Source organism: Anopheles merus, chromosome 2L, assembly GCF_017562075.2.
Source record: "Anopheles merus strain MAF chromosome 2L, AmerM5.1, whole genome shotgun sequence".
NCBI lineage: Eukaryota > Metazoa > Arthropoda > Insecta > Diptera > Culicidae > Anopheles > Anopheles merus.
In genome coordinates, this window is record NC_054083.1 from 29,394,096 (window position 1) to 29,538,274 (window position 144,179).

General features: G+C 45.4%; 2 protein-coding genes and 1 long non-coding RNA gene across 3 annotated transcripts in view; all 3 read left to right on the forward strand.

Annotated features, from left to right (window-relative positions):
- Positions 1–236, forward strand: part of LOC121593261 — a 1,396-nt gene extending 1,160 nt beyond the window's left edge. The window contains exon 2 of the long non-coding RNA XR_006004750.1: positions 1–236. This exon is cut by the window's left edge and continues 692 nt beyond it. This is a non-coding gene — a long non-coding RNA (uncharacterized LOC121593261).
- A 26,114-nt stretch (positions 237–26,350) lies between these two features.
- Positions 26,351–27,194, forward strand: LOC121593407 (peritrophin-1-like). Its single transcript, XM_041915713.1, has 2 exons — positions 26,351–26,445; positions 26,511–27,194. The coding sequence occupies exons 1-2, from the start codon at positions 26,439–26,441 to the stop codon at positions 27,128–27,130; spliced, it is 627 nt and encodes a 208-aa protein (XP_041771647.1). The 5' UTR covers positions 26,351–26,438; the 3' UTR covers positions 27,131–27,194.
- A 4,353-nt stretch (positions 27,195–31,547) lies between these two features.
- On the forward strand, positions 31,548–106,593 carry LOC121591581 (transcription factor btd-like). The gene is made up of 2 exons (XM_041912274.1): positions 31,548–34,528; positions 91,807–106,593. Exons 1-2 carry the CDS (start codon positions 34,030–34,032, stop codon positions 93,690–93,692), a joined length of 2,385 nt encoding a protein of 794 aa, XP_041768208.1. The 5' UTR covers positions 31,548–34,029; the 3' UTR covers positions 93,693–106,593.
- Positions 106,594–144,179: the final 37,586 nt, after the last annotated feature.

Consider the following 144,179-nt stretch of genomic DNA (forward strand, 5'->3'; position numbering starts at 1 on the left):
GTGAGAAGCAGGTTGACAGGAAGGAAGCCGGATTCGAGTGGTTCCTTCATTAGGCGCAAGATGGTGGGAGGTAAACGGAAGACACGAGTGCGTTCTTCCGTTCGTTTTTTGTTTTGTTGCTCAAACCCCGGAATTAGGAGCACGTATAATCGACACTCGACCGGATGGTATTAATTACAAAATTTCAAGTGTAATTTAATAAACTCGCTCACTCGGTTTCTGATCCGGTTCATTGATATTTCGGAGGTGAAGGTCTAAATGGGGTGTGCTTCTGGGAGGATGGGGAATGTGGATCGTAATAAAAATGGCACAGAGTGCTCTCGAATGTGTTTACATGTATTTAATAAATTTAATGAACTCAATGTGGAATTAGTGATCTGAGTCTTCATTAACATATGGAATAATATTCGCTACGCAATATGACAATATCCATTCATTTAGGCAACCGCAAAACTCTATTTTTATGAGCATAACTACGTAAAAATACCATTTCCATTTAAGAAATCTTCTTGGATAATTCATAACTAAAACTATTTGAAAGATTGTGCTCAATGTAAATTTAAAGTTCTTTTCTTTTTAAAGCACAACTCCAATACTTATCCATCAAGTGTAAAAAGATAACTAAAATACCAATCAATAGCCAGCCCGTGCCATCGGTAATCGATACCATGTTTTGTATCCCTTTTTTTGTGAATTCTCGCCAAGAACCAACTCAGAAAGGGCTAGCAATCGAGGATCGATAGTTTTCTTCCTGTCCCGCCATAAAAGCTTCCGTTTCTTGCATGTCTTCCTCCTTCAAACGTTCTATTGATAAACGAAGATAACCACTTCGTCACCCCGGGGACGCCTCGTTTCGGCTCCCTTTTGTTTCCTTCCATACCACTCGACAAATGACAGTTTTGAAAAGGTTTCTTATGATCCGAGATCGGGCCTGCAGCTTTTAAAGCGGAACGCATTTGGATTTAAGTTGGGGCGATACACTCGATATTGTGGTGTAGTTTGTCTTCCCAGTGCAAAAAACTATAACTATATAGTAGTGTGCCGTTAGTTAGTAGACTACCAAATGGGTTGCGGTGAATGTAAAACTCGCAGCATGACAATTACCGGTCGCGTTTACGAACGGGGTTGAGTACACGCGTCAATGACTTCGACAGCATCTATCAATTAACGGACGGAGATGAGACAAAGTTTCTATATTGCTTTCCACAAGCATCCATCATTACCATCGTTGGTGCTTTTAGTGATCGGATCGAATCGATCGATTCATGTCGTTTCCGCGCATGCAATACCTCACTGTTCAATGCAACCGATCAAGAAGCCATGCGAGAATTTCTTCTTTCCTTGAGGAGTACAAAGGAGATTAGCAAAAGGGGGAAAAACTTTAAAATCGAATCAAATTTCATCGCACAAGGTATTCGAGCTAAAGCATATTCGGAGTTGCCCTCCTTACTTTTAGAAGTGTTAGAACTCGGTATACTGAACAGGTCGAACGAAAGGAAAAAAAACTCTTAACATATTTCCACTGATCGATGCGAGTGCGTTTGGAGCGTGAGGGCTCTCCGTGAGGTGACTTCGCGAGCTAAGCGGAAATGTATAGTTAAGGGACAAAAAATGACGAGTAAATCCGGCAACAGACTACCGCCAACTTTGAATATAATTAATGACTAAACTCCATTACGCAGCTAAATCATAGTCAAAGATGGGTTACTGCAAACTAAGACGACGGTGAAGGCGACGACGATGATGATGATGACGGCGCCAAACTGGGGAACTTCTTTGCTCCTTGCCTGTGTGTGTGTGTGTGTGTGTGTGTGTGTGTGTGTGTGTGTGTGTGTGTGTGCGGGCACTTAAGCCCTTACAGCTTGCTTGACTTTGTGGCTAGAAGGAAGCAAAGATGTTTTTCTTGTCGCAGGTCTCTTTGGAGCGTATAGGAGGTTATGAATAGAAATTGGGGGAAAGCGTTTGTGGCTTAGGTGCAGTATTGTTTTCGATTACACCGTTAGCGTTTAGAATGTTATGAAAATTTTAACAAAAGTAAGGAGTCAAGTAATTTAGGTTGATTAATTTTTATCACAATTAAACGTCGCTTTGGAGTTAAATGTCAAAATTACTTTAATCAGTATTGAATCGATAAAGATATTCGACGCATAGTATAACCTTTAGAGTTTATTTTCTTCCAAGCGAATGTGTGCGTGTGAATGTGAAAATATCGCCCATTTTTTCTCCAAAAATATCACAATCTTCATATAGTCTTGCCAACGGTGTAACAATAAAATTTCTTCTCCCTACAGTACAAAACTCCTTTCATCTAGTCCCATGCTTCTCTTCCACTTGCAACCTGTCGACTAGAAACCGTTCCGGAAGAAGAACGACGAATGTGGTGGATTTATTTACAAAAAGCCACACCGCAACACAATAGAAGCTTTTACAACGTGTCGGGATATTCGATGAGAGAGCGTGCGCGACTATGCGTAATCTTCAAATCATCATTCCACCAATTCCGACGAAGACAATGACGCGTGGGTAGGTTGACTGCATGTGGGCCGGCGTTGAGAAGATGGGACTCTAGGTTAAAACGGCATGCAAAGTTTCTCCTTGGAAGGATTCGACAAAGAAAGTTGCAAGTTGTGACGCATTGGTGACCTTCCGGGTGAGGTCGACTATTTTGTCGATAGTCGCTAATCACGCGAACGGTTTTAAGGGATCTAGTTTCGAAGAAATGGGATACGGTAATGATGGAAAGCAAGAGTTTTGCATTAGAATGTGTGTTTCAGTGGATTTTCAAACACTAATGGAACATTGGAATGGGAATGTTGTTGGGAATAGTAATTGACATATTGGAGAGATTTAAACATGGAAAGTGTTTTAGATGGCAGACCTCTGGATGGATTCTAGCAGAGGTTTAGTTTGGTTGTGTATGTTAAGTAACATTGAGGGTTTACTATAAAAAACACATAAGTAAAACAGTAAAATGAATAAATTTAATGGGACATAAGGTCCAATAAAAGTAAAAATATAGTTCTTTGAAGTATGGAATGTGTTCAACCTTTAAAATGATTTTCAATATAAAATCAAGGTGATTAACTTCTTGCAAAATACCCAGAATTCGTCAATACACCTTTCAACGCAAGATTTATTACTCTATTCATTAACGCCGAGCACACCGTACCGTTCCTTTCTTCGCTGGGGTACCGAGCACAACCGACAAGGGTTTACTTCCCGCTTCATCAATAATCTGTCCCGCGGTGAAGAAGCACCTGTGCGATGGCGCTACCACCGCTATCACATTAAAGTAAAACAAATTGACAAACTTAAAAGCCTAGAAGCTCTGTCACCTTCCCGCAGTGTGCTCTGTCTTATCTAGTGTACCGTCACCACAGTCAGTGAAGAATTTTATTTCCCATTTCTGCACCGAAAGTAAGGTGAATGCGAGGGATAATTAAAATTAATTATCAACGGTGCGGGCAGAGCGCGTTCAGCAAGGAGACTTCCTGATTCCTGTGGTGTGTGCTCGTGCTCCCGACCAACTTGAGCTCATATCGCCCATATCATCACCCTCCCACAGACGGCACACAAGACGCCAGGCTAGGGCCAACGTTGACCATGGTGCACGTGTGGTGTTTTGTTTTGTTGTTTTGAAGTTAAGTACTGACACACGTGTCGACTGTTGGCCCCTCCGTCCGATGCCATTCTGCCGGGGGTTCCCCGTACGCGTACTAATTATCCTTCCGACCCCGTGAGCTTGCCGCCGTTCCAGCTAGCGCTGGCAGTCTTCGCAAGGGAAGTGTTTTCTTTAGCACTTTTCCCTCGCCCTATGAGCTGCTGGAATTATTTTTTGTTGTTGTTGTTTGGCATCATTAGGTCGGGCGTCTGATTGTAATGGAGATCATTTTTCATGCGTGCCATATAAATCTCATCGACTAGCGTCAACCGGAATGACTGCGGCGCACGCTCGTGTGAGCGGTTTAAGGTTCATTTGTTGATCTGTTTCGGAGTGTGCTTATCTCGGTGGTGGTTTTAGCTGAAACGAATGCACGCAGGAAGAGATATGGACAGGGTTGACAAGAATAGGACGCATTGGTGTGGTTAACAGGAGTGTAGGACAATTGATGCTTGAATATTTCAGCATAATTAGAGGGAAGCAGAAAGGTTGTGTTTTAGCTTCAATTTGTAATTATTTATAAGAATAAACTTGATAAAACTGTATGATTGTTGTGTAAATTATGATGATTGAGTTTAAGGTTTTCTGATACGGTCTTATCGTGCCGACCTACATTCATTTATGACGAATATCTTGAGAACGATGCTATCAAAGTGATTGACTTACTTCAAAACCTGTTTTAAATTTTATTTTCTTCAGTAGAGCCTTTGTATAGACCAGAGGTCTCCAAACTACGGCCCGCGGGCCGCATGCGGCCCTGGAGAGCCTATTATGAGGCCCGTGGCAACTTTGTGAAGGTTAAAATAAATAGTTAATTATTGTGACTATTTTTAAAGAAAATGTAATTTCTGCTTTTTAGATACGTACATCAAGGATGAATAATAGAGTTTTGTATATTATGCTAGTATTTTCTTATAAAGACGAAATTGAAACGTTCGCATTAGATACAGGCAACGGAAAAATGGCCCTCAACACGATTATATGTGAAGCAATGCGGCCCGCTTACTGAAAAGTTTGGAGACCCCTGGTATAGACTTATTATGACTTATGCTTTTAGTGCAAAATAGTTCTAACCACCATTTAGCTTTATTTTAAAATACCCCTTATCTTCATGTTTACAACCTACCTTAACCTTAGGGGTTTTATCCACCATAAACCAACCAGTTCCCGTGGTGTAAGCGTAAAACAAATCCGATAAACCGGAACGACTTCAAACGCAACAGACATAAGACCTCTTTTTTGCAGTTTTGTGCAAACCAAAGTCCCCCTACCAAACCATTTCCGTACCGGAAGTGAAAAATGGCAAAAATGGCCCCTTTTCATCGTACTTTTCGTCACTTCTATAATTTCTCAGGCAACACGATTGAAAGCAAAAATCTTTTTGCACACAGCATAGTGTGTTTGTGTGGTTATGAGAGTGTGTGTGTGTGTGGTTTTAAAACCATTCGCTCCCACGCCCCTGCCATTCGCCTGGCATCGATGACGCAAGCATAATCGCCGCGGAACGAAATATGCCCATTAAAAACACACACTCACACGGCGCAAGGACGATGGGCGTACGCAAACGTGCTCAGCAGAATGTTCCTCCCCAAAAAATGTGTTTGATTGTTGTTTCTATGTCGTTCTTCTTGTGCGTGTGAGTGTTGGTGTGTCACAGTGCGAATGAATGGAATGGATTTTTCATACACTCGGTGCGTTGGTGAGTGCGAATTCTCGCTCTCCAGATGCCAGATTGCTGCGCGCGTACACGTCCTTGCGCCCTGTAAGGGATGGAACTAATGAGCCCGTTTCGACGACCGTAGATGGTCCATGGATGTGGTGCTCCGGTGAGCTAATTTGATTCCCACACTCGGCAGCACGCACTGTCACTTGCAATGACAATTTCAGTTCACTAATCAGTTAACATTAATCAGAGCGAACGGGGGCAGGCGTTATAGCGTATAGCGGGAAGCATTGAAAATTGGACTCACCCTCTCGGGCGGGGTGCGAATACCGGCGTTTGTCGGAGTTAGGAATAAGCCTTACCGCACACAAACTCACCCATACAGATGATAGCAGGCATGCACACCAGGGTTGGTGGTTGATGAGCTGGACAGATTTGACAGGATTTATCCCCCTTATATTGTTTGCGTGTGGGATGTGGAGTTTTTTTTGCTGTAACGCATCCTGTTGCAGGAATATCCTTTGCAATGACGCACCGTGTAAAAGAAGTATGGAGGAACGACATTTGGTACGTTTGGAACTCGCGATCCTTTTTTTAGTTCACTGGTTCGTTTATGAGACATTTGGGATTCATCTGAGGTCAATTTGAACAAAGGAAGCTTGTTCACGATGATACATACTCTGAATGTACAGACACAATTGTAATTAAAATAAACATAAATTGAACATTGCAAAAAAAAAGTTGGGACATTGTTTTTACTGAAAACAGAATAATATGAACATTGTAACCGTTTTAAACCAAAAAGAAGTCGTGTTTCGTACGCGCAGGGGCTTTAGCAATTCTTAAAAATAACTCAAATGAACCTTTTAAACTACAAATGGCTTTAAAGGACAGGCCTAAATATTTAACCGTGGTGATACTGATATTAAATTCGAAAAAGTAGCACAACATACTAAAAGCTGAACACTTCGAGCTTAAGGAATTACGAGCTTCTCTGTATGTTCGATCAATTATGAACAGAAGAGGGGCTGCAAACCTGGTAGAAGCCGTATAGTCTCATTTGTTGGAGGATATGTCTGTTACTGTTACCATATGTTAAAGTTCTAAGTACTACAAGAAAGGAAATAAAAGCTGGGAATCTTTTAAACAATCGTTTAAACAATAGTTCTAAGAACATTTTTTAGATGCATGTATAAGACATCGTCCAAGCAACTAGTACACCTGATTTAGACCCCTATTCTGAAAGAGCAAAGTATTGGCCCTTCTATTAATTAAAGTTCTTCTTCTTCTTCATCAACTTCGTCATCATCATCATCATCTTCTTCTCCTTCTTCTTTTTCTTTGGTGACACTCTTATGGTTTAGCGTGTCCAGCTGATATGGCCAGATTGGAAACTGTTTCACATTATTCTGTAATGATGTTTGATATTTTGTTGCAAATTGATCATAAAACAGCCAAAATCCTCATAATATTGCTTTAAAATCGCTTCCCCAAACATTGCTGCCAATGTGTACAATTTAGATTCCTGCTGCATTTGCTAAATGAAACCGGCACACACAAAAGAGAGAGAGAGAGAGAGAGAGAGGAAAAAAACACATTCCAACGACACATGCAGCACACAACGCTGAGCGCAAAATCCGTAGGAGTGAAAAAAAACTCGAATCGAGACATCATGCAACAAATGCATCCCGCACAATGTAATCAATGTAATAGGATACGCCGGCCGCTTCTCTCTTTCTTTCCCTCTCTCTCTTTCCTTTTCACCCTCAGTACGGTTTACCGTTGCGGGAACTGATTGCCGGAAATCCGTCGTTCCTCCGTTATATGCTCCGTTCCGATGGAAGCATATTTCTCCGTTGTAGCTCATCGCTACATTCGCTGCATATTTCTGCACGATGAACTAGTGCCGCCCTGTTCTCGTCCGGTACTCTCCTTGTCTGTGCTGTCTTCCAAACGTCGGGCAGACGATCGATGCCGGGCTTCCCAATCCGATATCCGGTAATAGCTCCCGCTCCACGGCACACGATCTTTTCCTGGGCGAAACAGCTGTAGAACGAGCTGTTGCCATTCCGGATTCTCGGCCGACCGACACACACAGCAAGGTGGTGCATTCACGGGCACAAAAAATAGCAATGATAGAAAGTTGCTTGCTAGTGGGGGAGGGGGAAGTGGATAAAGGGTCGTACACATTGGCTTGGCAGAAGGAATTGAACTTCTCCACTTGGCTTCCCCGGGTCCGTCTGTGTTTCCCCGTGCGATCTGGGGAGGACCGAACGGAACAAAAATGCAACCATGCACTGCGCACACACCGCACATTGCGAATAATGATATTATCGATATATTGGTTTCAATTTCTTACCGTCCGCACGGTGTGCTTTTTTGCTCTTTATCGGCTTGATTTTCGCAGCACACAGGCACACTCATGCACTCGCACACACACACATTCGAAGGCTCTTCTTTTCTTGGAGGAAGCATTTTACTTGTCTTCTAGCACCTTTTTGCACCCGCTTTCCTGCCGACGTAATCCAAGGGCGAATGGCGTGCGTTGCTACTTTCCTCTAGGATTGCTGATTGATTGGCATTCATAATAGAGTATTGTAATTGGATTTGTGTGTGTGTGTGTGTGTGTGTGTGTGTGTGTATGCGTGTGTGTCTATGCTCTTCTCTCGTTCGTCTCGCCCAATCACCGGTCTGTGGTCGGAAGCATTTTCGATGCAGATGTTGCAAAGCACTGCGAAGAAATGCATCCCCGACGATTTGACGACGGTGGCGTACGGTGGATGGGATGCAAAATCTTTAAAACTAACCATCATCAGCAGCAGGTGGTGGGCATGGGCTGAGCGGCGGCCCGCTCAGTCCCGAACGTGATCAAGGAGCATCTACTTGGGCTTGTGTGTTTTGTTTGTGGTGAAGGAATGCTTTGCCGGTTACCTTGGCCCACATTGTCGTAACAGATGGTTGAGATTAGACGATTGTTTGCGTATTGGTGTTCTGTTTGGTTTTAGGCACAGTTGAATTTTGGATGTGTAAGAATTAATAAGAAAAAGATTTCACGAGGAGAGTTATTCTTGATGAAGCATAACAAAAGAGGAATAGTTTAAAGTAAATAACTTACGAATTATAATCATCTTTTTACATTGCAAATAATACTGGTCCACTTTCTGCAATTAATTTCACTTCAAAATGATGAATAATAGGTGTTCTCCGAAAATCGAATGTTTTCTGCTCGATTTTGTCGTATTATTGTGCCTGTTTTTCAATGCATCACAAAAAAGGCAGCACTTTTTTCCATTTATCCGGAACTGTATCACCCTGTTATTGCAACAGGAGTGCAATTGAACTGCAGCACGCCAGGCGTACGTACACATCCGATGGCGGAACATCCTTAGACCGGCGGTACGGCGGTACATTGTTATCCTTATAGCCATCCACCATCCAGCATGGACAGATAAACGAGATTAATGATGTCGGGTCGAGCAGAAGTTTTGCATTAAAATAATTTATAGTGGTCGGACGGTTGGCCAGGCTCCCGGGCTGGCCCTCTGCCGGCGGCGCTCCTCCTCGGATGTTGTTTGCACGCAGTTTGATTTTTTGCAGTAGTTTGGTGGGATGGGATGAAACCCCCCCTCCCAGGAGAAGTCAGCACTCTATAGATCGTGCAAGTGCGAATAAATCCATCGGGAAACGGGAATAGCTGCAAATGGTTAAAATACACAAAAAAACAAGAATAACGGGCAGCGCCAAGGTAAGGATTGGGAAATGAAAATTAACGAGCATGATCCGGCGACGGAAGCCCACCGAGAGTGTATCTATGCTCTCGGGGGTAAATAACTCATTGACTTTTGGTGCTGACCGGATGGGTGTTGGATTTATGAGGACCATTTGGAGAGCAAAAAGGTGGAAACCGGTTGAACCGCTGGGCGTGTTTTTAAAGCAGCCGTGGGGATGGGAGAAAAACAATTTTTGCGGATCACTTTATCCAGTGTGCTTCGCTGACTAATTGGAAGTAAGATTCCAAGTGGGTTTGGGTGTAGATGGATAGAGTTTTTTGTTTAGAAAATTTCATTAGTTTGTTTGTAGAAAAAAGTGGGTAATTCATGGACCATATGGATCGTTCATTAACCCCTACAAGAGTAAGACATTATTCGGAGCACAATCATGTAAAGTAGGGACGCATCGCCGACATTCATCAATGCCACGCTCACCTCAATCAACCAGTTGCATATCCACAGCGGGACACACCTCGATGGGGGCAACGCGTCATAGGATCGGTAAAACAAAACGCCCGTTTTTGTGTTGTTCCTGGTTCGTCGTCGTTTTCCCCCTTCTCGAACGTGCACTATTGTAAGGATACGTCATCTGCGACCGATGATGGTGATGATGATGAAGAACTGCGTCAATCGATAGTAAAATTCGAGCTCTCTTTTCTTCTCGTCCCGTGAGGAGGAGACAGAGAATCGAAACAGAAGGGAAAGCAAGAATGCATATGCGACTCTCCCAGAAGCTTCGGGGTGCAATGTGCAATGCTGCGTGTGTGTGTGTGTGTGCGAGCGCGCGGCTGGATCAAGTTGCACCCGTTGCATTTCGTTCCACGCCCTTGCTACTTTCTCCTCGTTCCGTTCGGTTTGCCGTGTGTGCGTGTGTAGTTTTGTTTGGGTTTCCATGAAAAAAAAAATCCTCCCGACGTGGCATATGGGCTTTGAGGAGACGGAACCTAACGGAAGTTTTTAGGGTGTTGCAGCTAGGGAGAGGAAAAGCAATGCGGCAAAGCTATTAGCATGTGCCGTTTGTTACTGCACACCTTGTTTTCACGATCGGTTGTGCATCATGTTGCATCGTTAGTGGGGAGAACGCATAAATTTGGTTCGATCCATAGGATGGGTAATTCTTTTTTTAATATCATTGTTGTAAAAGGAAGTTTATAAACAAATAAACCAATAAGTTTTTACAGAAACTTTTTAGGCCTCTTTTTAAGCTACCTTGCGGTTCAATACTAACTAAACTGAACCACTGTTAAACTGTGATAAGGTAAAGAAAAATATCGTTTACTGTGATTTTGCACGCATACAGTCCTCGGGAAAAGGGTTCACCCCGGGCATCGTTAACATATTTCAACTGCAATCGACAGTGTTGCATCAACAGCAGCACTAATGTACATATACAGTCACACACATACAGAGACGCAAAGAAATAATAGCCTAACACGTGGCGAAGGATCACCGCACTTGGAAACACGGTAGCCCAAAACACCAATCATCCTGTGTCTCGTGGGGTTCAAAAACTCGTGGCGATGATGAATGCGCACGGCTGGGAGTTCGCTGGTACGAGCGAAACACGAAAAGGGGAAAAACGTGTAACAACTCCCTGGCAAGGGTGTACGTATGCATGCGAGAGATTCGCACTCAAACATATAACGTATGTAGGCATCTTTGGTCCGGGTCGGTTGGACCTTCCGGTTGTGGATAAGTTTTACCCCTTTTTTGTTTGGTGTATCGGGAGGACGTAATAATTCCTGCATGCAGTTCAGGGGAACCCGTGACACTAGAGGGGCGAGAAGTGTGTGTGCCGTCGTCTCGTGCCGCCTGCCTCGTTCGCAAGGTGATAAATAATTTTTAATAATGGGAGGGAAATTTGTCAGTAAGATGCTTTGCACCATTTATTTGCACCAGCTGGTAAGGTAAGGGAAATGGGGTTCTGCTTTGGGAATGGGGCATGATCGGGGATGAAGTGTGGTTGGGTTTGTAATAAGGATTCAGCCAAGATTGGCTATTGAATAAACATTGGCAGTAATGGGGAGAATGACAACAAAACCAGGCATTGCTATGGGGAGATTAATGTGTTGAATTTTGGTATATATATTGGCTTATGCAATATTAGATCAGAAGACTTCAAGGGTACAGAATCCTCAAAATAGAAGAATCTCCTTAAAAGGGTTGATCTTGTTGCTGGAATACATTTCACAAGAGTTTATAGATAGCATTCCATAACCTGAGTTGTACACTGCTAGCAATTGATTGACAAGGATGTCGAAGAATAATAGTACAGAGCATCCGAAAGCTTTCGGTATGTTTTAGCATTTTCTAAGCGAACCAGTACCTTTCCCTATATGTGGATAAAATTTGGAGTTACTTCCGTAACGCCACAAAAGCTCAACAGTCAAGCTGAACACTACCAACTCCTTCCATCTGCTTATCTTTACTTTATCTACCGATGCATGGCGATGCTAGCTCTACGGAAATGGTTCTCCCTGTCCCGGAAGGACCAACCTAACACCAACCAGTGAAGCTGGTGAACCTTCAAAACTCGACTCACCTAAATCATCGAGCACTTTCACCAATCTGGCCTCGGAGGAGCAATTGAAAACGGAATTGAAAATGGTTTGCCCAAAAACAAAGCAAGTGCGACGTGTACGACTTGCCAGCACGAATGAGCCGTCTTTCGTCTGTCACTCGCAACGTTTCGGATGGGGCGTCCTCTCCCATGTGTGTTTTGGCGGGCCGGTGCGTGTCTACGCTTCGTGTGTGCGTGTTTCGGCAGATCTGTTTTGGGTTGCCAAGGGGTGGTTGGGTTGAATCTCCTTCCTTCGATCCTTCCTTTAACGGGCTAACTGACGGACGGATGGACTGGCTGATGGGTTGGTAAATCAAAAAGGCGAAAAAAGTGCTCCCACAGGAATTACGCACAACGGTAGATTTGGTTCTGGTCGCCGGTGTGTCGAGAGTGTCGTTGTGTCGACCACTGCCTGTCGCATCCATCGGCACCGTCCGAATGCCGATCCGGTGTTCTCGGTGTTTAAGCTTCACTGTGAGCATTTTGAAGAAGCAATACCTCTCACCCCTGTAGATCCACTCCACTTAGAAAAGGCACTGTTGATCGAGTGTCTTGCAATGGTTTTGTGGAGTAAGCTGGAGGTGGCCCTGTCGGCACGGCACTGTCCCTTATCGCTTTTATTTACTGCCAATATGTTGACTGACGTATCGATTTCGGCAGCGAAGTGAATCATCCACGATGGTAGGGAAGGAAGAAGGGGAAGAAGAAAAAAAACCCCTCCGAAGCAGACATTTCTTTGCGGGGGGGGAGTTGCGCCACTGTGGTCGCCGAATGTCTAGACCTCCCTTCGAGCGTATTCTGAAGCAAAAAGGGATTTAGAGCGTGAAGCAGCAGAACGGTTGGTGAGTGACTTTCGACTTTTGCGATTGTGTTTGGTTCGATTGATGCTTCTTGCAGGCTATAAATATATTCAGAAGAGCTAGAGTTTGAACGGTCGAATAGATTTTGTGGCAAAATATTGTGCAAAATTCTTGGTTTAAAATATTTTTTTTACTAAAACAGTTAATATTTTATGTTCATTACTTGGGCTTGGGCTTCCAAGCAAGAAGTAATGCTTGGGTAACTCTAAAAAAGTATAAAAACCCTTTTGTGTAGGTGCAACTGCACTGTATAGACGCATTCATTCTATCAAGACAGAGGAACTATGCCAAAACAAAACATTTGAGCTTGAAGTTCTCATATGAAATACAATATTAAATTATTCTTCACTTCCGTACAGCAAAATATCTCGTTCCTGTTGCTTGTATTCAAGTATTTTCTAGCTTTGCTCGCTCCATGTTCGCCCTACACCAACAGGCCGTTTGTCTTCCCACGAGGATGACGATCGTAGGGCTTTAATTGCGTTTGATCCCTTCAAACATGACCCGATCACCATGCACCATCCATATGTACCGGCGAACTTGATACCATCCCTCCCGTGAACTGTCGAAAGGGAGAAAAATCCAACCATTTGAACCATTCCTGGGTCCTGGGGACACTGTTAGACCGTCCGGCAGACAGACGATGGAAGCACCTACCGTGCAACGTCTTCCCAAGGGATCAATTGGAAAAAAGTACAATTTTAATCTAGTTGCAACAAAGTCCTGCAAACCGACGACCGGTTTCCCTCCATTGCGAGCATCGTACCTACCCGTTGCTCGTTTCAAGACACAGGTTGTTTGAATTGTGCTTCGCTGAAGATGCGTTTTGTTTTTAAATTTATCGACCCTTCTGGGTTGTAAAACTACACAAAGTGGTTTGAAATGCCCTTTTGCCTTGATTTGCTGGAGTTTAAAGCGATAGCGATTTTTAGTCGTACATGCAATTGAAGTGTATGCGATATAAAGGTCGATTTTGTTGTTAGGCAACTTTTGATGCGAGATTTCAAACGCGTGTTTTTCATAAGAGCACACTTTACATGCTCCCATAACCATGTTCTGTGTTGTGGAAAATAAAAACACTGATTTGCTGCACAATAAAATAGTTTCACAATCCTCAGAGGGCGCTCTCCCCCCTTTGCGGTACTAATTAAGGTACTTTAAAATGAATGGTTACATTTATTTCACGTTTAACCTTCCCTTGATAAGGGCATAGTTTTAGATAGGATGTGGAATAGTGAATAAAAAAAAGCCCCACCACACATCAACCTTCCATGATAGGACAATATGATGGACGACGGCGCAGGACGACGATGGCGGACAATAAAAACTAATTTATTCACCACGGCGCATCGGAGGTTCATCAGATGCCCACTCGTCGCGGGTCGACAAGCATGATTTTAGGTAATTTCTGGTGTTATGCATCCTGATTGTTCTTTGCGGGAGGGAAAACACAAAAAACCACGTGTCCTTAAAATGCAAAACGAAAAAAAAAACAATTGAAAGTAGTTGAGACGGAAAAGGAAGAAAAAAAAATACATTAGCCCAGTTGGTAGACGGTTTGCCCGCATTTCGTATGCATACAGTCGGTGTCTTGATGTCCCAGCCTGCTAGATGGTGTACGTTTTTTATTGCATTTAAATTTCCCACTCACCAACGCGACCAAAACACAGCGGGCCGTAATTTTTAATTCAACAACAAACGTTGATTACGCTAAATGAACTCGCGTAAAAGTAGTACGTGTGGGCTGTGGCGCAAACGGAGCGCCGATGTACGTGTGCGTGTGTGCGCCTGGATTTGTGTGAGGGTGCAGTAGTGTTGGATTGCTTCCTGGTGGGTGGTGTTTTTTTTTGTTTTACTTCTGCTTGTATTTTTTTTCTGATTGTTCCTGCTGCTCTGTTGCTCTGCATTGCTTTTCCCTTGAGGAAGTGGTTCCGTTTTGCTCCAAAATAATGAAACTGATAATTCTAATACTCATTACTAGTGCGGCAAGGGCCACAGCGATAAGGATAAATGGGAGTGGGTTTGTGTGAATGTGTGTGTGTGTGTGAGGGTAACAAATGTGCCTGCTCACGCGTCCTTAGCTGGGGACGGTGTAGTTCGTTGGCACGGGTCGGACCGCGGTACGTGCTTCCTGGGCCGCGCAGGTATGGGCCCACTCGACACGAAGGGAGTCCCCTCCGAAGGCAACGCAACCCGCGAATGTCGCGGCCCTAATTACGGTGTATAAAACACATGGCGCGGGAATACAATTAACTTTTACCCGGCCCCTTAACGCGCGCGCGGCAACGTGAGTATTGCCGGGTGAATTACTGCACCAGTTCAGCCCCGATCGTTGTTTCGGGCCGGGGCCGGGGCTCCGGCGCCGAATACTGGGTGCGGTGGAAAACTTGTACCACCCGGAAGAGGGGAAACTGCGGAAGTGTTTGCGTGTGTGCGTGTGTGTGTGTGTGAGAGTAAGGCAATTGTTTTTTCCTGTTGTACCTAGTGATAGAATATTTTGTTTAATTTCCTTTCATTCCCTCGTTGTTTTGTCGTGTTTTGGTTGTTTCCTTGTTTCGGGGAAACATTGTTTTATTGCCATCTCGTTCGCACCTTGTCCATCTTGCTGTGTTAAGGGCCTTGCAGGTGAGTGAGGTGAAGAAGGTGACACGCGCTGGTCCCATTTGATCGGTCAAGGTGAACGACACGGCGGCACTGGGCCGCTCTGGAGGGCCTATCTTTGGACGCGTGGCATTATGGATTGGACTTTAAGAGGTTGGCGGTAGGAAAATCCGGAAGTAACCCGATCCGGTCCGGCGCGGGCTGCAATCGGCTGCGTATTAATATTTAATGAGCAGCGATTGCCGGTCTTTTTTTTTGCATAATGAATAAATAAACAAATGCTTTGTTTGTCGATGCGGGTTTCGGGGAGTTTTCGGAGAAGTCTGAAGTGTGCAAGGCATTGGAACAAACTATTTTATTTTAAATCATATTTGAGTAATATGTTTATGTCTGTAGTAAAGCTGCTAGAAGTGGTAAGTTAATCCGATTTTTAGTTAAGTATTTAATAGTTTTTATTAATAATACCAATTACTTTCATAGGTTTCTGCTTCATAATCCTCACAAAAAAAACGATACATTCTTATTTAACCATACAATGTAGCACTCTTCAAGTCTGCGTCTAGCATAGAAATTGAATTAGGAGGATAACTTACAAAGCGCAATAAAATGAAGTATTCTGTAACGTTGCTCCTTGTTCAGTTGGTTCATTGAACATAATTTTGTGTAGAAAATGGTCGGAAAAGTCATCACTGTTGCAGGGTTGTAACAAGTTTATTTAGAGTCCATCAACAAGCGAGGGTATAAAGCGTTCGTATCGTTCGACAGCAGTAACGCCACACCTGTTTGTTGCTAGGTGGGTACTGAGTTTTCCCAAATAGTTTTGTGGAAACACATATCCCTAGAATGAATGAATGATATATGTTGAAAAAGAGTTGTTATATCTGTGTGTGGTATCTTCACATTTAAAAATGGCTTTGGGAATTGAAGGTAAATTGTAAACACATTCTACAAGGATTGGTAGCTGCAGTTAAAACAACATCTGGAAAAACTGTTACGTACAAATGATCCAGATACTTGTTACATATGTTGAACCCACGGGCAGCATAATGCTACCCTTTTCTGACAAAGTCAATACTGCAGACCGGACACAAACATTCTCAGGCTCTGTTTAACCACCAATCAGCCGATAATAACTATTATCAACCTGTAATGAGGTTAGCGTGAGGTCAGATTGTGGTTGACGTTTAAGGTACTATGCTAAACATAGCATTTTTTCCCACCGAAAGCATTCCACTGCACGGTAACGATCGTCACCGGGTAGCACGATCGTGCATCAGACATCCTTCTTTACGCTACCCAACAGATCGAAAACAAGTACAGCTGGAGGTTTTGTTCAACTTCATTTCCACTTATTTGCCTTTCGTGCTGTCATCGTTCCGGGTTCGCTTTGTTTCCCAATACACGGGGTGCATTATTGGAACTTCAGCCTGCCGTTTCTTGCTGGGCGCAGGGTGCAATGTGATGCCGTTGGGACATCTGGCAAATCATATGGCGATTATGCCTGTCAGCTAATGCACAATGCACTACGCAATACGACCTCAATAGAGCGAGCGATCAATGGTCGTAGTCGGCAGGACGCACACACAAAAAATGCATCAGTCACATTGCTCGATAAAGCGGTTGCATAGTTTTTGACCGTGAAATTAGCCGTATCATTTATGTTCACGCATCGATGCCGGAAAAAAAAACAAAGACCTGGCTGTAGGAGGGAGCAAAACACACTGAACACACACGCAGAGAATACAAAACCTATTTGTGGTCGAAAATTGATAGTTGGCCGACATTCGATAATTGCGGTTGTTATTGCCGTGAAGGGATGGGAACGGTATGGGTGTTTTTGATGTTTGGTGCGTTATGTCCTTTTGTGTCAGAGCATGGCGCAGATCTTGTTGGGGATGTATAGTTAATGGAATTGGCTTTTGGGAACATTATGAGTGATTTTTTCCTCTCCTTATTATAACCAATGCCTCATGTGTAGTACCAATGCATCATAAATAGAAATAATTAATTGTTAGATCCACATGTTTCTTTTCTCCTACTTGATTTGCAAACCAATCTCATCGAGCTGAAAGTAAAACATTAATTTTGGGTAAGTAATTTTCAGAGTTCAAAGACCTCTCGTTTCTCGTTCCGGCATCTCGTTCCATGTACGGCAACCCCCTCCGGCTAGATCCCAGCTGTAGGTTCGGCCGTCTGACGAAGCCGCAACAAACCGATCCGGCACAAGGGATGCGCATAAACAAAGCAGACCGACGCCCGAAGGGACGGGAAACATGCGAGAGCCAAAACAGTTGAGCGTGAGGAAGAATGACGCGAAACGAATCGGAACGGAGCGTCTGCTGCACACACACACACACACACACACACACACACACACACACACACACACAAACACACGGAGGTGCCACGGAGGCAAGGACATTACGGTGCATTTGAGCCGCTACCGAGCGAGCAATAGGCACAGCCAGATGCAACAGTCGCCAGGGCAGTCGAAAAAGGGCAACTGACACGCGCTACGATTCGCTTCCTGTTACGTGTTGTTTTGCCGCGTGGAACGCATTGCGCTATTGTGCAACACAGCATGGAATCACATCTTTTGGTCGCGATCGGTCAACAGCAGTGGAATGGGTGAGTCGGGCACAGGGCCCGATGAAAGCTGAGCCCACGCGTTCGCTGCCTTCGGTGGGGTTTGAGTCGATCGCGATAATTTTTACGCGCTAGCACAGCTTGCCTCTTGCCGGCTGTCAAGGACAACAGCGGGTCGGGTTGTACGCCGCTCTAGCTGTAATTTTGGGAAGATGTAGATTTAACCGAGCGGAGACATATATCGGATTACGTATAACTGTAACCCGCACCCGTTGTAGGCTCGGCTTCGTGAGGAGTGTTATTGAGTTACGGTTGTGATCTTGAGATTGTGAAGAGGTTGTGAAGCACTCGCAAAGGCAGATGGAAGTGTGTCGGCTGACATCGGATGAAGGAGCGTACATGAGGCGTGAGTTTGCGAGTGGCTTGGATTTGTTATGAAAAGATTTAATGCATTTAGAATGGAACAACATGTTTGGTACATAGAATTAAGGATGGCTCATGCAGTTATCTTGGTTCGTACCTTATTCTGTACATGTTATAATGTTTAAAATAAGCTTATATTGTTAAATGCATGTATGCAGGGTTCCTTATTTTCATTTTTTAAAACAATGGCATTTTTCGCAATTCACCATCCTTGTTCACTTAATTAAATACACTTAGAATAGACCATCTGTCAAACAGCTGTCAAAAGCAACAACAGCATTCAAAAAGCTTATCTAAGGAACCCTAATATGCATCCACGTAAGCACCTGCATTCCTACAAAACAAGCCCGGCTCAAGGTAACTTGATCTTCGGCACCCTTTTAATGTTTAGAAAATGTCAATCCCATTGACCCGCCAGTAGTTCACAAACACAAAGAAATGCATGATTTATCTAAAACACGCATCTATTTCCAGCGCAGCAATTTGGCACGCTTCTCAACCCGTGCCAAACAACGGATTTCTCGCCAGAGTCGTCGCAAAAGGATCGCATTAAGTGCTACGTGTTTTTTGTGCTAGATTTTCGGGAGATGTTACAACACACAGCCCAGTTCGGCAAAAAGAATAACATGTTTTTCCCGTTTGCTGTCGACCCTTTTGTGTCCCTCCAATGTTTGAATGCAGTCAGTCAGCTGCGTTCGCCTCGTACACGTTATTAATGAAAATCTATTAGGATGTGTAATTATGTAAATATGCTGCGACTGAAGTAACGCAACACTGGCGACCCCTTTTCGAGTTTCTCCTTTCTCCCCGGTCGGTCGGTCGGTCGGTCACGTTTCGTGATTTTAATGTCCTGTTTGTCGAACCGCTCATCCAAACAGGGATAACGGAACCGGAACACTACAAACGGCCAGCAAGGACGGTGAACTACACATATCCTTATTTACCGTTCGGTGGTAGATGGTTGCCAAGCCCATTTCTTTTGCCGAACTGTGCCATATGGAAATATTGATCTTCGTCATTCGATCTTCGACCGCACCTCGGAATTCAGCTGGCCAAAGAAGACACCCTTCTGCTCTATCCTAGCTGCTTTAGTCATTACTAAGATGAGTTCGTGTTATGACTATGACCCGATACAACCCAATCCGGGTCGGGAGGAGTTGCGCTTGCTTGGAATGAATAATGTGATCAATTAAGTTATTACACTGATTGGAATCCGGTTCCTGCCTGGTTCCATCTTGACGCGACTGTTATCTGGAAGGTTAAGCTCTTCCCGTACTACGAAGGGGTGTTACACAGGATGATAGAGGTGTATGCGTGTCTGTGTGTGTGTGTGTGTGTGTGTGTGTGTGTGGGGTTAAGAGAAGTGTGATTTATTTAAGTGGCGCAGTGTTTGGGCCACACCGTGTCAGGCCGTAATTGATTGTGATGTATCAATCACGGCGGGCCTTGGAGTGGAGGGATGGGCAATAATAGTGTGTTGGATTGCAGGATGCATTTTTAATACATTCGCTCATTAGCATTGAAAGGGCAGTGTTTGGTGTGTCTCTGTGTTTGCTTACTTAGAAGAATTAGACAGTGGTGCAATTGTAATGAATTGGGGTGGTTTTTCAAGGATTCCAAAGAGCTAACAAGATATGTGACTAATTTGGGTAGCGTTCATACTGCTTAATTATTGAACCGCCTTGGAAAAGACAAAGAAAGGGGTGTATAAGAAACATTTTTAATTATTGAAATTGGTTCCAACATGTTTTAAACCTTAATTCATCAAATTCAACCTGGTAATTTCTACAAAATTCTTTGTCCAAAAATAAGCAAACCGCTTTTTCGTAATGGTCTTGCTTCTGGTCTTCCTGGCAGGATGTACGATGTCAAAGATCGTTAAACTATTTCGACCAAACCGGTTGCTTCGAAGCCAACAAAGCACCATTACACTGGTTTCGGTAGTTGTACCTCTTTTTATTACCAGGTCGTCCATAACCCGCTGTTTCGATTAGGGTGTGAGTGCGAACAAAAGTGGCTAGATCAGTCTGCCGAAGCACTGCTGAAGCTGCAGTAAAAGATTGAGACGTCTGCAGGCAAATGTAGCGAGATGCAGCTTTACATAAATGCTTCGGTCCGAGCGCTGGAGCTCGTCTGGCGGCTGATCGAGCTGGACGGAGTGCTCTCCCGGTTTGGGGTAAGTTTTTAGTGGTCGAAATGTAATTCAACACATGGCTGAATTTTTATGAGCTTGAGCAATCCTGGAAGTGATCAAGGCGGAGGAATAAAAAAGGGACCAAAACCACAGACAGAAGCTGGAAAATGGATTGGTCACTTTATACACTTTAAGTTCTCTTTTTTGTTTTTTTTTGGTATCGTACTGGAACTGGACTGAACTGTGCACCCCAGCTGAGGGGTTTTCGGTTATTCGTGCGTGCGTGTCTGCGTGTAAATGAAGTTCTCCGTTACCGCAGCCCCTCTACCCATGGTGCTGTTGGAAACGATAACGCGCGCTCGGTGATAAACAAGCGCTCGGACAGCGATAGTGACCGTCAGGGGTTTCCTTTGCAAAGGGAGATCATGTTGTGTTTTTTTTTTCTGTGTGTTTTGCTTGTCTCGTTTTACGGGAAGGTGCACGCATCAATGCGCTGCACTTTTTAGTGGCACGCTGAACGCCGAGGGTTTAGCATGAAACCGCTTGGGAGAGGTCCGACAATCCAGGGGTGGTGAATTGCAAAAAGGACGAGAAACACCGTAGAAAGAAAACAACGCATGTAAAGTGGCCCGCTCGCTGGACAGTGCCGGGAATTACATGTACCTTTTTATGACAAGTTAATGTACGCGGCAGGGGGGGGGGGAGGTGAAGGGAAGGCCGACTGGTGGCGGTGAGATTTACGGACCTTCGGGATATGGTGTGCGGGATTGTGTGCCCGACCCGTTGGGCGTGAGATCAATCGAAATGGGTGGCTTGGTTGCCTCGTTCGGTAGACAGCGAGAGAGGGGCGAAAACGGATGGTTTTAATAGGATTTCAGAAAATGTGACTTAAATAGACAATATTTCACCGCCGATAATTCACCTCGTGCGTTCGGGGTGTTGGCTTTTTCGAGCGTGCATTTACTCACACGGGAAGAAGATGTTGGACGATTGGTCATTAAATTATGATGGTAATTTTATTCTGATTGGGTGCATTTGTTGGTACGGTTGGGCAGTTTTGGTGGAAACAGTTTATACAGGAGGAGTTTGTTTAGTTAAATGTGGTTTATATGGGCATTTTTTACGCTATTCTTTGGCCAACTTTTCGGGTTAGATGAAGAGAATGCAAATATTTTGTTATACCAATGCTGCTTCAAGGTGATGCATATGATTCATATCATGTGTTTCAATATTCAATTTCGTTTGAATTCTTGTCTCTAAGGCTTCAAGTTTTTAATTTAAATGCTCCAGTTGAATAGCTTTATTTTGCATGTACTACGTTTTTACTGAATCTTTTTATTTTTGAATTCGTTGAATCAAGTCGTATAATTAATAATTTAATCACATCTACTTTGAATATTACGATTAGTATAAAGCTATTGAATGATGCTATGAAGTACCTTAAAATGGCACCTTATTCTAGCATGACAAAATGCCGTGAGACTGTATTAAAATTAAGTCATGCTTTGAGAATAAGTTCATTGTAAATTTCAATCTTACAGCCTTTAGATAAAAACAAGAACATTTGAAGCAGAACTAAAAGTCACAAATATCTTTCTATTTCTTTATTTTACAAGGACTATTTGCATTCAGTTTATATATGTAAGTATATTTTTATTAGCAGTGTAATGAGTTAGGAAGATAGCTACGGTCGCCATGTAATGAGTTCGGAAGATTGTTACGGTTGCCATGTAATGTGATGATCGTACAAACGGCACAACTGATCATCGAGTACCGTCGCGGTAGGCCAGAGTTTCGCTGACACGTATCGAGGTAGAATAACACTTTGTTCGAAGCAGACTGTTCGACACTTTATCGTTCAGGCGATCTTAGAAACTCGGAAGGGGTTTCCCTTACTGGAAACGTTGGAGTTTAGTAGCCTTACCTTGGGAAAAGGGACATAACTAAACTCTTGAAATAGGTTGGAAGGCGAAGTTTTTGGGCAGCGTAACGTCCTATCTTGACAGTCCGAACGAATCTGACTTCCACGGTCGGAATTGGTTTTATCTATACTCAATGGGTTTCGTACATTTGGTTTTTTAATATGTTTTTGTCCCAATTAAAGGTTATTGATATGAGGTGCAATTTATACATTGTATTGGAGTGAGATGTCTGTCATTATGTGCATATACTGCGCATTCATTGTTTTTACGAAGGTTCTGGAAAGTATAAACTGTTCTAGCCAAATAACGGGTGCGTTCGTTGATCTTTGCCTACACTGCGCTTTCAGCAATACGTTGATATGCGTTCTCTGTTTGTCAACTTTGCTGCAGTAACGCTTGAATTGCTTATGTTGCGCGTTTTGGTTGTTTTCGATAAATGTGTCTCAATGTTTTTTTTACTATCTACAGTATGGTCTGGGTATGTTGCTATGATGTGGATTGATTTTCTGATATAATATAATGAATGTGTTCCAATAGTGTGATTTGGCTTTCCGAAGTGTGTTGCTATGTGTCTATAGCTGATAGTGAGTATTAAAATAAGTTCTGTATTGTAGATATGCTACAGCAGTATAAATCCTTATGCTAAAAGTAGTAGTATAAGTGCTTATCCTTATATAAATCATTATAAAAATATTTAATTGATTATGTGTAGAAGCTGCACTTTATCTTCCTATCAGCACATTAAGCTTCTCTCGAGCCAAAGTAGTAAAAGGAGACATGTTATACAGTTAAGCCCAAAACCCCCAAACCCTGGCTCACACGCTTCCTAACAAGTGGTCAGCGTTAGTGGTACGGTCTGAGTGTGATAAATTAAAAACCTGCCAAACGCAAATCAAACGCCCGCACTGTCACACACGGTTCGCCGGAAAACCGAAAAGTAGTGAAGCATCCAACTTTGCCGCATCCAACAGCCCGGGCACCGGAAACGGAAGTACTTTGCGCTGTCACCTTCGACTGTCGTCCTTGCAAAACTTCTAATGCTTCTTCCTTCCGTACCCTTTCCCGGCCCCGGTCTCGGGTGCTCCGTTTCGTGCCCGTATCCATGGTGATAATATATGACATTTCTTCTCGCCGTGCTGCGCGACAACGTGCTCAAATGTGTTAAATATTGTTACATCAGCTTACACCCATTGTGTTGCGGTGGCTGGAAGTGGCGCAGTGGATGGGGCTGTCGGGTGTAGCTTCCTTATGCTGCTCCGCTTTTCCAACCACCCTCCCACTGGGCGAAAGTAAACGGATCCTGGCGCAACAAGGAAAGCACTAAGCACAGGCCACCGTAATATCGGTGATTAATGATTCTGCACACAATTCGGCACTGTTGTGGCGGAGGAAAGTGTACCGCTGCTTTCTACCGACTGCTTTCTGCCGCGCGCGGTTGTTACTTGCAGCATTGTGTAGTCGTCGAGTGGTGCCAGCCCGCGGTGCCATCAACCTTCACGTTCCTGCACTCATGTGGCACCCACACGTGTCCGCACTTATGAGAGGTTTTTTCTTTCTCTCGTGTGTGTGCGCCATTTTAGAGGCATCCAGTGAGCCAGTTAGGATGCTGTACCGACCGGGCTGGGACGATGCAGTGGATTGTGTTTATTAAAAATTATACATGATTAATAGTGTCGTCCCCGTGTTTGCAGGGAGGAAGTTCTTCGTACGCAGACGAGACGGATCCATCCATCCATCCATCCGCTCCATTCCGTCCATCCATTCGTTCTGCAGCTTTGCTTCTAAAAAGGGAGCTGGTTATACTCCTCAACTAACTGCTGTCTTCCCCCTGGGGGAGGTGTGTCCCACTGTGAAGTGTACGAGATGGAAAAGAGAGCCTTTTTTTGCTACCCATCTTCTTAATATTACTGTGGTAAATTGTACGCCACTGATTACACTGCTCGCTACATTGCGATGGGAACTCTTTCTCGGGTAGGGACATTATAATCGCGGCAAGTAATAAAACTCACGTATGCTTTTGATGCTTTTCCTCCAGCGCGGTTAGCGTATCCGCTCGCTTTCCCCGCACACGGTGATACGGGATGATTTTGAGCAAGCATTTCCGAATGTGTCATACAATGCTTTTGGACGCAATGTGCAGGAAACCGGCGGCTTCAACGAATTCGGACGCAGGCGTTTGCCAATGGTGGAAGTAATGGATCTCGATCGGACTTGTAAGAGCTCGGGCGAGAGAGTGGGAGTGTGATTTTTTCTTACTTATTCGAGCTCATGCTTGTGGTTTCGGCAGCGGGGGGGCGAAAGACATGTCTAGCAGTGAGGTTATTTGGCCGGATTTGATTGATGTCCCATCGGTGATGGTAGTGGTGGGTAGGGGTTGGTAGGTGAAATGATGTCTCGTGAAGAACCCTTTTTGGCACTGGGAGACTAGCAGCAGAGGGTGAAGAAAACAAGATGAATGTAGGAAATGGAAGAGGTTTTTTGCTGGGCGAATCATCTATAAAACGTCAGCCAGCACAAGTAATGTTAACAATCATGCGAGATGATGCCAATCAGGGGGAGTAAGGGAGGGTAAAGATGACAAATAAATCTCTTGTATGATTTCATGTTGGCACGATAATTTGTGAAACATGCTTAGAAGGTTTCAGTTTTGTGGTAGAATACATGCAAGAGCTATATAAACGAGGAATTACAAATACATTCTACATGATTTATATAAGTATTCCTTATTAAGCATAGAAATTGTAAGAAAAGCACTAAAGAAAAACACAAATAAAAAAATACAAAAATACAAAAATAAAAATATCAATAATCTTCTCTTTGAAACCCGTTTAAAAACTGTTTATATTCTGAGCAATGAAAGGGAGCTTTAACTCTCTCTCTCTCTCTCTCTCTCTCTCTCTCTCTCTTGGCAACTATTTATTGTACCATTTCAAGCGCAAGATGAACCATTCTCCAAAAAGAACATGTGGCTGCTAATGAAAGGAATCGCTGACACCTATTGCTAGTTCAATCCCTCCGCCCTCGGAAACACTCAATACGCACAGCACTCAAAAGGGCAAGGGCATTCTGGGACGTGTGGTGTGCGTCAGTGGCCCCCGTGCACAAATTTATGTAAATGTAACCAATTGCGTTTGAATGCGTAATTTAATCTGGCGTACGGTGTATGTATATATATATATATATATTCTAGCAAAACACAGAAAAAAGCGAACCCCCCGTGTGAGGTTAAAGGTGAGCGGGAGGACAGCCAGGTTCAAATCCGGGATCCGGGACACACAGTGGCTACAACGAGGAGAGCGAGAGAGAGGGAGAGAGAGAGAATGTTCGGGATTGGGCCCGTCAAAGTGGTTGAAATTTGAAAACTGGTGGTTCCCGCAAGGTTGAAAGGGTGATTCAGCGCTGAATGATAACAGCGCGACCAAGGGTCTGGCGGTCGGTCGGGCGGGGTTACAGGTGGAAACAAATAGTGGTTTAAACTGCACCGTGATGCATGAATATTTTTGCATACGTAGCACACACACACACGCACACGTCCGCTTCCGATTGACACTGCGGGCTGGCACGGTTGTGTCGGTAATCTTCCTGTTGATATTTGAAGTAGCTATTATTGTTTAATTTTGGAGTGAGCCGATGTGTACGTGGTTGATAGTGGGAGGGTAAATGTATTCATTTTATTTTTGGAACCGTTTTGAGGGTTGTGTTAGGGAGAAGCTAAATTGATTGGAAGGGGTGTTGTTAGAAGGAACTATATTTAATTACAGTAAATAATAGTGATTATTAAGAGATTTTGTAAGAAAAATAAAAAATAAAAAATAAAGTTCTACTATCCTCAAGCAAACTTATCGCCTTTTACTTATCGTACATTCTTTACAGTAAGCAAATAGACGTACAATCAATGACCTTCGAACTATGTAGTGCGGCACTGCACTATGTAGATAGTGAAATTGGTTGCACTAATAATAGCACACACCTCGATGTCGCTATCCCTCGTGGCCCATGGCGTCAATACATTTGCTAGAAGTAAAACAAGAAACACGCCAGTGCAAACATTACTGAGTAAATGGCGCGTGGTGACTTACATCGATTCACTCTCCGGCCACTTGACTGCATCACACTTGATGTACGACGACCGGCATGGCTATAAAAGATGATATCGTGCTGATTGTATGTGGTCGCTTGTTGGAGAAAAGTTTTTTATCAGTCTCACTATTGCAAGTTATCGGTGTACCACACAGCTCATACATTCGACGCCGCAAAGATGATAGGTTAGTTTTCAAAGATGAGCATACATTATTTCAAGTAAATCTTACAAGCGTTTCGTCTGTTTTAGGTTTAGCCGTTTGTTTGCTGGTAAATTTTGTGTCCGGTTTTACGGCAGATGTTTCGCCCTGCGTTGGAGATGACCCTTACGCACCCCATCCAACCGATTGCACCCGCTACCTTGTCTGCAGCGGGACAAAGGCGTTCGAACTGCGCTGTCCACCGGGCTCGGAATGGGATGCTGATGAGTCCACCTGTGTTCCATACACGTCCGAGCCGAAGTGTGCTGTGTTGCAGTCACTAGCACTGGATGCACCACCGATAGTTAGCAAGTGTCCACCGCAGCTTTCCCGCTGTCCGGTGCATGCCAATCCGGCGAAGGAAGTGATCTTTATGCCGCACAGTGATTGTAAAAAGTTTTATGCTTGCGTTTCGGCGGTTCCGGTTGAGTTTAGCTGCCCGAGCAGGTTGTACTGGAACCATGAGTCATGCCAGTGCGATTACGCACATTCGGCTGGTACGGATTGCTTTTTTGCTGGAGGTCCACAGCCAACGGTACGAGCCGCATACAGACGGATGCGTCGGTCGGATGAGGAAGCGACGACAACGGCACCGGAAATGTCCGGAGCAACTATTCGTGGCGTTTCCTCCGTGCTGGTTTTGATAGTGACAGTGGTGTTAAATTTATGAAGAATATTGTAATGGCGTGAGTAAATAAATAGCTTCAGTAAAGATGTGTCGAAAATATGTTATAAATTAGAACTAATTATTGAAGTCCAATGATTCAAAACAGATGGTATATTGTTTCGCGGTCCCGTTGTATAGTCGTCAACACGCTCGACTCAATAACAACGGGTCGAGACAAACACAAACAATTAAACGGTCCGGTGCATTCTACGGGGTTGTGGGCGAGTGAGCGTTGTCTTGTAGTTGGGATTACCGGTGACATTTACCACCTTGCACCAACAGTCAGACGACATCTTTATTGGAGAATCAATTTAATCTGGTTGTTAAAATATCTGGTACGGAATAACCCGTAGCAAGGACTGACTATTCGGCTGCTTGGTACTGAATAAAGTCTTGAAGGACGATTACGCCAAAGAGAAGAAGAAGAAGGTATATTGTTGCACATAATTGCGTTTCAAAATGAGTACTAAATAACAAGGTATCTGTAAGTCTACAAGTCAAACAATATGAGCAAGTTGTTTGATGTTAGAAATAATTACAATTCAGCAACAAACTGTTTCCTTCTGTGCCATGTTTGTTTTGATACATTGTTAACTAAAAACATATGCAGGTTCGTTGAATGGCAGTTTTTATTTACATTTCAATATAGAAAAAAAGACCACAACATTGAAAAGCATAAAAAATAACAATTATACACACACGCACGTGTGGCAAACAGTTGGTGTGAAAACAAAACAAACAAATTGTACCCACCAACGATGGTTTGTTGGTAAATAAAGCTGTATCGGGCGGCAACCGTTGCAGTACTGTGGTGGAGAGAAGAAAACAAGGCATACATAGTAACGTAAAGTAAGCGTTTGTGTTTTATTGCACGCAAAAAAGGTTGGGTGTGTGTTTGTGGGTGAAAATTATGCAATAGACTTAATTGCAGCTTAAAACTTACGTTGCTACACGGTGATGTAATAGCTCAAAATGTAGCACTAGGAAAGAATAAAGTCTGTTGAATCGTAACATAATAGTAAAGTTCCATCTAGACAGTAGTTGCCCTGGCACACGTGACGTTCGCGGGTTCTCGTTTTGGCAGCAGTAACGACGAACGATGCATATTTGCGTCCAACGACACGTTCTGCACGAGATTGTTTAGCGATGCAGCGGCTAACACCTGCGGTGATAAGAAGTCTTTGGATCCGTGTGTCTCGTACTGGTTAGCTATGGAGCTCGTAAGAATAAAGTAGCCTATATAAAGCCGGAGGTCTTGCAGAATGCCATCTAGCATTTCGTCATAGAGGGTTGCAAGTGACGCACAACATTTGGTTGCTGTTCGAGAGATCGTTAGCGTCCTGGGAAACCCAATAATTACTCACTACTATAATTTTGCAGTAAGTGTATTGAAACGGTGATTGACTGATTTTATCAGTAAATAAACATTAATTTCTCTTTTATAGAAATGAAATATTCGTTAGCAGCTGTGCTTATTATAGCAGCGATATGTTCGTCTGCGCTAGCCTCTCCGAGGCGAGCTCGTATGGCACAGTCGGAGTCGGACTCTACTACCACTGCTGCTGATGCTTCTACTGCTGCTGATGCTCAAGATGTAACGATGGCTGATCAGGAAACTGTATCACCATCAACGGAAGCACCCGTTCAAGCGGAAGCGGAACAAGCAGTAGAGTATAAAGAAACGGAGTCACTAGCAGCAGCAGCAGCAGCAGAAGGAGCGGCTGCAGCAGAAGAAGAAAAGACAGAAGCACAAGAAACGAACCCAGTCGAACCTATCCCCGAGGATGAGCCCAGAGCTGTTGAAACCGTTGTCCCCAACGTTGAAAAAGAAGATGCCCAAAGCAACGCCAAACCAGCTGAAACAGTGCAAGAAACGCAACACCTCGAAACGGATCATGTGGAAAAGAAAAATGAAAGTGTTTCCGAAAGCCAACTGAACGATGAGCAGAATGCAGAATCGTTTTTGAATTTGCTCTCCGGTGGGCTGCAGCACGTGAAGCGAGCTATCAGTGAGCTGCAGCTAAAGGTGGAAAATTTCTTTACCTCACCAAGTGCCGTTGAGAAGCTGGGCGAAGAAGACAGGCAATAGAGTGTGGTGTTTTCATTTGTACTACAGTGTGTTGTATGTTTGGTTTTTGTTTTTGTTTAAAGCTACACCTGAACAAGCTGTTCAACACATTTCACTTTACAAGTGAGACTGTATAATAGTCATTAGATGTAAGGCGAATAATTGTAAGTGGTCCATTAGCCAGTTTTTATATGGTGTGAACGTTTTAAAATTACATTCGATGAATAAAGCGTAATACAAGCATTTAAACATAGATTTTGAAATAATTTAATTATGGTTTGGGCAGTTTGGCCTCTAACGGGTTGATGATTGTTTATTCATGTGTTTTTTTAAACTTATCAGTACTACATTTGAAGGGCTCAACCTATTTGAAACATTGAATAAGGACTGATACCTTTAATTGGAACGTATAGGGTTTGTAGTGCTTATTTAAGATATCGATTAATTAACGGATAACAATGATGGTTAATAATTTTGAACATCAACCAGGTCTACTTGTCGTTGACATATTATCATATTCACAAATAATTACATGTAATAAAAAAAACACTACCATCCCAAAAAAATTTACATGATTTCCAGAAATAAGCATTTACATAGAACATAGAAATAGAAACATATGTACAACATAGAAATACATGTATACTATTATACATGGTTCATAGAAATACATGATTTTTTAGTTAGTTTCATGCTTTTATTAGTCAATTTGACCCCCTTACCCAGCTACGTAAAACATTTTCTAGATTACTTTGAACTCCAAGGTATGCTCAAAATAAAATGCTCAAAAACCCTTTCAAGTTTATGAACTTATTTTGGACCTCTTATTGATCCATTACCGAAAGTGCACACTATCTGGGTGTATATATCTGGGGGAAATATATCTGGGTGTCTTGGAACTGATAGGAAATATACACCAGACATGGAAAACGATCGCAAACCAATACCGGTCCTGGATGCAAATGCAAATTCCAAATCGATCCTGGAACCAATCACCAGCCCTTAACGGCCCTGAAACCGATTACGCACTTATACCGTCAACCCAGTCATGGAACTGTTACAGAATTCATTCTGATCTTGGAAATGATATTGTATATGGAATTGTTCTAGAATTTGTACCGTGGTTCGAAAGAATCGTAAACTTGTTCTGGTCTGGTCCTCTAACCGATTTCGTTGGTTGACGAACCATTCTCGTCAAAATATGTTCAGTATAGAAATCAACATAGAAACTAAGAACTTCATTTGAGAAATATTGTTTGAATACGATGGGAAAGAAATATGGACAAAAAGTATGAATTCGAAACATTAAGCACGTGCCAAAACTTTAAACGCGTTGATAACGTTAGATGTTGTGCAACATGGTGGCAAATTACACCAAAGCGTTCGCGTGAGAAGCATGTGAGCTAGTGAGAAAACCATGCGCTCACTTCTTCGCCAACTAGCAAACCGAGTGAGAAGAACCAGTGTAACTAGAAAGATTGCAGCATAAATTTCATTCATAAGCCCGGTGTCGAGTGAAAGCAACGGAAAGATACGAAACATGTTGGTTGAAACAGAAGCACGATAGAACAGAATTCAATGCTCGGTTCTTGTATGGAAACAAAACATTGAAAAGGGATGGAAAAGGATGCACGCAGCCTAGAAATAAGATATCAACAAAGCAGGCTCGCGTACGCTGGCACACGTCAGCCGGAAGCAAGGCGGCCCGACCAGAGCGCGCGAGAATGAGACAGTCGAGGCACGGACGCTGCTGTCGCAACAGGGAAAGGAAATGAAAGAAACCACTGAAGCATAATGCATAAACTACACCGGGCAACAGGGACATATAGGGTGGCCAGTTCGTACTTCGGCATACGCATATGTTTGTGTGTGTGTGTGTTTGTGTGGCTTCGTGAAGGGGAAAATCGAACCGAACCAACGTGCCCCGAACCAACAACGCACACGCACAGAGCGTTGCCGACAGGATTTTGTAAGGATTCTGTTGCCAGAGTGTCATTTGTTGCATGGTTTCGGTTTCACTTTGTTGTTAGAGTGTGTGTGTGTTGTTGGTAAGCCAACGTGTTGCTGACGCGAACTTGTGCAACTTGCATACAACTCTCCGCTGGCTGTTGCCGTACGGGTGACTGCAGCTTGTTTGCGAGCACGAACCCTACTTCCCCCGTTGTTGCGTGTGTTCGGGCACACACACACATCGAACCCTGTAAAATCCAAAACCCGACCGAAGGCAACCCGAACCAACCGCGGCAGGATATTGCCCGCCTGGGTCGGGCACCGTTCGGGCTTCGGGCCTGCCGAATGTTCGGTTTCATAAATGCAACCGGACGGCGCCGGCCAGGATTCAAACGCCCTCGACGGTTCGTACAGTGCGGTTGTCGTGCCGATACTTTTTTCTGTCTCTCGTATCGTCTCTCTATTGTATCAACCTGTTTTCCTGTCTTTTTGTGTACACTTCCATCCCATACCTAACCTACCTGGACTTCGGTGTCGGCCCGCCATTTCCTTTTCCCCCGGGGTCTACTACCTAGTGCGCGGCTCTTTCCACACTCACCGACAAAACAAACTGAAAACCCAAAGCGTCACCATCATCTGTCACGTGCTAGTAGTGTCTGCTGTACGGCGCGTGAGTGTTTGTGTGTGTGTGTGAGTATAAGTGTTTACTTTCGCTCGGTTAGTGTTTCTCTGTCGTCTGTCAACGCTTTCATCTATTCGATTGTTGCAAACCAAAGCGTGTAAAAGTGTGCAAAAAGAGCAGATAAATAAAGCCTATCGGTGGAAGTTTAGTGAAAATCGGTGCTGATCGATATACTAAGCCCGTACTGCCGCGTACAGTGCACCGTGAATCTGTGAATTCAATGCTGAAAGAAGAAGTGGCAGGGCAAGTTCTAGTAGTGGCCAACCAAACGATCGGCTTGAGGCAATGAGCGCTAGCAACTGTGCGGGACGCTGTCGCGTGTTTGGTGTCGTTTCGGTTTAACCACCTTTAGTTCGTCGGTGTTTCGGATGAGTTTTTGAGTGCAGTTTTGGTGTGTATTGTGTGCCTGGTCTTGTCCCACAGTGATTGGGATTCAATGTTTCGTCGCATCCACCGTGCAATGGTGCGGGGTGCTGCGGCTGCTGTAACGAGCAGCTAGAAAGGGCATAAACGGCCCCCCGCTCAAAACGCCACCATGAACTAGGATAACGCCCTTCGGTTCGTCCTTACACTATCGGTCGTTCTACTGTCTCTCTTTCCCTCCAACTCTGTCTCGGGGACTGTCTCGGATCTCTGCCTGTACCGTGCAGTTGACGAGGCTGATGAACTGTGTCGTACCGCTTCTGCTCCTCTGAGCCTGTACTGCTGTAACACACCTCCGCTCAGAACGACCGAAACGACGAACTCTCTACCGTAAAGCTGTCTGTGCTTATCTCTACAAGTCTGTTGCCGTTTCGCTGGCAAACCGTTTCGTCTATCCTGAACTGGTACTCTGAAGTTGTAAGCTGCAGCAACCTGTCCGAGCAGCGACTACCGCTGTTCCCTCTAGATGCAGCAACAACAACAACGAAAAAACAACATCGGATTAAGACGCAGCATTGCAGAAGAAAGTAAAGTCCAATATTATTTCCACTGCTCGCCAAACGAGCGGCAAACCGAAAAGCAATAGGAAGTGAAGCAATAAAGCTGTCAAAGCAATAGCAACCGCAGCAGGAGCCAGGTTGCCACGGCAAGTAGGCTGTGCGATCGATTTTCGATGCAAACGAACGAATCGGGCTCCGGTCGGCCGGTGTCCGGTAGGTGCTGCCCGGGCAGTGGCATCCTCCATCACCACCACCACCAAGTGCTGCGGCTTGGATGAAGCGGTATGGCGCCGGCCCCAGTGCCACCAGCTTCGATGTGTCGGGTTATGTGTTAGTGTAAGTCTGTTTCCGGCCTGTTTCGGTTGATTTTGTCGGGCATCTTCCGCTTGATGGACTAACCTCGTTCGAATCTCGCCACTCTCTGTGCCGTTGTGTACCGTTTTACGCGTCCGTCTTCTAACGCAAACATTCGCAGCTCCGTGTTGGTGTGACGTGTGTAGCGAAAACGAAAGAAAAAAACTGTCCCACCATCCCCCAAAAAAAGGACTGCACAATTCTTCATACTCATCCGCAGTGCACGTGCTCGGTCTTAAACTGGTTCCGGTGCTGAATAATACTGCGCTCCCTTCGTTGCGCCACTCCCGGTCGTGCAAAGTGCTTTCGTATCTGTGTCACGTTCTGGCGTAAAATTTATTCCATTCTTCTGCTGCTGGCCGTGTGCCTTCAGAGGCGTCAGCGTAGCACCGGAATTCCCCCACGGGAGAATCCACCTCCCGGAGCAGTCCCAGCACGTCCTGAGCCAGGGCGGATATAAAACTGTGCGGTAGCCTTTCACGTATCCGGTTCGTGCGGGTGCCACTCCGGGCGCTTCACCTTAACAAGGATCGAAACGCGGGGAAGAATCAACAGTTGCTGAACATACCAAGTGGTGATATATCGTGCTGAAAGTCGATCCTGCTCCAAGCTCTGTGAGTGGCGGCGAGTATTTACCTCGAATGCAACCAGTAGTATTGATTGCGATAAGGAAGAATCGAAACAATCGCTAGCTCGCCATGGCACGGATGGTTCAACCGTGAGGAGTGCACCGAGCGATGCACTTGCTGCATTTGCAGGCCAGTATTTAGAAGTACCTGAACGACAAAATCCTCATCAGTCCCGAGTTCTCAACAGGATACCATTATTTCGGGGTAGCGCGAGCACGAGTTTGGAGCTCGCGGTTAGTTTTCGTCCACATTCTTCATTGACACCCGCAAACAAAGAAAGACACCCCACTCTCAAAATGCCCCGCTGTTTGATGGCGAAAAAATGGAAAGCCTACCCGTGGCCGGACCGGGCAGAGGAGCAACCGACCGGCGAGCAGGAGCAGCTGGACACGGTCCCAACCGCGGGCAGCTCTCACACGACGACAACATCTTCACCCGCGACGGTGGACCGAAGCAGTAGTGGCAGCAGTAGTAGTAGTGCAAGTGGTGCCGGTAGCAGCAGTAGTAGCAATAACAGTAGTGATGCCAGCAGCACATCCAGCTCTCCTTCCACGATGGCGCCTGAGTGCGGTCAGCCGCCGGCAGCGAGTGAAATCGTCGAGGAGGACGAAGAGATCGACGTGGTGGGCGATTCGCCGGCGGCAGCGACGGCCACGGCAGCCAGCAGCAAGTCCACCGGCAGCACCGTGGCCACCTGTTGGGGTCCCTCCTCACCGACGGCCGGTGCAACGGCACCGAGCCCGCCGCCCCACTCGCCGGAAGCGGCAACGCGCGAGTCGACCATCCTGTACAACGGTAAGTTCGTTGTTGTGCCTTTCTTCTCGTTACCGTTATCGTGCGTGCGTGCGTGTGAATACGCTCTCGTGACAGGCGAGTCAACTCACTCGCGCAGCTCACCGTTTAATTGGGATTAGCTAATGGGCAGCGACGACAACAAGGACTGGACGTGTTGTTAGGTGTCGTTGTTCGGTTGGCACGAACTGCAAGGTGCACGTGCCGTGAATGGTAACTGGAGACCGTGTATCCTTTGCTGGCAGGAAAAAGCTCTCCCCACAGCAGCGCCCACTTCTTCTCGCACTTCTGGGAGGTTGGGCATTAGGGGCCGGCACGCAGGCGGTTCTAACATAATTCTAACTCTCTGTAATCTGCTGTTGATGGTTAAAGTGATACGCATTACAATGCTAATGCGGCGTTTTGTTTCGTGCGCCACGGTCGGATTGCGTGAGCGTGGAACAAACGTGGTTGTCTGGGAGGGAAGCCAGAGGCATGGCAGTACAAGCAAACGTTAAGTGTGCACTGCGATAGTGTTTCCGGTTGGGGATTAAGGGGGATTACAAATGTTTGATTAGAGGAATGGCTAAAGAGGTTTTTTGTTCTTTCGTTTTGTTCGTTGAATGTTCGTGCGTGACACGAAAAAAGGGAAGAATTAGAGCGTTTTGTGCACAGGACGCGATATGTCAGAATTAATTTTAAAGGTGAAATGCTTCAATTTTTCTTAATCCTCCCAGCAACAACAATGGGAAGGTCCAAGGGTCTTGTCCAGTGGCAATTATTTCTTTATTCACGGCTCCGGATATCGATTTCCAATCGTGCTCAATGAACCAAAGCATCAATTTTAACACTCCCCGTTTTATGTGGTGCCTCATCCGGTTTCGGTTACACCCAAGAGTCTAATAAAAAAGCAACAACAACACACAAAAACCTCCATTGACTGACCTCGGGAATGCGATCGATGCCGGGGGAAAGATGCCATTTCCGAACCGTAAACATAATCAAAATCAAAGCCATGTGCCATTTCGCCCCGTGAACGGTCCTTGGGGGGGGGGGGGGGAGGGGTTGTCCTCAATTTTTGTTGCATCATCCCACGGGAGCTGACCGAAGGAGCTGACCCGAAATGGGGCTGGGTTTGATATTTTCTAGTCCAACTTCCTTCCAAACGCTCAGGCGGAAAGCTGAAAAAGAGAACACAGCGAAAATGGCCCGAAAGGGCAGTCGTGAAATCATCCTGGTGGCTCATTTTCATTAACACGCACTTCTGTCCCCTGCTGCGAGCTGGTACAAAACCGGGGCAGGCACCAAAACAAGCCAGGCAGGCGTGAAAGTGGCAGAGACCGCGGAGGGGGACAGAAAAGCTAACATTTATTTTGCTTCCCCAACGCCTCCTCACCAAAAAAGCGGCGAAACGCACATCTTCTGGATGTGCCGAAAGACCCGTCGGCGTTCGCCCGGCTAGGTGGCAATAAAAACGGGAAATAAAGCAGCGGCGGCAGAATTTAAAAGCATCCGCGCGTCTCCGTGCTGCAGCTTTACGCCCGTCGGGATTAGGGGCCTGGCACGGGTTTGCTTTCGGTGCTGCATGCTTAAAGGGCAGTCCGAGCGCGTTTGTTTTTTTTTTGTTATTGTTGTTGCTTCCCCCTTGATTCCCAAGCATCCACTGGCCGCTGGGGTTTGGATGGCGCGAGAGAGAGAGAAAGTCGCCACTGACGACGTGATGTTGTTGCTTTGAAGGTGGAACAACTGGTAGAAGATATTCCCCAAACAAACCTGGCCCTGGGACCTTCCATCGCCTCCATTGAAACCGGACATGGAACGGAGAAAAGAGTGGCGGAGTTTTCTTTTTATGGAAAATTGGAAATTCGCAATCGGCAGTGGTGCGCTGCCCCCACTGCGATGGACCGAGTCAAATGAAGTTGAAAGGTTCAGTTCATTCGGCTTTCGGTGTTGCAAAAGTTTGCGTTCTCGGTTCGGTGGCGGTGGCGGGAAATGGAAGGCAACACTGCGGCATTCCAAGGGTCGTTCCAAGAGGCAGGAAGCTAAAAAGGCATTGGAAGGGGAGCCTGGGAGCGTTGACTGCTTTTATTGTTATTCCGGCCGTTGCTGCTAATGGGCACCGAATAGTATTAAGTAGGAACGAGCGCTCCGGCTCTGTTGTTCCGTCTTCCGTCTACATTGGGCGAGAATGTGAATTGAATGTGATGCTACTGCTACTGCTGCTGCTGCTTCTACTTCATTCCAGGAGTGTATTCTCCTACACCGCTCGTCAGCAGACCTTTCGCCAACTTTCTGGTGGGGGAGGTCATTCAAACTGACCGGTGGACGGGCGGCGGGCGTCGGCCGGCCGAACGAAAACGGTATCAAATATCCAATTATGTTTGCGTCATCTTGTTATACATTCTGGCGACTTTATGTCTATTAAGGGACCCATATAACAGGTCTCCCCAATGGTTTGGGCGATTCGAGAGTGCACCCGCCCCATGCTCACCTTCGGCCACGGGTCCCGTTTCCTCTATTTCCCTTTCCGCACAGTGGCCGGTCTGCCTTTCGCTCGCTGTCGTAGTGGACGGGAGATGTTGGCTGTTTGTGGAAACTACTCAAACTACCATCACATTAGCTGTTGCGATTTTTAGAACCATAGAAACCATAGACATCGGTCGGAAGGTTTCGTGATTTTGTGAAAAGTAGTGTGCGACTGTATCGCACCTCGCAAGATGTTTTCCCGTTTTCGAGAAGGTTTTGGTTTTTTGTTGGTTTGTTGTTTGGAAAGATTTCCACTTTCTTTTCGAAAGCGTACACATGGGACTTCTGGGGGTAGAAGTTGACGTTTCTCGTTGGCTTTCAGAACGGAATTACGGACAGCCGAAAAGCAAACGCACATTTAAACTGGAGGGAAAACATTTTTGCGTGCTCTCGCTGGGCTAACGGGCGAAACTACATTGGCAGCAAATTATGGTGCGACGTGCATCCGCAGTCATACGTGACAGTTGGACATGGCGGTGCGGCGCACGATTTTGTGCCGATATCTGCTCCGGTAATCAGTACGGGATGGACCTTATATTCGTTAATGTTTGTAGGGACGAAAGAGCGCTGAACAGAGGGCAGTAAATTGGTGTTTCAAAATTGGGCACCAAAAAGGTTTTAATGGAGTTTTATGGCAAATCGATGTGCGTTTCGGCGTGCTCCAGCAGCTAATGGACACGCAAAATCCACTACGGAAAGGCGGATTGCATACCGTTAGGCGCTTTCGCTTGTACGGCAATGACAATGCAGCTTTTCGGCTCATAAATTACACACTCACTCGCTCGGAGCTGTGAGCGGAGCGAGGTGTGGAAAAATATTGAATGAAAACAATTATCTGACAGCGGGCAAAAGCGTAATCGATAGCGAGTGAAAGTTGTCCCGCAATCGGGGTGTAAAAAATAACACAAAAAAGAAGGCTCCGGTACGTTAAAACAGCAAACACTTTTCCCGTTTGCACCGATTATGTTGCCCCTGTCACAGCAAGCAGTCGCTAGAAGGAAGGGCAAAGTATCATGGGTGCAGCAGGATGGATTAAAAAATCAATAAAAACAGAATTTTTCCACCACCCTCACCCTCTACCACGGGTGCGTCGAATGCGGCGACGGCATTCCCAATCGCAGCGAGCAAAAATCAATTTCATATTCGCCCATCCGATCGCGCTGCCTTGTTCCACTTATCAATGCATAAAATATGCAAATCGAACCGAAATCCAAATAAATTTACACCCAACCAGCTCGCCCACCCCATGTCTTCGCCACCGAGCGTTCGCCAGAAATGGAAGGGGACGCGTCTGTTTTCCAGATTCATTTCACGCTGATGCGATTTATCGCACTCGCTCGCTCGCTTCGGTGTGTTCCATTCGCATCGGACCGCTATTTTCCAATGATTTTCCACCGATTGACGTTCGGCAGTCATTTGCAGTGCAGTGTTTGGTGCCATTTAGCTTCCTCTTTTTTGCGTCTTTTGCCTCTCATGCCATCATGCCGTGCATTGTGGGTGGGCATAATGCAGCGATTTTACGATTGGCGCTCACTCGACGACGACGCGTGACGATGGGCGAAGTGCTGCAGTTGTCTCGGAGTGTGGAAAATCACTCGAACGGAAAGTCGGAAAATCTGCATTCTTATGGCGATGCTTGGTCTCTCCCACACACACACACAATCACACTCTCTCTCTCTCTCTCTCTCACTCTCGCCTTTGTGAAGGCCACTTCTCGTTCAATGGAATGGTGAAGTGTAAAGTGTCGGAGACGGAGATGACGGATTAACGGACGTGGATGAATTTATGGTTTCTGGTTCTGTTGTTTTCCGTGAGCGCGCGCGTTTGCCTTTCAATCGAGCTTTTCCTTTTGGCCTCGAGCTCGGCCATGGTGGCGATGCCGGCGGAAAAGGATCAATTTTCCCACTCTTCACCGTTCAGCATGGGAGTTCAGTGGTATTGTAAAAAAGTAGGACGCTTTGTAGGACGTCTTCCCGCGGGCAAGCATTATGGACACGGCTGCCACAGTTGATTTAATGACCGTAATGTGTGCGTCTGGATAATGACAATCATTTCCCACACAAAAGGAGAACAAAAAGGAAATAAAAACAGGAAAGGAGCAGTAAAAAAAGCAACCCATGATTGCATGAAAAAGCTTTAAAAAATAACATCCCGTTTTGTTTTTTATACTGTTACGCTTAAGGTACTTATCTGATTCTTGCCGCTGTCTGTGGTGTATGGAAAACAGCAAAAATACCGTGCTTATGCCAATCGATCGGTTTCGAATAAATCGATTCCATGCGGCTTACATTCTTCACACGAACGAACTGGCCCCTATCGGTGCTGTGCGGTGGGAGAAATTATGTACAAACGGTTCGGCCATGGCGTGTGTCTGCTGCATCGGCTACGGTTTTTATTTAATCGCGGAAATTGACAAACGATAACCTCTGCTTCAGCTGCTGTTGCTGGGGTTGGGTTCGGTCCCTGCGGACGCTGCACAGGTTGCCAGTTTCCCTCGTTGCATAATCGATTCGTTATCGAACGGCCGATGGCACGGTTTTTATTTTAAGCCATGGTGCGCCGTGCCAAGAATGTTTTAAGATGATGCAATTGATCGGGCCGGTTCAGGGACGCAACAGTTTTGTGGGAAGCATGTCGCACTAAAATATTGACCCGTGTCGCTAAGTGCTGGAAAATGCTAATTGGTCAATTTGTGCTGTGTGTTTAGACAAAGTTTTCAAATGGTGAGTGGAGTAGCTCAAAACTGAAGTGTTGTTTGAGCGATTGTGAGTATTGTGTATTTATTCTATAAATGTGAATAAATATTGTAAAACAAACAAACTTCTCTAATCGTATGTTACGATAGAAGAATTGATGTCTTTTAGCGAAATAATGTAAAGTCCATTGCATACATTTAGGCGCCATCTATTGAATTTATTTTGTTGTAGTAGTTGACAATATTTGTACACATTATCTGTCTTTTCAAATGGAAAATTGATTGAAATGGCTTTGGATTGAAATGTCATGGCGAAAATTTATTATTGTTTGTATTGGGTAACTTTTTGAATTTAGCTCGGTTCACTGGAGAAAAACGCCTAAAGGTATGCAGCACACTTGCTTATTGCTTGTGTTTAACATAACTTCGCATAGTAAAGTCCCGTTAGCAATAGTTGGGCCAGAGATAAAGTTTAAAACAAAATGCAAAATGTTGTCTTTCTTCCAACATATCCAGCAAATCAATTCAAACATCGTTTTTGCAATCAATAACACTTACCAGTGGCCTCGCACGACCGGAAGCGTACAGATTCTACAAGCAAACGATTGCTTTCGCAGCTCACTCATGAATGCGCGGGGTCATGATCGGTAATTATTGCCATCCAATAGGCAATAAATTATTAATCGAACATTGCAGCGCAGAACGCTCCCGAGCCGGTGTGCTTGGCACTCATTAGCCGTGCGGTGGCAAATGAAACGAAAGACGAAAGCAGCGACTAAAAGTGCGACCGAAATGCCACACATTCAATCAGCCTACAACAACCGCTGGGCGACGGTATAAGACCACCCTGTTGCCCCTGTGGGTTGTTTATAATTACTAGTAGCGTTCGGTGTGCGTCCGTTGTCGCGGGCACGGAAACCGATAACGCTGCGGACGATTTGCGTGCCAAATTGTATCCATTTTGAAAGCGCATCCTGAGTGAAAATAGACACCACTACAGTGGACAGTGATAAGGTGCACTGTGCAAACGAGGAAGGAAGGCAAAAAAGCCCGCCAAACTGGACCGGCGTGGCATGTTTGATTATTTATACGAGCGCCCTGCCCGCGCTGTACATGTCCATGCAGAATTCATTCTTCGCTCGTTATTAAATCGATTTACGTTCGCGCTCGGCGCGCGCGATGAGTCCCGAATCGATGACGGCGCTGCCCAGGTGTGCACGGTCCGGTATCGAATGTTCAATTTGGCCAGTACATGTTGCTTCCGTCTGTTTTTTTTGTTGCACGTTCTCGTCCCCTCGGCTTGAAGGTGAAAGTAAACCCCATCGAAAGAGCGGGATAGTGTCCCCGTGTGTCTGGTTCGATTGCGGAGGACTTTGCATTTTTTATCAACAATCCAACAAACCTCCTCCCTGCTCGGTGGGTTTACGGTGTCGAACATCGAAAGGTTACCATCCCTCGCTGGAGGAGGTATGTTTTTTTTGTTGCTTTCTGGAATGGAAATTTGCATCCTTTTTACCCGTCCAATGTCCTCTCGGGCAACTCGGATCGGAGCGGCATTTTCATTGATTTCATCGCCTGGAAGTGGATTGCAGATGAAGGATGGTGGATGGTACGGTCGGGATGTTTACCTGCCCAACCGGAGCTGTCTGTGTCCGTTCGTCACAGCCACAGTGCTGGGTGGGCAGGTTGGGTTGGTCCGGGTTCACCCGAACTGTGGCGTTGCGAAATTTGTCTGCTTTAGTTAATTTTAATTTAATTTTCACGTACAAGCATCGGAGATGGCCCTCGATTGGGGGGTGGGATCGTCCGTGTGGAATATGCTCTCTTTCTCCCTTTCTCGCATTGTCGCTTTTCCTCTTACACAAGCGAAGGTTGCTGGATGGTTGCCGAACCAATAAAGCGATCCTTCATGCGTGGAAAAAAAGGACATGGCGTAGGGTGATGGAACCCCTAGACATACAAAACGCTGATGTTGTTGTTGTACTGACCGGGAGGATATGCTTTTTTCTTTCTCTCCATACATATTGCCAACCCACCCATCCCTCGTCCTGGCTATTTGTCTCTCGTTAGCACAGGTCCACGCTCGCGTTAGGATTGCTGGCTGCATTCATGTATTATTACGATGATTATTGCTGTCGTAGCTGGTCCACGGACACAAAAACGGACCTCGCACATCCCTCCCCTTCTGGACACACTTTTGTCCCCGGGGTTGCAGTGTTTCGCGTTTTTGGCTTCATGATTTATTTCTTCGTGCGCTTCGGCTCGTACAAATCCCTCGCCACGGCATCGGAAAAGAATCAGCATCCGTGTGTGTGTGTGTGTGTGTGTCGTTGTCGCTGATCCGAGTATTCGCGGACCAAAGGAAATGGGATGGAGTGGAGAGAGAAAAAAGAAAACGTCTCCATGTTGGACCGGGCGGCTCATTTCCATTTACTTTTTTTTACGTTTCGGGCCTTTCCCGGGGTACTGGAGAAGCACTGCCGGCACGAGAGTGGCATCGTTAACAAAATCAGATCCGGATCCGCCAGTACGAATCCGCCGGCACGACCGGAACAAACCGTTCGGACAAGATAATTTATGCTATAAATAATTCCACAATCGGTAAATCTCTCCTGGCGTGCGTCCGTTTGCCCGTTGTGGGCGAGTTGGGTTTAGTGTGTGTGTGTGTGCGTGTTGTGTTGTTGGGTTTTGATGTAGCTGTACTGAGAGGATTGCCGTGCAAAAGGTAGCTGGTAGAATGTTGTCCCTTCGTTGGGGTTTGAATGACAAAACTGAATAAAAAGAGAAGGAGTTTTGTTGTATTTCGGTGTGTGTTTGTGTCAGAACATTCCACAACCATTGTTGTTGTTGTTGGCAGGGACAAAGTGGAGTAAAAATTGACCGTAAAAAGCCATGCGTGCGGCCATGCAAGGGGAATGTTGCTAGAAATTTAATCCTCCAGCCCCGTGAAGCCTCCATTACAGTGGAGGTTGAAATGCTTTTACTTATTCTACACAATGTTTTCGTATAAGAAAAACGTAATATAAATGAATGTATTTTCATCTCCAATCCAACCGCTCGGGGCGGGCAATCTAATTTTGATTTAAAGTCAAGAGGACCGTATTATTTCATTGACAGTTTTACAATGGAGCTAATTTAATGAGGCATTCCGGGATTCGGTCCAGGACCCGGGTACGCTTTTTGTTGCTGCTTGCTTTTTCCCCTTATATCCGGAATGATAAATATCACCGAGACCCGAGACGGAAGGGAAAACAATCATGACCATCATCTATTTCACTCACGTTCCCTGTTGCGCCCGGAAGGCCAGCACCCGGAAATGTCAACCCGTTTCAGTGAAGGTACTGCTGGAAAGTGGGCGAAGGGCAGAAGGATGTATGGAACAACTCGAGCGGAACACCTTAAAAAACTGAACCGATGAAAAAAACAAAAAAGAAATCGTTCAATCCGGCCTCTACTAGTGTTTCGTGGAGTTTCAACTTCAGCAGCTCCTGTCATTAGAGTTTTGGTCAAGCCAGTAGAAGGCAAGCAGAAACCTTCCTGTCCGTATACCCGCTTCTGTGCGCCCTGTTTGCCGCAGCGCAACAGTGAAAGTGCTGTGCAGGAAGGAAGTCTCCGGACCAAAACTAAGAATTGTCGCTTTTTCACCGTCCGCCTTTCCCGTTTACAGCTCCCGGGAAAGAGAATTGGGGGGAGCCACTGTTGCCTGCATTGTCCTGTTGTCTTTTTTTTTTTTTTTTTGGTGACGAAAATAATCGATCCAAACGCAACAGAGGGCTCCCTAAAGCGGGTCAGTCGGCCTGGGGGAAAAGGAAGGAGTAAAAAAGGGTTTTCCCCAAAGATAAAGAACGTGCGATAAAAAGCAGTTGGCCATAACCATAACCATAAATCCCGTCACTTGCGTCACTTTGCCCTGGGCGGGGTTGGAAGGGGAGGGGGAGGGGAGCTGCGACAAGGGCCCGAAAGCCCCGGTGGACAAACCAGAATGGTGGTCCTGGTACGCTTGTGCGCTGTGTTTCTCAATCCCAAAGCGGTGAAGCTCTTTAAGATCGGTGGCAGGAGCACTGATATAACCGTAATTCCTCTATCTCTTGTGCTGTGAGTGTGTTGTTTGCCCAAAATCTATACCCAAATGGCAAAGGTGAGGACAAAGCAGACCGAAGGTATGGCCACACAAACACATGAGCCCAACAAGTGAAAAGTCGCGTAATTTTGTTGCCTTTTGGTGCTCAACAAAAGGGATTTTATACGTCAATTTGATGCAACCACCGAATGTAAAGTGAAAATGCGTGAAATGTTGGCACAGCGTTGACACTGCTTTCGTAGCCCGGGGTGTGCAAAGTCCGTGTGTTCGGATCGTGTGCAGGGATTCTAATCTTTTTTTTTTTACTTCACTTTACTTTACTTTACCCCTCAAACATGTAACTATCATGCGAGCGGGGGCGACCGGACTGGTGGGCTTGCCGAAGTTTTACCGCGCCACCTTTTGTCGCCTTTGTGTCATGGGCGGGCACGGAGGGTCCCTGGTGCAATCACACCAGGAACCGGGGTTGACACTCTTCCCGACACTTACGGCCGCATCCAGGCCCCACATCGAATAATTTAAGCTTCTTATGAGGATTAATACCTCCCTCCCGGTACGGCGAGGGGACGGCACAAATCGTCATGTAGGTGGCCGATAGCCCGCCTCTACCAGCCATTTGTTCGTCCGACATTCCGATTCTGGGAGATCCCAGCCGGGACGGGACAAGCGCAGCGCAAAGTTTGGACGCCACAAACTTTCGGCCCAGGGCCCAGGGCAAAACACCCGGGGCAAGAAAACACATTTCACACTAAGCTGCTGCCGGGGGTGGGGCTTGGGCCTGCCCACACGACCAAACTCAACCATGGTGGGCGGTTGGATTTGGTGATATCGGACCGGCCGACCCATTCGGCCGGGTACCGTAATTTTAGTTTTGCGAATCATTAAAAATTCATAAAATTTTATCGCAACTGCTGCATGCATGCAAAGGCAGGCAAAGACGAATTTATTGCTGTTGCGGTGGTGAGTTTTTGTGTGCCTTTTTACGACGCACTTGTGTCGACAGCAATGGCTTACTTGGTTGGGGTTTGGTTTGGTGTTTTTTTTTTGATATCGGGGTATGATGCTGATGCGATTGCATACTTTTAGGCTCATATGGTTGAAAGCGGGACTGGAGCGGTACTAACGATTACAGCACAGTTTTAAGTTGATGCTCACATAATACCCCAGCAATGGGGTTGGGAAGGGTCAAAGAAGGACAAATGAAACTGTTTCCTTAAGAATCAATTCACCCTTTACGGTGGACAAATTAATTAAAATAATTAAAAATTATTGTCTGCAGGAATGCAGCCGGAAACCGTTTCTGTTTCAAATGATTTTAAAACTACTAGAATTCAGTAGAAAATTAACAAAAGAATGAATTGATTCCAGTAGCTGCATTCGATTCCCCTTACTGCTAATTAGTTACCTCGTCCCGCTCGGCAAAAGTTTGCCTCAAAACGCTAGGCCTCCATTTGCACAACAAAAACAAACGGCGCCCTCATCGAAATCATTCGATTTACACGATTTGCTACGTGCCTGCATGTTTTACGTTGATTAAAGATTCCGTTTTAATTATCGTACGGACCAAAAACTCCCCTTTCCCTTTGGCAGCGTGAGCCATAGCTTCAGAAGGATTAAACCGGCTGAGGAAGCCTGCAACTTGGGAGTTTGGGATGCAATTTGGAGAGCTGAAAAAAAAAACAACAAAAAAACCTCCAACGCAAATCCGGAAGATAAAAGAACGCTAGCCGTGTGCGTGACTGCACTTCAAATCGACAACTGTCCCGTGATTTGATGCCGAAGATTCGGAAATTCCGCCTTCCTGCTCTTTGCATCGACACGGTTTGCTGCCGCACGTTCGCACGTTATTTGATTGTTATTTGTGTGCCGGCTTCCGTAGGCCTTTTTCTTGCCACCACGAGCTGAGCCAACCTCAGCTGAGGGGTGTCCCATTCCTTGGCTTCCTTTTAACACCCTCTTGTGCTTGATGACAATTCCAATCTCATTAGCGAAAGCGATACTCTATGTTTCCCCAAGCAATCGGAAGAGCCCCGAAAGTCCCGAAGACGAAGAGAGTTCATTGCCTGTCCCTACCACCGTGTGAGGTGTGATACAGAAATTGGGAATAGTTTTTTTTCCTCTCAGTTGACAGTTGCTGTTGCTGCTACTGGCTATCGTTAAACTCAAATTTCAATCACCCTAAAACGCACCCCGAACACCCCAACAGCAGTCGTGCCCGAAGAATCAAAGGCACGGAAAAGAGCAGCTTCGTTTGTACCTTTTCTTTTTTTTTAGCTTCAATGTGCAAGGCATGCCGGTTCTAATCAACAGTTCCAACCGGGTTCGGATTGCGCATTTCCTCCACAGATTTCCCGCCTTTGCCAACGGTGCTATACACCTGGAGAAGAGTTGAAAGATCTCTTTGATCTATTATTCGTGTTAATAATTTAAATTCGCATCGGTAGGGAGCGCTCACCCACACGCAGTCCGTTGCTCATGCATACACACACGAGAACGAGGCACTGGGATTTACCGGGTAGGACTCGATGTCGTGGGCTTTACTGGCCCGAGGTGGTGTATCAAGCAGGATGATGATTCTCCTCTGTACGTGTGTGTGTGAGAGAGAGAAAGAGAGCGTGAAAGGATTGAAAAACAATCTGCTAATAGATTGGAAATTGAATGAGCTTCGCCCCGGTGTCATCTATATCTTTCTTCCGTGAAATGAAAACCGGCCTAACAAGAGCACACGGGTGTACACGAGTGCCTGGGAAAAAGAAAGCAAAAAAAACGCAAACGTACACACACACTCGAGAGCTTTACAGTAATGGAACAGTTCTTTTTGCCGTAACGAACGTGCCGTGGGATTCAGGACGGCAGGTGGCATTAAAACGAGTCGCGACTGCCTGCGCTGGTCACGGAAGCAAAGACACGTCCCCGAAGCGCTTTCCAGTGTACCGCTCGGAGGACGGGAAGGGAGTCTAAAATTGATTACATTCAGCGATACTGCCTGGCAGTCGGATACTTTTGATCTGTATCGTGGTACCGCGATTCGCACCGACCACGGTGTTTGAGAAGCGAGCAGGTTGAATGAAAAATTTAATATGCCCACGCAAAACAGCGGCTACAGCTGGAGGGTGCGGGCACCATATACCGAGAAGCGATTGAAATTAAATTTGGCACTAATTAACAGCGCGTGGCAACAGGTTCATGAGGGGGTGGAGTCGGGGTAGACATGAGGGATGGGGGGAAGGGGGGATCATGTCCTCCCTCCGTGAAGTGTTGGTGTAAAATTTAATTAAGAGCAAAGGTTGAGGGAATGCCGCGAGACTGGAGACTGGCGATGCGTGGATGGTGTTTTCGGAGCATCGAGGGAAATATTTACGTGTATCGGGATTTTTCTGCAGGCTCAATCCCTGCAACCTGCCCACGCCGTTTGCCAGTGGCTATGATTTGTAAATGGTTCGACGAATTATTGAGCAAAAATTATCGCTCACAAAGCGTGTCGTGTGTAAAACGGGGTAAATGGTAAACGCTCGAGCGAACTCGTGCTTGCTGTCAGCCTAAATGTAGGCAATGTGTATTACTATAAGCAAAGCCTGCTTAAGAGGGTACCGTTCGGCTTGCAAAACGATTTGTTTAGAATTTAAACAGAAGCAACAAAAATTCAAAATGTTATTCTTTTGCTTACTTTTTTTGTTTGCTTGTCTCATAAACCCTTCAACGCTTGAACGGCGTGTCTTTAAGTCCTCACACTATGGTAAAGATATTTTTCGTCCTAATACACACACAGACAAGCCAAACACAGCGGCAGTGTGGGAAAGAATTTTTAATCAAATAACTTTTCCACTCCTCGCTTGCCAATCAACGGTGCAGGCCACTGAAGCAGCGCCCTAGGGTTTGGCACCGGTAGATCACCCAGGCCCGGCCTGAAATCCAAACAGGCCCCGGGTAAAGGGAGCAACCCTGAGGCTTTATCTAACCGGGAGGTAGATTCGCTCGGACGATAGGCTTTGACAGTGAAAATTACGAGCCGGAAAATATTCGTTGATTGAGAATAGTTGACGAGGTGCCTTGGTCGCTTGACATTGGTCGTCCGTTCGCCGGCGGGGCGGAGAGTTTTTCGGCGAAAGGATTTCTGCAGCCAAAAATAGCTGGCTGGCTGGTTGGTTGAGACTGTGTGGGATAAAAAGAGCGCGTAGCGCAGTAGTTTATCTTTTCACCCGTGAGGGAAACGAAAAGCAACCTCCAGCAAAGACCAGAGGGTTAAGGTTGTTGATTTGACTTTCTTGAGAGGGTCACCGGCACGGGCGGCTTTTGCCCGGGTGGCTTCCTACACATGCCGGCAAGAAACCCTTTTTTGCTGCCGTTATTAAGATACGCTGGCGTCGTATTGATGTTTTTAATTGGATGAGTGGAAAGTCATTTGTTAATTTGAGGCGTGCACGGAGCGCCCCATAGCCTTGTCCCAATGACCTCCGCCCTTTTTCCGGAGCGTCATACCCGAGCCTTGCACGGGCGCTCCGCATTCGTTCCGGTGTCTTCCCGTTTTTGGGTAAGAACAGCAAATGTTGGTTAATGCAGGGCTTAGCAGGGAAGTGCGGGAATATTTTGTAACGCGTAACGACACGCAACTGTCTCCGTTTTAGTTGAGGTGTTTTGGCAAAAGGTGCTGGGGGAAGCGATACATATGTGTGTGTGTGTGTGTGTGTGTGTGTGTGTGTGTGTGTGTGTGTGTGTGTGTGTGTGTATGCATGATTGCGTCTTGGAATCGTGTCTAATCGGGATTGCAAAGTTGAAAGCCTTTAGGCTGTCGGTAAGGGGCCAAAGACTGGAGGTTGAGCTGTTGTTGGGTTTGAAACTGTTCTCGCTTGCTCCTTCCAGGAATGGTTTCATCAACTGGGTAAAACTTTGAACCTTCCGCTCGGTTGCGGTAGCTCTCGTTAGAAAATTAGAAAGGAAAGCAATTTTCCTCTAATGATCTGTGTCGAACGCGCGGCGTTGATGTGGGACAGGCAAGCGACGAACATTACATTTTTGAAGTTTATTAAAAATCGTCAAGCAGTGCTAGTATGCTTAAATAGGTATTTGCTTTAGTTTGTTCGTTCGTTAATAGTTTTTAATACAGGAAAATAGGAAAAGTAGATCCTATCTTTGCTCAGGAGGAAGTCATCTGGTTTTTAATTGAAACTAAACGAAGCATTTGTGAATCAATCTGTCATCCTTTATTTTCCATTTTCATTTCCTCGCCAGCGGCTGTCACGGTGCACAATGCCATCATTTAGTCTTTGTTTTGCGCAATTGGTTCATAAGAGAGTGTATGGCCAACACACACTCACACACACACACACACATTCACACATACAGAAATAGGACACGGAATGGACAGTGTTTCGCTCCAGCTCCAGGGATGCTCATGGAAAAGTTGGCCACAGGAAAGCATCACAACGATACAATGATGAATAAAAATTTCATTTCCACTACCAAAACCAGCACGGGGCCCACTACAACAAAAAGACACAGTGAGACAGAAGACGAACCCTTGTACGAAGGCGTGAAACAATGGTGCGGCCTCAAACGTCACGACGCGCGGGCACCCGAGCGCGTTCAACCGTTCTCGGACAGTTTTCATCTCGGTCCGGTGGAGTGTGTCTCGCGCGCTCGCGCCTGCTGACCTTTCCCGTCCAGCGTCCGGAACGTCTCTTCCCTCACCACCATCAAAAACAATGGTGCAAACTGAACCATTTCCAGTCCAACACATTAATCAAAATGTATGCTCAATAAGACCACAACAAAGCTGAACCATTTTGGGGTTTTGTGTATGTGTGACTGTTCATGTCCTTTATGTTTTTCATCCCTGCTTTTTTTGGGTGGGTTCCCATCTCCCACTGCTTGCGCCACTGTCGCCTTGGACTCGGATGTCGGAAATAGCGAAACCTGTGGCTCGGACGGAACCCGAGTGGAAGGGCTTTTTGTTTTCTGTTATTGTTGAAAATAAAGTAAAAATAACCTGTACCCAGCTTTTGGGGCGCTTCCGCAAGGGAAGGGCAAGCCTGCCGGAACAGACATTGGATCCGTTTGGCTGTTCGCGAATGTACGTGTGTGTGTGTACAAACCGCGGAACCGTTTGGAGGTGAGAATCGAACAATGCAGCCATCGCCGGGGCCAGTTTGGGCAACCGAACGAGATAAGCGAGAGCGAAAGGGTGGGCGCAAAAAGGATTCATCCCTTCGGTGCGGTGGAAAAAGTTTGCTCATTCCTCGCAGTGGTCAAAAGCACTGAGCCGTAACCTCGACGCTCGGTGAGGCGGCAGGTGAGGAAAGATGCAAAAGTCTCCCGCTCGAATGAGTCCGAAACCGTGGCAGAAATGGCAGAGAGAGAGAGAGAGAAAAAAAACGGGGCCAGCTAGGAAAACTTCCAACAAGTTAACTGCCGTTGCCACCGTTTGCTACAACCCGTAGCTCTAGTTCGTGAAGCGAAGGCGCTGTGAGGACGAGCAAAGGGGCAAACCGGAATGATGACGTTCAACTGGAAACGTTTGTTACGGTGAAAAACAAAGCGAAAACAAGCGGACCAGGTATTATACCTTTTCTCCTTTAATTTTTGGTACAACGAAAAGGCACCAGAAAAAGGAGGGAGGTCCCACGACCCACGAACCACAGGTTTTGCGGTGGTGCTGGTGGTAATGGTGGAAAGCGCTGCTCACAGGTTTTTTCCGGAAGTATCTCTTCCGGCAGCTGGTCGTGTCCGGGACCGAGACCTGTCGGGAGGTACCGACCGGAAACGCTTTCAAACGGCGTCTCGTTGGATTTCGTTTGGCCTTTTTTTTTGCTTTTGCCGCACAAGGCCGGCCCGATTGTCCGAGCATACTTTCGGGCGGTTTTGTGGTGCTCGTTTCGCAGCATCGCTGTAAAGTTCGCGTGCGTGCTGAAGCGGTGAAATTGTGAGCGTGCGGGCGGCACCTTGACCAAACATGGAACAGCAAAACATGAAAAATCCTGCTCTCCCCGGCAACGGTGTGACGGAGCGGAAAAATTATGATCACACATGAAGGCACACCGCACCACCGGCCAACAAGGTACACATGCCTGAAGCGTGTGTGTGCGAGTGAGAATGGATGTTTATTTGGTGGTTGGCAGAAACATCTTCTTTTCCCCCTTTTTTTTTGGAACGAATGTATGTTTGTTTTTCCCTGTCGTCCATTACAATCGATTCCGGTATCGGTTACCAACGGGCAGTCCAACCGGTTGATAGGTGGCGAAGGCTTATCCTCGAACAGCGTGGCGATTTGAGCGACATCAAAGCATCGCACATGGCCGCGAGGCGTCAGGTACTTCACGCACCAGGCAATCAATTAATTTCTGTCGCACTTGAGCTCATTCATCCCGTGCAAAAGGGCAAAAAGGCCATACAAACTTGCTAGAACCATGATGGATTGGGACCCGCGGCTGGTACATTGCATGTTATCCGCCTCTTTAATTTGGTTAGCTTTATGTTTGCTTTCAACGCAGAAGCAAAGTGTGAACCACAATCAGTTTGTAGTGCATGTAGATGGGAGCTGATAAAACGAAAGGCACACATACACACAATCTTAATTCTCCTTCTTCGCGTCACTTCAAAAACAAACATTCACTTCTAATAGAGCAATAGCCAGACCGGTCCCCGTATCACACACTTCGAGCGTTCGCAAAGGAAAGTGCAGGGTTTTTATGTGAATTTTTAAGAAGGCCTAATCCCTCCCAACTACACCCTTTCCCAGTTGGTGTGGCGTCATATTTTAGGGCTCCTTTTGGCTCCGCTTGATAGGGCCCGGCCCTCGCTTCCGGTAGCACTACGGGTACATTGACGCCAAGCACGCCAACTGGCGTCGCTGTCCCCCTCCTTGCACCGACCCCTGCATTATCCCTCGAAACGTGAACCGGATGTCCGGTTTTGGTTTGGGGCCACTTGACTTGTGATTTTTCGGAAAGGACAGAATGAAAACTTTAGCGCGGCGAAATGGTGCCTGTGGGCTTTGCCTACATTTAGGCGCGTTTTCGCTCGAACGCTGTCGCTAACTACGGGAGCGTCGGTGGTGGCCGGAATCGGGTGGATATAAATTTGAGCACCCAAATAACATACTTTACACGTTGGAAATCATTAAAAACACACACACATACTCACATACACATTTACATACGTAAAGCGGCAAAGCAGAGCGAGGCACGTGGGCATGGCGAAAGTGTCCAAACAGGCGGAACATTTCCATTTTATCCCTTCGCCAGGCAAGTCGGTTGCTTGCAAGGGTTATTAGAAATGCTTCTTCTGAGTAACTCTGTGTGTGTGTGTGAAGTGGGGTGGGATTGTACAATCGTTCTGTTATTGCGACATTTCTCTGACAAGGTGTTTTTGCTTTTCCGAAAAAATGAAATAAAAAAAGCGCTGCTGTCTTTCGTACCCAAAGCAACGACTTGCTTACAGCAGTCCAAACAGGTGTGCAGGTGTCGCACACCGGAAATGGCACCCGACCAAAATGCTGAAGCAGCGGTGCGCATGGGGCGTGGTGAGTGGTACAGGCCGACGTTTCGCTAGCGATGGCAATTCATTTCCCTCTCCCTCACCGTGTGGATGTTTTTCGTGTTGGGCCGTAAAGCTCTTGTGAGCGTTCCGCCACGATCATATTTTATTCTAATGTGGGACACATCGAGTAAAGGATGCGCACACCCCCGTTCCCCCGCCCCCCTCCGCGTGTGCCATGGCTAGAACAATCCTTATGGATCCGCATGTTATTCCACTTACTGCAACAGCTATTCCGCAACGGGCGCGCGAGCGAAATGCCAACCACACGCGAGACGCAGAAAACGACAACGACGACGACGACGACGAAAACCCTGAGTATAGTATGCCATTTCAGCCATGCCGGTAGTACAAAATATGTCCCACGATAAAAATGTGCACGTTTTGTGCCGTTGTGCTTTAATATTCTTATTTACGGGCTTGTTTTTCGGCGCGGGCGAACGGGGTGAGCCCTCTCTTTCGTCTAGCGCGTTAGCAACGAGCCGCACACACGGGGTTTGCGGCTCGTCGCCGACGGGCACGGTACTGGGCAAAACAAAACGGGCAGGTGAATTTGTAACTGTGCGGCAGCAAACGGTAAAGGTTTAACGTGCAAGGTGAATTATTGGGAAAAGCTTTAAGGTGTTTCGCACGCTTTAACTTTGGGTGCGCTGAGTGTGCTTACACGCACGAATCGAACGCAAAGACGCACTGGATTAAAGCGGACGGCAATGTCAACGAGTAGCAACGAGTCGAACGGTGGATTTCATGCTTCTTTTTTTTCTTTCTTTTCCTTCCGTTCCAGGTGAGTGAAAGATTACGCTTTAGAGCACCGAGCGTAAGATGGATAATGGTATTTGGTAGCGGCGGCAAGAACAACAGACCATTCCTTGATGGGGCCCACAAGAGGACTCGGTTGGTCGATCCGCGTGCGTGAGTAATGTATTGAGGAAACCGGGAAGGATATACCTTTCCACCGTTATGTTGGGAGAGGGAGTGCAACAGGGAACAGGGTATAAAATTTGAAAGTATAATGCCCGCCAGACCTTCTACGCTTCATCTTCTACGCAGGGACGCGAATTTCCAATTTCCAACGCCTTTCGTCTTGTGCTTTGCTTCGGTATGGTACCGGTGAAAAACCCATTTTTCATCTCCCACTCTCCCTCTCTCTCTCTCTTTCTGTCGCTTGATGCTTGTTCTTATCAAGCAAACAGGAGCCAGGGTGCTTACGGGTCTTGCAGGTTCTGTCACATCCCATGAGAACCTTTTTGGGGGACCGTGGAAAGATTCATCTTAGAAGAGAAAGAGATTCGGGAACATGGGGTCGAAACAAAATGATTCCTTATTAAGTGCTTGTTGACTATGACAGTTTATGAGTGTGTAGCGTGCCCTTTCTCAAGCCTCTAGGAAAGGATCGCACCGTTCTTTATGTGTTCTCGTTTTATCTCTTTGCTTAAGCTACGCACAAAAAAAGGACATCGTTAAGGACATTGCTGTCTTTCCGGTTTCCGGGTAGGCAGGCCGGAGGATCGGCTTAAGCCGCTTGTTGCGTCTCCATAGATCCGTGCTGCGGCTCCGGTGAGAATTCGGTACAGGTGGCCGTTACGGTTGTGGCCCGGCGGGACACGTTTAATGATGGTTTTCTGTTTTCCATCAGCGTTTTCGGTGCACTAAAAACAGGGGTCATCGAGTACGCGGTGTCAGTGTTTGCTGTTAAATTGAAACATTTCTCCCACGAGTGACCATCATCATCGGTACACTTACGATGAATGATATTGACAAGAGTGAGAGAAAATAAAGGTAAAAAACAGCATAAAATAAAGCAAAGCGGAAGCAAAAAGGAAAGCCACCACTCACAACAGTGTCTGTACTCGCTGGATCGTAATGTGTGCACTCATTGCACACATTAAACGCGCCCTGGTTGTTTGTATTGTGGTGAAGGTGTGCTACAAGCCTCCAAGGCTACACCCATCCCACCTACCGAAAAAAATAGACCCACAAAAAAATCTGCGAGTGTGAGGGAATGTGTTAAAATAAAGGATTTATATGATCCTCGTAAAAACCGCCCATCCACGGAGTGCCAGTTAGCGGCGCAATTTTTCGGGACCTTTATTTCGCGTACTGGATGAGGCAAACATCAACGACGGGGAAGAGGGAGACAGGGAGAGAGAAAGAGGTGAAACGCGAATTGCTCAGGGAAGCATTAAAATGAAGAGCAACATTGTGGATTTGTTTTGACTGCTACTTAACTGAATTTCCTCTGCCTCGTGGTTTCCCTCGCCAAAAGGTAACCCGTATCGCTGTCACGCGCGTATGTGTGTGTGAGAGAGCTGGGGCATATCACCACCAACCTTCCCCGGAAGGTGTTATCTTTAATCCCTCATACATCTTTTTTACAATCTCCCAGAGTATGTTTTCACTTGTGTGTGTGTGTTTCAGTAGGTGGTGAAAATAAAAATCCCACCCACCCCAGCCCTGGTTGTGGGCACAATAAAGAAGAGTGTTAAATGAGACAGGAATGGTCTCCATTCCATCCATTCGACCGCTCCCGTCGGTAGATCGTAAAAGAAAGCAAGCTCGGAAGTGTTGCATGTGCTAGGTGCGAATCAAAGAAGGAAGGAAAACGAGGAAGTACCCGGAAACCTTTTGGCAAACAAAACCAAGGATTCTTAAGATTATGATGGCAATGATGAGGGTTGTGATGTGAGGGATGGTTTCAGCGCCCGTTTAAGCTGTTTTCCTAACCCCAGCTACCGGCAGTACTAAGGTCTTATAATCCGGAGATACAAATTGTAACACTAGGTGGGATGCATTCATTTCCGGTAGAAATGGTTATATTGCTCCAAAGTTTCTCGCTTTTTTTCTGAGAGCGTTTCCCGGAGGGGCGGGAGCGATAAGGATATGATGAGCATTTTTATGAAGCGTCAAACAATTTGTTTAACATTCCGATGCAGGTGAAATGGGTTTGATTGTGGCTGCGGTGAGTGTGGGTTTTGTGATCTTAAAATTTGAAGAACTTCTTCACATTCGACGAAGTGCGAATGCATAATGAGTCTTGGCCTAAAGTGCGTTTTAATGCGTATGGGTACGTGAGGAGGATAAAGTGCTGGAAGGTAATGTTTCATTTTGAGGTTATTTTATGGTTCATATACCGAACAGCTAGGGTGCGTAGAGGAGGAATTGCAGAAAAATATGATAAATGAACATATGGATGCACTGAGTCATTGAGAGGCATCGTAATTCTTTCTTGCGAGATTAAACTAGAGATACAGTGATGGATTAGCCTTTTTATTGTATTTGAAATGTTTAGTATTTACCACAGTTTACCATAATGTACCATAAAATCCATGTATTGAAATAAGTAGATATAAAATTCGGTTGCCAGCGCCTAAATGTATGCATAAAATGTGTTGATTAATATTTTTATTGCATATCGACAGGCGCTTCTTAATATAGACAGATGACATGCAATTATGCCACGTATTTTTAATTACAAAAAATAATTCCTGTCACTCTATAGTTTCAGTTGCAAAAGCAAAGGAAAAGAATGAACAAACATAATGAATTTGTGCATTTTTTCTATTCCAATCATAGGCAACAGATGCAAATGACACTTGAAAGTTTTTATGTTCCATGAGTGCAAACGATTCGTCGTGACTCGTCAAGAAATTTTTAATCATACATTTGCTTCTTATTTTAATTTTCTACAGACAAAAAAGCTAGAAATCCTCCAACCATTTTTTTTCTTCCTAATAATCATCCTCTTGAGAAATGGATTTATTTCATGCACTAAAAAACAGCATTGATGTCAAGAAAAAAAAAAATAAAAGCCGTCCAATCATTAGAAAGATACGATATTAAAAAAGGAACAAAACAAAAACACTTGATGTAACGAATCATCCATCATTTGACTGCATTTTAATTACCACCCAGTAACGCGATAGCCTGTCCACCCTTCCAGCTGTCAGAATCTAACCAGCTGACACTCATCCTTGTCTGAGAGGGTTCAGCCAAGGGACGTTCTTGTTTTTTACTCTCTTTACTCTCGTTTCGCGTTATGATAGCTGTATTATTAATACCCCGCCAAAGTGTTATTGTTTTGTTGCATGGGCCGTGGAACGGCGGTTCGTTGTTAAATTTTCCCGCGCGCTTCAAGCACATCCTCTCTCTCTTCCCTACTTCTAAAGGGGACCGAGGGACACGATGGCATTGACTTTTGGCTCGTGGGATAATCACTAATTTGCAGCTTATTGCGCGTGGCACACCGAATGGCCCGAAGGGCTACGATGACTTGCTGGTTTGGTGTTACCCTTCGAAGAGAGAAAGAGCGAAAAAAACTGTCAGCATGTTGTACGAAACAAATCAAATAGACGAACGAGGCATGAAGAAAATGGATAGAAGAAAAAAACAACGAACCCAACCATTTCGCAATGTCGTGGATGTTGCGAGGGGAATGGTAGCACACAGAGGACACAAATGGAATTACAGGGAAGAGATGCAAAAAAATCACTCTGTCACACACACACACAAAATACCACGCAAGCGAATTTTGTGGTGAAGGCATTTGCGTGTGTTTGTACGCTACACCTCTCATCCTCGAGTGCGCAAACCATTATGAACCTTAAATTCAATAAAACCAACTTCCAACCTAGAATGGGAGCGCAGCGCTGCGGGTAAGAAGAAAGCTGTGAAGGGGCGGGTACAGGCGGGGATATATTAGGAATTCAAGCGAGCCACGGGACTCGAGGGAACCTTTGCTTTCCCTACCTCCCCGGAGGAAAGTGAGAGTGTGAAAAGAAAAACACACTTATCCCACCACCGAGCTCTCCGAAAGCGACGAACAGAAAGGAGAAAAAACAAATTTAACAGTAACGCATTCATACCATTTCCCCGTAAAGACATCGGGCTGTTTTTTTTTCACTCCCTACTCCCATTCCCGTTACAACTTACAATGAAAAGCCACACGGCACGACGTCCATCCATCAACTCAATCATTAGGATCTATTCATTACACGCGATTCGCTGCTTTATTTGATTTTTGCTCGTTGCGGGTTTGGCGCTCGTCGGCGGAGTCGTCGTTTGGCGGATGAGTGTTTCCTTCTTTTTTTTCTTTCATTCACTTGCTTACTCAGCGTCCTTGCTTAGAGTGTGCACAATCGTTCGTTGGTTTTAAGGTTTAATACTGCCAGAGATGTGTGCGGTACAAGGAGCGCAAAAGCAAGGGAGACGGGAGTTTGTTTTTGTCTCCAAATATGGTTTTGTTTACAATAGCTTAAAGCAAAAAGCACAAACGATTTGCTGTGGGACGGAGGACGTATTGAAATGAAATGTACACGCTTATCGTGTGGGATTTGTTGTTAGTTGTTGTTTTTCACTTGCGAACGTTGCCCACGGTGCGGTGCTTTTGTCCTGTTGATATTTTTCTTCCGAGACTGGCGCTCGGTTGAATTATTAATTTATGCATCGTTGAAATGAGTCTTTTGCTGCTTTCCACACGTGATGACTTTCTTACCATTTCAGTGGCTGACCACTTCTGCCTGTCCGCTGGAGGATGATAATCAAAAATTCCTACAAACAGCCATTTTTGGGTGCGCTTTCGAGCCAATGAATTGAGCAACTTTTTTTTTTGTCGGCAGGATTAAGTCTACCGCCGAAGCAAACGAAGGAACGAACGAACAAAATAAACACAAACAAGTGAGCAACAACGACAACGAAGAAAAAAAAGTGTAGTTCAAAATTAGCCGAAAATCATTTGTTGGCTTTCATCGGTCCCAGATCGTCCTGCTCACGCTGGTGGGAGGGTTAAAATTTGTTTGACTTCCTGCAAAACCATGCCGGCCACCGGTGGCTGGCAGCGAGCGAAGAAGAAAAAGTCGAGCGGATTAAGTGGCCATACGCTTCGGGAGGCGAGGAGTAAGATGATGATGATGATGATGGTGGTAGTGGTCCGTGGAGAAATGGACGCCGGGCTAAAAAGCGACCATTGAAAATGGTAAATGTTGTTCTTTCCTTGCCATCACCAGCTTCGCCCCTTTTAGAGCTCAAAAAAGACGAAGAAATTCGGAGTGTGTGTGTGTGTGTGTGTGTTTTGTGCTCTTTCTCCAGGCTTTGTTTACTTCGTTTTTTTGCCCTGAAGGGTGAGGTGCCTTGATTCATTCGCACCTTTCGGAAATTCTGTGTTTTGCTCGCAGCCAGGCGCGTATTCTTACATCCGGCTGCGATATGAATAATTATTACTTTGGCTGAAGAATGGAAATTAAGGATTTGAAGCGGATGGTGGGGATTGCGACTGCTGGTTGGACCGTAAGCGTTGTGGGTTGCTTTCTGCCTCCTGCTGGCTCTCAGGAGACTCACTTCTGGCCCGAGTATCTATCATCGTTGGCTTGGGGGAGTATACAAATAGCACAAACTTCCTTCCATGCCTCGACAAAGACCAACGGGAGGGATGAAAAAGACGCTAAAACACACAAACAAGTCACACAAATTTGGTGACCAATGGCTCTTTAAATGTGTATGTGTGTGTACAAGGTTTATGTTTGCTGGTTGAACGAACCAAGGCTAGAAAGGCAGTAAGGTATTCTAACTTTCACTTTCTAGTAGTTGAGCGATTCGTTTTTTCACCTTTTCATTTTTGACTAATTTCTTGCCTTCGCTTTCTGAGGAAGAGAGTGCCCGTGGAGAGGGTTTGAATATTTTAACACTACCAAACGACCGAGCAGCTAGTTTGATTTTTCACTGAGCAACAGAGGGAAATGTTTGCTTTTTGTGGAAGGTGGGGAAAGAAACACAAAAACTAAAATTAGAGTGTTCAAAATTTTGTTTACACCTTGGGTATGAAAACGGAAACGGATCGGTTTCGTGTCTGGCGAGAGTTAGTGCCAGGCGGCTGAAGCTGTTTGATTATGAAATTTTGTTAAAGTGAGGACTGCTTTTATCGTAACGTGTGACTGTCACGATAGTGTCGAGATTTCTCAATGACTTATATCTGACTTATTGGGTTTTAAAGCAGCGCTGAAAGCAATTTTCAGGAAAGTCACTTTTTTAATGTTACAGTAAACCAACAAAATCGTGCGATTTCTATCACAAAACTGTTGCATCCGATAGCCCTGTTACAATAAGTTAGCCTACATTCTAGTTTACACGCCTAAAGGTATGCAATTTGTAGCATGAAAAGATTTAATTAGTTTCCATACTTTTATGTTGCATACTTTTAGACGCTCAGTATTGATGTTGTTAAATATACGAAATAATCATGCTGGATAATCATTTAAGTTATTAGAGGTTTTAAGGATCTTTGAGAATATTTATCAAACAAAAAAGCTCTGTTAAACTCCGCTGAACACAGTGCTATCTAATACATTAAAAGTTGTTACACCATATTAACTCGGAATCATTGTTTCCCGCACCTTTTGCCACAAAGATCGACAAAAAAACAGAAAACAAAAATCTAAAACCCTATCAACCCCCGTACTTTCCCGTCCAAATCCAGTTTAATGGTGGCAGGCAAAAATGACGCACCCGAAACAAGCGCACCACAGCAACAAAACGGTGAAACAATTCGCACCGGAATAATTCCCAATTATTTCGTAATTCCAGCGCCTTGCCAAATCGCTCGCCCGCCACCCGTGCCACCTCACCATGGTGCGATGGTTGTGCGTTTAATTTTCAATCAACACCGAGGGCTTTCGATTCCCAGCCCCTTCCGAAACCCTCACCCGGAGCGGCAGTAATGTCAGCAGGAGTTCACAGCTCATATTAAACACCGCACACCGCATACACATGCACACACACACGCACTCATGGCTGGTAGACATCTTCGCAACGCAAATTAAAGCCCAACGGCGGCTGTTGCTCGCGGATGCCAAATCCAAATTTGCCAGAAAAATCAACCAGTCGAAAAAATGAGTTCCTCACCCCACCGCGTGCGCGGAACCGTTTTCAATGAAACAAAGCGATACGGTAGAACGGGGGGAAAGCGCGGGTAAGTGGTATCAACCACTGGCGGGAACCGGTACCGGCACTAGAATGGAATGGAGAACCAAAGCAAAAAACAAAATCACTCAGCCTGTGTGCCGTGCCGTGTGTTGTGCGCGGCAAAAATGCGCACCCCGCGGTTTTGCTTCCGTTTGATTGCTAATGAATGGTAATTTGCACACCAAAGAATGGGAACCGCTCGGGTGAAGGTAGTTGGTGAGCGAAGGGAAACGCCAGTACACAACACAGGATGGAAAACAAAATGCAAAAATATCCCACACTAATCCACTCTGGCACTCCGGTTGGTGTGTGTGTGTGTGTTTCTGGTGTGGAGTGTTAGTTTATTTGCGAATATCGCGCGCTCGCGCGCCAACGTTCACGTAAACCAATTCGGTTTCCTCGTCTCGTTTATGCGATTTTGTTGTTGTACCTTGTGTGAGTTGGCGTTGGTGCCTTTTCTTGCTCCATTTGGTGTGTTCGTTCCTTTCGCACCTACCGCGCGACACCTTTTTTGCGGTGGGTGTAGACTACAGAAAAGCCCCGAGGCCATGATCCGCCGTGATCCTGTTGCTGTTTGGCGGTTTTTTTGCAATCACGCCAAGGAAGGAACGCTGGAGACGAGCGAGAGTGCTAATCGGAGCAAAATGGCAAAGCCGGTGGGGGAAATTGAGAATGGGGGAAAACACAGTAGAAGCCCTCCGGTGGATCCGGTTTTATTCGCTCTTTTGGTCCATTGCTGTGTTTGCGGAGTAGAGTTCGGTCAAATTGGTTGCTTTTGTTGTTGAGATGCTGTGGCGTTGCGGCAATGTGAGACTCGAGTTCGAGTTTGTGTCGTGGTTTTTTTCGTGGGGATGAGGTATTTGTTAGGTTAAAAACAATCCAAAAAATAATAGTAATAAGGACATTTCTAAGACATTTTATGTTAGCAAATATTTCTTATTTATTTGTGCAGTTCGTTCTTCCACTTATTCCACTTCATTTTCATACCTTAACACTTCAGCCTTCAACACTTTTCTGGAACGGTTTCGCTCGGCCCCCTTACAAAATGCTTCATTTGTTTCATTCTTACCATCCTCTCCACGGCATAATGAAACGCTACCATCATTACGCACAACTTGAACGGCAAATTGAATGCTGCGCGCGAACCAAAGCACCCCGGCGAAGGCGGCGCTGCACGTTTGCATAGCTTCAGGCGCCTGAAAGGCCTCCACTCTCCTATAGACGGGCGATGAAGTTTGTCTCCCGTGCGCATTAAAGTATCTATGGTGGTTGTTTTGAATGAATGCTGGAAAAGGAAAGGGAGCAGGGAGTGAAAAAAAATAAATTCAACCGTTCGCAACGACTTGTTGGAATCACGCGCCCGTTAAACAAATATACATTTCAAAAGAAGTTTCTTATTCGGTGGGTGGAATGGTGTGGTGCACCGACGAAGGGTGCATGAATTGTTGGGGGACTTCATTCCCCGTTCTCCATTCTCTCCCGCGACAAAGTAATGCGAAGAAACGTGCAGAAAAATATGACTGTTGGCATTTTGCAACACCTCGCGACTTCCAGTTAGCTGCTGCGGCTGCTGAAACACACCCAGCAAAAGCTGACATTGGGGAGGAAAAAAAAGAAGGAAAAACCCGCGAGTACGAGCACCACCTCAAAGCGTCTGAGCGTCTTTGACTTTGCTCCCCCACAGCACTTTCCGTGGTCCCGCGGTTTGGCTGTGGCCGGTGCGGTGCGACGGGCAAGAAATAGCACGGTACGTTAGCGCTGTCGCTGAGTTTCCGCAGTTCCGAGTTGGCCGCTCGGGCTGTGGTTTGTGCTGCAAAGGAGGAAAACGAATGGCTCGTTTTGCTCCCCAAACACGGCGCTCGCGCTCTCTGTCTCCTGCCGCCCGAATTACGCTTTCATCCGTCAAGGATGTCCATCCATCCGTGAAAGGATGCCATGAAGCGAACGGAGCGGAAAAAATAGTACAACCCAAGCGCACGGGAGCACGATGGCGCCGAAAGAATTCAGCGGTCGGAAGTAAGCAGCAGCAGCACCAACACACACACAAAGGAGTGAACATTGGGGATGAACACAAGACGCAACCAGTTTCTTGGGGTAAGGTGTGAGCGACCAGGCTGCTCCATCGTCCGAAGGGAGCGAACTGGCAGCGGGCTGAAAATATTATAATTCCAATAACGAAACTCTCCACCTTCCACCGTTCTTCCGGCTGGCCTCGGGCGGGGCGGCCGTGTGCTGTTTCGGGGCAAACCGGAAGCGAAAGCGTCGGGTGAAAAACCAACTGTTGAAACGATGGTATTCTCGTGCCTCGTTTGCGTTGTTTTGTGGCCTGTGGCGAGCCGGGCGGCCGAGATACAATGGGAAAGAGAGAGACGGAGATAAAGAGAGAACAAGAAAAAGTTCCTAGAGGTCGGTTACTGGCCTCGATTGAGGTTGAGAGGTGGCTGAGAACTTGCTCCACTTTGAATCGAAATGGTCTTTCGGGGGCAGTGTTGTTGGTGTGCGTTTCTTGTTGCTTGTATTTCTTCTTCGCGTTTTGGTTGGTTGATTCTGCTTCGCCAACTCAAAATGTTCCTGAGTGAAAATGCCCTGAAGAATGAACGGGGAAATGGTACGAATCGATGGAGCGAGAGAGCAAGGGAGAAAGAGAAGCGCAACACAAAAAAGTGTGCACGAATGTCAGACGTGGAAATATTTAATTTAATTCCGAGTGATTTTCCCGTTTCGTTTTCACCTGCCCGGGGAACGATTTCCCATGGAGCAGGAACGATTCCACCTGGTCTGGTCCACCGGTTTCGGTTTGGTTTGGGAGTACAGTGGGGTGTTTTTGCCATTTCCTTTTGCCTTCATTCCCGCCCAAACTGTGGGATCGTGGTGTGGCTTGTTTCCCTTGTCAGGTTGCAGTGTAACATTAAGCGTTCATCATTGCCCTGTGGAAGGAAGGAAAGAACCGGAAGACCAGAACGAAGCAGGCAGTAGATAACCATCGGACTGCTTTTCCCGCGACCAACTGGTGGCGAGGCGGCGCAGGTGAATGTTGCTTTTTCGTTTAATGTCATTAGTTGGGTGAACAAACTGCTGCCGCCGTCGCTCAGGCGGAAGTTCTGCAGAGTGGCTGCGGCGTAGCGCATCCCTCAGCACGGCAAAATATAAAGGAACGCTAGCCGCTTGGGTTGGTGGTTTTCCCGGTGGGTGTTGAGGGGTTGAGGGCGGGGGATCGTTTTGCTGATGATGTTTCGGGCTGCGAGCCCAACAAAATGCCATTAACACCTTTTGCCATTTGCGCATCGTCCGTCGGGTTGCGTAAAGGGGGTGGGCTAGAGCGAACGCCCAGTACCATGTGACGATAATTTCACCTTTTACACGCTTCCAACGCCACTTCCAGCTCGTGCACAAAATGTTGTAATTCTCTAGCCGTCTCCTCCTCTGTCCGGCCGGCGTTGCTTATCATAGCTTTTCCGGGGCGATTGGCGATGTGTTGTGCACGATTTGGTAGGCATTCAAATTTTCTTACTCAACGCGCAACTGGTATTGGTATTGGGAGTTCTACAAGTTCGGCAAGAAGTTTTTGGGAATGGCGAACCATTCTTTGTCCCAGGCAAAAAGAAGGGACAACAAGAACGAAACTGTTGCTATTTTGATGATAAAGGTTTGAGTTGCCCTCTCATATAAACAACTTAGAAGGTTTTTGTTTCGGAAAATAGGGCTGTTGAAGAGGGAAACATCAATTTCGTTAAAATAACTAAACGACCTATAGAAGGATAACAACATGAATTAACAATACAACAGTGTTGTTCATTATTCGAGCTGTTGCATAATAATAGTCGTAAAGCACATCGCAAGATAAACTGTTTACAAAATGCACCTTGAATTATGCAATTTTTGAAACAATATTCATATTTTTGGCTAATGATTGTTAGTAGAAGACAAAATTTGCAGATGAAGAGCATAATTTCAGGCGAAAAAGTTCACCGTAAGACGAGCTGTCTGCACAATCCGCCCCAAAGTATGCAATTTGCAGAACAATCTCTTGTTATTTGCAAATGTTTAGCGTTTCCACTGTCGAATGGACGAAACATTGCCGACAAAAGATCTAATTTGAGCCATTTGCTATATTTTTATCACAAAAACAAATTTCGAACAAAACATCTATTCTTCAACATCCGCTTGCACGCTATGAATACCAAAGCATTTCGCTCGACTGAGGGTACGTGGTTTACATTTCCAATTCTGAAACAAAAACCAATTACTATCGGTAAGCGTTTCCCGCTCAGGGCGCTTCCAACGGCATGCCACATGCATCCCAGTACCGAAGCGCAGCGATTTTATTCACCCGCAACTGCAAAAGGACAGTGAGCGCAAAAAAAAAAGAAAGCCGATACCGATAGCTGTGTGCGGTTAGTATTTTCACCGCAGTGTACCGCAACCGAGCCCCAGTCTCGCAGCAGGTACGCGATATGTGTGTGTGTGTGTGTGTGTGTGTGTGTGTGTGTGTGTGTGTGTGTTTCCGTACGGATTCGAGATTTCACCACCCATGAAGCCGATCGTCTTATTGTCAGCGCAAGGCAGCTCCGAACCTGCTAACCAAAAAAGCGAGCCAGTGAAATGACATCGACCGCACTGGAAACCGTGCTTTCCGGGTAAACCACAATTGGCTCAGTCCGGGGTAAAAGCGGCAAAGCAACTTCATATATGCTGTTGTCGTGTCGGGGAGGTTTTTTTGCTTTACTTTACCCACTTTTGGTACGGTACGACGATCGGCCACAACGGTGAAAACAATCGACTAAGCACCGATGCTGCCGAGCTGCTTGCAGAATGCAACCGGTTGGTAAGCAGGGACAATAACACATACACACCTTTGCGGCAGGAAGGATGGATCGATGGGACAAAACTGTAAATCCCGACCCATTCCTGCCGAGCGCGCACGGGGAGGAAATTGTACCAGAATGAAACAATGGAGCGCCCGGAAACCGAAACGAACCAACTGTCGAATGCAAATCGTTTGTGTCGGGCAAGGAGTTGTTTCGCCCGTTTCGCGCACTGTATGTGAGATTTTTTCTCCGTCTCGTGTATCACCAGCTTCTTGCCCTGGATGCGCTGAACGATAGAGCTTGTGTTGCAGATGGGCGCATAATGGTCTGTGTGCTGTGTGCTGCAGAACCTGCAGAAGGGTGGTTTCCGTGCACGTTATGCCATTGTGTCTATCGTTGGGTAAATTGTTTCGGAATGGAATAAGCGATCAGTTCAACGGCAGGATGCTACTCGGATCGGTATAATTGCAACCGGAGACACGTAAAGTGTGTTCGAGGCGAGTGTTTAGGGAAGGTCTTGCAGCGCAGTCACTGCGGAAGTATGAGCGATGGCAAAAAAGCATTTTTTAATGGGGTGTAATGTTTGGAGCGCCTGAAGGTATACTTAGCAAGAAAACACGCTTTTTGTACAAAAAATATAATGAATTTAAGAAACGTTGAAAAATCAGAACCAGGTTAAAGAAATAAGTTCTCTTTTGTCAATTTTGCAATCAAAATAAAAATAGTGAAAATAATCATTCTTACGACATATTGCATACCTTTAGGCGTGATACAGGCGCGACACAGGGAATCAACCAATTAAATTTAAACATTTAGTAAACTTTTCCACACTCCTCTGCTATTTGCATTCAAATCAAAAGTAATAATACACAACCTCTCAAAGCTAGAATGATTCCTTTTCACAGCCGAGCGAAAATATTTTCGCGTCGAGATAATGGCGTTATTCCAAAAAGTTAGTTTACACCGCTCCAACGCCTTGCCCGGCGGTGCAAAATTCGCTTCTCCAAAATCGCTCCCAAAAAAAAAGCGACCGGCTGCCAAAGTGGGAGTTTGAGATCCTTGTAACCACTTGAACCTCCCGAAATTGGTTAAAGTCTTCTCTGCACTGCTTGCGTCAACGCCGCCGCAGACCGTACTTTCGCATACTATTCAGGCCAGCTGTTGCGCTTAGCGTTTGGTACGACCACGCCACGGCTACGTGTGGCACTTAGCCCGTGCAATACCGTGCTCCATTTCCCTCCCCTGCCTGTGCCTTGTTCTGCATTTTTAAAAACCCTGTCCCTGTCGGAAGGGAAAGGGCTGCACAGTAAGGTAAGCAGACGGTATGCCCAAAAGTTGTCTCGTTTTCCCGTTTCTCCCCGTTATGCCGAAGGTTTGCATTTTTCTACACATTTCAGCAAGGTTTCACCATTTGTGTAGTCGTTTTCGTGAGCAGTGATGGTGCTTTTTTCTTCTTCTCGGGCTCTATGGGAAACACACACACACACACATACAATTGTCCTCTGCAGTCTGGATGCGGATGTGAGAAAGAAGAGAGAAAAAATGCTCCCAAAATCCACTTGTGCCGCTTAAAAGAAGCAACAGCGGAGAAATGCAAACTATGCTTACTTCCATTTCCGTTCATTCTGGCATGCTCTGGAGCCATTTTTTCCGGAGCACCTCTTCCTTCCCCTGGTGGTCGTGATTGTGGGACGGTCTTTTCGGTGCCCGAAATGCCACAGGTATTTTTTACGATCGTTGGCGGAGTGGGGTCTTTTTTTTGTGTTCCTCCTGCCTTCCAGGTTGGTTCGTAGGGTTGCATGATGCAGCCAGCTTTGCCAGCGTAGAATGCGGCGGGAGAAATGAGAAAAGCAGGGGGGGAAAATGTTGTGCAGAATGGTGGAAACCTCATTGCGGGCTGACGTGATCTACAAGGACATTCGCAGAACGGGTCGGTGCAGTGTGAAGAGCAGCGGCAGGGTTGCATCAGGTTGGGAGTTTGAATATTTCTAGCCTGATCTCTGTTGGACTCGCTCTCGCTCGTTCGTACAGCAGCAACAGCACTCATGCCGTCAGGAGCAGGATGCTCATATGGAGGAATGCAACCTCATCCTTCTCACGCGCACACAGGCACACATGGTTGTGCGCCCGTTTCGCTGCACAATACGCTCCCTCAAAACCGAAAACCTTAATCTAAATCGTCCCGTGGCGTCCCGTTGTGAAGCTTCGCCGGTGCCGGTGGTCTCCGCGCATCCAAGCGAACCAAGGAAGCGAACGTGTGCTGTCAGTGGCACGTTTGCTAGTTTCATTATTGGTTCGTTTTCCACCCACCCGACGTCCCATTACCGTCCGGTTGCGAGAGAGCGAAGAAGGGGGAGCTTTTGTGTGTAAAATGTGTTGCTTTCTGTGTTGGAGCAACTTGTTGAAAATTGAAATTTTTACACATTTACCTCGCCATCACCGTTCGCTTGCGAAACCTCTTCCGAGAGTCGTTTGGACGGGGGAGTTTCGTTCGTTCGTTAACTTACCGGCTGGGGCGGAGGAACGTAAACGAATTTTCCAACTCGAAAACCTTTCCCCATCCCTGCACCACATAGCTGATGGGTTAAAGTTGTACCGCGTGTCTCGTGCAGCAGAAAATAGCAACAGCGGCAGCTCTTAAGCAAGAAGAGTTCGAGTTTTTCGAGAAGGCCGGAAAAAATGATGCGACTGTTTCGCGTACTGTTTTGTTGAAGCTCCCCGTATCTGTCAGGTGTCGCGTGTGGTTTGAGGGGCAAAAGGCCGTCTTTTGTGCTGATGGTTTGATTCCTAGCGGGCGAAATGTTGAGAATTGTGAGAGATGTGTGCCACCGTTCGAGCGCTGGCAAATTCCTTACGGCAACAGCTGTCCTCCTTTTTCGGTGTGTGTGTGTGTGTCTCCCAAGAGCTCCTGGTGCTGCTACCTGTTATTCTAGCGTACGTAGTAAACACGCCACAGAACAGCACGTGCCAACTTTGAAGACGAACTTCACCCCCGCAACACACATCAGACCATGGTTCGCCCTCAAACTTTTGCCACTGTTGCTCAAGTTAGCGCACAGCACAATGGTCCCAACCGATTGGGAGTTTCGTCAGTCGCAGTGTATGTGTGTGTGTGTGTGTTGCCCGTTATTCCATCCCCGTGACTGCTTCCGGCAGTCGTCGTGTCGAAGTTTCGCCCCAAAATAAATGACTTCAAATGGGGTGTATGAGGTATGCAGCAGCAGTGTTCGAGGTGTAATTTCCTCTCACCATCGAGGAACAGTTGTATGTGTTGTGCTGGAGTAACATATGGAGCAATTTATAACCTCCACAACCCCGATCCATCCACCACCGAGGCCTCGGACAGGTTATTATCCTTTTCCTGCGAGTAACATTAAAACCTCCTCACAAGGATCGACGCGATCGATGTTCGGGCTCTCTACAGAAGGGGCTCCAGAGCTGGCAGTTTGATCCAGAACGACATTAGAATTGTCGCTTTATCCCATTCCAAGTATCTTGAAGAGATGACTGCCTGAAATTGCCTTGCAAAAAAGAGAAAGGAAAGAAAGAACGGTGCATCGCTTGCAGGAACATTTGCATCCTTTCTGAGAAAATGGCTTATTACGCTGTATGGGAGCGAGCGAGAGAGAGAGAGAGAGAGAGAGAGAGAGAGAGAGAGAGAGAGAGAGAGAGAGCGATCAGAGAATACTAATGGCAAAAACAAAAAAAAAACGGTAAGGCAAATGAGACCGAAAAACGAGCGACGGGAATGGCGAATCCGAGACATCGGCGAAAACAGGAAAATTAAATTGAAATCCATATATTTCGCTGACGTTCGCTGAGCCCCTGCAGCGGAAAATCGAAATCCAGCGTTCCAGCAGTCGAAGACGGCGAATGCGGATCGGGGTGGGTTTTTTTTCGGGTTACTCTCCTTCGTTTCGTTCGTTGCTGGGTTCGATTTTCTAATTCGCCGTTAAAGTCCCTGCCAATTCGATCGATCAGCAAGGGTTTTTTTTCACAGGCGGGGCAAAACAGGCGGGTCGAGAAAGAGTGGTTGCGTCTGCCCCCAAAGCGGGTAGACGGGCGGGACATTTATCCTGCTGACTGGGCTCATTTGCAATTGGCTTGCTGGGGAGTTAGTGTTTGGGTTCCGGCGAATGCATGCTGCTTTCGGTCGGGTGAAGATTGACGGAACGCGGGCGAATGAAACCCCCGTTTTTTTGTCCGGAAGCATCTTTTCCGATTTTCCGATTAAACTGATATCTTTCAGTCAATCCCTCGCTGTTTCCTTTGAAGCGAGCGAAGGTTTTTTTTACGCTCTTCCCGAACTGCCGAAGATAAAAAGGGTTACGGATGAGATGAATGCCCCAGCTACTGCGAGCGTTAGGGGGAGAGAAATGCAAATTTCTTTCGAAGAACATCATCTTTCGCTGTGTTGAAGAAACTCGTCCGCCATCTATCGCATTGAAACTAGTTAGCCTGCCATTCGCTCTCTGTTCATACCCTCTTGCCAGCGCACGATGTTTTAAATTATAATGCTCATAGTGGTGGAGATGTTTCGGTACGCTCTCGGAAGCTACCTATCCACTAATCCAAAACGTCGATGCATGATTAATGCAACCGCTTCGGGGAAGCTCTGTCGAAACGGTTCTACCGCGTCTTTCCATTTTGCGAGCGAGATGGTTTAATTTATTCCAATTAATTAAAATGCCAAATAAGGAGCGATGGAAACGGCTGTCTGCTCTACCTCCGAGGTTGTGTCTGTGTTTTTGTTTGCCAGGGAAAGGATTCCCCCGTCCTGAAAGGTTTTGTACCATGTTGGATGCTTTTGCGAGAAACATTGATAGTTACTTGGATTGGTTTTTGCTGATAGAGAAGAGTTTTTCTTCCCTTTAAATGCAAGAATGTTGTTCTGTAGTTTCCGAGTACTTATTAGCTTGAAATGAATTTCCTGAAACATTCTCATATAGTGTTTAAAATGTCATGTTATGGACATTTCAGTACTTTTCAGTTTGTTTGATGGAACGGAAATCTGTCGATGAATTTCTTCTTTCAACACTTATGTCAATACTATTACACCCCTTTCTTTTTGAAAATCGTTCACTGAACCTTTCGTTGGAAACGGTTCTAAAGGAACGTTGGTACGGATCAAAGAACGGCCATAAGATCCAAAGTACACTTCTTGCGCAATCATTCCTGCCAAACCGTGAGCAGAAAGTTTGAAGAAATCTCACTCAGCAGACCTGTAAATATTGGCAGTCCGTCCGTCTGCTGTAAGCGCCCAGTGACAGTTTGACAAATCAAGTGTGTTTGCCTGTCTCACCTTTCACCGCAGCTGGTTCGTGGTTGAGTGGAAGTTGTTTGCTCGTTGAGTGTGTTTCAGCTTCAGGATAAGAATGTTTGCCCGGGACACTTTTAACCATTAAGTATATCAACAGCAAAAGGTATTCCCATTCGAATGTGGCTGAGAAATGGGGTTGATGGAAACTACATTGATATTCCTACTACAACGTTTTGCGCCTTGAGGTAGGCAAACAGCGTTACAATTAAGGAGCTGCAGATGCGCCTAAAGATATGCAATAAGGTAAATTTATTATTTTTAAATGTATTTTATAGCGTTTCGTTGAATTAAACGGTAATAGTGATTAAAAAAATAGTTCATCACTATTTGTATTGGCGAGAATGCAATATTCACCTAGGATTTTACACAAAAATTGCAATCAGCATTGTTCAAAGCAACTATAGCAAAAAAAAACAGAAACATGCACATCGATGCCGCATAATGGTGGAAAAATGTCCTGGAAAGTGCAAAATTCCACATCGATTGTTTGCCACCCAGCGGGTGGCTTTTGAAACGACCCGATTAAAGTGGGGGAGTTGTTTTGGTTCGTTCTGCTCCGACCGAATTCCACCGAGACGTCTCATTCCAACGGCCCCAAGCACGTACGGTGCAAGGTTTCCGTTTGTATGGAGCAGCATGTTCGTAATAAAAAACGGAACAAAACCCGAAAACCCCCACCCGCGGAATCATATCTCCAATCGATGGAATCAAAATAATACCCCAATTGGGCATTGGATGGGCAATGTGCATGGAAGATCCATAGCTGGCATTTCCCGCCGTTCCACGTGCGTTCGAAAAGCGCGAGCACTGCAGTGCAGCAGAGCGCCCGCCCCGTGTTTGTTAGCTATAATTAAACCAAACATCAGGCCAGCGCAATGATGATGATGGTGCGGTGTGCGGTCGTGTATCCCGCTGCTGTCGTGCTTCGTGTCGAGCCCTGCCCCAGTCGCCTTGGTGTGTCAATTTGTGTGTTTTTATTTGCGTTACCTTATAACTAAACACACACACACACACACACACATACACTCGGTGTGGTGGGGCGGGTGGATCGAAAATGGACAATCGGCCACACGGTGTGTGTTTTGGTACGTTTGATTTCTGTTTTTTTTTGTTGCTCGCCCTACCATTTCCGTGTGACTGTTGCGCTCATTTTCTCATTCACGGGGGCTCATCCCCTATACCCTTGCCTCACGCGAAGGGCATAAAATGCCAACATTTCACAGGGCAGACCGATTAGTATCCGAGCCCGCCCGGGGGGATGTGTGGGGGTTGACGCTGGATGAAGAGGTGTGGAGGGGTTTGAGGGACACGACAGAAAAGATAACATACAAAATTGCTCCTGTCAGTGTGGCTGATTGGCGCACATTTCGCTGACGTTCGAATGTGCCGTGTGGGAGGCCACGGGGAGACCGACATGGTTGAGTGTTTGTGTGAGGAAAGGGGACGAGCCCGCATGCAGTAGACCACGATATTCGCACGTCCTTGGCGTACAGGTCCCCTTGTACGCTCTCTCTTTCTCCCTGCACTAATCCGATAGACCATTTGAAGGGAAAACGCCACAGCAAGCACTCACACACACACAACAAAAAAATGACAGAAAACTGTACCATCGGTGGCGATGAGTTATTAATGCCCTTCTAGCTCTCTTTCGCTCCCTTCTATGCCCATCCCAACCCCAAGTGCATCCGGTATGAGTCGCGTTTCATCAAAATAAACAAAAAGCCAGCCTTCTTCCCCTTGCTTCCTTGTGTGTCTTGCAGTCGTCCATCGAACCGGGGGCCGTTATTTGAGCGCGGTTTGCAAAAGGATTTTCCCCACCCCCCGTCCCATCCCTGTTAGGCTGTTCAACGGGAAAGGCAAAACTATGTGATTCAAGTAATCCTATCACACACCGGACTGTGTGCTGTGGAAGTGCAGGACGAAAAGGGACGACCGAAAAAGCTGAGCGCAACACCAGCAGCAGGGAAAGGCATAATCTCGGTTGAAAAGAGCTCGACGGACCGGACGACGACGGACGCAATGGAAACGGTTGTTTGTCCATTAGGGAAAGGGATGCTAAATCAACACACACACACTGCGGAACACTTTCCAACCCTCGCCGGAACCGTTCCCAATTTAGTTTGCCCCATCGCTCCATTTTTGCTCAATTTAACCACCTGCTGGGGGTTTCTTTTTTTTCTTGTTTGCTGTGTCCCTGCCCCATTGCACCAGACGGAAAATGTGCCAGCATGCTCCACCCATCCAACCATTGATGATCATTGTTCAGTGGGGGGAGGGAAAGGTGCATTGTTCGTCACTCGATACGATATGATTGTCTGCCACCTGCTGCGGAGATTGAGGCCAACAAGCGCATTGAGGATGTACCGGGGAAGGTTGAACGCGAACCGGCCGCACCAGGCAAGAAATGAATGATCGAACGAAATTTGCAACTGGGAAAAAAAGACAAGCAAACGAGGAACCTGCTAAGCGGGAAAAAAAACGACCAGCCCTGCATGATGGCAACTATATTTACCAATGCTTTGGCTCCCGGTTTTTGTACCCAGCTGTTCCCCTGCTTGCCTTTTTCGACCCCCCCCCCCGCGTTTGCGCCACGCTTTGCTGTGCTGATTCCAATGCAGTCGCGTTTTTGTTTGCGATGGCAAATGGCATAATTGCAATGGCTGCATTATTGATAAATTTCAAATAAAACCCCCGGTTTTCCATCCCCGTTCGTGCCACTGTTTACCGCTTGTTTGGCGCTCGGCCAGCGCTGTCTCGAGTGGAAAGTGCAGTGGAAAGGAAGAACAAAAAAGCACTGCACATGCAGTCGGAATCGGCCGGTGGTGCAGAGAAATTGCACCATTATGTGCACGTGGAGAATGCCGCTGGGGAAGGGGATGGCAAATGAATCAAAGAGAAAAAAGGGGGAAAAGAGCACTCACACACACACACACTCGTGAATACGTGGGTAAACGTTGCTGCAAACTGCAACAGGATGAAGTGAAAATGAAGTGGTTGGAGCAGAACAAAAAAAAAGGGGAAAACAAGTGCCGCAGTGTACCGAATTCGAAAACGGCACTGCGCGGAGAGGTTGGTGCGACCGCGGCAGAAAGGGGAAAGACAAACACAAAACAAGACCAGCAAGCTGAAAGGCAAGAAAAGGGAGGAGTTTTCTTACGCGATCGAACGTGCATGAGCATGCCGTGTGCCGCGTGTGCCGTGTGTGCCGTGTGTGCCGGAGCAAACCGAGACAGACTGATCGATGCCTTTGTCGATGTAGGGACGAGGGTTGTCCTGGGAAACGGTGCGGGTACCGTTGTTGCGCAAATGTCAGAACACGACAGCCAGTGAAAGAAAATCGAAGGTAAAATACCTCCCACTCCCCTCCCCGCAGGTCTCGCATACGGCAGACTGCACCATTTTCGTGCGAAACATTATTGAGTGTTTGAAAGGAATGGCATCGTGTCCTTCAATTTCCCAATTTCCAAAGCACTATGGCTCCCTGTGTGCCCATTTTTTGCTGCTACCTTCCCGTTCCGATTCCATTGCAGACCGTGCAGGCCTTCAAAGGACAATTGGAGGCAGTTTCGGTGCTTTCGGAACGGGGGCGCTTTCCATTGGCGTGTCCTTTTTTATGAGCTGGCCTTTGCCAAACGGAACGCGCTGCTCATTATAAATTAAAACGTAAAAGTTTTTAGCAACAGGAACAGGTTGCTCACACACACACGCGTGCTCCTTCGTTCTCTCTCGTTCAATGCCATGCATCAATTAGACGAAAGTCAGAAACAGGAAAAGTACGTCAGAAGAGAACAGTTTCTTTCTGTTTCGCTGACGTCGTTGCTTTGTTCGGCACAAGCAACAGTGCACTGAACACAGGAGCAAAGCTAGCAAAGAAAAGGCCATTTCGAAGCAGAACAGAACACGACCAGCAGACGGTAGAAGCGACACAGCAAAAAAAAAAGTATAACCAAAGAAACAGAAACCTCACTCACCACTCACAGGAAACATGCAACGGAAAAGCGGACTCACGAAAGCGACTGAAACTGAAGGGCAAAAGGGATGAGAAACCCCGCACCGTTTCCCAAAAACGGAAAACATATATTAAACATAAATTTATCTGTTTTCCGTTGATTAGTACAGAGCGTTTTTGTTAGAAAACTACTGCAGGCGGAAAACAAAACAGCAACCCGGACAAGGGATTGCCGTGCACGGGATGCATTCGTTGCATGCAATTGACGTTGGAGCTGTACTCGAGCGTCGGTTGGCGCTTTGTTTGGCGAGGGGACGTTTCGTGTTTTTTCGTGTTTAGGTTTTTGGTTTGGTTATTTGTACTGGTTTTCCTCTTTATGGTTTTGATATATTGCAGGTGGTATTGTTTTTCCGCCCGCTGAATTACCGTCTCCTTGTGGATTACTGCTGGGTTTAGGCTTTCTGTAAATAATGGTTGATTGGTTTGGAGAATTTACTGCTGTTTTTAGAGTTTATGTTAATGTTTTGTGTTAATAGTTGCATTATTTGTAAAAAAATAATGCCATTCAACTGTTTATCCAATTGCATTGTGGAACATTGCAATGCACTTTGCATACATTTAGGCGCCAATCGTTCAAGTCCTGATTTTATTTTTTTTTAATTACAAAAAAAAGTATAAAACATTTCTCTGTTCTCAAATAAACCATCAGCTAATCAATTTCGCAAAGCCCAGTTGGAAATGATGCAGCCCTCAAGCCCACCGTCTCCCACTATGAGCTCTCCCACCGAGCAATCACTTTCTTCGATTGACCGAAAATCCTGTCCATCATCGTAACGACTCCATTTTGCTACCCTCGTACCGTTTTGCGGCATTTGATTCGGATTTTTTGCCTCGTCTTGACGCTCTGCGGTAAAGCCTACACACATTTAATACCCGCCAATGATTCAGTAACGCTGGAAGGGGAGAAGCGTAACGTCCGCATAAGAACAAAACGGAACGGGCAGAACGAACGCAACGGGAGAGCAAAAAAAACCCCGCAATCAAGTTAATGCGTATCGAGATTACTCGTTCACTGTCTTGGCGGTTTTTTTGTTTTGTTTTGTTTGTGTGGTATTGCTACTCCTCTCCCAAACACTTTCCGTCGATTTGTAGCTCGGCATCACGAACGCAATTGTGGGGGCACGCAAAAGAAAAAGAAGAACCAGAAAAAATAACAGAAACTATTAACGAAAAACCGATACATTTGCAATGGATCGGTTTTCTTCCCACATGCAGGGGTGGGAAGGCTGAATGAATGGGAGAGCCACTACTTTGAAGGCAAAAAAAAGCGGCGAAGAAAGCGGAACCACCGAAAGCAATCAAACGATTTTCCATCATCGCTCATTTGCTAAAACCGTAACCGAGCCACGAAGACCCCTCGCCAAATCTCGCCTCACCCGAAGCCTGCGAGGGAAAAGAGGCAGCATGTGAAGTCAAATAAAACCGTTTGTGGCTATTTTATTTCGTGTGTGCTATACAAAAAAAAAAAAAACATGGGGGAAAATATAAAGACTTAGCAATCGGATTGAAGAAAGGGAAGGAAAATTCCTACCATTTTTTCGCTCCCTCCATCGACTCGACGAAAGCTTGAGCGTTGTGCGACTAGGCCACAGGGCGCTTTCCCTCAGCTCGGAAGTGCTTTCTTGGCACGTGTGTGAGTTTTTTTGGTTGTACAATGACCTGAAGAATTCCTCCCCCCCCACCCATTCCAAAACCGGCACGAGTTCGCCTTCTATTGTTCGGCCATTGTACACCGTCGGCGGTGAGCAGTCGTCTCGACGACAGACTGGCTGAAATTTCACTCCAAACCTCCTCACAAGCGCAGTATCCTTGCCATTTCCCACCTCAAAACCCGAAACCGTCGTCATGTGGAAAATGGCAACGATGGGAAAGCAAGAGAGAGAGAGAGAGAGAGAGAGAGAGAGAGAAAGGCAAAGAAGGAGAATCGAGCGATTTGAGCCTGATTTTCCTTCAAACGCGCGCCTTTGCCCACTAAAACCACGACAAAATACATGTTCGCGAACCAATAATGGCGAAACGAGATTGATTGATTCGTTTTCTTAATGATTTTTTTTTGCGCTCGATCGTTCGTCTTCCTATTACGGCTCATCGTTGTCGTCGCCATCGTCGGATGGCGGCTTTTTACTTCATCACCGTCAGCCTGCGGAACATGAGCGGCTTCCTGTTGACTTTCGCACAATCACGTGGTTTTGCGCGGCGCGTTTTTGCGCGATAGAATGGCGAGGAGGCGGCCAGAAGCGTAACCGCTCTGGCAACAGTTCGTTTTCGTGGGGAAGGATTTGTTGTTATTGTTGCTGCTCACTGCGTTGTGCCATTGTGCCACCGACCGTATCGGTTACTGTCCGTCCGATAACGGGGCCGACGCACCAGCTCCCATTCCCTTTGGAGGTTAGATTCTGGGGGGCCATTTTCTGGACCGTTTTTTTCTGCCGGAGATGTCCTTCTTCAGCAGTTGTTAGCCATCTTTGTTGTTCACCCATCAGGGACCATCAAACAATGGTGTGTGCTGTAGGTAGTGAGTTTTTGTTTCTCCTCGATATCGGCGCGGTGCGTTCAGTGACTCGTACTTTATTGTTTCCTTGCATCGTTTCGGAAACAGAGCAGCCACCAATGCCCAATCCGCGCGCACACATAGACAAAGGTCAGATCGATCGGATGCCGCCTCGATGGGGATTGATGACGGAGGGCTTTCCCGTTGCTGAAGGCGAGAAAACCGTCGTTCCGATCCGAAAGCGATTGTTTCCTTATCGTAGAAGAGGGCAATGGGCGAGAGGAGGGAGAAACAGAGAAAAGAAAAAAACACGAGAATAAAAGAAAGATAAAGCTTACCAGAGTGGGTGCGTTTGTGGCGAAGCGGGAAACAATAAAAAACATAGGCGCCAGCTCAAATCAACAGCGCGTGCGGGAGGGCATGCGGACAGGAGCCACACTTTGCTTTCTCCTCACTCAGCCATGAACGAACGGCGAGAGAGAGAGAGAGAGAGAGAGAGAGAGAGAGAGAGAGAGAGAGAGAGAGAGACGGTGAAAGTGAAAATCGCTTTTACAATAGCCCCAAAACCGACCGATCCCGCTGTGAAAGTCACGATGAATTTGTTTTTCACGCGTTCGATGTGTTTTCTTTCTCCCTGCTCCCATTCATCTCCATTGTGGTGGATGTTTTTCGAAGCTGCGATGAGCTGTAACGATTCTACAGTGAGTTTTCGGGAGGTTGCGGTTACATTTAATTTCTGAAGAGCGCTGGAAAACCACGGGTCCGTCGATTAAGGTCAGTCCCGGGGTGTAAGATTTCCATTCCTGCGACGAGTTGGCAGAAGCAGCACAAACAACAAGACAATCAGTAGCGATTCGCATCGCATTGCCGATAGGATACAGATAAAGGGAGAGAGACATCTCGTCAGAGTCGTTGACAAATTAAAGACACTCTGTCATGCTTAGGGCATCATGGGCTGGATGGTTTAAAATACATTTTAAGGTTTTTTTTTGAAAGACTATTTAACTCCAGCAAGTACTTGCCGAAAGTCTCCCTAATCAGAAAGCTGCTAGCACTCACTGGAACGATAAAACGAATGGGGGAAAAACAGGAAGCAATAGAAAAGGGACCAACCCAGAAGAAGAAGAAAAAGCAAAAAACCTCATTATCAAACGATGTCCTCCTTCCGAGAGTCATAAACGAGCATATCGTCCCACTTAAAGCCGCCCGATAGTGTGAAACAAAATGAAGATATCATCGAAACACCGGGAAGCGCCCCGTGTAACGCTTCGCCAAATGGTGGTTCTGCGTTAAAGAAAGAAGCTGCAAGCGGGGGAAAAAGGTTCTCTGCCCCTCCCGAAATTACTGACAGCGAGTGTGTCATCCTGCCCATCCGGAAGCAGGATACAGGAAGAAAGATTGCAGCTTTGCTCTGTCTGCCTTCGGCCGAGGGATAATTCTCACCGTGTTGGGTTCCCCCCGTGATGGGTTGTCCGACCACCGCCAAACAACGGTGGAATCGTTTGCTATTGATTATTCAATGAGGATCAAATTGTCATTGAAAATATCCATTAATTCGACGAACCGGGTCGGGCTGCTGGGAAGTGCAACACACCGAAGCGTCTGGTGAACGACCTGTAGCAGCAACCAAGCAGGCCTTGGTCGATGGTTCATCATAATCAGCATCATTACGTGGAGAGCCTACACCGTGGCACAGTTTCCCCTTGGATCGGTGCACTACCGGGCAACAAAAAAAAAACCCTCACAGCGTATTTCCATGGGTGGTTTTGATCCCAAAGAGAAGAACAACAAAAAATAGGTGCTCAAGAGAAGCTGTGTGTGATTGTGGAGGGTTCGTCTCTTCATCTGTTTTTTTGTGTTATTTGCTACGCTCATGCTGTGACCATCCCTGGCAAGCTGTAAGTTGACGCTACTTGTCGACATAGCGGAGGACGTTGTAGCAAGCAAGCAAAAAAAAAAAACGGTCGCAAATCCTGCGGTGGTGGGATAAATATCGGCATCGTTTTCTGAAACGATTGATGAGCTGACTTTTTTTTTGCTCTCTTTCTCTCCCTCCCTCTTTTTGGAATTTTTTTGTTCGTCCCATCGTTCAATCTTGCTTCAAGATCAAGCTTCACGTTCACGTCTCTTCACGCAAGAATGCTTGTCTCCTGGTGGCGTAGCCGGCCACGTGATACCACCCATTGCGGTTTTTAGGACAACGAGGACTATGTGTGTGTGTGTTTTTTAAGTCATTCGTTGTCCTACCGTTTTTGTTATTTTTTCTCCCCGTGGTCGTAAGTGCCCCGTTTGAGGAGCGTCGCCGGACGAGCCCTGGAGGATGTGGCTTGCGTCCAGCGGGAGTGTTTCTTTGTCTTGTTGCTTACGGCCGCATGGTGGAGGTTGGAGTTGGAGTTGGGTTTTACTTTCACCTTCCATCCCAGGACCCAAGCGGCGGTAACCGAGCGGTTGAAGCTAAAGATGTTGTTGGTATCAGTTTACTCTTATCGAGGCAATTCGCTGTTGCCGTTCGTTTAAGGAGCTTGTGCTCGTTTTTGCTTTTGTTTCGTACTTTAAAACACAGAGCGCCAACAAGTCTTTAACGAAGACACAACAGCCAATGGTTGGTGTCCGACAAAGTTGAATCTTCTCCAAAAGCCAAGTCCATTTACTGTTTTGTTTTCTCATTTTCACCAAACTCCTTCGTCTTTGGCACAGAAAATGGCTCCACAATCAACACCAGCAACGCAATGGGAGGGTGCAATGATCGGAAACATCAATGGCTTTGTCAACGGCTATTCTCTCCTTTCGCTTCCCATACTCATCAGTGCCGGTGCCCGTCCCTCGTTTCGATTTCCATTCCGATTAATGGCCAAATAATACACATTTTCGATGCGTCATAATCGCTTCATCGATAAGGCTTAATGACCGGCCTAACGATGCTGCTCCACCCCTAACGAGCGGCTCGTGGCCATCCTGCTGCAGTTCATTAGCTCTGTATGTGTGTGTGTGCGGGGGGTCAGATTTGGACGTTCCCAAAGCCACACGAAAAACGGTAAAGACACGCGATCGAATGCGGTTGGTGAAGATCTGTGGCAGGAGTGGAAATTGATATCATGACTGTCAAGACCAGGGGGACTGGTTTATCCCCACAATGAGTGAAACTTTTACACCCACTTTCAGCAGCGAACTTACTCACGAAACCCTTGGTGAAGCGAGCGGGGGGGGGGGGGCAAATGGACTGCAAATCCGCATTTTCTCACCTTTTGGCTTCACCTTCGGCGGCCAAGGATCGGTATCATTAAAACAAACAGCCGTTGGGTGCTTATCCAGCAGCAGCAGTGGAAGTTTTCCCCCTTTTACATTCACCTGTCCAACTCCCGTTCGGTGGGGCGTGCGTACATGTATTTAATTAAAACCTTTATCGAGCTGACTTTCTGTGAAGGTGGGCCACACTTCCCACTTCAACTACACCCAACGCTTGGGAACGCTTGGGACGCAGTGTAGTAAGCGTACGTACGCCGTGTTTACCATTGAGCAGAGCTTCACTTCACAGACGGCGAGATGCTTGCCGTGCCAGCAAGACACGCTCTCTGTGTATACAAGTTTATCAGTGTTATTTCAACGAGTCTGCTCCAGTCTGGAGTGTCCGTTGTGTCCAATTATTACCATTATTATTATTATGCACTCGCACGACAATGGACAACGCCAGAAGAGCGTTGGGCGAGCGTTTTCTCAGGCGAAATTTGATACGTCCCTACTTAAAGTTTTTCCTCTGCCAACCCACCATCCGGCAAAAGTATGTTCTTGGGTCGCAAAATCTCAGCCAACCTACACCATATCCACTTCTGCTGCCAATCGCGTCAGTCTAGCTTTAAGCTTTAAGAGCTAGCACTAAGAGGGCCGCTGGATGGACTGGGCTCAGCGGAAGTACGTTCGAAGTGCACGTCAGTTGTGCAACCAGCATCAACAGCCAACAGATGACGATGACGAAGACGGTGCTGGGGGTGGTGATGAAAAGACACCTCCCCCGCCATTCCTTGAAAGTGCCAGCTGCAGCTTTCACAGCGGCAGAGTTTTTGGTGCCTTTAAAATAACGTCCCTACACCATTGTTCGAAATGGTGCAGCACTAGTTGCATTGCGCTCGATAGCTTGCACCACCATCACCACCAGCAGCAACAGCAGCAGCTGCCAAAGTTCTTCCGGTCTTTTAGTAATTTCCCTTTCTTCCCCCGCTTTCTCAGAGTCTTAAAATCTTCTTCAGAACTTTCAGCACTGTGGACTGTGAGTAGTTCCTTCCCTCATGCTTTGCAAGATTGCAAAAGATGGCTCGATATAAGAAACGGGAAGCGCTATTTTGGCACCGAGATTGTGCCACTCGAGCTAGAGAGTCGCCGTTCTTCCTGACAACTCCCACCAGGAGCTTGCTGAGCTTTTTGCTCGTGAACTTTGGGCTTTTCCGCTCCGCTATTTTGGTTTTAGAACGAGCACTCGCTTTCCAGTGCTGCCTTCCACACCACCCGGACGGATAATGATGCTGGTGATGCTTCCAGCAGTCGGGAAGCAGCTCCACAGGACGCTGATCGGATAGGACGGGAGGAGCGTTGAGAATTCACTTCCGGGTGGCTGGTTCTCACCCACACTCAGACGACTGCTTCACTGGGAAGCTTTTTCGGATCGATCGAGAATCGTGAACCAAAACAGGGCAGCGCCGGCATCCGCAGCCACACGGAGGCAATAATTCTTCTGCAGTCTTCGGTACTACAACGAGTCGTCTTTGGCAAATCGTCATCATCAACAACAGGAGTGGAAGAGAGTGGCGGTGGGGTGTTCTTTAGGATGAGTTTCGCCCTTAGTGAATCCTTTTTTCTACCCCCGGGTGTGCTGGGTGGGAGAGCCCGTTTGAAGAATTTATGGGACGGCGTCTTCCTCGCACCATCCTCTGGCCTGGCGGGAAAGATGTGCTGATCTGATCTATTGGATTACTTGAAAAAGTCCTCGTTATCCGGAGGGGGAAGGGAGGGTTGAGAGACGGAACTATGGGTGGGGTTTCAAAGCCGGGTTGGAAAGGAAAGAAGAGGGAACGTACTTGATCCGATCCAAAAAGCCAAGCTGTGATGGAATTTCGTGCACATAGTATAAATTTAGGCGCAAGATTGCGAATGCTGGATAAAGCCGGCTTTAAAGCATCCAAACCAGCCCGAAAACATTGCTCGTTTATCGTAAAGCGAGTAAAAATGTGATAAAAGAGAATGATCAGCACAAAAAAAAAAAACAATTTCATTAAAGAAAAAATCAACAAATTTCAACGTTTCATCGTACTGTGAACAGGTGATAAAGCGAATGGTAGGCGATTGGAAAAAGAAACCATAAACGCTCTAATTGACACACAATGAGCGATTAGTTTGGAGATTAAATTTAGCAAAATCGGTTTTCCATTGCACAGGCAAATTGTCAATCAACGAGCGAGCGAACTACTAACAGCCCGCTTACTTCACGTGGAAACGGGAAAATGGACGTTTTATGTGCTGCATGTTTTTCCCCTTTCGCCCTTTTTTCGCTATCGGTGCAAATAAATGCACCGATGTACCTGTGGGGAATGTTTCCCCCGCCATTCACAGCATATTTGTGTATAGTTTGCACATCATGTGTGTGTGTGTGTTTTTTTTTCTTTCTCTTTGGTAACAATCAACGATGCAAACAAAAAACGCACCATTAGCGTACAGCGTTTTACGCGTCACATTTATTGAAACACGCGTCGCTGGGGCGAGTTTTTGTTGCGTCTGTCGTTCCGTTGCTGTGACAAAATCAATTTGCTGCACAGTTTTATGCACGATGTGGTGATGGTTTTTTGGTTTGTTTTGCCGTCCTTTTCAGTTTTAGTTTCTAGCTTGATTATCCATTCCTGCTCATAGGCTAGACCAGGTGCTGAATAGTAAAAAATCCGAAGTGCTGTATACGAAAAAAGGCCTTTTATTCGTTATCTCCTTTACTACACACACTTTATTGCACTGCAGTTGTGCAAAAAAAAGAAGAGCTAAATTAGTGTTAACGTACAGTAAAAAAGCAAAGCAAAAACTAAAATGGCAAATGAATAAATTCAAATCGCAAAATAAAGAAAACCAACGACCAACAAGCACAGTAATGCGTGTTGTCCATTGTCTGTTGCCTGCTTCATCGAGGGACTTTGCTGCCTCCCAAGCTCCCATCTCCAGCCATGTACGTATTAATCCATTTTCTCTGTCCATCGTCAGTTTGTCAGTCGGGCAAAAAGGGGCCCGGGCCGACCCAGTCACAGCCTGCCCGAGCCGCAGCGTGCCATTTCGCGCCGTTACGCGCTGTTCTGCTGCAATGCCATTTACGATTACATTATAATAATCATAATAACGATTATTATTATTACTACAACTATTACTGTGCACTGGTCGCTCACGGCCCGCCCTGCATGTCGACCGCCATCCTATGGGGTTGGTTTGTTGGTTGTTGGCGCGAACCATCATCGTGGCCATTGCCGAGGAAATAAAATAACAAATGATTTTTTCTCATTGCTCGCTTGCGTGCCCGTTCCACGCGGCCACTGCTGAATCATTCGCGAACGCGGAACGAGCTGGACTTGCTGGAGTTTCTGTTTGTTTTTTTATACACATTTTTTTAATATTTTATTACATTCCATCAGCTTTTTCCTGGTACGGCGGCACAGTGAAACCCGTTTCCATGTGGTTTGTTTCTTTGGTACCGATTCCATTTGTGTGTGCCTTTTGGTCAGAAAAGTACTCACATGAGTGAACGCGAACGCTTCATTCACTCCAATTTTTAATGTGTTCATTTTCGACGCTGACCGGGGTCGATGGCGCGATGGGAGGAGAGACAAAAAATACAAAACACACTTTCACACACAAACAAGCGCACACCCGTCGGTACGTAATGAAAATTCAGCATCAAGTGGCCACCGCGGTTTTGGTGCAGTTTGCTGCCATATTTTAGCGCCACATGTGGAAAAAAGGGGTAACGCTTTCACATACTTTTTTTAACGCAACATTGGACATGCACAAAGCAAAGGGACCCTGCTTACATTCCGTCCAGGCGACGTCAGGTTTTAACGATTCTTTTTTTTTTCTTTTTGCTCTCTTCCGTTCCAATTCCTCCAGCTCCAAGTTGGCACGCCCTTATGGCGTCTGAGGCGTACCGTGTGTGTATGTTTGCTTTAATTTCAATTTTCAACCTTTCGGCGGTCGCAGAACGCAAATTTGAAGAACGGCGAACGACCAATTTTATTGGTGGCTTTGCGTTTTCCTCTCTCTCTCGAAATGCTTCCTCATAAAAAAAAAACCCCCTGCAAGGTATGCAACCTTTCTGTGGGTTTGTTTGTTCTCCACCTGTCCGGAGAGCCGAGATTACCAAGATAATGATGATGAAATGAGCGAAATAAGGCACTGCTCATCATGCATATTGATGCCATTGTCGATTTTTCCATCAGCGCGCGGGAAAACGGCCTGCGCCTGCAAGGTATGCTAGCCCGCACGACATGCTGTCGAAATTTTAGCCAGTCAGGTGAAAATGTTCACCTTCTTTCTCCCAGCAACCCGGTACGTGCAATGCAATGGAGAACGAACGAAACGGGGACGAACAGCTTCACCGTTCCGGCCGGGTCGCCCGGCATCACTGTGTTGTAACGGCCCGGCCGTACTGACGCACCTCGTCATATTTAAATTGCTTTATTATCCCGTCCTATAAACATGAAGCTTTTACGATGCCTTTTCTTCTTTGCCGCACGCTTCCTATTTTTCTCGCTTTACTGAATACACATACACACAAACGTGAGGCTTGCTTTCCCTGCTAAGCTTACCGTACTTTCGCAACTGTAATGATTTTCCACCGCAGCGCTCCGAGCCGGATAATGGATGGATACGGGAAGTGGCGGGAGAGGCTTTTTATTTTTGACTTCCTAACAATATCTCTCGCCGTCAGTATATGTGTGTGTGTGTTCTACAAGCCACATGTTTTCCATTTTTTTGTAGCATGATGAGCCAAATTATGAGCAGCGAGATATTTTAGTACGTAATTTTGTATTCAAACCTTCAAGTGCCTTCAAGACGGTGGCGAAAGCGGACGAAAGTTATAAATACCGGATCGTTTCACCATAATGCAAAGAACAGTTTCAAGTGGTAAAAGCGAGCGAACGAGGCCTTAAGCCGACCCCGTGCAGCACGAGGTGCAAATAATTCATGAACCGGGGTGCTGGGCTTGAGGAAAATAAAAAGTGCTTCCTTAGCGCGAAATCCACTCCGAAAAGCGTCAAACTTGTTGTCTTCCTGCGGACACCTTTGCCTCGGTGGTTAGGTTGTTGTTAGGCAAATCAGGCTCCCCCAAAAGGCTACCTAAATAGACGACAGAGAAGAAAATGGAACTCCATTCACAGCCACAGGTTGGCACCGGCACCGGTGCTGCGTTGCGATAAAGTTACATGAATAAGGGATGAAAATTCGATTTCTACCCCTTGTCCGGGGGAGGCAAGGCAGGTATCCATCGATGCTGAAGGGAGCTTAGGGAGAGGGCAAAAAAAAGAAACTTCTACCTAACCTGTAGACAACCTGTCGACAGGTTCACGTTTTGCACCTCGTTCTCGTTCTGTATGATGCGTGCCGGGCAGCACGAGATCGCTTCCTGTGGCCCAAAGGTGACCGAAGGGTTCAGCTGCCGGCATGGGACGAGCCCGGCAGGCCAATTTCGAACGACGCTCGGCTCATTTTCTTCTCACAGCACACCTTACAGCTTATGCTGTCCGTCAAACACTGGGCGTCCCCAGGCCCGTCTCCCGCGCGAGCGCGTACATAAATAATCAGAGCACGTGCCCGGGTGGCTGAGCGGCTCGTTTGCGAAGGAAAGTAATAAAAATCTGCCCCACCTTGGGCTGTGTGAGCGGCGCAAGAAGCGGTCGCTCCGAGGGCAGCGTGGGCAGCGTGCAAATGTCGATCACGTCCATCCGGCGGATGGGGGATTGGGGGGAAGAGCAGAACACTCAATGGAGCGAATAAAATAAACAACATAAATAACGAACTTTCTATCGTCCATGTCGCGTAACGTCTTCGCGTCGACATCGTAATCGTCTCCGGGTGAGCGGTGTGAGAGTCGTTTTGCAACAACAAAAAAACCAACCCCTACCCTTCGCGTTTTGCGTGGCCAAAGCATTTGTGACCATATTGCCCGAGGCTCCCTCGGAGTCTGTCACGAATTGCACGCTTATGAAAATACTCCAAACAACAGGGTTTTTTTTTGTATCTGTGTTGCGTGTGTTTGCTTTCCAAAAAATCGAACACATTTGTGACCTACGATTTATGCTACGATTTGCTTCATTTCTTTACTCATAAGCAACTCCCTATTCGCTCAACTGTTGCGCTGTGCAAGGGCTTCAAACTCATAAACGTGTGGACTTTATTTGTTCCCCGGGAAAAAACCGCTTGCTCGATCGTTACGATAGCAATGTTTTGGCTTTTAGGCAGAGGTGGAACGGTTGACGCTTGCTGGGATTTGACTGAACTGCAGGCATGTTTTGCGCAATCAAAAATCGATTGCGACGCGCCAGATGGTGGTGGCAAGCACGTGTGTGCCACCGATGCGCCCAAAGTTGGCATTATTTATGGTCGCTTTCAGAGGAGCGGGGACTTTTAAAGTCATTGCACTTTGCAGAGTTTCTGTTGGGTTGATTTTTGATACCGATTTACAAAACGTTCATATCACGAAATCATCAAGAAATAGTGTTTCTTCATGATTTCTGATGTAGACACACACCCAGTTTAATCCTACAGTTTACTTTAAGAATTTTTTCAATGTTGGTTAACTTCTTAATCCCAGCCTCTTTACTGCACTGCAGCGTAACATCAACCCAATCTATTGAACTAAGATTAAGTAAGTCCAACCCAACGTGCGAGTCTGATGCTACGCTTCTTTAAGTTTGATGTGCATCAGCCTCAACTTCTGCTTCCTACGTCACCAACCCGGCTCTCCGTCACACCACACAGGGGGGGGGGAAGTTTTCGCCAGAAACTCCCGGCCAGAAGATGATACTACGTGGCCCTTACCACACACCAGCTCACCCCCAGAAACCCGGAACAAAAGCCGGCACACTTTACGAAAACACACACCCTGCGTGGCTGGAGTGGCGAGGGAGAAGGGGAGAGTTGCGGCACTGTCTCTTGTTGCTTCGGACGGTTGGTGCTGCCGCGTTGCCAACTTCTTATCATACTCACTCGCCCACACACACACACACACACTTTCTGCACACTCCCGCACGGGCGAGGAATTCCCGTGGAGTGGTTTTTGCGGTGAAACTTTTCGCCTTTCCCCCGCAATTCCTGCCGGAGAGCACTCTAACGCTTCATCGGTTGTTAGTTTAGTAGCGCCGCGCACTTGCCGCGTAAGGAAGCGCCAACCACATGAAGCAGCGCGCAGCCAGGCAACGCAGCCAAGGTGAGTCTTCCGGCGACGAGCGCGAACGGTGAATCCACTTTGCGCACAGTGGCATCATAATTTATAAATTAATGTAAATAATGAATGGCACAACTGTCCCGCGCACGTAGCCCCAGGGAGTGGGGAGTTGGGGGGAGGGGGGTTGTGGACCCCCGACCGCTTCGCTCGCAAGGCAGGAAGATATTTGTCCCACCTGTCCTGGAGTGGAGTGCGCTCCAAAAGCAAAACAGGGGAACGGGATTGATGGTACCAAGGGGTACCAAGCGGGTGGGAAATCATTTGTGACGGTGGTAAAACTTTGACAGTAAATGAGGAGTCGTTCCATTTCTCCCCCGGAAGGAAGGATGTAGCCCTTGACTTTGGTATTAATGATGGTGAAATTACTGTTATGTTTATTGAAAATTATGACAAGTTTTATCTCGGTTCCCGGGGTGGAGTCGGGCCTGCAGTGTCGCAACGGGGACGGGATGCGGGTAATCCACCGAAAATCGGACGTTGAACGTTGTTCGTTATTTTCTGTCCATCATCCATCCATCCAACCGTCGATCTATTCGTGTCGGAGGATTTCTCTTTCTCTCTCTCTCTCTACCTCCATTTCGTTACTCATCCACCTCACAAATCGATGGCTTTGCAGCACGAAAGGCCCGCTGCCGCCGCCGCAGGTTTGCGGTAACTATCTGCGCAAACATTATGCAAATTTCTCCATCATCACCGCCGCACTCTCACAACAAGCACACTCACACCACCGAGCCAGTGGTTGGTAGAGGTACGAGGGGAGGGCAGAAATCAGTTCCCGTTGCCTACGATATTCATCATTACTTATGGCGGATTATGAAGTCATAAATTACTGTAAATAAACGTCATTATAACAGCGCAGTCGGTTGTGGGCGTTCGTTTCTTTTCCTTCTTTTTCTCACTTTTGTGCTCTTTCTCGCTTTCTCTCTCACTCTGCCCCTTAATTCCAGTGCCGTGTTGGTTTTGGTTGGTGGCAGTTTCGACGAAAGCTTTCCATAAATATCGGATGTTTTTTGCCCCAAAACACTCACACTCGCCGTCTTTCCTGTGTGTTGGAACTACCTTCACACGCAAAGCTCCAAAAGTACCTTCACAAGGATATTAAATTATGACCCTATGGTTGAATGAATGAAAAGAGAGAGAGAGAGAGAGAGAGAGAGAGAGAGAGAGAGAGAGAGAGTTGTTTTGGTTTTCTTTTGACTGTTCCGTTTGCCATCGCGCCATAGCCATCGTTGTTTACTCTACCCTACCCAAAAGCTATGCTAACCTGCCCAGTGGAACATATTTATCACTTCGCGCTGTCGGTGACTGTGGGACGCACGGGCCGCAGTCACCTAGACAACATGGGCAACGTCTTTATTATGGCGATAAAGATGTAAGCAAAACTATGCCGGAGGAAATAAAATTAGCTTCGCGTTTGGAGAATACTTGCGGAAGGGTCTTTGGATAATGCCCGCGAATTTCGAAGTGGATTATCTACAATGGCGGGAGCTGTAGACTAAGGCCGGAATGTATTACACTTAATTGACGGAATAATGGTAGTAAGAAACATTAGGAAGTGTTGGAAAACCAATTTCAGAAGGACTCTATTCATGACTACTCGATTCTTATTTCTCTACATACTTCTAATGTGTATATTCTTGGTAGGAATTTAATTAAAAATTAAGTCCCCTAAGCAGTCACAAGCTTGGCACCACATAAGCTCTTGTGTGTCCGCTGCTTCTGCACACTATTTACGGGCTCGTGTGCCCACAGTCATCTCAGTGCCCTCCACTCGAACTAAAACCTGCAGTGCCAACTTTCCCATTCGAGTGCTCTTATTCGCTGCAGTGGAACCCCCCCCCCCCTTTCGCTTTTGTTACGGGCGATCGTTCGTCTCGTTCGGCACCGGCAATGGCGAACAAATCAAACGCGCCCGTTGCTTATTCAGTGCATGTTTTGCTGCCATCATCAGCTGCCATCTTCGTCGGCGCAGTTTATCATTGAAGCTTCTCTGTGCCCGTCTCCTTCCCGAAAAGTCCGGGCCCGATTGTTGCTTCAGGTCCGTAATCCTTTCGAAATTAAGTTTTTCGAGTGCGCTGTGTGCAGTGAAGCCGATTCGTCTTATCCGCAACAAGACCAGCACCAAGACCAAAATGTTGGATGATGTATCTATTTCGTGGTGTGGTACATCCTCCTCCTCCTCCTCTAAAAACCTAAATGGCGAGAATGGAATAGTGCTGACTGGCGCTGCAGGATTGAGGGTAAGGTAGAACACTGCAACGCCACTCTTTGCTCACACTTACATTTGCCGAGTCGGACGCCACTCTTGTTGCTGCTGCTGTTGCTGCACACACTTGAACTTTCGCGTCAAAAATTGCTGCAGTTTTGAGCGCAGTCTTTTAGGATGTATTTTTTCGTTGTTGTTTTGGCTTCAAGTGACCCGAACGCCACAACCGCAGCAACGTGAAGCGCGATTAAAATATTCGAAAACAGATTTTATAAACACCAACACCCCGTGCTTCGACTGAGGGCCAACAATTTTGCCCCAAAAAAAAACCTCTCCACTCCTCCGTCCACAGAGCATGTGCCACGTTTCGTCAGTTCCCAGTCGCCACACACACACACACAGAGAAACCTCCGGCAAGTACGGAAAGTGCTGCAATGCGGTAGAAAATCCAAACCCATCCATCGGCTCGTTTCGATGTGCAAAAAAGGAGCGTACCGGAACCCATCCGTTTCGAACCACTTTCTTTCGCAAAACGCAAAGTCTGGTCCTCTCTCTCTCTCTCTCCCTCTCTCGTTTCCTTTCCACACTCTTGCACCATGGGCTGAAGCATGGCATGGCTGGTTTGATGACGTGACATGCCCTCCCCCGAGATGCCGAAAAATGAATATAAATGTGGTACGGGGACGAGCAGACGAGCGCCAAGCCGGGGATTGGAGGTTTGGGTGGGTTAAAGTGGTTGGGAAAAAATAACGAATGCCCGTACCGGCGTACCTACCCCTGCCTCTATGAGGAGGCTTCTACTGTTGCTGCTATCCAACCAAAAAACCCCAAGTCCTTCGGATTGACATTTTGGAGCGGCATGGCCGACGACCACGTGGCTACGACCTCGGCTCAACAGCGCGAGCAGTGAGATCACCGGAGATTGCCGTCGCCGCCGCCTACCTGCGGGGAAAAGCTAAAACTAGCCACTTGCCGCGCGCCCGTTGGCGCCAGCCAGCGATTGGAAAATGAAGTTTTCCATTCATCCGTGTAGCGGGGCGAAAGCTTCGGAAATTCGCAATTTCGTGACCGAGAATGCATGAAACTCCAGACCAGACCCCCCGACCCCGATCGCTCCGCAGCAAAGCGAAGTAGCTTGAGCAACAATTTTCTCATTTTCCACTCCAAAACAACACAGCAGAAGAAGGAAAAAAAATGGAAAAGAATAGAGAAGAAGGATTCCACGGTCCACGGCACACAAGCGACGACCGCATCGAAGAGTCAACGCAGTTCCATCATCGACCGAGCAACGGTGGGGAGGCGGTAGTGAGGCAGAACGTTTTATTCTTGCGGTCAGACGAAGCCAAAACCCAAACGAATCAAATGTTAGTGAAATGGCGAAATGGAAATGGGAGAACGGGTGGGTATGGAGCACACATGCAGAGAGTTTTCTTTGCCTGAAAGGATCTGCCCGGCGACCACGTATGAATGGGGAATCGTCCAGCGTGTCGTGCGCGGCGGGTTGTTGTTTGGCGTCTGTGGAAAACATCTTCAGCCGCTCATTGCGTGTTCCGAATGCTGTTCTTCGGTTGAAGATGCCCCCCAAAAAAAAAGGAGAGTAAAAGGGGTCGTGGTGCGGCACTGCAGTAAACGGTGCAACGTGACCAGTGGAGTGTGTGTGTGTGTGTACAGGGGTAAGAGCAATACATATAGCTCATCGTGTTGATTTTGGGACGGAGTGGAACGACTCAGCAAAGGCAGCAGACCGTTGCAATGCTTGCAGCCGGTCTGTGCATTCGGATGGAATTGGATTGTTTTTCGTCTGGGTGCAGAAATCCCTGCCCCGTCCAGAAGCGACTCGCCGAGCAGTAGAGTGGGGAGATTTATAGCACTGACGCATAGTCAGCTGCTGGGGATGAGGATGGGGATGGGAGGCAAAGGGGGTTGGTCGCTTTGATGACGACTGTTGCTTCCACTGGCGACGCTGGGCTCGTTCCAAATGCCGGATTTACGACTTTGGGGAGCAACTTCGCCAAACATCGGGCCAATGAAGTCGGCAGTCTGACTGCACTAGGACGACTACGACCTGATGACGTTTGTCATTCGTTCTCTTTCTCTCTCTTTATTGATTGATACAGCACACTTTAAGCAGAGCTGTTGGCTGGTGTGCCTTCTATTCCCAATTTCCATGACACTAATCGTCTCTTTTTGTTTGTCTTTGTGCCCCTCGATTCCAGGTTACGGTCAGGACATTACGCATCACTTTACCGCCTACCTGCCAAAGCTGGACCCGGAGTCTTCAAGCTACCAACAGCAGCAACAGCAGCAACAACAACAGCAGTCCTCTTCACAGCAACAGTTCGTCGCACTCGCCCCTGTCCAACACTGTGCAGCACCTGCAACCGCCTCCTCCGCCTCACCGCCAGCTGCGCCCAGTGCCGCCACGGACAGTCCACAGCGCTCCCCCACGCAGAAGAAGTCGCTCGCGATGTGCTTCACCAGCACCGGGACTGCCCTCTCGCTCCCGCCCAAGAAGAAGGACATCTACCGGCCGTACTCGCTGGACGACAGGCCACCCCGACCGAGCTACGAGCTGCGCATCCCGGCCGAGGAGGACCTGCACGCGGCCCACGCCATCCTGGACCTGAGCGCGTCGACGGCTTTCCTACCGCCGCCGGCACCGCACCAACTGCTCGCCCAGCAGCAACCGCCCTCGCCCTCGGTGCAGCAATCCAACCCGGCCCCGGTGGTGCTAGTAGTGCCCCCGAAACCTGCCACCGTCGAGCCCGACCGGCGGCCGCTTCAAGCACATCCTCAGCAGCAGCCCCAGCAGCAGCAGCAGCAGCTTCATCAGACGGCTTCACCCCCGCCCCTACCGCTGCAGTCACCGCCCGCGACAACGGTACCGCACGCCCTCGGCTCGCCGGAGCAGAACGAGAACCGCAACAGCACCAACACGCTGCCCGGGTACGCGGCGCACGATGCCACCAGCATGGACTCGTCCTCGGACGAGCTGGGCCAGTCGGCCGAATCGTCCGACTCGGAGGGCCGGAACGGGTCGAAAACGGTCGCCTACACGTACGAGGCGTTCTTCGTGAGCGATGGCCGGTCGAAGAAGAAGATGGCCGACCCGAAGACGGCCCTGGAGAACAAGGCCAAGTACACGTGCACCGAGTGCGGCAAGCAGTACGCCACCTCGAGCAATCTGTCGCGCCACAAGCAAACGCACCGCAGCCTGGACTCGCAGTCGGCGAAGAAGTGCCACACGTGCGGCAAGGCGTACGTCTCCATGCCCGCGCTGGCCATGCACGTGCTTACGCACAAGCTGTCACACAGCTGCGGGGTGTGTGGGAAGCTGTTCTCCCGGCCCTGGCTGCTGCAGGGCCATCTGCGGTCGCACACGGGCGAAAAGCCGTACGGATGCGCACACTGCGGCAAGGCGTTTGCCGACCGGTCGAACCTGCGCGCCCACATGCAGACGCACTCGATCGACAAGAACTACCAGTGCGGTCGGTGTCACAAAACGTTCGCGCTCAAGTCGTACCTCAACAAGCATCTGGAGTCGGCCTGCTTCAAGGAGGACGGTGCGCCACAGTCGCCCCTGATGTCGCCGATGTCACCCGGCTCGCTGGACGGTTCCTCGCTGGACGATTTGCGATCGACGCCGCTGTCCGAGCGGCGCCAGCCGGTTGCGCTGAAGCGCGAGCGGAACGTCGATATCGAGGGCGACGAGTCGGACGACGCCATGGCGTGTCCGTCGCCCCTGTCACCGGTACCTCACCATCTTACCATCAGCCCGGGCGCCCCGAACGGTACGGGCAGCATCTTTGTGATGAAAAACCTCCAGTCCGCCGGTCGGCTGGCCGGTAGTGCATCGCCGGGCTCGGGGACGGCAGCGGCGGCGGCAGCGGCAGCAGCCGCAGCAGCCGCCGCTGTGCTCGGTCCGGGCGCCATCCTAACGACGACGACAGCGCATCAGCCCCATCACCACAGCCCGCATCAGCAGCACCATCCGCACCTCCAGCTACATCAGCACCAGCATCCGGCGGCGGCGGCGGCGGCTGCTGCGGCGGCCGCGGCGGCCGCTGCAGCCGTGCAGATAAACGTCAACTTTGCCGGGTAACCGGCGCAACAAGCGACGGCATGAAGCGGGATCGACGCGCGGCAACAATAACTCGTTTTTGCACTGCTGAATTGCATACATCTAGGCGCATTGAGGGCGCGCGGTTCGTAAGTAGTCACTTAAGCATTTGATTGTGTTTTTCTTTCCCTCAAACTAAACTTCACATCGAGCGTTATTGCAAGCGGGCTCACAGTTACGCAAGCCTGCTTCAGAGCGAAGATGGGGAACATAAACAAACGTACACAGACAGAGAGAGAGAGAGGAAGAAAGAGAAATACTATTCCAACTGTAGCAAAACGAGATAGCGATCGCAAAACAATAGATCATTTTGTGCCCCTCCCCGCTCTCGAACAGCATACAACAACAGCTACACGGTGTTGTCTAGTATTCCCCCTCACTCCCACTTTTACCTAGTCATTACCATTAGTCATGCATATAGCAAACGTTTTAAATGAACCTCTTACTCTCTTTAAACAAAAAACGCAAACCAAACTCCCGAAAACAAAGCGCCGTAGAAAGAAAAATTGCAAAAGATTGGTTTAACGGAAGCAGGCTGACGCTGGATTCGATACCTAATGAAACCTTTATATACACAAAGTATATATATATACATATACATATATTATATTTACACCCTTATACATCTAACAAAACGAAAAAAAAGGAAAAATGGTAAAGAAACAAAGCAAACAGAAACCAGAGGTCCCCAAATGTCCTTAACTCCCACTTAGCACCTCCTCCACCAGTAGGAAACAGACTTGCATAGCGTCCCGCGCCGCGTAGACCGTAACAATTCAGGGTTTGAGCGAAAGCCGTAGACAGTTGTAGACAGTTATAGCGTGCTGGAGAGATGAGATAGGCGCGCGAGCACACAACTAAATAGGAAATACTGGAACCCGGTGCTCGGCATGTGTCTGTGTGTATAGTAAGAAGAGAAGAAAACCTAAAGCAATGCCACCAGCGACGAACCTGTCGGAGCTGCGTATGCGTCCTGTGCAATTCGATTCAATTAACTTACTACTACGATTCAATTAATTTTTGCGGGCCTAAGCTGGATCTGTGTGATGCGGTGCCAGAGACTCACACAGATTAATTACCGCATTAAGGTGGAAAAGATCAAGCATATGTGCCCGGTCCAGCCCGCGCACGCAGATCGGTATGATGTGCTCTTATTTATCCTCTCTAGTTCTATTGCATTTAACGCGTAGTGAAAAACACAAACACCCCAAACACACACTTCCACACGCATACACACAACACACAAGCAACTAGTAAGCAGCAAGTCAGCAATTACTTTCTACATAAGCTAAACTTTAGAAATTCCTATCCTAAAACAAGAAGAAAAACACACACAAATGAAGCAACGTTAAAAGTATATTAAGGAAACGCTACAGCAACACTAAAGTGCTGGCAAGATGGCGGGAGTAAAAATGCTACCGCAAGTTGAAAACGAATAGCAATGGCAGCATGTGCAGTAACAGTAACAGCAATAAGAGAGTTTTATAACAGGGAAATGAAAAGCAAAGCAAAGCAGTAATGGAGAAGATGATTAACAAAACCTCTAAAACCATTCATTGACATATTTTCGACAATGGCGAAAAGCAGCTCCAATCCACTTTATTTATATAATTTAACGTTCATGCGTCACTTTACCATTTCCTACAGGTTTATGTTTCCCCGCACGGCAAAAGCCCGCTGACTCATTATCAGCAAGCAGAGGGTGACGGGAGGGGGGGAGGCAAATGGCTTGATTTGAGCTCGCACGGCTCGCATCATAAATCTTGCACTAATCTAATCGTCACCTTCGGTCCGGGGCGTGAAGAAAACATATATTTTTCACCCTTCACCTGGGAACCGGTTGTTTTTTTTCCCGGGGGCAGCGAGCGAGTGTCCTAGTCACGTCACGCCATGTAGGGTGTGTACAGTTACGTGTGCCGTGGTGGTGGGAAGAATGGGGTGGCAAATGGATCATTAGTGTCCGAACGCCAGCCGAGGGCCACCCACGGCTGTAACCAGCGGCAAAACACGGGGTAAGGTGTTCTACCTAGGACACAACTGAACGCTTGACGCTCTTGCTGGAGTGGATGTTCGCGTCAAAACGGGTGGGAAATTCGCTTTATTTTAAAGTCACTCACATTAATCAAAGTCACCGTGTTGATGGTTCCCTTTTAATTTCTATTTTTTACACGGCACTCAAAAAATGTAACATAAAGAGCAATTAAATATGAAGCAACACGAAGCAATTGAACGATCATCATCATCATCATCATGGCATAAGTAAACTTGTTAAGTAAAAGTTTTAAACATCACCAATACGTCCATTAAGGAAAGGAATCGTGAACAAGGAAGCAGAAAAGAAAAGCGGTAAGTCCAACAAAACAAGTTATTGTTTCTAAACCAATTTCAAATATTTTGGTTCAAATAAAAACAAAATCAAATTAAATAAAAAAAGAAAAATTATAACAAAATGAACTCAAGTCAACTTAGTTTAAAACGAAAAGCAGTAAACCGTAGAACGATATGCTGCAGCAAATCAGATTTGCGATTCATAGCCTCAAAAAGAGAAACAAATAAACAAACAAGAACAATGGAAATGAAAACTTTCAAACTTTCAAGAGAGAGGAACCCCTTTCTTTCCTTAACTATGTTAAAAGCACCTTAATGATAAAAAAAACACGTTTAAAGCAATGCTTAGAGTAAATGAGAACGAGAGCGCAGGAGAGCGAAGAGCGAAAAGTGAATTACTAAAGCAATAATGAAAACTTTCGATCTCAACTATTAACGCTTGGCAATAACAAATAACAAACGGTGAACAAGAATGTGTGGAGTATATGGGTTAAAGTGTGAACGAGCGAAAACGATAAGGCCATACTGTTAACAGTGTTTTAGTTTGTACCTTTTTGGGCAGCTGTTTTGGGTGGTTGGGGGTAGAGGGCGCGAACATCAGGAACAAATGCAAAAGAGTTTTAAGCAAGTTAGCAAGCTAGGCAAAGCACTGTGTAAAGATGGCGTAGTTTTGTAAGCATTGTAGAGAATTACTTTTTCATCGATAAGCTCCTAGACACTAGCAATGTACTTAACAACACGCAAAATGAAAATCTAGTCTTCATCTAGTCCGTAACTGGTTTGGTTCGTAGGTTTACTTTCCCGCTGACGGAGGCAGCAGTTCTCAGCGCCCCTCAGCAACCCTTTCTACCGCTACTGCGTAAGAAGTTCGTCTGAATCTGTCGTGAATCAACTCTTGATCTGTCTGCATTACCTCTGCGTACTCCTCTAGTCTGCATTTAACGATTTTAACAATACTAACTTATGGTTTCTGCTCAAAGATGTTTGATTTATAATAGCGCAATTTAATATTTATTCCTTTTGTAAAATGCACAAATCGTAAGCAGCTTCTTTTATTGAGCAATATCAAACAATTACTTAAGTTACTTATAAACTATTTAAGCCTTGTTTTTAGAACTTCTAGTCGTACACATTGTTAGAACCAACATCTTAATCCTATTTTTAACTCATTCCTATGTGTATCTGAATATCCTGAGCAGTTTAATTTCCTTTAAAACATATTTATACACTCCTTCACGTTAGGTGTCACTTGAAATGCAAAGGACATGGCAATGCAACGAGAGAAAACAAACAACGATTAGAGCAAAAGAAAAGAAAAAAAACGAAAACAAAAAAACACCCCCGATGCAACGACATTCTGAACGAAGTAGCAAACGTTTCTGAAACAACGAATTAGGACATAAGCAAACAAGAAATCGTGTACTGTAAATATTTAACTCCACAGCTCCACAGTGAGGTCCATGAGCATATGCATGAGGGCTTCGGAGAGGCTACAGGAAGCAATCGGATGAGAATGTGAATGTTCCTGCTCATAGTAAAACACACACACACACACACACACACACACACACACACACACACACACACACACACACACACACACACACATACATTTGGCCATGCAAACGGCAAAGTAATGCGGGCCTGTGAAGTGTGTGCTGAAGCAAACTATTGCTAAAGAAAACTCTTCCGTTCCGAGGCTGATGGTAGTTTTTGGAAGACACTTCCGTGTGATCCAAAACCCCTGCCTTCAAAACCTGTAAGAGTGTGTATGTGTGTGAGTTTGGCTGTGAGTACGAGAGCATGTATGTGTGTATAGATGAGAATGTGCGTGAATGGAAATGGGGGAAAATGGGGAAGCATTTACTTAAAACTCTACACTCTACACACGAGAGCACTTGGTGCAGGACGGTCGGGCGGCACAGGAAACCGGAAGCTCTTAGCAAAAGACTGCTGAAGCATCCTTTGATGATCAGCTCAGGCAGGCCAACGTGCCGGCGTTTTCTTGAAAAGATGCTGAAAACGATTAAAGTTGTTTAATTAAAACTAGTTTTCGCCCGCCACTCCCGACGGCCTGCCTGCCGCCAATGCAGGATGTTTGCCGGTGACGTCGACGCTGCCATCCCGGCTTGAAGATACACGGCCTACATCCGGCGTTGAGGAGGAACTCTTATGATAGTCCCTTCCCACCACACCTACGATTACACTCAGTGAGTGTAGTGAGCGAGTGAGTGAGTGAGCAAGTAAGGGAATTGAAACGAAACATTTTTTCATTTTACGAACCAGTTCGTTTTAAAATAGCAAAGTTTCTTTTCTTCTTTTGACTAACTTCCGGGATGCTTTTTTTTGGTGAGCAGGGCGGGAAGGCTTGCTTGGATGTACGAAGCATTGTCGCTTTCAGTCGCTGTCGTTGTCATCGTGGCGCGTGTTGTGCGAGGAAAGGAAGTTGATTTTATTTGCTTCCGTCGTAAATTGCCATTCATGAAGCGTTTGCTGCGGTTGCTTCAGACGCAGACACGTTGATTGATTATTGACAGTGGAAGATTTTTTCGGATGGCGTCTTTTCGCTGGCAAGTTTGCGCTGCGAGAAGGAAAGCCGCGGCGCAATAGATGGAGGCCTTTGTGGTGCACTTTTTATTCTCTCTCAGTAATACAAAAGTTGTATCGTCATGTCTAAAGGATGGAGAAAAAAACCGGTGCAGACATTTTTCTCTTATTAAAAAGTAACACAAGACTGTCGCCCAATCTAGCCACAACAGAAAAAAATAATAACTCTGTTCATTTGGAAATGCCAACGTCACCTGTAGGCAGTGCCCAGCGCCAGACTAGCCATTTAGCCGGAAGTGAGGGAAAATGATTCTCATAAACGAACTTCCGTTTTGTCCGTCCACGTCAGGGCGCACCGACAAGTCGTCACCAATTTGTCAAATCGTCATATTTTTTTCGCCTTGATGAAGCGAGCAGAATTTTAAAAAAAAGTCCTCAAACGTCCTTCCGTCACTTTTGCCATTTTCCTTCCGGCCACGGCCGCTCGCCTGGCGTAAGATGTTTGCACCTGAAGAAATTGGAAAATAGGGCACAAAGACACACTCACACAAAAAAAAAAAACACTGACCAAGAGCAAAAGTGAGGACGATTACTTCGTTATCTTGATGGAATTTAATTGGACACTGGGCCGCTGTGTACCGAATGGTGACGATTCCTCTGCAAATTGATAGCGCCGAAGGAACGACAAGAGAAGGACAAATTGTGGCCTACGGCAATGGAAGACAACAAAACGTTGAAAGCTGTCCTGCCTTTTTTTTTTGCTCTCCTCTTCGCCATTCCGTGTGATGAGATGTCCAACAAGTGACAGGATGCTCATTAGCAAGGGAAGATTAAAGGGAAGCCGGAGCGATCGTGTTTTAAAAGCAAAAATGTAGACGAATGTTCGTGTGGTTGTGTAGAGTTTCCCCCATGAGTGTGTATGAGTGTGTGAATGAAATGAATGGAATTAAATGTATGTGTACCACGTAAGATATTACTAGCGAGCCAAGTTTTGATAGTGTTTCATTTGTCGCGTTTTTTGCAAACGATTGTCAGCGCAGGTGATTGACTAGGTGCCACACCCCATGACAGTCGTTTGTTTATAGTTTCGGTCTCTCTTCTCTCGACGAAGCAGCTACTGCTCCCTGGTGCAGGTGAAATTGTAACAGGACAGTACTGCTTCAACGAGTAGGTGGGTAAAACGTGCAATATATAAGGAAAACAGCATTAGTAAGTATGCGTAAGGATGCGATCGTGTTCGAGAAGAATGTATAGGAAGAACCACCAGGCAGGCAGTAATCTAGTAGTAGTTTTATGTAAAACCATTCAAACGTTCCGTTCACTTACACCTAAGCTACTTATCCTTCGCCCAACTTTCTGTACAGTCAATTATAAGAATGCGGTTACGTTGGTACAACGATGCACACACACAATTACAGCAAGTAAGAAATCGCAAGTACGGCAGGTCCCTACCGACGCCATCTTTGGCAACGATTGTCAATTCGTTTCGTGGTCTCTCTAACCTATAAGTGACATTAGTGACGTTTAGTAACTTTTTGAGGTTGCGTTTGGGACGGGTGTGATGAGAAGCCCGTGAAACCCGTTTTGCTTCACCTCTAAATCCTAGCGGGCCTAAATTAGCGTTAGCGTTACTGGTAGTACAAGCGGCTGGCTGGAGCTGATGCCCAGCGGACCATACCCAGCACAAGTTCGCGGCGCAAACGAGCAAACTATCTAATCATTATATGCTGTATTTAATCATTAAGTTAGAAGAAGGTGCTAGATCCTTCCTTCACACAACAAACAAGCAATTGAATTGAAAAGAGAGAAACCTAGAGAGAGAGAGAGAGAGAGAGAGTGTACATTCTAGTCATTCACACAAGGAAGATGTAATTTCAAACACGAAACAGCTTTCAAATGATCTCTGCAAATAACGCCCAAAAGCTTCGAAGTACGAAACAAATGTGGTAGCGCTGTAAATAGACTTCTCCATAGTGTGGAGAATGTAAAAAGTTAACGAGTAGTATGAATTTTACAAGACTTGAGCGGTTTGAGAAGAAGGGAAGAAACCATAAAACACAATTTTAAGAAAACGCATACACTCCTCCCCGCGTGTGCATGGCGTTTGCGTTAGAGAAAAACTATCTAGTACTGTTTTCACTTATACTTTTCTCTGTTTACTAAAGCACAAGTAGAAGCTAGAACTTTAGTGCCAGTACCGTGGTATCGAAGCGGACGGGCGGGGTGAACGCTTAACCGCAAGCAAATACCAAATACTCACACAGCAAACGCGAAGTGATCGCGCAACGTGCTTCATCACTTCGCAGCCAATTTTAAATCAATTTTCCCCGGGATCATCGCTGAGGTAGTGGTTCGTGGTTCGGGTTGGATGCAGAGAGTTCGATTACATTCCCAGTAGTGTTAGTAGAGCTCTCTAGATCCCGCTAGTGATAAGCAAACTGAACGCATAAGCAATTGTAAATAAGCAATATCTATACACAAGTAGACGCGTGGATGAGTGGATGAGACGAGCAAACTATAATTATTGCAAAAAAGGGGCAAAACATCATCTTAATACGTAGTGCTACATACATGCTATTCGTAGTGTATTGATTGATTCCTTTCCTTCTCTCTAACTCTCTTCCTCATCGCATTCAATAAAACGAAGGTATATATTTGAGCATATACACACATACAAGTATATAAAACCTTGCAAAAACAGTTAAGCAGTTTAGCAGAAAACATTCCTTATCCCGCTTGTCCTCGGATTGGGCCGATGCTGACTTTTAATTGAATTCCATCGTAGAGTAGTTGTTGCAGAGGGAGGGATAGGTGAAGCGCGTGATGATGATGGTGGAAATAAAGACAAATATTTTTATACTGATGCAAGCAAACAGTTTAACGTGAAACAGAAGAGTTGGAAGCAGCAAAAAATGAACAAGAATTGACAAAACAAAACCCAGTGATGCAGGACAAAAAAATGCGGACAAAATGGCGTATTGTTTCGGTTGTTTAACTTATTGTGTAAAAATTAACTTGTAAAAAAAAGACATTTAAAAACGCCAATGACAAAACGGATGCAAACGAAAGGAAAACTCAGACTAAAACTAGTTCAACAGTGCGCGTGAATTGATGCGCACGTTATTGAAGCCGGAGGAAAATGATCGAGTTAGCACCGAGTTGAATGCGTAGTTTGCGTAGAGTTTCTATTACACACAAACACTATATACTGAGTATAATATGAAACACACACACACACACACACACACATAGAAACACAAATACAGAAAAAAAACTACAAACACGACAACGCAAAACAAAACATAAACAAACGCAAATATATTATATTCTATTATTATACATTGTATGATTATTATTATTATCATTATTATTATTACTATTATTATATTGCTGATTGATTGATTGCAATTATTGATAGTGAGCGTACGCTGAACAAAGCTAAGCGAGATAAGCAAAAACAAACAAAAACAAAAGAAAACTCCTCCCCCACGAGTGGTACAGGAAAACATTTAAAGTGGATGAAATATAGTGAAAACATTTGAAAACGTTTATAAAAGCAAAACATCAGTTGTGTGATTGTGTGTTTTATTTGATTTTATGTTATTATTATGTTTTGTTGGATTTTATCGATCTTTGGTTTGATTTTCCAGTACATCCAAATTGGAAAGAAACGGTTTTGGCAAAGTTAAGCAAAAAGAGCAAAATTAAGAAAGAAAAAACCTAAGACAATGGTATTTTTATAATTAATTTGGTTCAAAATTTAAACGTCGGTAAGTAAGCGCAATGAGACGCTCAATTCTTTATTTTAAAATGCATCGGCACAGCTGCACGGTTCGATAAAGTTTGCGCTAGCTAGGTTGAAGTTGAATTTTTGCTTTCTTTTTGTGGGTAATTTTTAAACTCTTTTGTTGTTTTTCATTAGATTTTGGTAAAAGGTATTGGAAGCTGTTTGCCAACTCATAAAAAAATATTTTTATTATTTCTGACGGCAGTGGTACGGTAAAAAGTTCCTCCTAGCTTGAAAGTAGAATGTAGAAAGTAATTTAACATAAAAATTGTAAAACGTAGAAAAAAAAGAAAAGTTTCACAATCATATGAAACAATTTGTCGCTCAGCTTCATTATGATTTGTGTGCGATTTGCTTTGATTTTTACGTTGTTTTTTCTTGTATCTATCATATTTGCGCTTGTACAATTTCCGCTTTCCTCACACATACATAAAACACTTACAGCTACAAAACTACTCACGCATTGTAAAATATCATGCAAAAGGAGATATAAAGCAGTAGCAAGTACGTTCTTTCACACAAGCATGCCTCTTTATGAACGATCACACCGAACCTTTCATCAAGCGGGCAGAAGCGCGCTTTAATAGACGCGTACCCATTAGCATTAAACATTCGGCGAAACGTTTCAGCCTCCCGCTCTTCAGTCATTAAACAATTCCACCAGGATCAGGCTGTACCAGCCGCGGCACACCTTCAACTACTAGATGAAGTCTTGCGTCTTGCGTTCAGCAGGTTTTTGGAGCGGTGGAGAAAGTTTTGCGCGCATCTATTATTGCAAGCTTTTAATTGTATAGCAGAAACACACACACGCACACGCATCATCCCTCCAAGAACTCTGCTGACAGGCACACGATATATTAAAGACGTTCTGCTACCAAAGGCTGCTAATTTATGAAAGCTCTACCGAAATTGATTGACATCAGAATGGAAACGGATCTTCCCGCTGGATGGTGGCAGTTGGAAAAGCGGGGCCTTTTGTTATGCTTAGACGTCGCTGTCTACTGCTTAGACGACACGCTCCCGCACACCGTTTTCCCACAGGTCAGGGGGTTTTCCCTCTAAATCCTGTCCTGAAATATGAAGCTACTTAAAGTTTAGGATTAAGCACGACGAGCAGCCGCGCTCACGTAGCATTATCAGGAAGCTTCCCTCCCTGGAAGATGGGAAAGGGTGGGATCAATTCTCGGCAGTCCGGGCAGCGGGCTCATCGTCTTTCGCTGTCTTAGTGCGGTGCCCCAAGATGAAGTCATGATTAATTGTTGATTTTGATCCTACCTCCCATCGCAGCATCGCCCTTGTGTGTGTGTGTGTGTGTGTGGATGTGTTGTCTTGCGCCCTGTCTTGCACGGGAAGCCACCAAAAACCACCACCAACAAGCGTCCTGTGAATGCTTCTCGTAAGTTTCCTGAATAAATGTCGCTACTAATTCGTATTAATTAACTGACTTCCTAAACTTCCGCTCCCGCTCACTGTGTCCTGTCCGCGTGGCGTGGACCATCCTATCATTTTCCACCTCATTCACCGACTATGGATGGACGGGATCTCTCTCCCTCTCTCTCTCTTTTTCTCCCCCCCTCTCTCTCTCTCTTTCTCTCTCTCTCGCTCTCTCTCTCTCTCTCTCTCTCTCTCTCTCTCTCTCTCTATATCGTTGCTTGAACGAACACGGAGACACGGGAGCAAAAGTATTCCTCCAGACGCGTGAGGCCTTTGCAGGAATGAAGGAGCGACTGACGCTGGTTCCCCACCGGGTTCGGTGGGTTGTTAACGAGAAGGCATCAAGCCCGGTAATTTATGTGAATTATTGATGACTCAAACATTTGTTTGTGTCGGTGAGCTTCCGTTGGTTGTGTAGGCACTCCAAGCGGGAGCGAACCTGCTCGAAAAGTGTCCCAGCATGAAGACACTCTCGATGTTTGCGGAGCTCAGAATGTCCGTGTGTGGCGTGCGAGTGGCATCGAATCGGTAATTAATTTAGTGTTCTATTAGCTAAATACTATACCGTCACCCACTGCCCCCTGTCGCTGTTTTGAAAATCAAAGGTGCAAAGTGTCTGTGATACATTCCAAGATACCTCCCAAACGCACCAGATCATGATTTGAGACACACAGATTGCAGAAGCGATACACAAGAGGGTTTTGGGTGGAATAATTGGAAGAAGTCATCCTGGAGTGCAGCCTGGATTCGCTCCATAAATGTCAATTAGTTGCGTGGTTTCGCCCGAAGCCCCGTAAGGACTCGTTCCCCCGGAATAATCGAAGCGCGAACGCGAAGATCCCAATAGGTAGTGCCAGCGTCTGTACGTATACGGTGGTAACACTTGGAGCAACACCATTCGGAAGTGTGCGTCCATTACGCGTCCTTCCAATGTATTGCCCGTGGGTCTGTTGGCTTTATCTGATTCTAGAAGGGACACCTCGAATTCGGGACGATTTTTAACCAAACACATGTATTGCCCGCTCTTTGCTAGGCGGGCCATGTGCGAAGTGCTTTGACGATGGGGCAGACGTTGCAGACAATTTCCTATCCCGTGTCTGTTTCTCTCTGTGTTTCGCGCACCGACCGCGAACGTGCTCGGCAGTCCGTCTTCCGGTGGGAGTTGCGTTTTATTTATCGCCTCACGCTTACGCGAGCTGGTATAATTTATGAAGGTCTAGTGCTAGCGAGCTAGACCGTTTGACCGTCTGTTTTTATCGGCTCACTACGCATTGCCATACTTGTTGCACGTACGTAGTAATGTGGTCGCTGGAATTGCTCCTGACAAGCAACTATAGTTACGAAACGGTGGGCTGCTTTGTATGGAAGTAGGCTGGGTAGGAAAGGTACAATTGTGTCATTCCCAAACGTTAGCAATACGTTTGGTCGGTTTACTATTGTGTTAGCGATTAGCGTTGATTGCACAACAACTCGTTGCCGGTACATACGTGTTAGTTGAGAATGACTTCTACCTCAGTGTGGAGTCACTTTAATCCATTTGCTACATAGAGTGGTTTAAAATAGAATTTTCATTGTTTTCTATTTAATGTTCTTCGTAGTAGTACTACTCAATTCTAACAGATGGCGCTGCTTGATACTCAGCGCAAGAGTATACCAATAGCACAATCAAAAAACCTTGATAAGCGCAACCCTGTTCTTAACCTGACAGTAAAGTAAACCCCTCTAGAAATACACTTTATCCGCATTTCCTGCCGCATTGCTGCACTTATTCAATGCTTTTGCACAGTAAAATAATGTATAAACTCCTTCCCCTGTGCGAAAACTTCTTCCATAATTATAGATATTTAAACATTTAATGCACCCGAACCCTAATTTTGCCGAGCGCTGCTTGCAGTCTACTCGAGAGCGCTCCGTTGTGTAAACTTCTTCAAAAACTCATCAGCAGACACTTCCTATCCTATCTCTTTCACATATATTCACACACACATACTCACGCCCTGAAGAACAATTTTCGAACAAGGATCAAACTTTATCTCCCTGCACTCATACACTCTCACACCTTGCCCCGCCCTACCCGCACCAAAAGGGCCGAAGCGAGCAATCAAATTTCACTTCTGCAGCCACTAATCATCGCCAAACTGCAGACAAAGTGCAATTTAATCCACCGTCCACTGCACCACTCCGCGCGGCCCGGTTTTCCCCCTTGCCAACTGCATTTTCCATCAGTTTTTTTTTTTTTTTTGGCGGGCCCAACTCTGCTAGCGACGAACCTCGGGAATGCACTCCGATACGTATAGCTATCGATTGGTTTAACGCTCGAGAGGATATTTTGTGGTACATTTTCTGCAAATCCGCAGCGCTCAACACACACACTCACATGCAGGCGAATGGCGAATGATGGGGCGGTGTAGGAAGGTTGCAGTTGCAACGAGCCAAGCACGCCGCATGCATCTGCAATGAGCACATTTGCCGTTGGCGGCGCAATTGGAAGGCTGGAAGCATGGAGAGTCAAGGCACACACACACACACACACACGTCTCTCGACAACCTGCTTTCGATTCGGAGCCAAAAAGTGGAAGTGCAACCGTGTGCCAAAAACGCCAACCGCGTGCTACCTCCCTTGCCCCATACCTTATCCCCTCCCCATGGGTTTTGCGGGAATGAGCGCGCACCTTTTTCCGGGACATGGTCGCTCGATCCTTGACAGAAGGTGCCGGAATCACGGAATCGAAACAACAACACCCACCCACAAGAAGAAGAAGAAGAGCAAGAACGAGAAGGGAGGGAGAAAAAAACGCAGAAAGCCAATCAAAACGATATATTGGATTGGCAAGAGGTGAGAAGGGGTTTGAGGGCGTAGTAGAGATAGGAGGGAAGAGGGGGGAGACAGTGCGGTAAAGAAACTTAAAACAATGCCAACTACGGAAGGATTTAAGGATACTCCCAATTGGCAGTGGATGAGTTGCAAGCTGCAGCAGGCGTTGCAGCAGGCGTTCCTCGAGTGGATATTGGAGTAAACTTGTTCGGGGTTTATGGAATGCTGTTGGGCAATGGTGTTGTGAGGGGTGGATGAAGGAGAGAGAAGGCGGCTTTCACAAGATGGCTGACCGCAAACGGGTAGGGAGCACTGGACGACTGCAACCAGCTCGCAGGTGGCGGTCGCGCGACCGGAAAACCAGGTAAATTGCCGGAAGTGCAGGTGTTTCTTGCGATGCACCACGAGCGGGCGGAATTGGGGCTTGCGTATTTATTGGTGGTCAAAATTGAATGGGCAGAAGATGGGTTGCATTATTATTCAACGTGATAATTTGATAGGAAAATGTAGAGCAATGAGCATTATAATTTTAAGAACTGGGGGAAGAGAAATAATTTATGTTAAATAATGTATATGTTTGGATTTTTAGACTCGCAAATTATTATTTTTTCCCCTATGTTGCTAGAGCCTCTTCCATCACGTATCAACAGTTTTTATCTAAATAAAACCTTTATCTTTTAAATGAATGTTTGATAAAATTGAAAAAAGAGGTTCTTAAATTGGGAGAGTCATGCAAAAGTATTTGGAAAATAATTACAATTTATAATTTTTGAAATTTATAACAAAGTGTAATTTTGTATCCAATGGCGTCAAAAGGCTGAGTAAGAGTGAATAGATTACAAATCTATCATACTTTTATGATTCTTATATATTATAATTCTCTTAATTTTGTTATATTTTCATCGAAAAAGTCAAATATCAAATTAACAATCTTGCTTAGTTCAAACTTGATCAAAATAAGCCGTATGCTAAGCAATAGATCGTTATTTTCGTTTTCGTGCATTCACTAGCCCTCATAAACTTTCTTAACAAATGTATCTTAATTTACCCAATGTACCTATAATTGCCACTTTCCAAACCTCAAAATCAAAGCCCACCAGAGCACCAAAGCACGCCTTCGCGCTCGTCTCGTTTAGCAATCCGCAACACATCCGCCAACGACCAGTAAACCAACCAGGGTAATAGTAATTAAACCAATCGACAATCGTTCGCCGAGGGTTGCCTTTGGCGCATGCAGGAAGGATGCATCTAATCCTGCCGTTCACGCTTAGCGCCCGAGAATTGCTGGCCAGGCTTTGCGGAAGAAGCAACTGCTTTCAAAAGCCCCGTGTTCGCACCACCGGTATTGAAGTGGATTGTTTAAGCGCGTTAAGGGGTGCAGTAATGCTTTATGCTCATACACTGCTTCTGTACACACGGACACACGGACACAATTAGAGAGAAATGCAGCGAAGGTGGTAGAACGATAGTTTATCGTGTTTCGCAACGTGCAAGATGCAAGGCACAGCAAAAAAAAAAAAACGACTGCAACGGAGCGATGATAATCTTGTGCGGCTTCGCGATCAGCGCTAACGCACAAGCTTCCAAACCAATAAAGTGCTTCACCTTCACAAGGGTGCTGATGAATTGGTTTGTTTATGCGCGCACGGGAACCTTAAGACGTGTACGCAATCATGAAAGCAGTTTGCCGATGGCGTGGGTTCTGGTGCTACTGCCCGCCAAAGCTTAAGAGATTTCGATCACAACGACCACCGACACCACCATCGCCACCAGCCCGCAGCTAATTTATTAATTCTTCCAGGCGAAATTATCTTGAAAATTTATCAAACCCAGCTGCTTGTGCGTTCGATCCTGCAAGCAGTGCACAACCCAAGCAGACGACAGGCAAACATTGCATTGCACTGCAGCACCGATTTGCACCGTACTTCAATGCACCCCCGGAACGTGCAAATAGCGGAGATTAATTTGCATATGCACTGGGCACCATCGACTTCGAGGTCGGTCGCAAAAGCGTTATGCTGTGTGGGTCTAGTTCGGTGGGTTCCCGTTCGAACCCACCAAGTAAAGCGATACGCCCGGGTACGGAAGGCTTATGCACGTGCTGCGCCACAGTTTCTTCACCACAGGCAGGCTAGAGCGTCACTGGCTCACGCGGCTTTTGCATTAACAAATGGTTTCGATTCAATGAACCACCTACGCCATGGTGCGTTTTGCAGCCCATAGGCCCATTGTTTGCCTACCGAACGGTGCAGCCCGAGACAAAGAGTGGAAGCTATGCGAGTACCTCGACGGGAGTCACTTTCGGAAATTGTTTGTAATTAATATAACTGATTTATGAAGCGAGATCAATCGTGCACCGTGGTGCCCGCCGAACCACTGCTAAATCGACCACGGTGCAACCGGTGCATTCGTGCTGCAGGCTGCAACGGCAGTGAAAGTGAATTGTGCCAATGGGGCGAGCTTAAGCGGTTCGTTTTGTACTTGAATGCTTTATCAGCAGAGAGATGGGGAGGGAGAACAGTTTTACAAGTGCTGTAAAACGATGTTTTGTATTGGTATGTTTTAGCTGAGCTTAGTGTTATGGCTTGAGGTGATGAGGTCTATGAGTTGCGGCTATTGCTTTAAAAGGAGAAGCAATTATATATGAATTTCAACTTAAAAAGTATACTCTTTGTATGCTATATTGTACAGACACCACGAAAGGGCTTACTTTTGGCTGATTTTACAACCACTAGCCCCCCCTATTTGTTCATTTTGTACCCTTTCACTTTTCACTCGCTGCAAGGGAATTGTTTTGATTGATTTATGAATAAGACATGTGCACGTTTCAGGCCGGGCAAAAGAGGGATTAAACATTACCCACTTCTCTCCATCCGCTCCAAACCCTTATGCGCCCTCCCAACTGCCCCTTTACGCTGTCTCTTGCTATTATTTTACCATTTAACGTCACAAATGACCTCCGCCGAACCCTCGCTCACACCGACATTTTGTCAGAAAAACCGACAACCGAGTCCCGCACATCCCCATGCACACTTGCATTCGGTGCATCTTTACACCGAAAAAACCTTCCCCTTCCAGTGTGTGTGTCAATGTGGGGCGTGTTTTTGAAAACTCCCCACACATCCCAATCGCTGTGACTGGCGCGCGAGCGCGCTCAGCTCGAATCAGCTCGTGCTGTTTGATGGACAGGATTTTCATTAGTTGCAGCAACCGGAAAACCGGGGGGAAGATAGAGTAGTAGTTGGTTGGATCATGCAGTACCACATTTGGCGGTGCCAGTGCCCGTTGGACCAGTTAGTTGGCGAATGATTGATGTCGTAATTCGACTTTGGAATATTTCGTTTGTCATGTTGCACTTTTTGCCTGATTGCTGGAGAGATTGGGGGAAACGAATCGATCCACTCTCACGTTCTTTTTTTTTTTTTGCTCTATAATTTACCAGTGTTTCTGGTATGGGCATGCACTTGTCAGCCAGTAGAATAATGTACGTAAAATGTGTTATTTTGTGTGGTTTTTGTTATTAATTGCAACACGTTGCTGTGTACTTAATGGGCAAACACAAGCAAAACGACAAAACAAAGGAACTTGTTTTACTGATTGTTTATATTTGTTTTGTAAATTTGTCTCTATACAGTTTGATGAGACATCATGTAACTAAATTAAATGTATAAAATAATTGACCTTTTTTTAAATAAAATAATAGGGTAAGTGTACCAATTATGGCTTTAATATGTCATCATGATACCGATTTTACGCCGGTGAAAATTAGTATTGGGTAAAATTTCAAACTTTCCTAGCAATTCACCATAGCTGTACCAATTGTGGCTGTATGCTAAAACTCGTGGATATTTATACCAAAAATTACTTTGTGACATTGTTTTAACTGAAATCAAGTAATAACAAGTTCACTGCACCAAAATAAGTATGTAATCACCATTTAATACGTAAAATTAACATTATAAATTAACCGTTTTCTATCACTGTTAGTATTGATATCCACGCTCAATTAATCGCACAATTGATGAGGCTAATCCTAAAATAATACTTTCGTACACTTTTCTGATTACATCGTGCTTGGACACACACCTGACAAACTTTCATATCACCTGGAAGCTATACCGAAGCCAGCTACCGTTTCAGCGCTATACGAAGAAGAGCACAAATCAGGGTGGTCTGTTAGAATTTGTTTGAATGAAAAGTAGTAGCCATAGTTCAACTATCTTCTGGTCAAGATACTTCCGGCCAAGACTAGCACTAACCATCGCTCAGGGAAGAACAAGAGCGCATTTGGTAATAAGGCGACACGAGTGGCTGCAGATTTTGATTTCTTCGTATGAAAGTCATTCAAGGCTGTATTATTTTGGTGAAACTATTTCGGTTTCATTCTACTGATTATTCCACTGATTACTGATTCGAACACTTTACAAATAAATGATGCTTAAAACACATATTAACACTTGATCAGATTGCGAAAATAACAACGAGAAGCCCGATTTGTTCACTTGTACACTACGCACTAAAACCAAATCGACAGTTGTCAACAAAGCATCCATAGAAAACTGCGATAATTGGTACACCGAAGGTTCTTCTTCTTGTTTGGCTCAACAACCGATGCCGGTCAAGGCCTGCCAACCCACTTGTGGGGTTGGCTTTCAGTGACTTATTGATTTCCCCCCATAGCAGGATAGTCAGTCCTACGTATGGCGGCACGGTCTATTTGGGGCTTGAACCCATGACGGGCATGTTGTTAAGTCGTACAAGTTGACGACTGTACCATGAGACCGGCTCAACACCGAAGGTTAGTTGTACCAATTATAGACTTAAGGAATAATAATGGCATATTTTCGGAAATCGGCATATTTGGCATAATAATGGTAAATTTTGATGAGAAGTCGTTAAATAACTAATATATTGCACCAAAATGATGATTTTGAGATGAAGTTATAAGTAGGTGCTTGAAAATCGCTAATATCCTACAATGCTGCTCTTAGCAAAATGGTAAGAGATACCAAAAATCTTGGCAATACATTTTAAAAGGGTGATATTTAACAAAGGGAAGTGAGCAGCACGGAACTATTTAAATGAAAAATCCTTCCGTGGTTTTAGAATGCAAATAGACTGTTTTAGAGCGAAAATAGCGTTCCTTATAGCCATAATTGGTGCTATAGGCACATTTAGTACACTTACCCTATCTGATTTTGTCGAAAATCCTCAAACTTGTTTGGAGTACATCACAAACCATGATATTGAAGGAGAAACTTCCCTTAGGACCCTCTTCCAAGCGTCTTTCACTAGCAATACCTTTCCAAATTTGAGCTCTCTTTCATTCCCACAATGGATCAATTTTCCAACGTCACGCCGTTCGATTCCTACGACCGATATCGAACCCGAAAACGAGCCCTCTCATTTCCGGCTCTAATAAACGAAGGAAAACCGAAAGGGTGTAAATTTCATTACCCAAAACACGGTGAGGTAAAAGGTGACGTGTATCGGCATAGGAACGAGAATGCATAAAGTAGAACACGTCAAACAACACCTATGGTGTTGGCAATTACAGGTGGAATCTATTGGAATGGCTTTTTCCTTCCTGAAACACCCCTCAGACACCTTGCAGCAAACGTTACCCGGCACAACACAAGGTGTATCGTAAAATCATGCTTTCAGCCTTCTGATTAGCCGAACTTTAATGTCGGCTCTTGAACGGAGGGTCATCAGAAAGATGGATCCATGGACCATCTGTTCCAACAGCCGATCCACGCACACAAGTAAATCAACGCCGGTTTGTGTGGCCAGTTTTTTTTCCGAAACACCATAAAACCTGCCTCTCCCTCTCTGTACGCTATCTGGCCCATTTTCATCACTTGCCAATCCCTGAAAAAGGAACCACGCACAAATGACAGTGGCGGCTTCGCTTATCTCGATGAAACGCGAACACATTTCTTCGATTTTCACCATATCGAAGAGACTGTTGATTCCAATGCATTGTGGGACATGGGGGAGAGGAGGGAGGTAGAGAGAAAGCACTTTCATTTTTCTCCGGCACCACACAAACACTGAAAGTCACACGCTCACGAGATGACACGATAGATAGGACACGATTGGCTCTACCTCGTTCGGGTTGACATGACCGCGTCAACATAGGCACAGCAAAACACGGGCAGTGAACAGAAAGGGTCGAACCTGTTTAACCGGTTTCCAGCGCTTCCGGGCCAAAAAACCACTTGACGCGGGACTGGCCACGGTGATGGAAACAGTGACAAATATAAACAACGCCATGCGTGTGGCGTGTGTGATTTAACAGCTCAAACCCATTGCGAGGCTATTTTACTCCGGGACGGGATCATATCAGGATCCTTCGATTTTGGAGGGTCGAGGTTTTTTTTTTGTAAGCTTGTTTTGAGGGAGTGCCACTACTGCCGAAGGTTTGGCCGAATCGCAACAGGGCGTGACATCAAGTTAAAGGATCAATGCCTTTTCCGATTTGCGCCTTGGCGGGGAGGTTGTTTCAGGCTGATTAAATTTCAAGCAGTGAGTTGATCGGTGACAATTCAGCACTATCGGGTGACTTGAAACAAGGAGCATAAAAACAGTATGGATTTCGAAAATATCATTCAATTTCTTTGGTTATATTTTCACAGTTGAGACTTTTTGAAATATTGTCGTTTCAATGTAGCGGAACTTGGGGCAAGTGTGCCACCTTAAGCATTTCAAGTAATAACTCACTAAAACGTGTTTTTCAAAAGCCGATTTAAATCTCATAACCATTTTACATCTATTTCCTCACTTATAGATGAGTTTCGCTAGAAAAAAGTGCAAACAAAACACTTTTTTGAAGCGTTTTAAAAAGGGTCCAAAAAGACGTTATTTTTGGGCTATGGGGCAAGAGTGCCACTCGTATGGGGCAAGACGGCCACCTGGTTAAAATAACCGTGTTTCTTAGATAATTGGAAATTATTACGTTTGTACCAGTAGTGTATGTATTCCTACATGTATTTAGTCCTCAATGAACCCTTTTTGACCACCAACTGTACCACAATATGGTTTGTTACTGTTCTGTTTTTCTGGGGTGTAATCCGCTCACAATAGCGCACCATTCCGCAGCACGCTACAACAATGTTTACATTTTTGACAGCTCGCGCCTATGAAAGATGGTGGCACACTTGCTCCAAACAGAGATGGCACACTCGCCTCAAAAGTTGTAACTTTTTTGAAATGAAATTTTTCAGTGACAAAAAGAAAGTTTTTTTCGACTAAACCCACAAAAAATTTCACTTTTTCTCAGCTATAAGGTGGTGTAAATATTTTCTCAGTTGATTGTTCGCATGATTTTTGAGAGCTTATTTGGTTGGATTAAAAAATTATAATATTCTGCTCAATTTTGAAACTCAATATAAATCAGTTTAAAACAATGGGAAATATCGATTGGTCTATATGAAATTAGGCTCAGAATACCTAGTCATTGGAAAGCAACCAACTGTATACACAATTGATCATTAAACTAAAGTTTTTAAGGAAAAATGCTTGGTGGCACTCTTGCCCCGTATGGCACACTTGCCCCAAATTCCGATATGTTTTATTTACATTAGAGATACATTAAAAATGAAAATGTACTCATTTGCTGCATTTTTCTTAAATATCTTCTTGACTCTTTAAAAACGACCAATTTATAGCGTATTTGACATTTTTTAAAGTGATAATTTGGCAGTAAGAAACTCAATTCCAAAAACAAAAAAACAAAAACAAAATCAGCTCTACAGCATAAAGCAGATTTCGAAAGCTTCCTACAACCACACAAAAAACACTCCCAAACGACTGCAATCCAAAAGAAAGCAGCGCCAACATGCCGAAAGACAGATTATAGACAAACCATCCCACCCCCATCGCGGGAGAGGGGTGGGAGGATAGAGGGGGCAACAGGAACCCAAAGCCTGGCAATTGCAATGCTGGCAAAGGTTCTGAGAGGGATTTAGCCGCTCGGAAGAAGCAGCAGCAAAAAATTTAGCTGCTGGCGACAGAAACATTTCGTTATTTCCCCATCGCTTCCGATTCATCAAGCAGATGAGTGTGTATGTGAGTGAGAGTTTTTTGTTCGTTCCCATTTCACATTCTTGGGACACTTTTCGACTGATTTCCGCACTTACCGAAAGCATTCGGCTTCCGCACTTAATCCGACTGGTGCGGGCTTGCGTATCCTAGAATGTTTCCTTTTACTTCGGCTGGATAGTAAAAAAAAACACCCAACTAGCATGTGTGGGTGTATGTGAGAATAAAACAAAGAGCAAGGAAGCGAATAGAAAAGGTGCTTATTACACACAAGCCCGGCCCGGCGGATTACGGCGAACGGTGAAAGCAATCTGCTCGAGAACGGAACGGCTCGGTCGGCTTGGTGCATGGAGGCGCCCAGTAGCTCACGAGTTTTAGGCGCTGCACCATGTGCGCGCCGCAGTAGGCTTTGCTAAGCGTGGAAAAGTACAAAGGGATACGTTTGTACAGTAAAGGACAAAAAGGGAGACATAAAAAGCGAAGCGAAAAAGAGAGTGAAACTGCTTCAAAGCATCAAATACGGAAGGGGCTGTTACTCTGCCGGGTGGCTCAGGGTTTTTCCTTCTGCTGTTTCATTTAATTCACAAATCAGATGAGTGGTTTGTGCTGCCGCCACCGCCCCGCAAGAATTCGTTTACTGCGTCGACCCGTGCCGTAACCTCCAGGCAAACCGTAATCAACAGTTTACTAAATCAACGCCACGGTCTTACCAATGCTACCGCACGATGCGTTCCAGTCTGTTGCTCCTGGAGTGTTGTTCACTGATGTCGACAGATTTTCGGTAGAAGGCAATTTTTTTCTTTTTTCTCTCTCTCTCTCTCTCTCTCTCTCTCTCTCTCTCTCTCATTCTTATCTATTCTCCAACAACTCTACTTGAAAAGGCCGATTAGCGCCGAGCCATGGACCCTTGGAGTGGAACTATAAATGAAAAAACAACACTCCACCCAGTGTTCGCGCATTGTGTGTAGCATCGATTGCCCGGGCACTTGCGGCCCCGGAGTACCCTGGGATCCGTAGTCGGATGACGGAAAATTAAAACCAATGTCTCGAATAAATCATAAACACACTCTAATTAATCAGCGCTGTGTGCGAAGGGAGCACACAGAAAGTGCGAGCGAGAGAGAGGACGAATGAAAGCAGAAAAAAAACAACAAGAACGGTGAGAGAAAATCCAAACCCCTCCTCGCGCCACGTTTTGCCTCAATGCGCAAGGAATTTCGTGGACGACTGAAGCTTGATTGTTTTCACTTTCCCGCTGGCTTTTCCGTTTTTTTGTACCATCACCCCCTCCACCCCACTCAGTCCACACAGCTCCAAGTGAAACCGATTCCAAACAGCGCAGCGTACAGAACGGATCGACTCAGCACCACCACCACCAGTTCGGGATAAAAGCGTGCTACTAATTTAATTCCACCACCCATCGACCGGCACAGTGTGTCTGCGAGTCTGCATGTTGCTCCTGAACGGCGAAGAAACAGATTCCGTCTCAGATTGGTCTCATTAATTACCGCCGCTTGCGTTCGCCGGTTGCCTTGGATGTCTTGGGTGCGCTCGCGTGGATTTATGAAGATTAAACATGAAGCACAACAACAACAACGAGCCTGAAGCCAGCTGCCATAAGGACGCGGGATGGATATTTGTGATAACGATACGCCTCCCCCCCGTGGCTTGCAACTCACCCACGACAGCGAAATTGACAGCTGTTTTGCATAGTCGGTCGGTGGTTGGAATGGTTGGGCTAGCTTTGGTGGAAAAGTGGGAGCGTGGGCCTAAAGGAGTTGGTCATTTACGGGATGTGCTTGGTCGGTCGGTCGGGTGGAGTTTGAGATGAGTGATTTATTTGCCACCCGACGACTAATCAACCGCAGCCCGCCTCACCCAAGCTGTCCAGCAGCAGATGGATCGCCTGCGGTTTTCGGTTGTGGTGAAAGCTGTATTGCCTACCAGCGCCGGGATAGGGTTGTTGCAGGAGCGTTTTATTGAATTTTAGCAAGAATAGGCATTTAACAAAGTGGGTTTTAAATGCTTCAACACACTTACCGTTTGAAAAATTAATACTTTATCCTTCATTCAACGTGAAAAGGATAGCAAAATTTCTCTTTAAAACAAAGCAAATTGTGTAAAAACTACATTCTCCGAAAAAGAAAACCAGAAACGAAACGAAATGCAGGACACAAACATAAAAAAGAGCAACTGACAACAGTAACGATATTGCAATGCGAAACAAAGCACCCGATAATACATCCAATTGACATGCGATCCAATTGCAATAATGAAACCAATGCGATGCCGACCCGCACCCATCCAAGGAGCGCGTTTGAAATGAGCCATCCCGCCCATCACGGTCGCTGGAAGCAGGATCAATGCAACAAACAACAGTGACAACAACTAAAAAAAACGATCCCTTCGAACCATACATATCTCCGTGTGTGTGCTTGGAAAAGGACAAGAACGAAGCTGCTCAATCATGCAGCAATCGCTCAATCATGCGTCATACAGACACGCCGTTTGTACCGCATTTCCAGCATTTAGTGAAACAATTCAAACAAAATTCATCCCGCCCAAGGGTGGGAGTGATTGAGCTGATTGGTTAATTGAAGCCAGATCAGTGCAATGCAATGCAGGAATCCAGGGGGGGGGGGGGCAAGCGAAGTGGTGTAAAAAGCATGCAGTCAAAACTGCATTCCTGCAACCGGGGCGAATGCAGTGGAAAAGGGATGCGATGCCAACGAGCCGGGACAAACGGAGGTTAATTGCAGTCGATGGAATTTTTATCGAAACTCTCCACCGTGTGCAGCTCCGTGACGTGTATCGATGTGTTTATTGTTTCGTTTGAAGCGTGTTAAAAATTGAAATTTAATTAACTACAGTTGCTTACCTCGTTGGTGCAGTTTGGGGTGGATGGATTGCGGGAGGGTGTACTGGAATCGGTTTTTAAAGATCAATCGAAACAAAAAACTGAATCATCAATTGGCGCGTAGTGCGATACGAGCAAGAGCGCAGGTCGAACAAGTGTGCAGCCGTTGAGCGATGGCACTTTAAATTGCTTCAATTTTAAATTAAAACAACGCATGCACTGATACAACCCTAAAAATGCAATGATCGATGCATCATAACGTCATGCTTGCTGGGATGTTAAAATATTTATTCAATTTTCTTCCTACAAAAACACACACACACAATCTTCACCAAATCGTGGATTTCAATCCAACTGTAATGAAGTATTAAAATAGAACCTATGACTGAGCCCAGCTGTCTAATACCTGTATACATTACTGGCTCCTGTATTTTCTTTTTCTGGCCGGGTAAAACCACAAACCACTTATCGACATCACAATCGGTCAACGGTCGGAAATCGATTGTTGCTCCTTCGAAGACGGACCCACTGCTTCGAAACGCCCCACCAAAAGTCGCTCTTCGTTTTTACCAACCATTGCCAACGCTCGAACGCTTTGGAACACGCCGTGTCAAAGGTGCTTTTGCTGTGTGCGACTATTTGATTAGTGGAAGCGACCAAGGACCGAAAACGAAACAGAACACACCAAAAATATGCTCACACACACACACACCCACACTGGCTAAAGGGCATCCTGGCTGCAGGGATGCGGATAGGGTGTGGGAATAAAAATAACATTTGATTTAATGTTTGATTATTTGATGGATGGCGTGTTGGGCCGAACGATTTCGACGAATTTTCGTGCGCACATTTTGGGTTCGGTTAAGAAAATGGTCTCCCCTACTCCGACCCCCAAAAAATGACGAAAGGACGCAACAAACGTAATCCGTATCAGCTCAACAAATGGAAGCTAATCGTTTATTGGTGTGAAATAACTGTTGGGGCTTTTTTTTTCTTCTCGCTTTTCCCATGTATGGTGCAACGAAAACAAATCAAAATTTCGGCCGTGGTCGTGAAACAATAAACAGTGAGTGACCATTATCACAGGAAACCGCATTAACATTGTGGTGTGTTTGTTTCGAAAACAGTTAGCATTTGTTTAGGGGTGGTCTCTCCTCAACTCGCAGCAGTCTAATTGGGAGATCCATCTCGACCCGGATCGGCTGTAAAGATTTTCTATCGCTTGTACCAATTATGCTGAACACGGCACTAGCTCGTTGAAAAGGAGCAATGATGTGACAAGGTTATAATTCGAACACAGATTAATGAAAAAAAAACACATTTTCATAAGCTGACGAAAAGTACTATTTAATGCAAATTAGTGTGATAATGCTTAAACCTTTCATTTGAATCACGTACGAATGATGATTTCTCATTAAAAAAAACATGCTTGTGTGAAAGACAAAATGCTGTAGAAATGAAGTATATAAAGCTAGTTCAGATAACATAGGTCTTCCTTTGCAAACTGCAAACACTAGTCTAATAAAAATTCATAAATTTGTATGATAAGAACAAGCAATACATAATGTAGAACAGTAATTTAAGAACATAAAACGAGGCAATTTATAGAACCAATTAAAACTAATTTTGGGGATGTTCTTTACTTGAAGAATATGTATCTATCACAATATATATTTAATATTGAATGTTTATTTCAATGTTAAAGAATTTGTTTAAGGCTATTGTAAAAAAAACCCATTAAAATAACTAACAATAACAGTCATCATTTGTAGGTTACGCCATAATTTTAAGCATTAAACATATTATCCTTACCAAGAGCACTGAAATTAACATCGTTTCATTCCTCCCCAACTATAAAGCTAAATGAAGTGAAGCGGAAGCAAAATGCAATATTAGCGTAAGCCCAATATAGAGATAAGCTAACGAATGTCTTCAAACGAATAGCAATATTTTTTCATTTTATTATAAGCACTTCCGGCACTTCCCCCGTCTGCCTTCGCACGATAACGACGGGTGGATGGCGTTAGGAAGCTTGAAAAAAAAACAATTTTTCGACAGAAATAAGCAATAACGCAGCACGGAGCAAGCGCGAAACGGTTGGACACGGAATCAAACGCAACGAAGGCTTGAAGCAACGAACGGCGGCGTAGATGGAGTAGTATCTCAACAAAATTAAATCACCACAGATGCACTCGAAATAAGGAAAAATGCAAAAGAAGAGAAAAAGAAAAGTAAAACATCCAAATGATGATTGAGAACAGTCCTCTCTCACTTTAAACAATATAAAACACAGTAAACAGTAAAATGGACAGCAGGCAAACAGCAAACAGTACTGCCGGCAGCTCGAACGACACTCGAGATGAAGATGAAATGAGGATGAAAATCCATCACAGATTTGCAAAACTCTTCCACCATTCGCCCGGCAGGACGAATAAAAGCACCAAAACCAATCGGATGAGGCTAGTGATGAAGCTTGATGCAAAAAAAATGGCCAACCTTCCTAGAAACCATCATCCCCCGGAGGCCGGTGCTCTGTGCTCGAGTTGACGAGATCATACGATTAGCTAATGAATAAATCCAATAAAAATTTGCACCCTTCGTCGTGTCGAGTCCCCGGGTCGCGGGCGCAAACATTTGCGATAATTACGATTTTATAAATATTTATCAACCAATTCACCCTGGAGCCCCCTCGATTCAAGCCGTGCCAGAGCGCTGAGCGGCTGTCAGGCGAACGAAACAACATCCATCAGCTCGGTCGCGTTTGCGTATTGGCCGAGGCCGGCCGAGCCAGTCAAATAAACCAATTAATCGTCCCATTCCGCGGCTAAACGCGACTCCGCCACTGTCATTCTTTTCTTCTCTCTCATCCATCCCTTCGCGTTTTATGATTTCGCGACCGGCCGCTGGGTGGAGGGATTTGATGAGCTAGCTTGCGCCGGGCGGCGACTGGGGCGCGCGAGATCGAGCATGACAGCACACGACGCACAGCAAATTAGTGCCCATAATCAGGGAGCTATAATTCATAAAAAAATTGAAACGAACAAAGATTACACTCGCCAGCAAATGTGTGTGTGTGTGTGCTTTTTTCCCCACTCCTTTTTTGTGGTATTACAACTATCCACCCCCCTCCGGCCGCCTCATCGACGGCCATTAAATGGAGGGAATGACAGCTAGCAATTCAAGCCAATAGTTAGCGCGGCAGTTTATGCATGGTGCTGCGGGGATGGGGTTTTATGGTTTTATGGGACTAATCCACCGTTGCCACCGTTCGGCTTTTGCTTGTAAGATGTGTCGCCGGGGACGATTACTCATGTTAATTTTTTGTTCTTTCTAATTTATGCCTTCCCGCTTTGGCGGATCCCTAAGGAAGCGGCAGTTGTTTGTCGTTGTGTTTGTGGAGGGTTAAATTGCTCCCGCAACTATGCAATCCGCATTCAGTTATTTGCCTAGCAACGGGTTGCTAATGTGTCATGTGGCTCTCTCAGTTGTGGTGTTTTTTTTTTAAGGTCAAATACTCAGGCAAAAACGAATCATTTATTTGTGAAACATTTAAACAAATGTGCCTTCAAATCAATTGGAGACTTTTGGAAATCCCCACACCCTCCCCAAACGACTGACCCGGATGCTGAATGCTTGATGTTGTCTAATCATACTAATTAGCTCCTTGCAGTTGATTGCACTTTGAAGCTGTCACGCTACGCCACAAAACCAGCCAGACCGTGCCGACCGGCCCGAATCGGATCGGACCATACGGGATGTGATGTATGCTTAACTTTTTATCACTGTCCCAATTTAACATCGCTTGCCAAATTGTGTTATTGACTGTGATGTGTCATAAGCCTAAAAGATGACCAGTAGCAGCCCACTTGGACTTGGGGAAGCGGCCACCCAGAAGGCGTTGCCGTTGGTATTATAATTATACCGTCGTTCAGTTAATCGCTCCAAAGCACAAACGATGCATTAGGATTTTATTGGCTCACAATCAAGGGCATCATGTGTGTCCAGCAAGGAGAACGACTACGGCACACTGTGTCTGGTTTTATTGTGCTATGAGCGAAAACATAATTATCACAGCTTCGAATTGATTAAAGAACGGTTGTGGATGGGAGAAGCAGGACGAAAGTGGTAGTGTGCGTTTGTCTTCGCTGTACATTGCTATTTTCTAAAGTGCGACCGATTGGTTACTGGTTGCCTGGCATGCAAAATACTGTCCTGCTGCCAATCCGGGACGGGGATAATTTCGCTAATGATAGCTCTGCCGTACCGTATCATTTTCCACCTGATGGATCGATTCGAGCATCCCAGGCTCCCCTCCAACCCCCGATTCGTATGGCAGCTGCCAACGATTCCGTGTGTGACAGCCGGTTTCAACTTTAAACGCTGTCAGTGAACGATGGCAACCGTGTGTATTGTGACACATGACGCTTTCGGTATACGTGTAGTGTCTGCATTATAGATCAATGTCCCTGATTGCTTACAATGTGCAGTCTGTGTGGGGGGGAGGCAGGAGAAGAGTTTTGCAAATCGAGTGAGCTACATTTTAAAGTGCAAAGTGGCAGTTGATGGCTGAAAAGAAGAGAAATATCAAAAAACTCATTTGAAGCACAGCAGTAAAAAAAGAACAATAAATTGAATTTGGATAAACACTTGGTAGAACCCGAAGTTGTAGCTCAGCTCGGCAAAAACATTAATTTAAATTACAGTTTACAGCATAGAAAATAAGAAACAAGCATTTGTGATTAAACAACAAAAAATCAACAAACAAAATAAATAAAAAATTATAACGAAACGGAAACAATTTTAGCACATCTTAACAAAACCAGCAGAAACGCTCAAATCAATTCAAATTGTCAATGCCAGCAATCAAAGCAATAGATTAACTGTATCTAATTTTTAATGGAAACAAGAGCAATAAATGGTGCAATTTACATCGAAACGAAAAGAAGTATCGCCTTGGAAAAAAAAATACAACTACCAACGTATGACAACGAATTCACGAGACAACATCGAATTCAAACGTAAGCAATTTCTAAGCCGCAATGAATCCGTTCGAGTCCAACCGTTTTCGCGGTGACCGCCGTGCTGCAGTGAACCATAAAAATGTCGAAATGTATCGAAAAGCAATAAAACCCTAGCATGTAAGTGAATCGTCCTCGTGTCGTGTGTCACACCACCGACCGAACGAAAGCAATTAAGTAAGATACGTAGCAATACATTTATACATGAATATATATATATGAAGCTCATAGCAGATAAGAAGCCAGGAGCCGAAGAAGAAAGTGGTGAATATTATGATTAGTGATAGGCGATTTAGAAACATATATGCAGACCCGCGTACACGCGCGGATTTCCGAACAATCTGAGCAGTAACGATGGTGATGGTTGATAGTAGAAATGGATAAGATTTTTAATGAGCAGCCACAAAATATTTCATCACCAGTGTCGCCACATGCCGCCCGGAGGGGGGTGGCCCCAGCGATACTCGCTGTAGATAAATCAGCATTTTATTTCTCAGCCTTCGTTTATGGGTTTGCATGCAGGGCCAGGCTCGGGTGCCGATCCCCCCTTTCCCCTATGCTGGTATGGTAATTCATTACGAAGGCAGGCTATTCGTTCATTTCTTCCACTCTTTTTGTATCTTGTGTTTATGTGAGTGTTTTGTTTTGTCATTTTACTGCCACACGGTGACTTTGGATTTAGCGATTTTCCCACTCTCCTAATGAGTCGGAGTAGTAGTAGCAGTAGCGGCAGCATTGGTTGATTGAGTGATCGTTTAGTGAAAATCCACTCCACAAACAAGGGCCGGACGGGGAGCAAAAAATCCAGGGGAGAAACGGTATAAATCAGTGTTGGCTTTTGGGGTACCGCTCTAGCCCGCCGGCGAACATAAATTATTATGATGAAAAGCGCCTCGTGTGCCCTGCCGCATTGCCATCGGGCGCATTATTTTGCTGCGGCATGTCTCTCTCTCTCTCTCTCTCCCTTTCTCCCTTTCTCCTTCGTTACGCGCCGATTGTCCCTGCGCACGCATGCCGGAGAGAGCGGCCGAATGGGGCATGAAATTAGTAATCAAAGCTCATTGCTCTAATATTTGCAATGTTGATCATCGTTTAGGTTTGATGAATTTTTGATCGAACCAGAAAGGCCTCCACAGAATGCCGCCAAACTCAATTATCGATCAGCGTTGCGGCTGCAGTAAATGGAAAAGTGGTTTATGCTTGCTTTTGTCGGGATAGCGCATACGCAAAAAAAAGAAACGTTTTCAAACGTTTCAGGGAAAGAGGAAGGTCTAATTTAATATCACAAGTCGATGGGACGCTCGTACCGCAACGAAGAAGCATTGCATTTGGTAAGGAGCAAAAGAACGCTGTTTCACATCCATCTCCGCCACGGTGAGTTGCCGTGTCCCGGAGAAAGTGTCCCTCTCTCGACGAGTCACATTTTGGACTTTTATTTCTGCTGACAAATATCGAAAGTGGCCGTGGCGTGGTTCACTAACACAAAATACCCACAAACACACACACACACACACACACACACACACACACACACACACACACACACCACACACACACCACACACACACACACACACACACACACACACACACACACACACACTCAAGTGACCAGCTTGGCACCACCGACGGGGGACACACGGGTGACAGGGCGTGCTTGCGTATGTCCCTCCAGCGGCGAATGTTATTGTCATTGCTGCTACTTGCTTATGCTTATTGCTTATGATTACAATAAACATATTCATTTCCATAATTTATGCATCAGTATCAGCACCACCGTCCGAGCGGTTGAGGGGGTACCGGGGGGAGTGCTAGTGAGCATTTTCTCATTTCTCCGATATTGAAAGTTGTGTTGAACTTGTACCATTCTGTAAGTGTGTGTTTGTTTTTTTTTATAACATTTTTGCTCTCCCTCTAATAATTCTTTCACCCAAGAGCAAGGACAATGAACGGCAAGTAAGCAGCAATTGTGGGATGGATGGCAAAAGACAGGGTTTTCCCACAGTACGATCCGTGGTACGGTATTGGATCCAACTTTTTGGGCGGACCATAATTCTTCCCATTCTACTAGGGGCTAAATCTTAATCAGTGCAATAGAGCAATCCTCACGCCGCTGGTTGAAGTATGCGTACATGTGTGAAAGGAGTTTGGATCATATTTACCCGAAAAATAAGATAATGCCAATGAATCAAAGCAATATAGTTGCCGTAGAAAGAAGAGATAACCGTTGATCAAAGAAACGGTGTATGTATGGATGGAATTGAGTGGAAAATGTCTGCACCAGAATATATTACTACGATGCCTTTCTTTGAAGTAATGGCTATAGCTTTTCAGTTTGAAATCATGTGTTCTATTTCGAGCCAAAAAGCCTTCATTTCAGCCTGTCACTGGAACAATGTTTATCATCCGGGTTGTATCCATCTGATAATTACGTTCCGCCATATTGGATTTCGTCATTTGTGTACGAACAAAAATGCTTAACTAAAAAAAATAATATCGTATCAAACAGTTTTTTACATTTCTTGACAAAGCTCATTGTTGTGAGCTCATTCGTGAGCTACCCTGAGTTTGAAGTATGGTTGTATGAAGTGTTGACATGATTTCAGTCGCTTAGTGTCAAATTCCATATTCCATATTCCAAACAAGCTGGCTAGTATCGTAAAACCCAAAGTCTGTATAATACAGAGGTCGAGTCGTCCAGAACATTTGATCAAAAAGCGTGGGAAAGTTTTGACAGCTGGATGAAAAAGCTTCTATAGTTTCATCGCAGCATGCATTGTGGTTTTAGTTGTTGTGTATGCAGTGATTGGAAAGCATTTTCGGTCATTTTAACATTCGTTTGTTTGTAATATTGTACTTAAAAAAGCTGATGAATATCAAGAAAAGATATAATTATAGTGAAATTATCATTTACAACAAGATCAGTGCCCGAAATTACGACGAAATCATGTGCAGCTCAAGAGGGACAAGAGACCAGATTTCATATTGTGGTCATTTTTAAGCTATGAATTACTTAAAAAACTACTTGATGCCACTGACATGAGAAAGAAATGTATAGTTAAACTAAGTTTTGAGCACAAAATGCACAATTAGCCCTGAAAAGTGTTTGGTTGTTTAGAATCGTTTGTGAGCGCTTTTTCATCTAACTGTCAAAAATAAGCTTTCAAAATGGTGGACCAAAATCGAGCTATGCATCGACCTCTGTATTATATAGACTTTGGTAAAACCTTTCATTTTCGAGAACATGCTGGAAAAATGCCAGTACAGGTATTCCCCGATATACGCTATTACTACGGACCGGAGGCAACAGTGTATCTCGAATTTTAGCGTAAGTCGAATTTCGAGGTTTTCAGTCAAATTATAGCTAATTTTCGTATGATTTTGCTTGAAGTAATAGGTTTTAGCCACTAAATTAGTTATGAAATCTGATTTCAACTGAAAATCACAATTTAGTACCCTTTAAAATGGTTTTTAAAATTCGACCAAAAAGGAATTAATTTTGCAATTGACATCCGATGTGTCAAATTAGTAGAATTTGCTCAAAGAACTGTCAAATTTAAATCAAAGCTTATAGCAAAATCGCGTATATCGCGTATGGTGTATATCGGGGAGAACCAGTACATCATAAAATGAATTTAGCATTGTTTTGAAAATTGTTTCCAGTATTATATTTATTCCTTTCCTCCAGAATGTTGCTATGTTTCATCTATATGAACGCGAGGGAAGTACCAGTCAACCTAAAGTTTATTTTATATTCTAAGTTTCCTTCCATTTTCACCATAAAACACTTAAATCCTACCTTCTTGCTCAATCACGAGCTAATCGTTTTAAATGACTCGATTTGCTTGATCCCACCAGCGATTTCGACACCAAATTGCAAACGACCCCACAGAAACACAACTTCCAATCCAGTGTATTGATTTTTTTTCTCCCCCTAATGGCCAGCGTGTATAGGCGGCCTGCTGTACCCTTCATTGAGAATGAAACAAATTTTCAATTAATATTAAACAACCTCTCGAAGAAAAGCCATGTTTTGCTGCCTAGCCTTGCCCGGGTATGCGTTTTTGTCGATGCCGATCCCATTCCCAGGAAACGAATTAAATCAAGTTCCACCCGTACGCCATCCGGGGGGGGGGGGGGGGGGGGGGAGAAGACCCACCAGTCCTCCCCGAAAAGGATTACCACTTGGTTACTTCCTGGGCAGTAAAAGCAAAACCAGAGCTACAAACAATACCAAAAAAACACAATCTACCTGTTAAAACGACCCCGTTGAAGGTTTGGTTGGGTGTGTTTTTCAGTTTCAAGGGCTCTGGAATTTCAACCTCACTCACAAGCCGCCGCCGCCGCCGCTGCCGCCTTGAAAACGCAGGCGACACACAAAATCAATCATGCCGTGAAGGGTTACTGAGAGGAGAAAGGGAGTGATTTTCTAGTCCCCTTTTTATTTGCCCACTAACTTCCCCTTCCCGATAAGGGTTCGCGCTACAAACGACCATTCCTTTGATGCCAGTCCAGTGCTGTTGTTACTCCCCAGTCCCTTCAAAGGGAATTGCAGCAATTTTTCACGATAATCCAAGAATGTTTGAAGTCACCAGGGCAGTGTCGGGTTCCGACTGCACGGCTTCGGCCGGACTTCATTATGCAAGTCACCAAGTAGCCCACTCACAAACCAGAGTAGTAACAAGTAGCACCAATCAATTCAGAATACCTTCTCAAGGCAAACAATTGGAGCAGTTTTACTTTCACCTGGCGAAGGGCTCAGATTCGTCCCCTGGTTTTAGTGTGTGAGTCCCTTTTGCTTCACCATTAATTAGTGTACACTTGGGATGGAGAAATCTTTTACAACTCCCTCACAAACGACACCCAACCATTTGGACATCTTTTTTACTGCCTGTTCGTATCTGGGCGTTGTACTTGCGACGGAGCTCCAATTGACAGGTTTACGATGCTCACAACCTCCTCCAAAAGACCCGAGAATGCTCTGCTCCAGGTTTGCTCTGCTCAGGTGTTGTCCACCTTTCACTCAAGTGTAACCTACTCCCTATCTTTCGTTTGTAATGCTTTCTTACATCCCCCCATGAGTACACCGACGTTCACCCACTCCGAGAGTTTCGATAAGAGAAGTTGTTCCTTTTGGTGGTTATTAATTTGTTTTACGTCCTTAATCGACCGTTTCATTTCCCAAAACGGCCGGCCTGCCCGGCGTCTGTTTGCTCTGAGCTTTCTGGCAAAAACGTTACTAATTCCGTAAGCACCACCAACAACAGAAACCAACTAATTTACGTACGGTGTCTCGGTATCGTGAGGTTTAGCAAAAGCACTGCTCCCTCTCCACAGGGAATGAAAGAGAGAATGGCTTCAAGTGCAGCTCGGGCTTCGAAGCTAGGCAGCATAAAACTTAACGACATCAAAACCCCATCGCCGTACCATCGGTGCCACAACCACCAACAGTATCGAAAGTGTTGAAGAGCAGCAACAGAACGCAATAACAACGTCAGCGAGCTTCACTCAACTCGGGTCCTCCTGCCCCTCGCCGGCTCATAAATAGCTCAGCAATGCGGTGGAAAGTTATTTTGCTTTTGCTGTTGCCCCTCTGTGCACACCCAGCACGATTGAGTCGGTGGAAGGATTTGGCCCGTTGTCAGGGATGAGGGAAACAAAAATCCTCCTGGATTTGTTTAGTGCTCAAAAGGGAAAGGCAAGTGGTGGTGGGTGTGCGAGAGACAGGCGGATTGATAGTGGAATTTATTAATAAAACCCAGCCCGGTGCCCAGTGTGAGCTAGCTGGCAGTGAATGTTTTGCATTTCGGAAGGTCCTTCAGCGACCTAACGCGGGCTCTGCAGTGAAGTATTAATTTTGGTCCCTAAAACAGCAACAGTGGATGGATGAGGGAAAAAGCAAAAAAAAAACGCAACGTGAACGCAAAACGGGGAAAAATTATAACCAAACCTACACTAATTACCGACAATCACACGATCATTTTTGGGCCGACGTTTGCTTTCCTGCTGTGTGATTATAAGAAAGCCTCCTTCGGGCTTAGCTGGTTAGGGCCAGAACGATTTAGGAGGTTTAGGTGTGCGTAGTCTTTCTATTTCGTTTTATGCGTGCTGACTGTTAAAATGGCATATAGCTTTTTTTCTTTCTTCCCTAATGAAGGATTAGCTCGCCGATCAACAGGATTTATGTGACATGTCGTGAAATGGAAATGGGCTGCTTTCGCTGTTGCTGCCGGTAGTCGTTTTCAGCATCGCTTCAGAATTGTGATAGAAATGCGTGTGGAATAGCTTTTGCTGCAATGGGCTTAAGCTACGCACAAAAAAAGCTCTATTATTACCATAGTGTGGTTCTTTCTCTCGAACAAATCAATCACCAGAATGCCGACAGCTTGCTCGTTAACGGGGAAAAGACAAGTTGCCAAATCTCTTGCGCACGGTGGAAACTTTCGCAATGAACCTTTCTTTTTTTGTTGCAAGGGAAAGCTGATTTTTCTCTAACCTGTTTGAACAATGCAACTCTGAAATACGGAAAATTTCTTTCACATCCCTGCACATCAGTTCCCTCTTCTCCGTGTTGATAATGCATTTGTTTTAATCTACAATTTTAATTTCACCAGCAGCGGAAAAATTCCTTCCCACTATCAGCGTGCCACTCTCGCTCGCACGCCGTGCCCGCGCTTTACAATGATTTGCACCGGGTGAATATTTGCGCCTTTTGAAGGATTAATTAAAATGCTGCTGGAAAATATGAAAATCACTCATTCCAGCAGCGTGAACAGAGTGGGATGGCCCAGTCCCGTTGACGGCAATGTAATGTCGTAGCTCTGCATGCTTGCAAGAGCATCTGGCTCCGAAGGGTAAACGGGTTTGGAGGAGTGAAACTTTCATCTGTTTTTCAGGCATTCAATTGCAGATGCTGTACCTTCTATACAAACAAGGGGTTTGACAAGGGAGTGTGCCGTTTGGAACGGGAAGATAAGAAGGTGAACATCTTTACCGCACTTTGGATGCACTAGGGAGAAAGGGAGGGGTTTTTTTTCGTCGCTGGAAGTAATTTTTAATTACACTATTGCCGCACAATGTTTTCATTTCATGCTTCTGTGTTGAAATGTTTTAATCAATTTCAGTAGAGAAACGCTAAATAAAAATTGCCAAACAATAATATATAATTTTGAATTATCAATATCTGAAAATTGATTCAAGCGCCTAAGCTTGCTTTGCGACTGTACAGTCCCCACTTACTGTCAGCACTTTTTCTCAGAATGTCAATCAAAAGTGTCTGATAAGGGCTAACAGATGAATGCAATGACACAAAAAAAAACCCACTGGCCCCCTTCGTAAAGGTCACTGATTGGAGATTCGCTTTAATTCAAAGACATTAACTCCCCAATTTTAAGGGCGCACTTGCTTGCCTGTTTCTCCAGCATTTCAAGCTAAGTTTCTCCTCGATCTATAAAAAAAAAAAACAAGTAAACAACAAAAAGCAAAAAGTAAGACGACAGTGTTGTGCGTTTAATGAGCAGTATCCGGCTCCGCGGGAAACACCGATAAAGTAAGCAGCAAACGCAACAAACAAAACAAAGCGAACACAAGGCGTATACAACTTGAGTGACGGGAATTAATAGGAAAGTATAAATCACTCAAAACCGTTCTCGGTCTCTCCCCCGGCTGATGATTAAAACGGAACGGTACAAGAATGGAAAAGAAAAGCGATAGCGAATGAAAAAGAACCAAACACTTCGTCCAGCATCTTGTAGCATCGAGCGTTTGCATTTAATTTGTGTCTCAAAACCTAAAAGAACGAAAGAAAACCATCGAGACGACGGTGCGGTGCTGTGCGGGGCAATTTTTGCTGTTAATTAGTAGTGGAACTTGACTTTGTGTTTTTCATTTTTCCTTCATTTTGCGCTATAAATTGGAGCTGCTTTTCAAACGGTATATTTCCATCATTCTTAACCACATTACAGAGGTGGCAAACGGGAGGATGAAAAATTAACACTAAACCAACAAAACAAGTACTGAAACTTGCTTATCAAGTTAAAAACGAACGGAAAGAATGTAAGCAATATAAACAAGTGAAACAAAATCATGTTAAACTAATTTAAAAAGATGAAAAGAAAAACAAAAATAAAATCAAACAGAGAACGAGCAAATTGATAAGAAATGTTTCTTTGTAGCCCACAGTCGATCAGTTTTGCTACATTCTGTTGCATTACAGCACATTACTGGTAAAATTATATTTAATTTGTGTAAATGATGCATTTGAAGAATGTAAAAGTAGTAAGACAACGATTTTGGCGAAAGTTTTTAATAATTTGTATGTGCTAAAAATGCCTTTTTAGGTTAAACCTGTGCTTTCTGTAACTCAGAAGCAAACGTTTGTTCCCTCTAACGATCGACTATAAGCAAACTTAATTCCAATGCCAGCCAGCAAACGCGTGACCAGTTTTGTACTCTGCCATTCCCGAAAGACCCTAAACAGAGTAGAATACAAAACAAACATAAACAAACAAATAAAAAAAAAAAGCAGAATGTAGCGCACACTAGGTGCGTGGTTTGAGAGTATTTAAGTTATTTTGTAACTTTTAGAATGTTTTAGCAAAAATAATAAAGAAAACAAAGTAACAAACGTAGAACCATGCATAGAGTGAAACCACACGGGAGTCATGATTGAGTGTAAAAACTATCCGAATGTGGCTTATGTTAGGTAAGTTTTATTGAATAATGTTTCATTACTCAGCTTTTCACAATCCGTAAACGATCATTTGTTCTACGGTATGCATGCAACATTTCAAATAATCAATCACTGCCTTTTGTCTCTTCATTCTATTCCTTTACAGCACTAGGCTTGTCCACTTGTGAAAGGGCGTTTTCAGTCTCACTCTGCGTACTCTGTCAAATGTTCCCATATCACATGCCGTGTCATGGGGCTGCAACAAACCAACAAACTAACGGGATGTAATTTTCCATTTTCAATTATTGTGTAATAGCAAAATCGATACCGATCATCAGCGTTCCTTCAATTTCAACTCCTCCAAACAGCACCCCCACCACCTATAGCTTAAGCTCCTCGTTTCAGTGTCCCAGTGTGCTTACCACCCGGTGTGTTTATCTTTGTGCCTGGGAGAAGAAAAAAACGAAGGAGGGAAGATAATATAATCCCTGCAGTATGTCGGTCATTATCTTCCCCCGGTCTGTTCGTGTGTTTGTCTGCAAGTGCAACAAGCCAGTCTGCCTACCATCCCGATCGCATGATTCCATTATACCATTCCGTACACGATTATTGATTGATTGTTAATCATCAGCCGGACGGGCGAATGACGCACCTTTTTCCCTTTCTCCCATCTTCCGCTCGACCCACTAGCAGGGCAAATTACCTTCATCGGCAGGGAAAATTAGCTGGAAAAGAGCAACAATTTACTTGCCCGTTGGTACGACTGTGCCGATGCATGCATTTCCATGCATCCAGCGGACGAACGGGATGCAAACGGGAAAGTGGAGTGTGTAATACAAACGTTTCACTAGCGCTATGCTCCCACCAATGCTACCCGGGAAGACGAATGTTTGTCCTTCGATCGTAGGTTCGATGCAGCAGGTTGGCGCATTGATTAGGCCTTGCTGTCTCTCTTTCTCTCTCTTACTGCAAACCACTGGTGCTCCATTTCTATGGACATTCGTGGAATCCTATTACCGATTGATTTATTTTCTTTCAATAATTCCGATTGTTCTATTTTTCATCGCGAAACCGTACCGAAGACAATTGATTGTCAATAAGCGCACTTCCTTGAATGCATTTCACACTTGGTTTAGTCGGTTAGTTTGCAGTTGCATATTAAATACTGCTGATTATATCCTTCACGTACTGGAAATCGTTCGTTTTAAGAATCAAATGGTTTAGTGATAGAAAATCGATTGCATGCAGGTTGAAAAGAGTGTGTGTGTTTTTGTATTGATTTTTGCATATTATTTAATTGCTTTATTGAGAACTTATTACGGTTTAATTGCTTATTCCATATCTTTCAGGGGCTATCTATAGTTTGTTAAATAAGTAATTACACTGTTGATAACTACTATAAAAAGGGAGCTGAAAGCGCTGTATTTGTTTTTATAACGAATTTCACTGGAATGATCTAAATCTAATGATTTCAACTTTATTATTATGCCGTTTTTAGATTGTGTTCCAGCTCCAGTGTGTAATTCAAACTAACACAAATCGAGTTAGTTGTAAATTACATTACAAAAAAAAGGTAGTAAATCCACTTCACTCTTCATTTATGACGAATGAAGCTCCTTCCCATCCCGCTCCTGTACGCTCCGTCCACAAATTCCTGCTTAACAAAATCTTCAAATTACCGTGTGCTCATTAGAGAAGAAACTTTCATCTGCTCGTGTTTCATACATTCCAGCCCAGCGCCTGTAACTAAAACACAAAATTAACTAACACACACACACACATACACACCCACTCGTACCCTACCATTACCGGACCGGTTTCTTAATTATCTCGTTTTACGAACCAACGCTGCAACCAACGTGCTCGTACTGTTTAGCAAACCACCCGTGACCAAGCAAGCAGCATCCTTTTCAATGGTGATGGATTTTTCTTTTATATTTTTTTCTTTTTTTGGGTGCATTTCCCTTCACCATTGCTGTAACGCAGTTCTCATCTGCCGTGCATAAAATTGGACGTGAATAGTACCGGCGCTGGTGTAGAATACTTCATCTGCAGAGTCATCATCGTCGATGTAAACTGAACAACGCTGCTGCCCATCCTCATCATCATCATCATGATCACTGCTCCCGGTTGTCGGTACGACGACGAAGCATCAATGCGTCCGGTGGCCATTAGTGCGATTTAGTGCATTTGGTGCCCCTTTTAAAATTTGATCTAATTCTTCTTACCCCCGACTGCTCCACGACTGCTGTCTACCTTTAGCTCTTCCCCCTTTCACTCGCAATTTTTACGACCACTTCCAGTTGGACGTAATTTTTGCGCTCACAGTGACAGCGAATATTTCGGTGGCCAAATGACTGCTTTTTGAGCAGCCCAAATGAGATGACGTTTGTATAAATTTACATACTTAATTTTAATTGACTAAACGCTTGCTGTTCCATCGCACTCGCATGTCAACGTGACGCGCGCAGAGCGATGGAAATGAACATGTTTTGTCTGTGTCCATCAGGTGATCCATCCAGGTTCCGTTTTTCTGGCTTGCGTTTATGTTTTAAAAGTGGAAAGCTTCACCAAACTGAACCAATGGGACAAGGGTTGGATGGGTGAATGGATTGAAGGGAGTGGAAACGGGAAAAACCTCACCCCGGCCAGTGGGGAAGCAACTAATGGAGGTTGTTATCTCAGGGATAGAATCACCGTGGTCAGCGTGATTCCGGAAGCCCATTGGTCGGTGAGCGTGGACGTGACAGAAATAATTTACGATCAACTCACAAATGCAAACAACATGTGACCGAGCTACTGGTTGTATAGGCTGCTGACTTCGGGGATGAGTGTATGAGGAGGTTTGTAAGCATTGGCTAACTTTAGCTCAATTTGGAATTTGGGAATGGGACATTTAATAATACACAAATTTGTTTATCTTGCGCACGTGAATGGTTACCCACAGATGGGTTAGAAGCGCAATGATGCTTTATAGCATAGAATTAGATTAGCTAACCATCAGAACTTTCCAAACAAATCAGTCATGTTGAAGATCAATTATTCAAGTAACAAAATTATGCAATATTCTCGTACAGTTTTAATCATGTTCAATTTTATGAAACTTTCTATCACTAGAAATGATCTTTCGTTTCAAAACAGAAACTTGACAGTTTAAACTTGAAATAATTACTTCAAACATTCAGTAATCATCGATATCATGTCATCAAAATGAAATTACTCTAAACAAACAGCCCATGAACACACTGCAATCCTCAATCCATAACATTCACGCCCCAAACACCAACGGCATACCATGTAACGGAAATTAAACAATGATGACGATAACATGTTTATTGCGAAATAACATGATACAGGCAAATCCTCCAGTAGCACTATATTCCACCAGTACGTCCAGACAATGCACCATCCTTTCAAACTCGCACAACCGGGCAAGATCACCAACGTACGCTTCAAAACATCGAAGCAAAAAGGGAACCACAGCCGGGGATGGGAGAAAATTGTAGAACGAAAACTCGGCTGGCACTCAATTTATTTCTTGTGTCCTTTGAAATGCACATTCCTTGCCACCCTTAGCTGTGATGGCCGGGGGCCTTGGGGGGCCAACCTGTTTGCTCTCGATTGCTTTGTCAACAGTTGTTGCAACCGAGTCGGTAGAAGGTGAAAAAATGTCTCCATATTCATCGTAGATTGTCCGTAGAAACCGCATGACCACCTTCCGCTCGAGATACACAGACACACAGTGTGCACGATCGATTGAATGCGTCCCGAGGAACTCGTGCGAACAAACGGCCAACGGGTCTGGCCGAGTGGATGAGACATGAGGTGAGCAGCATCGTCACATTATACAGCCAACACCGGCAACCATCAAACGCAATGTCTGTGTGTCCTTTAAGGGCGACGTCATCTTACGACGTCGCCCGGTGAGACCTCGATACATAACGACGTACGGATCTCTTATTGAATATGTGCATCGATAAGCAGCTGCTAACCGAAACCGTTTCTTGTATAAATTTTCAATTTCTTCCCATGCTGTGCCGAAGTCCACGGCGGGCAAGGTCCTGTCCTCGGTCAAGACGACAGCTAACGATGGACTTTGCTGTATTTGGTTGAACGGTTGGCGGTGGAGTGAAGCATGATGCTAACGCTGCCTGACTTTCGTGCTACCTTGCTACGAAGCTGCATGCATGAACGCCCGTTAAATGTTTCTTTTTGTAAAGGTAAACGCTACAAGGTAAACTTTAAGCGATGGTAGGGAAATTGAATCAATGATTCTTCTAATAGACATCGTTTAGCAGGATTAGTTCAGTTTCCTTGTGGCTTTTTATAGAGTTATTGTTAAATAATTAATAAATTTCATACAACCCTCTTTCAGGCACAAAGTCTAAAACACTTGCCAGCCTCGTCCCTTTTGTTAACTTTAAGAATCTCCTTCTACCACAATTCTTCACCCCGGAAACTATCGAAATCTCTTCCGGCACACGAACCGTCCCCGAAAGTGAAGCATAAACCTTCCGGCTTAATTAAAACGCTCACCAACGATGTCCTTATCATGTCATAATCATTATGTAGAAAAGGAGACCGGTTCCGACAGTCCCTCACTCCTATACCGTCCCACCTTAAGGGGTGGTCGTTTAGAGCTTGTAAAGTACAGCTCGACATTTGGGTACGGCAGTCACCTTCTTCTCTGCCCTCGGTGTGATGTGTTCATTTTCGGCAGCAAAAGCAGTTTTTTGGGCACAAGATTCTTCAACACGGAAAGCAGCATGGTTTGTGTCTGCTGCGAACATGGGGACGATTATGCAGTGCAAGATGTGGTTTGCATGTTCGCCGTCGGTACGCCCCCGTGTGAAGTGAACAAGATTATCTTTATGTTTAACAGACTGCTTGCATTAACACGTGTGCTGCAGCATGCAGTCATTAGGTTGTAGTTTTAGGGCTCATCTGAACAGTTGAAATCGGTTCTTAAGAACTTAAATATAACAAAAAAAAAATTAACAAAAAAACGATGTGTTTAAAATCTCTGCTTTATACCAACTGAAACAAGCTATTGTAAGACATATCATCATAACAAAGTCTTCGTTTTGCTCCATCCGAGAAGCTCTATATTCTGTTTGAAGCAAAAACTGTCACCATGAAGGCAAACGGCCTCCATAGCTTTACCATTCGAATTTCTCTTCCGCCTATTGGACGTAAACGGAAGCTGAAGAAGTGTATAAAGATTCTAAATACACCCAAAAACACTCGTGCACACGCCCGAGTTCCATCCGAACATGAAAAAGGACGTACAGGACCAGCCCCACAAAGGATGAAAAAAAATCCACCCTCTTTGTGGGATGCCAAAAGCAAACCCGCAAACGGTGCCAACCAGTGGCCCCAAAAACAATGGCCAAGATGACCAAGCACCGTGCTGGACTTCCGGTCTAAAAGCCGGCACAGGCACAGATCCTGTTCCGCAAAAGACATTTATCCCTGCTCGTTCTTATTTACACACGTTTGAGGTGAATCGAGCGCCTCGCTTCACTCTTACCCCGTTCGAAGCGCCAACCGTCGAGAGATATGCACCCTCTGTCGGGCTTTCATTTTTCCGTTTCCAAAGTTCCCTATACGATTGCCGATGGGAAAAGTGAGGATGAGCATGATGTTAATCTTTCCCTGCTAAGTCGATCGCTCCTTGGCACAGGGTTTAAGCAAACCTTCCTGCTGCTGTAAGCTTTCTTCCTTCATCAACACTAAAAGGATGTTTATCAAGGGCAGCTGCAGTCTGATGTGTTATCCTTTGCGCGTCTTGAAGATGGTTTCGTCCCGACCCCCGAGGGCCAGCGACACAGAGTGCGGGCAGAACAAACAAGTATCAACATGTTTCCCCCCACCCGAGTGGGTCTTTCTGTCTCTCTTGCTCTCTTTATCACCCTGTCAACTGGCTTGTGCTTGTGACGAGGTTGTGTAAAAGATAATTTTCATTAAAATAATACGTCATGTCTGTGAACACAGCTCCAGACAGCTCCCTGGTGGAATGCCAACACCGTCAACAGACGGTATGAGATGACGAGGGAAGATTTTAAAGAGCAGAAGTGTTTTTCAACTCACCAGGAACGGTTCCGTGTAAAGAAATTAAGGTTGCTGTGTCTAGCGGACAGTAACAAGTCTATTGAAGCTCAAAGTGAGACAGCAAGGGTGACAGAAAGTCATGTAAAAATGAGGTTTATTTAATAGCCGGAATGAGATACTTGTTGCATCTTGAACACGGACGAAAAGAACTTTGGACTACTCGTTGTCACATTAAAAACATGGAACTTTTAGTGCCTAACTGTTTAGAACTTAAACAAATTTCTAAAGATACACAGTGGTCAAACCGAGACTAGAGACTCGTCATTTCCCTCTATAATAATCGATACAAAACTTCATACTCACTGCAAAGACTTCCACCGACATATTCTTCCAAGGTGATGGTAAGCTTTTAATAAAACGACATTTATTTGCAGCTCGGTTCAATGTTCCGGGAAACGTCCCTAGACACGTGTGATACAAGATAACGAAGTTTGTTCGTCAGGACTTGTTGAATTCTCTCTTCCCTCTTCACCGGCACGACAAATTGATCGACTGCTGGACAAATATTGACATCTGATCATACGGTTGGTGCACTTCATTTAATGCCCATTGCACTATTTACGTTGCTTCAACGTGCAAGTAACATGCAGCTCCTAGGAATTACTTTTACAAAGAAACTTCCACCCATCATGCTTTTCTATATTTTCCATCGTGACAGAATACATGATACCTGGAGTCTTCTACACAGGACTACCTCCGAACCATCCATTGGTCAAACGAATGCGTTGACTATCGTTCCTTTCAGCGTCCAGCTAGCAACAAGCACTGTAAAGTGAAATGTTTGGTATCTCCGGTCGATATCTCTAGCTTCCCCCATTGCCCCGCTCTTAGCAATGCAAACGCTCAATCGAACGGGGTTTCTCCAACTAAATTACACAAAAACGCACAACGGGAGGGAATGAGTGGTTGAGTGTGTGTGTAAAAAGGTAAAGTAATGTGCATGTACGCTCTCTGTGCTGCTGAAGGATGATTCATCTTGTGCAAAACGAAGTGAAAGTTTGCTAAGCTCTTAATAGTCTAAATGAATTACTGCCGAGTGTGGAAACGATCCCATACCGATGGAGCATAACTTTCCCCTGGGCAGTGTTGTAAAAACGGAAAGATGCAGATAAGTCTTGCAGGGCGTAAAAAGTACGAGCTCTTATGCTCCTTCAGCTGTAGGGTTTGGTCAATATTACTAAAACTACTTTCAATGTCGGTGGTCAATGGTAAGACAGTAGGTAAGGTTTGGTACACTGTGCACACGGAAATCACTACAACTCCCCCAAAGTCCAGTTGTAATGTTGCTCTGTGTACTTCAATTATGTGAGAAGAGGGTATGTTTGTGAGTTCTGGGCAACTTTTTCCTCAATCTGTGAGAACACTGGTAAGATTACATTGTTCTTCAATTAGAACAATACTTGCAATGTAAAGATTTGTAGCATTGCAATCAAAACCAATAACATATTCCACGTCCAGCATTCCAGTTTAAGCTAATGAGCACAGCACAGTAACGTGGCAACGCTAAAAATAAACCCTTCAGCATGTTGCAGCCGCCGACCAATCGAATCGACCATTCTCCGGCTTCCAGGAAATCGCCGGAAAGGTTGCATTACTTCCTCAAGCACCAGCAAAGCGGAATGGTGCAATAATCTGCATTCGACTAATTGCTTTCGGGTGCACTTTACAGTCATTTGATTGTGTCCGTTTGCTGGTTTCCCGTTCCCAGTTTCTCTCCACTTTCATCCTCTTGCCTACCTAGCGTTAATTGTTGCCACTATGCCGAAGAAGCCTTCGAGGAAACAGGAACCCACCATTTAGGTTCGACGAAGAAAGCCGGCTGACCTGTCGCGTGGTGGAGGGAACGAGCATGCGATACGATAATCCTCCCCCGGGGGTTTTATGGCACTGACCGATGGAGAGTTGAGTCCGACCTCGGACAGAGATTGACAGCTACCAGCAAAACGGAAGACCTGGACGACACACACACACACACACACACACACAGACACACAGTACGGTATTGCGTTGTTGTCAAGGAATTTTGGCAACTTCACAATCGCAACATCGAATGCATCGCTGCACTGTCATGCTGCAGTGATGGGCTGCTGGCCGCTGCCACGAAACGATGAATGATTTATGAATTATTCCCCGTGATAAATTTGCTCCGCCATTGCACGACAAGCCCGAAAACTCAGGCAATCGAGGGAAAAGCGACCGTCCGGCCCGGGCTGGATCCCGGCCCGTTCCCAGACACGGGAACGAGATTGTTGATTGTTTAATTGATACAATTAATTAATCTTAAGCACAAAAGCTTGTTGCATATTGCCTGTGGTAGCTGCTGCTGGTGATGATGAAGCAAAAGGTTTGCTGCAGTTTGCAGTCACACTCGTTGCACACGGCCCGTCGAATGGCTTTGCACGCCGAGACCCGAGGCGGACCAAACAACATCAAACACCCCGTGGGTGGGTAGAATGGATCTTCCCGAATGATGCACTTTTGATGCAGAAACATCAGTGCGGTGATTGTGAATAGTTTCCTCCAGTCGCAACTGTGCATTTTCTGGTGACAATCTCCTTCATCTCCACCCGCTGGAATTTGGATGGTTCACGGGAGGGTCTAATGGTAACGTTTGGCACACCTATGAGCTGGTTGACTGGTCCAGAGGGGTGCAGTACGGGATTTGAGAGAGGTGCTAGTCGAAGTGTGCCGCATTATAATTCTACAGTGATGGATTACACTGGTAGGAATGTAAATGTAAATGCCATCCGTATGCAAGTTGAATCAGTCACTCGGTTTGCACCATGCGAGGTTCAAGAATGCATAATTTATATCCACCCATCGTTTTGATTGTAGCGGACGAGATGCTCTCTCCTAAAGTGCTTTCGTTGTGAACCATGGGTCCTTATCAATTTGTGTCAGTTTGGGTTGAAATGCATGAATGATTGGCTACAAATGAGCAACTGCACGTGTGGTAATCCGCAAGGATAGACACTTCAATGGTTCATCAATAGAAGGCAACTGGTTTCTCTCGATTCTAAGGGTTATTTTTAAGTGTTGAGCGCAAATAGTAGCTTGTATTAAATTTCTTAATGAAAAATATCATTTTTGAAATTATTAATATTATAAACATAATGTTAAATTGCTTCAATTTAAAGGCCTTCAAAAAATTTCATAACTGGTGTCCCAAATTTTAATCAATTGTAACGTCCTAAATTGCAATGCAGTTCCAAAACCATCACACCATCAATCGACAGCTACTTACGCCTCTGCACAACAATCTCGTGAGCAACAATTTGTGGTCAACCAGAACCGAATTTGTCGCAGTGGAGAGATACACACACACAAGTCCCGGGCACCATCCATCCAGATTCCGGACCCGATTAAAGTTAAGTCCGGTGTAGCTGTCAGTTAAACACACACACACACACCCAAACCTCCCCTTGAACCTCTAAACGGTCGAACTTCAACACAACTCGCGGCAGCCGATGTGGCAAAAACCACAAATTGTAAATTGAAAATATGGTTATTGCTACCCAACGTGCGGGCAGTACTCCACATACCACCGGGGTACCAATGCAGATGATCTTACGGTGCTCCGGCGGGGTCAATCCCAGATTGCATTGATGTTATGTGAAAATGTCACTGTCGATTCCTGCTGAGAAACATTCGTGGTGCCCTTCCCACGGGCAAGGGCCCGACATAATGGGATTGCCCAAATGCGTCCGCAGCAGACACGACGAACCAGAAGCATCAAAGGGCGCTTGGCGAGTTGACCGAAACCTTACACACTCTCTCACTCACTCACCCACCCACCCAACCCAACGTGTACATTTCATTGAACACTTTCCGAATGCGCGTCAATATGCAATTGATGCATTCATTAGTGCAACTGACGACCGTTTTCGGTGTTCAGCTTTCGAATGCAGTGGCCAAAACCGCAGCCACCTCAAAGCAAACCACAGCGCAGTGCGGTCACGTGCGCATTGTGCTGTGCGGGGTTGTTTAGCCAAGGCCGGTCCCTGGCTAGACGTACGATAAAGTATGGACACACACACACATGCACACAAACGCTCACACTCTTTCACACAAACTGACGTATGGTAATTAATGTGAGACTAATACTGCCGGTCGGTGGTTGTGATCGAGGTGGTGGAGGGATTTCTACATTTGTTGCTTCTGGAGAGCTTGGATATGAGAAGGTTTTCAGGACTGAAAGAAGCACAAGCACAAGTTCGAATGGTTATGTTAACTTACTTATGTATGTATAAACCATTGATTGCCGACGGAGATGATAATTTCTACACTTCAAAAATTGTAACTTTATAGAAATAAACTTCAGATGAAAGCATCATTATGCGGTGCATTTGATTGCTTTTTCATGATATTGACCATTTGGTGGGTAGAGGTGAGTGACTCCGATTCAGATTCATAGATCTACGAGAGTCTTTGAAATGAACTACACCGATTCGAGAGAATTTGAATCCCTACAGATTCGCAAATTTCCAAATATTCATGAAAGGCTCAAGATCATGATGAAATGATTTATAGAGACTAGATATTCATAATAACTAATTCATGTTTTAATATTTAACTTCTTCTTCTTTTTCTTCTTGTTTTTCTTTGGCACAACAACCTCTGAGTTGCTGACTGTACCCCCAGACCGGCCCAATGTTTTAACTGATTTGTGATAAATTCTATAATACAAGAGTTTGTAAAATCTGTAACTAGAAAATAGATGTAAACAAGAATATTTAACGTGAACATTTTTAATTAAATAATAATAAGTCGAAATGATTTCAAGTTCCATGAAAATGTGTGTCTAACTTGAACACTGTAGCGTTGTAAAACTCTTTAATGTATAACATACAGTGGAACGTCGCCTATCCGGGCTCATCGGGACCTCGCCCGGATATGCAAATAACACGGATAATGAATCAAATAATATATTTAATCACAAATTCTTTTTTTATTTATCTTGTGTTTTGATAAAAAAAATACACAGTTCTTATTACCTTTATGTTTTTCCAATGAGAATATTTGAAATTTCCCATAAGTTTATGTGTTTTTGTAATGCTAATGTGCTCTGATAACCTTTTTTTTTTAAATATCCTCCTTAAAAAGCAATGTCACCTATCATTCTTCAATAGTACGGATAAACGGACAGCCGGATAAAAGGTACCCGGATAAACGGCGCTCCACTGTATTTAGACTATTATTTGTTCGACTATTGATAGAGTCTCTCTCTCACCATTTAGCGTAAACGTCCTACGCGGGCATGCCGACTTATACAGGCTTTCATGACTTTATTGAGTACTACGTTGATAATTGTGCCTCGGGACTACCCCAGAGAGTAACAAACACAATTAACATGTTTTAATATTCTTACGGTTTCAGGCAATAAGCAAAATATTCTAATAAAAAAAGTCTTTTCCTACGTTTCACAAATTGTTGTCTTTTAGTAAAAAAAAACTGATGACAATGAGACTTAAATTGGTGCCTTAGTCACAAACATTTTAACCTTATTTAGTGACAACGACTCTATCGCACCGTTTAGTTCTCAATTTATAGTCCCTAAAAACGACACTTTCAAAGCAAAACCTCAACCATTCCATAGCTTCTGTAACTAATAGAACAACAGTTTAAGCATGATCATCATCCATTTCGTTGATAGACACATGCAGGACCGCAAACAAAATGTCACATGCACAAAAACGCCGCCTGCACTAATTCCACCACTCGCTCAGCCAGCTCCAGTAATTGATCCGTTCGGTCGAAATCGCGCAACATGTTTGCAATGAATCGAAGCAGAAAATCGGCCCCAGCTGAAAGTCTACGATGTGGTCGGGCGCGCAAAAAAAAAATGCTGCACATAGTACAAGTCCTTTCACGCAGTGCAAGCGGAAAACGGAATAAAACAAACAACAAACTACACCGACAAATTGCTAGCAGATGCACCAGTGGGAAGCGAATGGAGACGCCCGGTACGGTCGTGCATTCATTCACATACGACTGGGGTTTTTTGTGTGTGTGTGTCTTCCCATCCCATGTACGTACGCACGAAACGGTGCGTTCAAAGTAGCCGTTCTCTAATTCTCCACCGTACTGTGACTGATTGGATTGGATTGGATTGTGCTGAACTGCACACACACACACACGAAACGTGCTGCGCCGAATTTGCGCCCGCATCCTGAAAATCTGCTCCATTCTTCACTCCACAGCATCGCACCGCAAACTGGCTTGATGGACACAATTCACGACCCCCGAACCACTGCAGCGCAATCGAACGCTACAACATAAACGGAGCAAAATGGTATTTACGACTGCTGCTGCTGCTGCTGCTGCTACGTTTGCAACCTCGGAACCGAATGCAAGCAACCAACGAGGCTTTTGTAGAGAAAGTTTTCCGACTGCCTCGGAACGAGCAACCATGGAATATGTACGCAATGCAACAATCGTTCAACTAAAAACCGATAGTACAGCACTAGCATGCGCTGGTGGATGATAAAATTAAACCTTGCAAGACCTCCCCCCGATATCGCCGGGTGCGGGCCGACGGCGGGATGAAAGTTTGTAGAGCGGGCTTATGCGCATCGGAACACCGGTGGCTGCTTCGGCACGCTGAGCAGCAGGAGATCAGTAGAAAAATGGGCTCGGCAGCTCGTTCAATTAGAAGCCTTAGAAACCGGAAAGCCCTCACTGCCGCTGCAGCAATTTTAGGATGATCCGAAAATGCGTGCCGCAAAGCGCAAAGGATTTCGGCTAAGCTGCAGGAGTTGGAGTTAGGGTTTAGGGTGGGAAGGAAATATTTTTTGCCATCGTCAACATACCAAAAATAGGGCCCCAAAAACCATTCCATGGCATTAGAGTAAGAGAGAAG

What these genes read in the sequence shown, in the direction of transcription:
- LOC121591581 (XM_041912274.1), top strand. Translation starts at nt 34,030, where the DNA reads ATGCCCCGCTGTTTGATGGCGAAAAAATGGAAAGCCTACCCGTGGCCG. An exon ending in GTCGACCATCCTGTACAACG is followed by an intron (nt 34,529 to 91,806) that starts GTAAGTTCGTTG and finishes CCTCGATTCCAG; the next exon opens with GTTACGGTCAGGACATTACG.